Below are 121,896 nucleotides of genomic sequence, written 5' to 3'. Positions count from 1 at the left end.
TCACCCCAGACATTTCCTTCTCCCCCTCTCCCTTCCCCCCACTCTGCCTCTCCATCATTTAAGTGAGAGCAATGCTATTTTCTTAAAACAAAACAAAACAAGCAAAAACAGTTGTCTAAATCTAGCCCCCTTTTCCAGGAGTGAAGAGAAGCTTATTGTTTCCTAGAAAGGATTTTGAGGAAAGCAGTTTCCGTCATAATCAGCAGAGCTGCATGTCCCATGTGTATTGAAAAACTCAGTTAATCCAAAGATTCCTAATGTCTTTGAATGAATGTCACGTCCCCTGTACAGATCTTCAAGGTTCTACTCCCTTTTGTTTTTCTGAACAAAACTTGAGATTTTTTTTGTTTTCAAATGTATTTGCCCTCTTACCAAATATATATCTGATTAACCACGCTCTCAAACACCATGACATTAGACTTGAATATCTGTAGGTTGTGGAGAAAACTAAGATTCTGCTCCTACACTGTGCGGCACTGGCTGCAGAGACCATAGGCGTATGAACATGTCTGAGCACTGGGTTTCTCCCTGTAAGGAGGGGCCATAATATCTACTCAGGGTTGTGGAGACCAGATTAGAGGATTGGTATACAAAAGAGCACACCACAGTCATCAGTACTCCTGGATTCCCTCTCAGGTTTCCTTTGATAAGAGATACACATTTGTTTGCATGTTTTATTAAATTATTTATTTTTGTGGGGGGGGGAAGGGGGTTGTTAATCCTCACCTGAGGATATTTTTCTATTGATTTTGAGGGAGAGTAGAAGAGAGAGGGGAAGACAGAGAGAAACATTGATGTGAGAGAAACACATCCTTTGCTTGCCTCCTGCATGAGCCCTGACCAGGGGAGGAGCCTGAAACCAACCTACATGCCCTTGACGGAAATCAAACCTGGGATCCTTCAGTCCGCAGGCCGACGCTCTATTCACTGAGCCAGAATGGCTAGGACTTTTTAATTAATTTATTTTTTGGTAAATCCTTTAAAAAAATATATATATATTATTGATTTTTTACAGAGAGGAAGGGAGAAGGATAGAGAGTTAGAAACATTGATGAGAGAGAAACATCGATCAGCTGCCTTCTACACACCTCCTACTGGGGATGTGCCCGTAACCAAGGTACATGCCCTTAACCAGAATCGAACCTGGGACCTTTCAGTCCACAGGCCGACGCTCTACCCACTGAGCAAAACCAGTTAGGGCGGTAAATTCTTAAAAGTAAAATATTTAGTCAAATCCAGGCCATCTGTATACACATATGTAATAAACTTATCTACTGTGCATAAAATCATTGGAAGAGAAAGACACGGTAACTATGAACCGACTTTCACATGACAGCGCACCATCAGTCTCAGTACAAAGTGACCCTAACTGCCTCGAGATTCCTTCCTTGTTTTTACTGCCACAAATCATGTGGCGAAGGAAGACCTTTCTCGGGCCACGCAGCTCGGAGGGCTTCTTTGGGGCGTGCGCAGGCGTCTCCAGGACCTTGGAGCAAAGCCTCAGTAATTGTTAGTGGGGCTTTTCCCCACAGGATCTTTATGTCAGGTCTTCGACAGTGGGTCTACACTTCCTATGTCTTTTCTGTCCCAGCCCTCCCCACTCGCCAACTCAAGTCAACAAATGCATTTGAACAGGGAGTGCATACCCAGCTCCGTGTCAGGGCGGGGAGAGAATGTCAGAGAAACAGAAACTGTGGTCCCAGCTCTGAGGCTCGGATGATCTCCTCAGACAGTCTGGGCGCAGCTGCGTTATCTGGACATTATTGCTGGCATCTGAATTTCTTTATATAAATTCCAGAAAACCCAGCAACCTTTAGGAGAATATCTGATGCAATGAGGATATGTTTTTTTTTAATTGATTTTAGATATAGAGGAAGGGAGGGAGAAGAGAGAGGGAGAGAGAGAGAGAGAGAGAGAGAGAGAGAGAGAGACCATGAGAGAGAGAAACATCTATCAGTTGCTTCCTATATGCACCCTGACCAGGGAACAAACCTGTAACCTGGGCATGTGCCCTGACTGGAAATTGAACCCACAACTCTTTTGTGAAAAGATGACGCCCCAACCAACTGAGCCACACTGGCCAGGGCCAGGCTAAATACACTGGACAGACTCCTGGTAGTCAATCCTGACCAAATACTTGAGAAAATTGTCAACCATAACATTTTGTTGGCAAACACCTGTGGTATATTTATTTCTTCTTATTTGTTATCCATGTACATGTATTTAAGTTCTAAACACAAAAATAATTTAGTTGTTAGATGGCAAAAACAGAAAAAAAATATGCACAGTGTACAAAATGGACAGAGGCTGATGTCACCAGTCTCTCCCGGTAGTGGCAGCGTTTCAGGGTGGAGGTGACCAGACAATAAACACTTAAATCAAAACTACACAAATCCAGTGACTTATGCAGGTCTCTTCGGGATCCTATGGGCACAGTGACACAGTGGTTAGCGCAGAAGCTCTGGGGTCCATGTGATGCTAGGCAGAAGCTCTGGGGTCCATGTGATGCTAGACAGAAGCTCTGTGGTCCATGTGATGCTAGGCAGAAGCTCTGTTGGTCCATGTGATGCTAGACAGAAGCTCTGGGGTCCATGTGATGCTAGGCAGAAGCTCTGTGGTCCATGTGATGCTAGACAGAAGCTCTGGGGTCCATGAGATGCTAGGCAGAAGCTCTGTTGGTCCATGTGATGCTAGGCAGAAGCTCTGGGGTCCATGTGATGCTAGACAGAAGCTCTGTTGGTCCATGTGATGCTAGGCAGAAGCTCTGGGGTCCATGTGATGCTAGGCAGAAGCTCTGTTGGTCCATGTGATGCTAGACAGAAGCTCTGGGGTCCATGTGATGCTAGGCAGAAGCTCTGGGGTCCATGTGACGCTAGGCAATTGACTTTGAGCCCACGTTGCTTCTCTGTGAAATTAAGCTGAGGGGCCTGGTGCATGGCGTGGTCAGGATTGACTACCAGGAGTCTGTCCAGTGCTCAACACTGTGCCACCCCAAGTGCGACTCGGCGAGGGGCATGGCTCTTGCCATGGCTGGATGCGCACACTCCTTCCCACCAGTCAGCAGGGCACACTGCTGGTTCTGAAGGCTGAGGAGCAGGGGGAACCTAGACTTGGGGCTGGCTACCCAGGCAGGGCTTCCTGGGACTCCAGTGTTCGAGGGAGAAAAGGACGCAGCTCAGAGGGAAAGTGAGTCTGAGGGTTGAGAGCATTGTTGCGCCGTGGGAGCAGCAGGACGGCCGACTGTGCCAGGAGCCCACCCGAGTGTCTGAGCTGTGCTCCTGGGGGCTGTGGCCACTTCCTCATCCAGCCCAGCAGGCCTTGTCCTCTGGACTTCCCAGGATGTCTGTTTCCAAGATCTAGTCCTGTTGTCAAACACTGAGCCCATCCCCATTCCGTCACACACCTGTGAGGTATGAAGTTTGGATTATTTTTAAATCCTCTCTCCCCACTTTTGTTGTTCTGCTGGACTGATAGTGCAGAACTGTGTGCTGATGACTGTGGCCCCGCCTCCAGGGCTGGAGCTCTGCCCTCTGAAATTGCCCTCCTCCGCTCAGGAAGGGACGCGGGGCCCTGGTGCGCTCCTGTCCATCAGGCGCCAAGGTGGACACGGCACAGCGGCACCTGTGACCCGGCCACACAAACGGGAGGCTCAGAGCGCCACGATCCCAAGTCTATTGCCTACCGTGCTAGCCATCCATCTCCGGTGACACTGGTGCTTAAAAAATCAACACATGAAAACTAGGCCAGCTCTGCCCATGAAAGAGAGTGGAGGGCAAGTGGGCGGTAAGTTGTCACCTGGAATCAGAAGCAGGGAAGTGCTGAGTCACCCGAGAGGACGGAGAGGAGGCTCGGTGAGTGACAGTCCCACCAGCAGCACCTTGTGCGATGAAACTTCAATTCAAAAGGAAAACAGATTCTCTGAGTCGGCGCCAACCTGTCCGTGTCAGATATTTCACTCCCGACACAGGGATGTCTGATGAATGAACCCACATGGGAATGCAGGTCTCATTTCCATGTATATGTGCTGCTCAGGACACCTCTCACTTTCTGGACTTTCTACATCTTAATGGCCATTCCGGAACTTTCCAGAGCATACACTCTTGGTGAGCCTGGCTGATTCCAGGTGGTAGCACAGTGGGAAGGATGCTTCACTTTCCCTCCAGGTCTTCTGTTTGAGTGAGGAGGCCGCAGCTTGGTGTTGCCCTGTCCTTGAGATTTCCTTAGCCTCATTCCCTCCTCTCCGTATGTGTATGTGTGTATATATATATATATATATATATATATACACACACACACACATATATGTATATATGTATATATATATATAATCATCTATATATATAATCATCTATATCTACACTAATAAAAGAGAAACATGGTAATTAGCGTATGACCGCTACCCTTCCCATTGGCTAATCAGCATATCCTTATGCAAATTAACTGTCAGCCAAGATGGCGGCCGGCAGCCAGGAAGCTGGAAGTGAACATGAGGCTTGCTTGCTCCAGTGACTGCAGACTCCAACATTCCCCGCCTGACTTGCTGGCCTCTGAGCTGCAACTCTAAGAAACTATGTACTATGTTGCAAATAAGAAGCTAAACAAAATTCCAGAAACCAGCTTTCAGCCTGCCGGGATCTTAGAGCTGTAGTTATACATTGTTTCGATTATAGAACGCAAACAAACCAGATAGCTTCTTTCAGCTGAAGCCTCAGAGCTAGAGCCAGAGCTAAAGCTGGCCCAGAATAAAAAAAAAAGAAGAAAAGGAGCAGTTGGGAGCTTCAGTCAACTGCCAAACTGAAAGCAGCCCTCAGCTCCTCACCCAGACTGGCCAGTCACCCCAGTGGGGACCCCCACCCTGATCCAGGACACCCTTCAGGGCAAACCAGCCGGCCCCCAGGCCTCTATCCTATATAGTAAAAGGGTAATATGCCTCCCAGCACCGGGATCAGTGGAGCCTCGAGGCCTCCTGGCACCGGATCAGCATGACAGGGGTCAGTACCCAAACCCCCTGATCGCCCTGCGGCTCTGTGTGTGACAGGGTGCGGCGCCCCAACCGCCACCCCCCCCCCCCCCCATAGTCCCTGCTCTGTGTGTGACAGGGTAGAGCCATAACCTCCCCATCGGCCCTGCCCTGAGTGTGAGAGTGGCGGCGCCCCAACCCCCTGATCCGCCCTGCTGTGTGTGTGACAGGGGGCTGTGCCCTAACTCCCCTATCGGCCCTACTCTGTGAGTAACAGGAGGGAGCTCCTCAACCCCCTGATCGGCCCTGCTCTGTGCGTGACAGGGGGGAGCTCCCCAACCCCCTGATTGGCCCTGCTCTGTGAGTGACAGGGTATGGAGCCCCAACCCCCCTGATGAGCCCTGCTCTGTGCGTGACAGGGGGCAGCGCCCCAACCCCCTGATTGGCCCTGCAGGGTACAGAGCCCCAACCCCCCTGATGGGCCCTGCTCTGTGCCTGACATGGGGCGGTGCCCCAACCCCCCAATCGGCCCTACCCTGAGCGTGACTAGGGGTGGCATCACAACCTCCCAATCTGCCCTGCTCTGTGCATGACAGGGGGTGGCGCCCCAACTCCCCAATCAACCTGCTCTGAGCCCCACCAGGGGCTGCACCTAGGGATTGGGCCTGCCCTCTGCCACCCAGGAGCAGGCCTAAGCCAGCAGGTCGTTATCTCCTGAGGGGCCCCAGACTGCGAGAGGGCACAGGCCGGGCTGAGTGACCCCCCCTTCCCCTCCAAGTGCACAAATTTTTGTGCACCGGGCCTCTAGTATATATATAAAAGCCTAAGTGACCATTCAACTGTTGGACTGGTAGCTATGATGCGCACTGACCACCAGGGGGCAGATATTCAACACACAGGCATGGAAACACAGAACAGGCTGATGAATCTCAGAGGAAAGGGGGGTGGGGGAGGGCAGGAAGAGATTAACCAAAGATCTTATATATATACTAGAGGCCCAGTGCATGGATTCATGCACTGGTGGGGTCCCTCGGCCTGGCCTGCGGGGATGGGGCTGAATCTGTGCACCAGGCCTCCAACATCCCCCAAGGGGTCCCGGATTGCAAGAGGGTGCAGGCCAGGCTGAGGGGCCCCACTGGTGCACTGGGCCTCTAGTTAAATATATATTTCATTGATTTTAGAGAGAGGAGGGGAGAAGGATAGAGAAATAGACACATCGATAAGAGAGAAACGTCAATTGGCTGCCTCCTTCATGCCCCTACTGGGATCAAGCCTGCAGCCCGGGAATCCAGCAGTGACCTCCTGGTTCATGGGCCAATGCTCAACCACTGAGCCTTGCCAGCTGTGCTCTGTTTTATACTTTCAAAGAGAGGCAGGGCTACTCCACTAAGCATGTTAGCAGGTAAATATATAGCTAGGATTTAATAACACCACTTTGTTTTTATTTGTTTTAAGGTTTTATTTGTTTTAAGATTTTGATGGCAAGTAATTCTGGCTTTCCATTTACATTAGGGGTATTTGTTTAGCAAACATATAACACTTACTCTGTGGAAAGCCTGTTTCAAACACTTTGAAAAAAGAAACTTCTATGAGTCCCATAACCTAATTATAAACCTCTGTCTGTGACAAGAATTGTAATCCTCTCTTTTGTTGTTGTTAATCCTCACCCAAGGATATTTTTTCCATGGATTTTTAGTGAGAGTGGAAGGGATAGGGAGAGACACAGACATAAACACCTAAATAAAAACTGCACAAACCCAGTGATCCATGGACCACAGTTCTCAGACTTTGGGAATCCTATGGGCACAGTGACACAGTGGTTAGAGCAGAGGCTTTGGGGTCCATGTGGTTGGTTGCCTTCTGCACATACTCCGACCAGGGCCGGGGAACCTGCAACCAATGTATGTTCAGAATCGAACCCGGGGCCACTAAGCCAAACTAGCTAGGGCTGTAATCCTCTTTTATAGATGGGGAAACTGAGGCATGAGAAGTTAAATCAGGTTAGAAAGTGGTGGAATCAGTGTTGAAACCTGGCCATTTGGCTCTAGACATTGTTCTTAGCCTCTGTGCTATGCTGCTTCCACTAGGAGCACTTGAAAAATTAATGTATTCCAAGAAAAAAGTGAGTTGATTTGAAGAAAACATTGCTATAAAGAAAATAGGTTCATGTGCCATCTGGAAGTGACAGATATTGTGAAGGTGAACTAAAATGAGGATGGTTGGCTGCTATCCTGGCCTACAGAATGAATCAGTGACTCTCTGATTAAGCATTTGACCTTGAACACAGCATACTCCAGAGGATCCCCAGAACTTCAGATAAAACTTCTTACAGGTTGATTCTACAGTAGAAGCATCTTGCAAAAGTAGATGTATTTGTAATCTTATGTACACACACACACACACACACACACACACACACACACACCTGCTTTGAGCTAGTATGTAGCAGGGGTGGAGCTACACAGAATTATCATTGCCATGCATTATCTTCTTTAACACACATTATCTCTCTTATCTGTCACCACAGCCTAGGTGTCGTAAGCTGAGCCTAAGATAAGCTGCAGAACTTGCCCAGGGCCACTCCGCTGACTGGGGCAGAGGGCACTGGGAGATGAGCCCAGGCCCCTCTGGACCCAAGCAAGTGCTTCCCCACTGCCTCATGCTGTTGGTGACTTGTTATGGAAAGTGAGCTTGATCTGCCTACATTCTCTTTCAAGAAGAGTGTTGGGTCTCAGCCTGGTTCTGGACCACAGTTCTCAGACTCTGAGAATTAAATAATAAATAACTGAAATCTTAGAGATTGATGTGGATTTGCCAGCTCTTTATTTAACAAGTAAGTGCCTTAAAAACAAATCCAGCCCTGGCCAAGGTTGTGAGTTCGATTCCCAATCAGGGCACATACAAGAATCAACCAATGAATGCATGAATAAATGGAGCAGCAAATCAATGTTTTCTTCTTCTCCTTCTTCCTCTTTTTCTTGTTCACTGCTCTCTCGCAGACCCTAGCACAGGACCTGCATATAGTGGCCGCACAGTAACTGGTGAGTGACTGAATGGATGAACAAATGGCTGATAAATGGGAGTAATATGTTTAATTTTAAAATGTTTTACATGCAGATCTTATAAAATTCTTATTATAAAAACGTATACATTTTTTCCCTAACTGGTTTGGCTCAGTGGATAGAGTGTCCGCCTGTGGACTGAAAGGTCCCAGGTTCGATTCCGGTCAAGGGCATGTACCTTGGTTGCGGGCACATCCCTGGTGGGAGATGTGCAGGAGGCAGCTGATCGATGTTTCTCTCTCATCGATGTTTCTAACTCTCTATCCCTCTCTCTTCCTCTCTGTAAAAAAATCAATAAAATATATTAAAAAAAAACAAAAAAAGTATACATTTAAAAAATATATTTGTATTGATTTCAGAGACGAAGAGAGAGGGAGAGAAAGATAGAAACATCAATGATGAGAGAGAATCATCAATCAGCTGCCTCCTGCATGCCCTGGGGATCGAGCCCGCAACCTGGGCATGTGCTGTGATCAGGAATTGAACTGGAATCAAACCGTGACCTCCTGGTTCAGAGGTCAATGCTCAACCACTGAGCCAGGCCGGTTGGGCATTATAAAAACATATTTGTAAATTGTGAAGCAAAATAATGAAAAGTACACTGCTTTATTTAATTGTTTCCAAAAAAATTATTTGAGAGAGAGGAAGGTAGAGAGAGGGAAACATTGACGTGAGAAACATCAACTGGTTGCCCCCTGTATGGGCCCTGACTGTGGATCGAACCTGAAACCTGGGTATGTGCCCTTACTGGGAATGGTGCAAGGGCTGATGCTCCAACCGAGTAAACCACGCAGCCAGGGCGCAAAGTGTTAACTTCCATGCAGCTTGTGTGAAAACCCACCCTCGCCCATCCTCATTGCTTCTCCAGAAATAAAAACCATCTTGAATTTTGGGTTTATCATTCGCTTGCTTTTTAAAAATGTGGTTTTAAAAATCACAGATGGATATATGTATTCCTAAACAAGGTATTGTTTAGTTTTTGCTTGGTTTCTGAAGCTTATAAAAATGGTATCGTACAGCTAATTGGTTTTTTTTGCTACCTGTTCCTTTCACTCTTTATCATGTTTCTAAGTTTCACCGGAGCAATAGGTTTCTTTTAATTGCTGAGCGATAATGGGTTGCTTCCAGTTTGGGCAATTATGAACAGTACTAAGAACATTCTCTTCTTTAAAAAAAATTAGGTGGTAATTATGCACACACATGTGTATGTAGCATAAAACCAAATAAAAAGTGAATGAATTAAAACGTGAACAGCGTTGAACACCCCCAGGGTAAGGAGACCGGAGGCTGACCCTGGCCGCCAGCCTGTGTGCTCTGTCCCACACACAGTGCCCGCCCTCCTCCAGCCTGACTCTGTGCCAATCACCTCTTTACTCTTCTTTGCTGCAGTGTCGCCCATTCCGAAATACAACAACTTAGCTTTGCCTGCTTTTCTTTTTTGAACGTCTGTTAGCTCTCCTTTAAGCTGTAGGCTCCCATTCCATCTCCCCTCCTTCCTCGGCCAACCTGAAATATTCGGTGATGGTTTTCACCTCCATGATTCCCTGGCATACTTTATGGTCTGCTGGGATGCTATTTGGTCCTTATTTTCTTTAAACAATGATACAAGGTTCGACTTCAACCATTTTCAGTTACTTATGTTTAATACTACGAGGTTTCTTGAACTTTTAGAAAGGAGGTATAATTTCAGAATTGTTCTAATCTCACAACTTTAGAGCACCTTCTTCTGGCTTTTTTGTTAACTCTGTTGGGGTTTGTCAGGGACAGGAGCCGGGCTGGTCAGTCCCAGGGTTTCTCAGGCCCAGTCTTCACTGGCCCCTCAGACACCGCCTCTTGTCCTCAGCAGCAAATGACCAGCTCCCCACGGACCCAGCCCTTCTCCTGTGGGCCCGCTGGCTGACCCCGCTGCCTTGGCTGTTTGAAGTTCTTAGCTCTGTCAGGTAGGCGGCCGCTTCCTCCCGCTTCCCCTGGCTACTGATGTAGCCTTTATTCAACCATCAGTTGACCAACATTCGGGTGATTTCCACTTTTTTGCTCATATGAATAATGTTGCTATGAACATTCGTGCACGTTTCTGTATGAGCATATGTTTTCAATGCTGTTGAGTATATACCTAGGAGTGGATTTGCTGGTCTCTATGTTTAACTTTTTGAGGTTCTGCCAAATTGTTTTCCAAAGTGGCTATACCACTTTACATTCCAGCAATGTATGAGGGCTCCATCTTCACATCTTTGCCAACACATTTTTAGTTTGATTATAGCTTTCCTAGTGGGTGTAAAATGGCATCTCATTTTGATTTTGATTTGCATTTCCCTAATAACTAATAATGTTGAGCCTCTTTTCATGTGCTTCTTGGATAATTTTATATCTTTTTTGGATATATGTCTATTCACAGCCATTGTCCATTAAAAATTGGGTTATTTATCTTTTTATTTTGTGTTGTAAGAGTTCTTTATGTAGTCTTTATACAAATTCTCATCAGATAAATGATTTACAAAAATTTCCTTCCATTCTGGGGTTGTCTTTTCATTTCTTGGTGGTGTCCTTTGAAGCACAAAAGCTTTTAATTTTGATGAAGTTCAACTCGTCTATTTTGTCTTTTGTTGCGTGTGCTTCATATGCCATATCTAAGAAATTCATGGCCATGAAGATTCACATCTATGTAAGAGTTTTATAGTTTTAGCTCTTACATGTAGGTCTTTGATCCATTTGAGTTAATGTTTATATATGGTGTGAGGTAGAGGTCTAACTTTTTTCTTTTGCATGTGACTATATAGCTGCCCTAGCATCTTTATTGAAATGACTATTCTTTCACTATTCAGTTGGCAACATTGTTGAAAATCAATTGACCATGGGTGCACAGATTTATTTCTAGACTCTAAATTCTATTCCATTGATCTATGTGTCTATTCTTATGCCAGTCTTATTTCCTGCAGCTTTATAGTAAGTTTTAAATCTGGGAAGTGTGAGTCCTTCAACTTTGTTCTTTTTGAAAATCATTTTGTCTATTCCGTATTTGCCTTTCCATATGAATTTTAGGATGTGCTTGTCAATTTCTGCAAAATAAAAAACAAAAAACAAGAACAGAAACCAGATAGAATTTTGATTGAGATTGGATTGAATCTGTAGGTCAATTTGGGAAATAATGTCACCTTAACAATATTAAGTTCCAATCCTAAAGACGGGTGTCTTTCTGCTTACTTATGCCTTTATTTTTTTAATGATGTTTTATAGTTTTCAGTGTACTTACACCATTGTGTTACATTTATTCTTAAGTATTTTAGTCTTTTTGATGGTATTTTTAATGAAATTATTTTATTATTATCATTTTTTGTATTTTTCATTGCTAGGACATAGAGGTATACCTGAGTTTTGTATATTAAACTTATATCCTGTAACCTTAATGAAGTCATTTATTAGCTGTAATTTTTAATAGAATCCTTAGGATTTTCTATATATAACATCAGGTCATCTGTATAAAGAGATAGTTTTGTTTGTCCCTTTCCAATCTGGATGCCTTATTAATGTTTTCCTGGCCTACTCGTCCTGGATAGAACTCCAGCACATTGTTGGTGAGAGTGGACATGCCCTGCCTCCTGACCTTAGGAGAAGAGTGCCCAGTCTTCCACCATCAAACTATGTTAGCTATGGGCTTGCATATCCGTCTGGGGAAGGTCCCTTCTATTCCTAATTGTTGTGTGTTTTTCTTGTGAAAGGGTGTCGGGCTTTGTGATGTGCACTTTTTTAACATCTAGTGAGGTAATTATGTGATTTTTGTCCCATATTCTATGAATATGGTATGTTACATTGATTTTTCCATTTGGTTATGATTTATAACACTTTTATGTTATATTTAATATGAAAATTGAAAATGGATTTAATTTTCTAGTATTTTATTGAGGATTTTTGGTGTATATTCATAAATGACATTGACCTGTAGTTTTTTTTTTTTTTTCTTATAATGTCTTTGTTTGGTCTTGGTGTCAGGGTGATACTGGCTGCATAGAATGAATTGGGAGTATATTAGTTTGATAGGGCTGCCATAACACACTAGGTGGCTTAGATAATAGACATTTATTGTCTCATATTTCTGGAAGCTAGATGTCCAAAATCCAGGGGACAGCAGGGTTGGCTCCTTCTGAGGGCTGTGAGAGAAGGATCTATTCCAGGTTTCTCTTTTTGACCTGTAGATGACCATCTTCTCATGTCTCTTCACATCGTGTTCTTTCTGTGTATATTTATATGTCCAGATTCTGCCTCCCCCTTTTTAAAGTATATTTTTATTGATTTCAGAGAGAGGAAGTGAGACAGAGCTAGAGATAGAAACATCAGTGATGAGAGAGAATCATTGATTGGCTGCCTCCTGCATGCCCCACACTGGAGTTTGAGCCCACAACCCAGGCATGTGCCCTGACCAGGAACCGAACTGTGACCTCCTGGTTCTTAGGTCAATGCCCAACCACTGAGCCACACCAGGTTTTTCCTTTTTATGAGGACATATTGCATTAAGGCCCACCCTAATGAGCTCACAGTAACTCTGTAAAGACCCTGTCTCCAAATCAGGCCACATTCTGAGATACTGGGGTTTAGAACTTCAACATATGAATGTGAGGGGAACATAATTCAACTCATAACAAGAAGTGTTTCCATATTTTCTATATTTTGTAAGAATCTGTGAAGGATTGTTGTTAAATTTTCTTTATACATTGGGTAGAAATCACCAGTGAAGACTAAAGTGGCTCAGTGGTTGGGCATTGACCTAAGAACCAGGAGGTCACAGTTCGGTTCCTGGTCAGGGCACATGCCTGGGTTGTGGGCTCAAACTCCAGTGTGGGGCATGCAGGAGGCAGCCAATCAATGATTCTCTCTCATCACTGATGTTTCTATCTCTAGCTCTGTCTCACTTCCTCTCTCTGAAATCAATCTGAGGCTTTTCTTTTCTTTGTAGAGGGGTTTTTTTTATTATAATTATCACTAATTCAATCTTTTTACTTGTTATAGGTCTGTTTAGATTTTTTTGTTTTTTACTTTTTATAGATTTGTTCAGATTCCCTCTCTCTCTCTCTCTCTTTTTAACTCAGTGTCAGTACTTTGTGACTTCTGTACAATTGCTGACAGTATTCCCTTTAAATTCTTTTATTTCCGTAAGGTTGGTAGTATGTCCCTGCTATCAATCTGATTTTAGTAATTGACTGTTTCTCTCTTGTTTTTCCTTGGTCAGTCTAGGTGTGTCAATTTTTCTGTTTTCTTTTCGGTTTTCACATTTTCATTGGGGGCCCCAGGGGAAGTGGAGGTGTTCACAGTTTCTTCAGCCACTCCAAGCTTGGGCCCTGGGATCCAGGCATGTTTCCATCATCTTGGATGGGCGCTAGGCAGTTGCAGGGTGTCACCTGGTTGATCATGGTGGTGTACTTGGTGTAGGGGCTGAAGGGGGGTAGAATTATAGCGAGGCCCCCGATGGTGAAGGATGCGACCAGCACCAGCTCCTTGGCCCAGGAATTCTTGAGGAAGGCAGCGAGTCTCCCAACCTTCTTGGTCTCGGTGGCCTCAATTTGTTTTTCAAAGAACCAGCTTTCATCTTGTTGGTTTTCTTTATTGTTTTTCTGTTCTCTATTTCATGTATTTCCACCTTGCTCCTTACTATTCCCTTCCTTTTGCTTTTTCTGGGTTTGGTTTGCTCTTGCTTTGCTATTTTGTTAAGGTTATTGATTTGAGATATTTCTTCTGTGTTAATTTAGGCACTGGCAGCTCTAATTTTCCACTGCTTTTATCCTATAAGTTTTTAATATGGTGTGTTTTTGTTTTCTCTCATCTCAAAATATTTAAAATTTCTCTTATTTCTTTGACTCATTGGTATGTTGTTTACTTTCCACATATTTATGGATTCCAAAAATTTATTTGTTATTGATTTGTAATTTTATTCTACTATGGTTGGAGAGCACACTTTCTATGGTTTCACTATTTTAAAATTTATTGGGACTTGTTTTATAGCCTAATACATGGCCTATCCTGGAGAAAGTATCATGCGCACGTGAGAAGAATGTGTATTTTGCTGTGGTTGGATAGTGTGTTTTATAGATATGAGTTAAGTCTAGTTGGTATATAGTGTTCAAATCTTCTATTTCCTTACTGATCTTTTGTCAAATTTTTCTATCCATCACTGAAATGGGCTATTGAAGTCTCCATCTATTCTTATTGAATTGTCTATTTACTCCTTCAATTCTGACAGTTTTTACTTCATGCATTTTGGGAGTCTTGTTAGGTGCATATGTGTTTGTAACTGTTATGTATTCTTGATTGGCTGACTCTTTTATTGTTATATAATGTTCTTTATCTCCAGCAACAAATTTTGTCTTAAAGTCTGTTTGCCTTTTATTATATAGCCATTCCAGTCTCTTTCGGCTACTATTTGCAAAGCATGTCTTTTTCATCCTTTCACCTTAAAACTATTTGTGACTTTGAATCTCAAGTGTGTCTCTTGCAGCTAATAGATAGTTGGATCATTTTTTTAAAAAATCCATTCTGGCAATCTCTGCCTTTTAATTGGAGTGTTAAATCTTTTTACATTTAATGTAATTACTAATAAGGTAGGATTTATGTCTACCATTCTGATATTTATTTTCAATTTGTCTTTTTTGCTCTTCATTTTCTCCATTGCTTCTTTCATTTGTGTTAAATAAATATAGAGTAGGGCAAAAGTAGACATACAGTTGTTTGTATGGAAAATAATACAATAACTAATAAATAATAACACAAGAATAAATTCCTGTGTTTCATGTACTCACAACTGTAAACCTATTTTTGCCCCACCCTGTATTTGCTAGTGTACTATTTCAATTCCCTTGTAATTACTTTTGCTATATACTTTAAATTATTTTCTTAGTGGTTGCCCTGGGAATTATAATTAACATATTAATTTATAACAATTTAGTTTGTGCTAATACTAACTTAATTTCAGTAATATACAAAAGCTTTGCTTTTTTATACTCCATTCCATTCTTCCTCCTTTGTTCTGCTATTGCTGATATGACATCTTTATACACTCTACACCCATCAACCAGATACATAATTATTGTTTTATGTGTTATCTTTTAAATCAGATAGGAGAAGGTGCTACTAATAAAAAAATACAGTTATATGTTTCCATATTTACCTCTGTAGTTACCTTTACTGGTGTTATTTCTTCATGTGGGTTTGAGTTACTGTCTAGTGTCCTTTTAGTTGAGCCAGAAGAACTTCCGTTATGTGTCTTCTGTGATAGGAATGCTAATGATTAATTATCACAGTTTTTGTTTACCTGTGAATATCTTCATTTTCCCTTCATTTTTAAGCATATTTATAATGGGGTTTTGAAGTCTTTTTTGTATGGAATTTGGTATCTGGTTATTTCCATAGGCAGTTTCTATTTCCCTGTGTTGTTTCCATGGTGTGTGGGTTATATTTTCCTGTTTCTTAAATGCCTCATAATTTTTTGTTGAAAACTGGACATTTTAGATGATATATTGTAGTAACTGTAGGTATTGGTCCTTTCCCCCAACCCCCACCCTATTTTTGCTTCTCAGTGACTGGCTGGATGATTTTAGTGTCTATTTCCTCCCTCCCATTGCTCCTCAGAGAGGCTCAGTTTGGGCATACCCAGTCGCCTTGGGGTAACAGTGGTATGGCAGGGCTATCTTTCTTCCTTTCCCTGGCCACACCCAGTTTATGGCCCTGGGACATAAATTGATCCATACACTAATCCAATCAAAGTGTGGCTCCTTTGAAGGGATAGTTCCTGAGGTCTGTGTTGATATTTGTTCTGACCCTGGAGGACCTAGGATCACTTTTCTTCTATTTGAAGTATACTTTTTAGAAGCTCCTTGGGTAAGAACTATTGGGAAATTCTAAATTTGTGTATATCTGAAATATTCTTATCAAATCTGAAATATGCTTATCTTTCCTTCTTTCTTGGAAATCAGTTTTGCTGGATTTACAATATTATGTTGACAATGAATTTTCTGCATTAGGCCACTATTTTCTGACTTCCATTGACACTGTTAAGAAGTCCATTATAATTTCACAACTATAAATGACCTGTCATTTTCCTCTGGCTGCTTTTGATGCCATTATGATAACCTAATTATCATTTAGTAGAAAAGGACTGAAAGGGGAGACCAGATAATACAGGGATGCCATTTATACAGCTTTTCCAAAAGCTGCATTTAACACTTTCCAGTCTGTCCCCCACTGATTGACGGGGGAGGGACCGGACAAAGGCAAGTTAGACACATGCCCAGTCAGGTCTGAGTGACGCGGGAAGGTGCCCGCCTGCGTGCCCATCAGTCACACCTGTGAGTGAGTCAGTGGCCAGAATAGGCATGGCCACTGGAAGCACAAGAAAAGTAATATATGAACTTCCAAACTGAGGAAATTCCGGCTCCTCTCTTCTCCCTCTGGACGAGGGATGCTCTCCCTGTGCCCACATGGTGCACAGCCATGTTGGACCCCACACATGGACTAAGAGACTTTAATCTGGCCTGAATGCTGAGCCACACCCAGCCACAACATGAAACGGAAGCTCTGGACACTGACCTCCCAGCTACACCTCGTCCAGGGCTGGCTGAAGGGACAGGGGACTTAGGAATCCCAGAAATGTAACTCCACACCAACAAAACCTTCTTCTACATCCCATTCATTTTCTAAAGATGTCGGAAGAACCTCATTCCCCCTCATGGGACATCCGGCCCATTAATTCCTCCCGCACCACTTGTAAGAGCTCCTTAGTTTGTGTGGTTTTATTTTGTAAGTTTGCTTTCCTCTTGATGACACGGCCTGCACTCCCTGCTGTTTTGGACCCCAGTGCTTCATGATGGTTGGGAAATCCTCAGCCTTTCACTTAAAATTTGCCTCCCCTGCTTTCTCTCTGGAACTCGTTATTAGTAAATTAGACACGTTCATTTTAACTTCTAGATTTTTAAACCTGTCATATATTGTCTATTCATTTGTCTCTTTTTTTTTTGCATTCTGGGTAATTTTTTTCAGCTCCATTTTAGAATTTACTAATTTTTTACAATCTGCTATTAAATTCATCAAATTATGTTAGTTTCCAATAATTTTTCATTTCCGAAGATTCTATTTTTCTTTTTTTAAAATTCACTTGAGAGCCCTAGCCGGTTTTGCTCAGTGGATAGAGTGTCGGCCTGCGGACTCAAGGGTCCCAGGTTCGATTCTGGTCAAGGGCATGTACCGTGGTTGTGAGCACATCTCCAGTAGGGAGTGTGCAGGAGGCAGCTGATTGATGTTTTTCTCTCATTGATGTTTCTAGCTCTCTATCCCTCTCCCTTCCTATCTGTAAAAAACCAATAAAATATATTTTAAAAAAATTCGAGAGAGAGAGAGAGAGATTTGATTTGTTGTTCCACTTATTTATGCACTTGTGGTGGGCAAGATAGAAAGACATGAGCAGAGAAGGACGATGAACCAGGTAAAGAAGGTCACCTGGGTGGAAAGCCCCAGGTACCTAGCAAGAGACAATCAATTGTAGGGTGGGACCTCGCCGCCAGGGTGACTTTTTCTCCCCTGGCAAATCCCTGGGCATGTGGTTTGGACCCCCTGACCTTTTCACCCTTTATGTAACATCTATGCCTCAGTTGTATTTCAGTTCCAGGCCCAGAAGAGCAAAAAACCAGCCACAGGCGACCTCAGGACCAGCTGCACTGACTAGTGACCCCTGCCCTGGTGCCCGCCAGTCAGTGGCGACCATAACCCTGAAAGGACACACCTGGAAAACTGCTGACTATTCTATTGAGATCGTCCCCTGGAACCTCCGCTACAATCTCCGTCCTTAAAATCCTTAGGACTGAGGACCCAGTGCACTCTCCCTCCGCACCTTTCCCTCCCCCCTTCCTCCCCCCCACCCGCCGGCACTTTGGGTTACCTTTAAGGTCCTCACTTCCAAGCTCCTTTGCCTCTACCACTTCTTCCCTCAGTTCATTTCTTCTACGAATTACTTCTTGTACCTCTGCGGTTTTCTAAGTAAATGTTCTCTTATAGTTTGGGTCTTGGTTCTGAATGCTCTCCTAGCCAGAACTCGAGAACTGATTTGCTGAACCCAGATCCGGTCTGACCCCACGGGTGCAACACCTGGTGCCGTTCCCACCGCCTACAACACTTTCATGGTGTCTTGTAGCTTGTTTTTATGACTCTCTATTTCACTCTTTCTATATTTGGTGCATCATTCTATATTGGATAATTCTATTCTTTGATGTCCTGGGGGTTATGTTTCTGCCAATGTCTCAGCTACGGTTTGTTGATTTTAGATTTGAGCTCCTATTTGGTTGATCTGATCTGATGTTGTTTTTCTCCAGAAAGGACTTGAATTTGCTTCTGCCAGGAGCCAAGGAGAGTAGGTTTTGTCTCTTTAGTGTGTGTGTGTGTGTGTGTGTGTGTGTGTCCCACTTGTCTTCTGCCCTGGTGATTTCCCTTCCTCTGGAGAGTGCAGCATTAAAAACTGTGTCCTTTGCCCATGAACGAGTTGCTTTGTACAGGAAGCCTCTTTAGGAAGTGAAGGCTCTAGTGAATTCTAGTTGGGGAAAAGTTTTAACTGTTGAGTAAAATTAAATATTCAAGGGTAGGTTCTGTGTTTGGTACAAATATGCCAGGTTTCTGGCCCAAGAAGTGCAATCAGCACTTACGCAAGGGGCTGATAGTCCACGTTACGGGGGGCGGGGGGTTGGCAGTGGGGCTGTTTAGTTGGTTGAGTGCCACAGGTTCCATTTGTGCTCCTTCATTTCCCGGCAGAAAACAAAAAAGAAGCCAAAGCATTTTGAGTAGCTATGAGAGATCAAACTGAACTCAAACAAATTCCCTGGAATTATTACAGAAATTGGTGGGACCAACGAATTTAACTGAATAAAAACTCCACTTTGTATACTTTCCAGGAAACACAATTACCACGTTTCACCTTAGACCAAAAAAAAAAAAAAAAAAAAATGATAACCAAGTGTTTGTTTGTTTGTCGTTGCCTAACCCCACCATGTTTCTCTGGTCAGTGCCCTGTTCACTTTCCCCAACAATTTGTTTTAACCTTTCCTCCCTTTTCACTCCTCAGAGCCAAACTGCCTCCCTTCCCTGTCACTCTCAGAGGTGGCATTGGCTCTTTATTAGAAAGGCTGCAGACAGGATGGGAAGAGGACATCTGCAATCACGTCACCAAAGCTTGACCATCCCCTCATTGTGCTCGGCCTTTTTTTGTAATTTGAAAAGAGGGTCTGCTCCTTGCTGACGCTTCCTGTGCTCATTCTCTCTCATTGTCAAGCAGCCTGCTCATCTCATTCTTCTTCAGAAACTGAAATAATGCTCATGCCCGGACCATGGAAAAAATAACCCACCCACTCCCTACCCCTCCAGCTTTCCCGTGACCAACCTCTATCCACTACTCCACAGCAAAGCTCAGCAGCTGGTAGAACTAGTCTCCCTCCATCTCCCCACTTCTCACTCATCGCCTACCAATCCTGGTTTTACTCCCAACACCCCACTGAAATTCTCACCATAAAGTTTCCATATTTCCAAATCCAGTGGACATTTCTTTGTCTTCATTCTTCTTAACTTCTCCCCAGTCTCCAAGTTTCAAGCACGCACACACACACACACACACACACACCTCTTTATTTTGTTATTATTTTTTAATATATATTTTATTGATTTTTTACAGAGAGGAATAGAGAGTTAGAAACATCGATGAGAGAGAAACATTGATCAGCTGCCTCCTGCACACCCCCTACTGGGAATGTACCTACAACCAAGGTACATGCCCTTGACTGGAATTGAACCTGGGATCCTTCAGTCCACAGGCTGATGCTCTATCCACTGAGCCAAACCGGTTAGGGCCACACACACCCCTTTAAGCCTTATTTTAAAATGTCAGTTATAAAGAGGGTAAATGATATTTCATTGAGCATCACTGTATTTCTCTTAAAACAAACTCATTTATTGCAAGGACATTACTTATAATTACTATTCATTTCTAGTATATATTTGACTAAATTAATTTCTAATTTTTATTTCAATGAAGACCTTAAAGTGATTAAAAAAATCATATGTATAGGTAGGTTACATTATTTCTGAATTTCATTGAAGGTTAGTGAAAAGGGATTTTCAAGATATTTGTTAGGACAAGTTGGTGCTGGGCGGGTGGGACTGCGTTTCTGCTCCCTCCTGTGGAGTTCAGGGCAGTGGCCGGGCAAGCGCACTTCTGTGTGACCAAGGGCCACGTCAATGCTTGTGGAAGAGATTCAACTTGTCAAATAGCTGAATGATAATTTGTCTCTTTAATTAATATGGGTTATTTTGGTTGCTCCTTAGTTCTCATGTCAGCTACCTGAATAGTGAATTTTTCATCAAAATATTTTGTCACTTCTTTTCACACTAACTCTCCCAAGCGAGTGTGGGAAGACACTGAGGAGAACACGGACCTCCGAGCGCAAGGTTCTTCCTGGTGACAGTCATTGCAGTGGAGCTGTTTTCCGGCCACGGTTCTTTCTTTAGAGAACGGTTATGGGCTCAGAACAGCAAGGCCCCCTTTCTGATGATTGTTCCCAAGAAACAGTTTTAGCCATTAGTCTGCTTCCTGCACTTGGGTTCCCTTTTCCCTCCCTGCGCAGGAAGTCAGTTCTGGCTGCTTCAGGGAGCAGCCTGATGCATGATGGGTGGTCTCTGAAGTGACTGTTCTCCTGGTGGACCCAGGCCCATGGGTGGGGCCACCTGGGGCATCAGCGTCCATGGCCTTGCCTCTGCCGGCTTCCTCCCTCCTGTACGAGAGCAGGCTGCAGCCCTAGGGCAGTGTGCAGAGGCAGGGCTCACCAGGCCGGCCAGGGCGCCAGGGTCCTGGGAAGGCTCCTGGGCAGAGAGGACTGTGTGCACTGGTTTGTGGGCTGTTGAGTACAGCACAGCCGACAAAGGAATCCATCTAAACCCTGTTACACAGTGTGTGCAGATCAAGCCCATCCTGTCACCTGGGAGCTTATTAGAAATGCACAGCCTCCGGCACCACATGATTTCACTCCTGTGTGGAATCTAATGAACAAAATGAGCCATCAAGCCAAGGAGAGACAGACCCCTCAGCAGAGCGCAGGCTGACAGCTGGTGGGGGCTGGATGGCGGGGTGGGAGGATTGAGAAAAAGGGGAAAAAAAGAGCCCTAACCGGTTTGGCTCAGTGGATAGAGCAGGGGTGGGCAAACTTTTTGACTCGAGGGCCACAATGGGTTCTTAAACTGGACCGGAGGGCCGGAACAAAAGCATGGATGGAGTGTTTGTGTGAACTAATATAAATTCAAAGTAAACATCATTACATAAAAGGGTACGGTCTTTTTTTTTTTTAGTTTTATTCATTTCAAACGGGCCGGATCTGGCCCGCCAGCCGTAGTTTGCCCACGGCTGGGATAGAGCGTCAGCCTGCGGACTGAGGGGTCCCAGGTTCGATTCTGGTCAAGGGCATGTACCTTGGTTGCGGGCACATCTCCAGTGGGGGGTGTGCAGGAGGCAGCTGATCGATTTTTCTCTCTCATGGATGTTTCTAACTCTCTATCCCTCTCCTTTCCTCTCTGGAAAAAAATCAATAAAATATATTTAAAACAAACAAACAAAAACTCATGGACACAGATAACAGTGTGGGGTGGTGGGTAGGGGGAGTTGGAGGAGGGTATGTGGCGGGGGTGTAAATGGTGATGGAAGGAAACGTGGCTTGGGTGGTGGACACACAGTGAGTGTACAGGTGACGTGCTGTGGAATTGCGCACGTGTAACCTGTACAATTTTGTTAATCGGTGTCACCCCAGGAAATTCAATTAAAAAAGAAAAAGTACAGAGTCTCAGGCCTCCGCCCCTACCAACGGACCAGAACGTGTGTGAGCAAGACCCCTAAGCGACTCTCACGCACAGTCCAGTTCTAGAAGCACTGCTGCCCGAGCCCACGTCCCAGGCTGCAGCCTCGGACCACCGTGCACGCACACAGCTCCCTCCGGGGAGCCTGCCCAGCTTCTGGGGCTGGTGCTCCTCTCACTCACCCTGCACTTTGTCACCTGGATCCTCAGGTTTCCTCACTGGCCTGTTGCCACAGGTCTTCCTCAGAGGTGAGCTGTAGCCTGGATCATTCTGTGCTCACCTTGCACGTTGCCTAACTCGATGAAGGAACGAATGAGTGAGCGACAGGACAGAAATAAAAGCCTGAAATTCAAAGGGTAGATATTTATTTTCGCTGCTTCTTAGACAAGCTCCACAGGTAAAAATGACTCTTTCAATGCATACATTTTAAACATAACCTCTGACGGGGCAGTTAGGATTCCCAGAGCACGCTGGTTCAGGCACTTGTGCTCCCAGAGGCATACAGACTGTCCCAGGCTCTGAGAGCGGCCCGCTCTCTTGGGGATGCTGTTGCCAGCTGCTGGGTGAGGTAGGGAAGAGCAGCAGACACAAGGTCAGGGCCAAGCCCAGGACCACAGCCACCAGCCTTTTATGGGCTGCTTATCCAGTTGGTGGGTGGGGAGGTCCTCCCACCCGCTCCTCCCGCCACCCGCCTGGGCATCCTTTCCCTCCTGAGCGCCTGCAGTGGGAGGTGGCGGGAAGGGAGGGTGCGCACTGGACTTGGCTGTGTAAGGACCAGTCCCCGGGCCCAGGGAGGCTCGGAGAAGGAAGGCAGCCAATATCCACTGGGGCTGGCGAGCCTGGTGGGTTGCAGCGGCCCATGTTCTCCCTGCTACTGTCAGCCGGAAGCATGGGCCCTCATGTTGCCCAGCAAGTGCGGAAACCGCGGCTTCCCCCGCCCGCCTACTCGCAGAGACCTCTGGGGGCCACTGAGGCTGCTCCACCAGGGCCCAGCTAGGAGGCAAAGAGAGCAGGTGGCAGCATCTGCAGGAAGTGACAGCTTTGCCGGCTCTGTCCCCCCCCCCCCCCCCCCCCAAGTCACTGGCCTAATGAGATGTCTTGCACTTGGCTTTTTTCCCCTTTTCACTAACAGACCCTGATGAGCTGCAGACATGAGCTGACAGACATGAGCTGACGGAGCGCCCCGCCCGCCCCCCCCCCCCCCCCCCAGGGAGGCAGGGCATCCAGGGCATCCTCTGCCTGCAGTCCCCCTTGCCCAGGAGACCTAAGAAATGTGGGCGTGACCCCACTCCCCACTGAGAGGGGAGCGCAGTGCCTCTGGAGGTCTCTGTCAGGGTCAGGAGCTCCCGCCCTCTGTGTCCGAGCGCTTTGTGTGGAAATGACAGACACCTTGGCTCTGCCAGGAGCTGGCGGGGCGGGCCTCAGCTGTGTGTTCACAGGGGAAGTAAACACAGTTTCAGGGTGAATCAAGCAGGGATGGCATATGACTCAAGGGCACATGTCCTGTGGCCCTGGCTGTGGTCCAGCCTCTTATGCTTTGTGGCAGCAAATTTCAAGTTTGTAGCTTTGGTGGAAAAAATGTCCCAGCTGTTTTGAAATGTGCCCCTCCTTTAAGAGGAACTAGGCACTTTCTGGGTGCTCACTCAGAGGCAGGCTCTGTGCTAGGGGCAGCAGAGGGCATTGGAAGAGACCTTGTGTTTCCCACAGGACCAATTCCATGAAGACACACAGCCCTGCAGACCCTGGCGTAGGGTGTGTGTGTGTGGGGGGGGGGGGGGGTGGTCCTGAGAGAGGCTGCCGCACTGAGCAAGCCTTGGGTCTGCTCCCCACGTACAGACGTGGACGTGGCGGGGCCTGCCCCAGGCTTCCTGTAGACACTCAAGCTAAGGATCTAAAGGGAGAAGGCACAGCGGTTCCAGGACCGGTCATCACCAGCTTCAAGGAGGAAAGAAATTCCACTTGTTCTCAAGACGCGCTCATTAGGCCTCCAGGAGGGAGTTGCCTTCCCACACCCACAGGAGGGTCCATCTGTAGTGATGGTGACTCCTGGCTGTGAGGGGAAATCTCCAGCTCAGGGCGGAGTAGGGGGAGCCATTCAGCCCAAGCTCCCTCCTTCCCCTTCCCCACCAGGCAAAGGAAGGGTCTCAACTGGTTCTCAGGGCACAGACACCAGGATCCCCCACCCCGACCCTGTCTGCCCTGCCACCTTAGAGCCCAGCTCTGCAAATGCCTTGGGAAAGCAGCAAAGGGGGGTGCGAGGCACAAATGGGCCGAGTCCACCAGGGACCAGCCCCGCACGGCCTTTCCTGGGCTGAAAGTGTGTGCAACTCTGCCAATGCCAGCTCGAGCTGCTGCTCTCCTAACCTGGCCTCGCTTTTAGATCTGCAGGTTGAACTCTCAGGGCCTGAACGTTTTAGCTAGTGAGTATAATTGTAAATCCTGTTATATATGTGACATATATATGACCCTATGTATCACACACACATGTGTGTCATTCCGAATATTACTAAATACATTTGCGTCCCAGGAATTTGAGCTTCAAACCATCGGTTTGTGCACAGTTACGCCATAGCAAGAAAGCAGTCCTGCCGGGGCTGGTGTCCGGAGCCAGCTGCAAGTGCTCACAAGTGGCTCGTCTTCTGGCCCAGGGCGTGGTCCACAGGCAGCGTGAACTTGACGGCGCTGTCCTTCTCCCAGCCCCTCCGGATCTTGGAGAGCCTGCGGCTTAAGCAGGGCAGGAGGAGCAGGGCTTTGGCCAGGATGACGACGCAGGGCACCAGCAGCGTGAGCGTGAAGGTGGGAGGCAGGTAGAACTTGTAGCGGCTTTCCTCGAAGGCGCGGGTCCAGCCGTAGGTGAGCGTGTGCAGGGTGCTCAGCACCAGGGCCACAAAGCCCAGAGTGGACTGCGGAAGAGAGAAGGCTGGAGTGAGGGCCAGGGGCTGGCGGGCACAGTGAGTCCACCAATGGCCCCCTGCTTGCCCGGCAGAGGGGAAGGAAGGAGTGTGGCCTTAGCAGTCAAGGCTCAGGGTTCAAATCCCAGCCTTATCACTTGCTCTCCACGTCATCTTACCACCACCTAAACTCTCCGAGCCTCAGTTTCCCCAGCAGAAAAACAGGAATAATACCTCTACCCTGAAGGTATATAAGGACTGACTGATTCATAAGGATTCAATAAAGTAACTGTTATTCGTACCTTCGATGGCTACCAGAGGACTTTTAAATTTATTTTTTGACTTTAAATAATTGTGTATTTTTCAATTACAGTTGCCATACGATATTAGCTTCAGATCTACAAGCCAGTGATTAGACATCATACAACCCACTAAGCGATCACCCAGATAAAGCCAGTGCCCATCTGACACCAGACATACATTAGAATATTATTGACCACATTCCTTCTGCTGTACTTTACATCCCTGTGACCTTTCTGTAACTACTAATTTGTACTTCTAAATCCCTTCACCTCCTGGCTGGTGTGGCTCTCTTGCTGCTTTTAAGATTCTCGCTTTGTCTTTAACCTTTAGCATTTTAATTATGATGTGTCTTAGTGTGGGCCTCTTGGGTTCATCTTACTTGGGGCTCTCTGTGCTTCCTGGACTTGTGTGTCTAATTCTTTCACCAGATTAGGGTAATATTCATTTATTATTTCTTCTAATAGGTTCTCAATCCCTTGCTCTCTTTCTTCTCTTCTGGTACCCCTATGATGCAGATGTTGTTAGGCTTTATGTTGTCTCAGAAGTCCCTTAAAGTATTCTCATTTTTTTAAAAAAATATATTTAATTGATTTTTTACAGAGAGGAAGGGAGAGGGATAGAGAGTTAGAAACATTGATGAGAGAGAAACATCGATCAGCTGCCTCCTGCACACCCCCTACTGGGGATGTGCCTGCAACCAAGGTACATGACCTTGACTGGAATCGAACCTTCGATCCTTCAGCCTGCAGGCTGACACTCTAGCCACTGAGCCAAACAGGTTAGGGCAATCCTCATTTTTAAAATTCCTTTTCTTTTTGCTGTTTTGTTTGGGTGTTTTCTGTTACTTTGTCTTCCAAATTGCTGATTCTATCCTCTGCTTCACCTAATTTGCTGTTAATTCCTTCTAGTGTATTCTTCATTTCAGTTATTATACCCTTCATTTTTGACAGATTTTTTTTATGGGTTCTATGTCCTTTTTTATGCTTTCTATCTCCTAGTTGAAGTTCTCACTAAGTTCCTTCAGCATCCTTATAACCTGTGATTTGAATTCTGTATCTGGTAGATTGCTTGCCTCCATTTTGTTTAGTTATTTTTTCTGGAGTTTTATCTTCATCTTTCATTTGGGCCATGTTTCTTTGTCTCCTCCTCATTTTGGCTGCCTCTCTGTGTCTTTTCTATGTATTCAGTAGATCTGCTTCAGTATTGGCATGGTGGCAGTATATAGCAGTTGTCCTGTGGGGCCCAGTGGCACAGTGTCCTGATCCTCTGAGCCAGGCTCTCCAGGAGTGTCCCTTGTGTGGGTTATGTGGGCCTTCTGGTTGTAGTTCAGCCTTGATTGCTGCTAGCATGTCTATGAGTGTGGCTGACCCCACCACAGTGTATGAGCTACTGTGTGGAGCTGACCCCATGAAATGGAATTTGCCCCAGCAGGTTCTGGTACCTGCTTAGTCCTCCCTTTGGGTGTGCTACTTGTGGATCAGTTGAGTGGTGCTCTGTTGTAGTCTGAGGCCACTGGGTGTGTTGGTTCTGCAGCCTCTTCGAGGGCCCAGCATGAGGCTGCCACCCCTCACTCCTCAGGGGGAGCCTCTGCTACTGAGACATCCCTTTAGATTCTCAACTGTCACACGTGGGTGTGGGGCCAGCCCGTTTTGTGTCTGCCCCTCCTTGACATGGCTTCTTTATATCTTAGGTATATGACTTCTGTTCAGCTAGTCTTCAGATGGTTCTCCAGGTTGATTGCTCTGTAATTTAGTTGCAATTTTGATGTGGTCATGGGAGGAGGTGAGTGCAGTATCCACCTACTCTGCCATCCTGTGCCCTCTCCCGCGATCTAATGATGTTTAACTGGCTTAATTAGGAGCAGTTAGCACAGCCCAAACCAAATTAAAACAATTCCACCACCACCACTCAAACAAACAAAAGTCCACATTTAATACTTTGAAGATGGCCTCGGGAACAAAAGGACACATGTACGCAACAAGTCACCTCTGTGGAACCAATGCACTATTTTGAAAGCTTTTAGCTAAATAAATCAGTCAGGACCCAGGGGTGAGCTGGGCCCACCGAGAGCCATGGCATCTCCATAGCCAGTTGATAACCCAGTGGCTTGCTGGGTCGTGTGTAGCAGGGGAAGGCATTGGGGTCAGCTTGCTCCCCGTGCTAACTTTACAGAAGACGGCAGTTTGCCTCAGCAATCAGGCAGCCACCGCTGGCCTTGTGACTTTTACACGTCTTCAACTCAGCATTCTCCCTGTCCTCAACTCAAATACTACCAATGGCCAGAGGAGGTGGACACAGACATAAGTGAGGACACAGATGCTCTGAGAGGCTAAAACACTCTAATGGTACCGGGCCAGAGAGTGGTGGTCGTAGACTGAAACTCAGGTCTGCCGGCTCCAAACCTGTGTCCCTTCCCTCAGAGGGACTGCATCATGCACACCTAAGAGGCACCCAGGAGCCAGTAGAAACCAACTTCCAGAGCCACCCAAGCCACCCCCAGGCATCTGCACTCAGAGGTCAGGGAGGAGCCTGCGTAGTTCTCGAAGAGAGGGCTCTGTGACTGCCAACGTTTTTGATGGTGGCTCACAGTCAGAATCACACATCACTGCCCAGTACACAACCAGGCATGACACGTGTACATGGAACTACTGAATCATCGCAACTTAAAGAATGCAACACGCAAAGCCCTCTGATGCTTTCTTCCCCATTCTACTCTATTTCATGTTTTTAAAAGGCTGGCTGCGAGCCACAAATTGATTTCATGACCACCAATAAGTATCAATCACAGTTTGCAAACGGTGACCTGGACCTTCTCCTGCCCAGGGTCGGAGTTCCTTGACCTCTCTCGCCGCCTGCCTCCTACTGATTGGTAGCTTAGTCGGGGATAATGGAAATGCGGCTGCATACTGTAAGAATAATAGCAAAATGCTTTTTCTCTTTCACACATAACCCCTCACAGTGGCTCAGAGCATCCTTGTAGCGCACTAGCTCCATTTTACAAGAGGCTTGGGAGGATGTGCTCTGTCCCTGGTGACAGCCAGGCCGGGCTCCAGGGCACTCACAGCTCCCCCTCCTGTCAGCACTCCCGGGGGAGACAGGGCCTTTGCTTCTCTGGACAGAATGCTGGTAATTGATCTCCACAAGTAAAGCCCTGCCTCTCTCCCCACATCCCGCCTGCCAATCCCGCTGCTCCTGCAGTGGCAGGGGGACTTTCATATTTGTCTTTTCGATTCTTCAATATGTAAAGCGGAGAGTGGCTGCTGAGGCCCCAGTCAGTTTGGTTAACAAATCCAAATCCTCTGGCTTTCCTGGGCAGCCGGCGGCCGGCTTGTAATCTGCGGCTGCTTAAGGGAGCAACTTTCTGGTGAGAGGAGCAACTGCAGTCTGTTTTAATTGTGGATAAACCAGGCACCCCGGGATACTCGGGCAGGAGCAGGAAAATCCTAGCTTTGGGTGTGTGACACAGGAGGATTAGTGGCCAATAAATGAAATTCTTTTTCCCCTCTAATGCTGGCATGTGTCAGCCCTGAGCATTCCTCAGGGGCCTGCTGAGAGGAGCAGAGCCAGTGAGACTCAGAAACTGACTCACTTAGAAAAGAAACCGCCACGGCGCTGGCTGATTCTGAGCTGTGTAAGTGGTCCCAGTCAGGGGCGATGAATGGGTTACATGGAGCCCTGCACTGTCGGTGTCCCTCTTTGAATCCCGTACTGTGTCCTCACCGCAGAGAGAAGATTGCAACAGGTTTTCGTTGACAGTGGGGGTGGACACGATAGCTGCCCTGGGCCTGCCACCATAGCGGGGGCGGAATCCAGTCCTCACCAGCTCCCTGCGTGGGAGGGGAGAGTTAACCCGCCAACACCGGGAGCTTGCCACGCGTTCTGCCTGGGGCACAATGGCAGATGCCAACCCTGTGGAAAAAGTCCGTCTCAGATGTCCTATCATTGAACCGTGGCTACGCCTGTCTTGTTCCTTGTCACACCCCAGGCCTAGCCCGATGGCTGGCGTGCAGTAAGTGCTCAGTAAACAGTTATTGAATGAATAAGTAAATGCATAAAGAACCTTTGTCACGAGCAGCATTTCTCAAGTGTATTCTGTGGAGTGCAGATAGTGCTCAAAGAAGTCTGGTTATTGCCCTGGCCGGTTGGGCTCAGTGGATGGAGCGTCGGCCTGCAGATGAAAGCATCCTGGGTTCCATTCCTGGTCAGGGCACATGCCTGAGTTTCGGACTCAATCCCCAGTAGGGGGCATGCAGGAGGCAGCTGATCAATGATTCTCTCTCATCATTGATGTTTCTATCTCTCTCCCTCTCCATTCCTCTCTGAAATAAATAAAAATATATTAAAAAAAAGAAGTCTGGTTATCAAGGTTTGTGTTGTAGACATTATTAGAATCTCCAGTGTGCCAAAGTGCACTGTGTCTCTCTCGGGGGCCAGCAAACCTTTTCTCAGATTCATTTGACTACAGACCTCCTTTTCTCTGGGTTTCTCATGGGAATGGGGTCCTTTGGGAGATGCTGTGTTACATCCGCTATAAACTGGCGATCCCAATGCTCACCTCCCAATACTCACCTCCAGGGTTACAGGACCCACAGGGTTGGGTTGAGAGGAGGTGCTGGGTGGTCAGAGAGGCTCACTCCCTGGCACACTGACTCCCTGCCAGTGATGTCCAGTGACTGCACATCATGAGGTTTGGTTTGGGAAGCTCAAGAATTGTGAAAGTGACCCTGCTTAATCCAGGGCTCAGTGGTCTGTTGTCTATTCTCACATGCTTATATCTGCTTCCCCAGATGCCAGGAGAATGAGCTGGTCCCAGGCAGCCCTTTATCGGGCACTGGGCCAGGCCCAAAAGCTCTGGCACCTGACTGAGCAGTCCTGCTGTGTAGATTATCACAACCGAGGCGTGTGCAAAGGGGGAGGTGCTGACACACGCAAGGCAGGGGCGGCTGGGCTGAGGCTCACTGCCACAGGCAGCCGCTTTACCTGAACGAAGCTGAACTCCCTCCAGTTGAGCGAGTTTGCAATGGACGGCAGGGAGGTGACAGCCAGCAGGGACAACGTGCCGAGGGCCAGCACTCCCAGGGAGAGGTAGATCTCCATCCGCCAGACATTCTCTTCAACCCAGAGGTGACTCTTGTTGGTCAAGACCTGATGGGGATGGAAGGAGAACGTGAACACCGTGCCCTGGGGTGTGGCGCGCGGTCCCTTCAGATGCCAGACACGGAGTAACGGCCAGCCACACGCAACACTGGCCTGGCTCTGCTCTAAGCGCTTTCAGGTGTCAGACCATCTAGTCTCACAGCCACCCACGAGGCCGAGGTCTCCTTCTCCCTGTTGTACAGAACAGGGAGATGAGGCAAAGAGACGAAGTTCCTTCCCCATGGTCACACCAGCTAGGAGGCGGTGAGCTGGGACGGGACCCAGCCAGACTGGCCCCGAAGATCTGGGCTCCCTCCCTGGGGCTCTCACAGATCTGCCTGGGCCAGCCGGCCAGACCGTCACATGAGCCAGTGAGAGTCAGAGAAGTCAGCCAACAAGCAGACCCTGTGCACACGACCATGTCACCAAGTCCCCCAAACGAGGGAGGAGCTCTCCTAGCTCAGAATCCCATCAGCCAGGTGGGCCCCTGTTTCTGCCACCTGCTCACTCTCTGACCCTTTGCCTTCCTGGTGCCCCAACCTGCCCTGTCACTGCCTCGCACTCAGGGCACACAGAGACACCTAGACACTAGCGCCCCAGCTCCCACCTTCCCACCCAGACCCCCATTTCTGTGGGAGGCATGTGGCTTTGACTTACCACTGCCAGGCCACAGGGACTGACACACTCACCAAGCACCCTAGCAAGCACTTATAAAGCACCTACTGTGTATCACGCCTGGGCTGCAGAGAGCCAGGATACCTGTCCTCACAGAGCTCTGGGATTCCCCCCTGAGCTCCAGGGACACACAAATCAGGGATCCACGTGGGCCTGGAGGTGTCTACCCTCCTCCCCACCCAGCCTGTCTTTGGCTGAACCTCCTCCCAGCCCGGCCGACACTCAGGCACACCGCGCACACACGAGGAGCTTTTATCAAGGTCATTCCATTAGAAGTGCCATTTGCCACCGAGAGCAGGTGGCGGAGTTCCTGGAAACCGAGGTGTTCTCTGAGAAACTGTGACACGCTGGTGCTTTATCCAGCATGGGAGGAAGTCTTCCCATTAGGAACGGTGACAACGCGTCAGCCGCCAGGCCTCTGCTTCGCACAATACAGTGACTCACACAGGCTTTTAAGAAAGTATTTCAGCACGAAAAAAAACACAAAAAAACCCAAGCCCAGTAATCAGATATAACATTAAAAAGTAATCTAGTGGGCTGAGCAGAATGCTTGAGTAGCTTATGAAAGTATAAAAAATGGAGAAAATGCCATCCATTGGGTACTTATCCTGCAATTTGAGAGAATGGCTGCGTCTGTTCTAATTGAAGGGCAGGCTGGCCCACTCTGGTGTCTTTAAGCCTCAAAAGAACCAGGAGTCTGGGGACCCAGCTTCTCGTCCTGACAAGTCATGTGTGACCCTGGGCTTCCTTCGTCCACCTGAGCGCATTGGTGAGGTCACGTCTAAAACCCTGGGACTGCTGCTGGCAGACTAGCTAGGAAGGTGGCTGACATCAGCACCGAGGGCTGAGCCCAGAGAAGTCTTACTCACACCCTCCTGCCTAACCACCGCGTAGTCCTGGAGGTGCAGGTTGTGCGTTGAGTCTGCTTCCTTAGTCACTGCCTTTGCATGGCGGTCAGATCAGGCAGCTCATGTCTCCAGTCGGAGTTTGGATGATTACACACACCCCACAGTTGCTTGCAAAATGTCTTGTTTTCCCCTGTAATACTTCCACCCTGCAGGGGTGCTGGGGAGGGCAGAGGGGGGTCACGAGGGAGCAGTGGGTGGTGTGGAGCCTGCGTGAGGATCTGGATCCAGCTCCCTTCCATAGCCTGTGAGTCTCGCCCAACCTGCTGAACCCCAGTGCTGGACTCGGGGCTCCCAGTGACCAGCGCCACACACACTGGAACATAGCTGACAGCTCTCCACTCCCCCTAGTAGTTCTCCCTATAGAGCAGGGGTCCTCAAACTACGGCCTACGGGCCACATGCAAATACAAATATTGTATTTGTTCCCATTTTGTTTTTTTACTTCAAAATAAGATATGTGCAGTATGCATAGGAATTTGTTCATAGTTTTTTTTTTTTAAAAACTATAGTCCAGCCCTCCAACGGTCTGAGGGACAGTGAACTGGACCCCTGTTTAAAAAGTTTGAGGACCCCTGCTCTAGAGCAGTGGTTCTCAACCTTGGCTGCACATTAGAATCACCTGGGAATCTTTTTGAAATCCTGATTTCTGGGCCTCATCCTCCTGAAATTCTGTTTCTTTGTTACTAATGTTGTGGCCTCACCCCATAACAAAGAAACAATTTCCGGAGGATGGGGCCCAGAAATCAGGATTTTAAAAAGATTCCCAGGTGATTCTAATGTGCAGCCAAGGTTGAGAACCACTGCTCTAGAGCTCATCAAGGCGGCCACCTGGAGACTGATGAGAGTTGTTCATCAACAGACGATACAATGGTGGCGGCAGTCGCGTGGGATCTCCCTCCCTGTAGGTTGCAGGGCCAGGAGGGCCAGTGCGGCTGCAGCACCAGCCCCTCTCTGTGTCCCCAGGTGGCTGATGGATGGGACCAGAGTGGTGCCGGCCCGGAGGAGGGGGAGGCTGGATGTGGAAGGGCAGCCTGGGTGAGGGGGGAATGGCCTCACAGTCCCAGGGCTGGATTCCATGCCAACTCTGCCTGAGGCAGCCTGGGGGCCCTGGCTAATGGCAGCGCTGTCTCTTACTGCGCTATCGCCAGGACTAAGAGGAGGATGTTCGTGGCACAGGTCACAGGTGACTGGCACGCAGCAGGTGGTTGGTGTCAGTGGCTGGTGCTGTTGTTCCACTGAGAACCGGGCAGGTGGGCTAGCTCTTGCTCCAAGTTCCACATGGGCTCCTCTTAAGAGACACCTGGTGTTGGCTTTGTGTGGCCACGTTAACAATCAGCCACTCAGTGACCATGTGGTGGGAATCTGTGTCACACACATGGGCCTCCAGCGGTGAAGGCCCGGTCATGGAGGAAGACAGACGTGCAAATGAGTGAGCACAGTGTTGCATGAGAAACATCACAGAAGTGTGCACAGCATGCATTTGATGGAGGTGAGCGTGGAGAATGGGGGAGATGGGCTGGGAGCGGAACAGCAGGAGGGTTGTGAAGGATGAGCAGGAGCTTGTCAGGCTGTCAAGTTGTCTCCAGGTGGGGAGCCCAGGCCAAGAGGAATGAGCTTTGCCCATTCACAGGACAGTGTGGGACCTAGTGGGACGGGTCACGGGGGCAGTGGGGAGAGCGGCTGGGAGAGGAGGCTGCAAGCTGAACAGTCTGTCACTACCCCAGGGCGTGGGGCATCGCTGAGCACTTTTCAGCAGTGGCATGGTCAAATGTGAGTTTTAGACAGTTCTCTCTGGCAGCCAAGATTAGATCCAGAGCAAGGGCGAGAAGAAAACTGTTGGTTAAACACTTTCTTTGATCCTGATCTTGAAATGCATTTCTAGGGAACCACACAGCACCTTAGAAATCACTGTGCAAATATCAGTTATTGTTCGTAGTAATACAGTCAATAAACATGGTCAGAGGTTTTCTCTGCAGCCAGGATGCAGCTCTGCCTCCAAGTCTGTGGCCTCAGGGGTGTGGTGGAAACCTTGCCATCTCCAGTGCCCTGGCTGGTGCGATCCCCTCCCGCAAAGGCCCACAGGGCAGCCGGGATGGAGAATGTGCACCCACCTGGGGGCCCTGAGGGGAGGCCCCAGGGCAGGATGGGAAAGCCACACACCAGGCACCCGGAGGCCCGGCTGTGACCGGCTGACTGCAGAAGAGCCTCGATGTCCCGTCTCAGCGCCTGAGAACAAGGCTGACCGGCAGACTCAGCATCTGCTAGAGCACCTCCAGGCCAGGCAGCTCACCACTCGGCAGCTCTGCTCTGTCAGCCCCGCCTTCCTCTACCCACTCCCTGACATCACCCCTGCTCTGCCCTCCCGAGCTCTGCAGACCAAGGTCAAGCCCTTTGTGTGACAGGCCTGCGCTACTCCTACTCGGAGAGTGATCCAGTCCTCTGGGAGTGATGGTTGCCTGGCAACCTCCACCAGGGCCTCCAGCCCTAAGGGCTTTGGAACTCAAGGAAACTGCTTGGCATGTACCCCCCTGTGCCCTACTATTTGCATCTTGGCAACACTGGGTGGGCATCCTGTCAGGAGAGCCTTGGCAGGGCGGAGAACTCAGGGGAAGGCCTTGGGAGGCTGTGTGGGTGGGGCAGGGGTTTGCCTTGGGCTCAGGGGGAGGAACATTACCTTCTTCCCCACCCACTGCCTGAAATGCCTGCCACTCAGATCTGCCACCTTCTGGGCAGCAAACACGGTGCCAGTCCCAGAGGAACCGCGCAGAGCCGCCCTTTTTAGAAGAAAATATCATCAAAGAATCAAAAACGTTAGCACTAGGAGAGGCCTTGATCTACATCCACATCAGGGCCCTAGGACAAAAGAGGGGCTCTGGCCTTCAGAGCCTCCCTGTCCCCGCCCCAGCCGAGGAAAGGGACCAGGCTGTCTAGTCTCATTCCCTTCTGTGACCCCAGGATCTGGAGAGAAGGCGCTCAGGAAATGGATGAGATAATGACCTGAGTTCATCGACCCAACTCTTCATCTGGACTTGCTTCCCCTGCAGAAAGCGGTCTGGTTATGATCATGGATCAGGGGGCGGCTGGATCTGACTCCCAGTTCTGCCACTTACTGGCTGTGTGACTTTGGTCAAGTTACTTAACTTCGCTGTGGCTCATATGCAACATAAAGGTAGTACAGCACACTGGCTTATGGGGGTGAGAGAAGGGTTAAATGAATTCACACTGAGGGTGTGAGGCCTTTACACTAGCACCTGGAACACAGCAAGCTCTTTTTAAAGGTTTGTGACTATAGTTTCCCCTTCCTCTCATTTCCAGCAGGCATCTTGCTCCCCTGCCTCAAGTGTGGCGTCCGCTTCTCCTATGAAAGGCCAAGCCCACAGATGCGTGATGCCAGGAGTCTGAGGGTGGGAAGGGCGAGGGCATTGGAGAAGCTGCCAGCAGGGAGGCTGAGAATGAGCAGGGGCTGAGGTCTGTGGTTCAGACAGTGACCCAGCCTCGCCTCCTGGTTCTGCTCTGGGATGTGACCCAGCCAATGAGGGGATGGCGGGTGCACCTGGGGCGGGTGCGGCCCCGCCACAATCCCTGCACCCCCCTATGCTGGAACAGAAACTGCAGGGACCATCAGGCCTGGAAAGAGGGATGGACAAGCAGTGTCTCACTGGCACCTGGGCCAGAGCCCGCTGGGTGACTGCCTGTGAACCCAAACACCAGTCCAGAGGGCAGGAGGTGGAATCAGGAAGATTGAGGAACCTCCAGAAAGACTGTCTCTTGCAGACCTGAGCTTGCGCCCCATGAGCTTGTCAGCCAGGAGACAGCATCAGGGGCCCTGCTTCTGTGGGTCCAGGTGCCAGCTGGTGCCGCCCGTGTTGCTACCTGCCTTGGCATGAAGGCCCCATTTCACAGGAATCCTGCTGGCAAGAGAGCAGCGTGTGGGTTCCTTAAGTGAATGAATACTCCCCTCTCCCCCCCCATGAAAAAAATATCTTGCTCCTGCAGCCTTCCTCCCCTCAGCTGATGGCAACACCATTCCTCCAGGTGCTCAGGCCAAAGCTCGGAGTCACCTTGACCACCCCCCGTCCATCACGAGTCTGTACCCGCCTCAATGCCGTCCTGCCCCTCCACTGCCCACCCCTCTAAACCTTCCCTGCCTCTCAGCTGGGCTCCAGCACAGCCCCTGCCTGCTCTCTCAGCATCTGCCTCCAACAGCCAGAGTGAGCCAGTGGCAACATCAGCTGGATCCTCACTCCTCTACTAAAAGCCTTCACTGGCTCCTTATTTCAGTGAGTCTAAGGCCGAAGCCGCCCTCAGCCTCGCTGGCTTCCCTGGTCTGGCTCCAACCCGTCAGGCCTCACCCACCACCCCCTCCCTCGGGTCCAGCTACAAGGGCCCCCTGACTGCTCCTCACATGTGCCAGGCAGCCCGCGCTCCTCCCCCGCAGGGCCTCTGCTCTGGCTGCTCCCTGCTTCTCCCCCTGCCCCTCAGCAAGGCCTCCTGACCACAACTGTACCCCACCGCTGGCTTGATTTTTCTCCTTAGCTCTCAGACATTCTAAAAGCCTCTGTAACTTACTGAGGTATGTGGCTAAGTCCCCCTGCTGGGCTGTGCCCATGAGCACAGGGATTTTCATAGCTGGTTCATGGATACTCAAAATCTTGGACAGCAGGATCTGGGCTCTGCCGGGTCAGGGCAGAATCCACAGAAGACGAGAGGCACACTGACTCGGCACATACTGTGTACCGGGGCTCCCCCCTGTGACCCCTCAGCCCTGCTACGGCCTATGGATAGGTGCCACTGTCCCCATTTGTCAGGTGAGGAAACTGAGGCCTGAGCCTTTGCAGGTTGTCTCCTGCTGCTCGCCATGACTGGCGGGTCATGCCCACGGGAACGGCTGGCCTTGGTGACAAGGACTGTACCTGCTTGATGGCGAGGTTGACGAGGTCATAGCGGTAGGAGATGCGCACGGGCAGGCAGACACTGTAGAGGGCGTGCAGGGCGGCGCAGAAGAAGCTAAGCAGGCCGATCTGCTTGCGGTGCTGCAGCCAGTGGTCCAGCCAGTCGGGGAAGCGGCGGTACTTGGTGCCGCGCCACAGCTGCAGGGCGGCCGCCAGGATGCCGGGCAGGTAGACCAGCGACAGCAGCACATAGGCCACGCACGGCAGCGACGTGTTGACCACGGACAGGGGGAGCTTGTAGAACTTGTTCTTGCCCTCCTGCACGTAGGGCTGCAGCACATCCCGGATGAAGTTGTAGGCGTAGAAGAAGATGAAGAGCCCCAGGGCCAGGATGGCAGGCACCTTCCAGCTTGGGAGGAGGTGCAGAGGCCTGGCCTCCACCTCCCGGGCCGCGGCCAGGGACCCCATGTCCACGGGCATGAAGCCCATGGCGTGCGCCAGCTCTGAGACGATGCGCTTGGCTTCTGGCTGGTCACTACAGATGGGCACCTGAGGGAGGGAGGCGAAGGGAATCAGACCGGGTCACAGGCCACTGGGGTGGGCAGGGCCTCAGAGAGCATCAGGGCCAAACTCCCCACTGAGCAGCTGGAAAACCGAGGCCCAGCAGTGCCAGTTAACAGTATAGCTGGGCACAGAGGTGGCTCTGACACCCAGGCCCGGGGTCTTCCCTCGCCCCCTGTGGCCTCCCAGACTCTGGCCCAGCAATGCCCACTACTCAAGGGGAGCACCCGGGCCCACCCAGCAGTGAACGCTTTGCCCAGTCATTTCCATCAGCCTCCACAGCACAGTGCTCACCTGGGAAGAGCTGCATCGAGGACTGTGCTCTCGAGGGCACTCAGCAGTTGGGCTCTACATGTAGCTGGGAATGCAGCTCTATCCCTCAGTCCAGTGTCCCTTTTGATCATGTTCCTTGGCCCCCATGACCCTCAGCCAACACACCCCAGCCTCAGTTCATGTCTCCCCACCGTGAGCTCACATGCACGCACCCTGGTTCTGTCCCTAAACCCTTCATGGGCCTTATGACACTGCCGTGGTCAGCGTGTTCTACCAACACCGATTCAGCACATACTGTGTACTGGGCTTTACCCCTGCCTGGCACCATTGTCCCCATTTTTCAGGTGAGGAAACTGAGGTCTATGACTTTGCAGGTGCCTCCTAGGCCTGAAATGCCCTGCTGCTGACTATGCACAACAACATGATGTGGGCAAGGCCAAGGCGAAGGCCCAGGCCGACCCCAAAGGCTTCTCCAGCCAGCCGCTAGCTCTATTTCCTCCAAGCCCCGCCACCCCCACCCACCCCCTGTTCCTGGCCTGTCCACACGTGGGAGCCCTAGGATGCAAGCTGCACGTAGGGCCCTGCAGGCAGGGATGCCGGCCCCTGTGTGCTCTCCCCAGCCTGGCATGCAGCTGTGCAGCGGCATCTGGCCTGAACTCAGTGGCGGGAGTTCTCACACATATGTGGGTCCTGGCCCCTTCCTCCAGGAAAATGCTTGGCCTCTTGGTATTAAACACTACCTGGTCTTGGTAAGAGCTCCTCCTGCCAAGAACTGTGCGCAGCTCGGGCCGTTCTCCGGAGCCATTTTCCACCCTCAGAAAAGCCTGCTAGTGACTATTTTGAGAAATCCGCCCAGTTCCGGGAAGCCCTCTGAATAAATGGATGAAACTCGGGGACATACACACTTCCTCAGGGCTTGGCACATAAGTGTGTTCCTTTCCTTCTTCTGAGTCCAATTCTAAAAGCAAAGTTTCTTCCCTTCTTGACTCTAAACATAAAAAAAGGCCATTGGCTGGAGGGGTAAATGGTGGTCGGGGGGGGGGGGGAGGAGGGCATATGTAATACTTTCAATAATAAAGAATTATTTAAAAAATAAAAAAGGCAAGCCATCAACCTTTTCCTCCTTGCTCCCTAGGTAAGCAAGTTACCATAGAAAAAATAATATGAATTTCAGATTCACAGGAAATGGGTTCAAATCCCAGGTCGCCAATATCTCTGAGCCTCAGTTTCCTGTCTGTGAAATGGAACTTCACAGTGATGTGAGATGAGCTGAGACAATGAGCACAAAGAGCCTGGTGTGCTGAGGGCCCTCAAGGAAAGCTAGCCATTATATTTATTGTCATGATGGTTGTTATTTCCCCCCCACTTCCCCCACCCCCCTGCACCTACCTGCCTGTTCCCATCCCTTGGGCCAGCCTGCAGGGTCCAGGCAGAGATGACGTTGAAGGCCTTGACCACTGTGCAGGTGGGGAAGAGGGCGGCCAGGTACTCAGCATTGGACTCGCGGTGCTGAAGGTGCTCCTTCTCTGTGGGGTTGCTCACATCCACCAAGATCTTGCCGGCTAGCTGGCTGCTGAGCCCACACAGCGAGGAGTAGTGTTCCCGGAACACGGCCACAAAGATGACCTCGGAGGAGTCTACCGCCTCCACCTGGAACGCCACTTGTGCTGCCGAGGGGAACAGCCCAGCCGTGCGTTTGGGGTTGCGGCTTCCCACCACCACGCTGAAACCAGAGCGCACCAGGCGTGTGGCCAGGGACCGGGCAAAGTCCCCAGTGCCCAGGATGCCCACTTTGGGGGCCCCACTGGCAGCCTCGGAAAGGCTGGCATCACTGTCCACCAGGCGACGGCTGATCAGTGGCTTGTCCATCTCTCCTGGCGTATTGGTGGCTGGAAGAGAAAACAAGGGCCTGGTCAATGGAGGGCTCCTGGACTGCCCTTCCTGTCAGCTCTGTCTCTTGTTCACTGCCTGGTGGTCAGACATTCACCCAACAGGCCTTCATGAGTGCTAGCGGTGCCAGCATGGAGCCACAAGCTGAGTGAGACCCAGCCCCTCCCTGAGGAGGGCACATGTGCAGGAAGAGGAGGGGGAAGGACCTCTGCCCTCCACCCTTTGCCCTTCCTGCTAAATTATTTCTTTGGGACAAATGCGCAAGAGTGAGAGTGCTGAGTGAGGAGGGTATGGGATTTCCAATACCATGGGAGTCAATGCCATGCTTACTTTCAAAGGAGTATGTGGTGGACAGTGTTACTATCCATAGTGACTGTTTACCCCAACCTCACCATCGCTGGGTGTTATCTGTGATTGCCAGGAAGGGTAGGCATGTTCCTCTGCTCGGCTCCATTTTGCATTTCGGAATGGTACCTATGGTGCTCTTCCTTAAGGAGATGGTGAACAGCTTGAAGGCAAGGACCTCATCTTATGTGACTTTGGATCTCACCACTTGTCACAGAGCCAGTGCTCAATATTTGCCAAATGAATGACTGAATACTGAAGTGCTACTCGAAGGGTAAGGGAGGCTGGGTCATGACTTTGAATGGGATCTCCCTCACTGAGGCGAAACCCTGAAGTTGAACCAGGAGTTACCAGGAGTTTATAGTAAACTTATTGGGGAAAAAATATATTTTAAGTTACCAAATTCTAACTGAAATTTGCTATTTCCTTATGCATGAAAGTAAGCAACAAACCACAACAGTATTCATAGTGAGCTTGTCACCCATACTGACCGATGTGACAGCACAAATTTAATTGTGAAAGTTTTCCAAATACTGCTTAAACTCATCACTAATTTAAAATCATTTTAAAGAAGAGCACCTAAATATATAAAGCAAATATTAGCAGGTCTGAAGGGAGAAATAGACAGCAATACAATTCCCACTTCCGACAATAGCTAGATCAGCCAGACAGAAAATCAGCATGGACACATTGGACAGCCCTGTAGCCTTCTCATGTGTACATGGAACATTCCTCAGGACAGATCATATGTTAGGTCACAAAACAAATTTTAACAAATTTTAAAAGGTTGAAATCATATCAAGATTCTTTTCTGACCATGACAGTATGAAACTAGAAATCAATAAGAGGAAGAAAACTGAAACTTCACAAGTATGTGGAAATTACACAACACACCCTGAACAACCAATGAGTCAAAGAAGAATACAAAGGGAAGAAAAAAATATTTTGATACAAATGAAAATGGAAATAAAAACTTATATAATGCAGCAAAAGCAGTTCTAAGAGGGTTATTAATAGTTTAGTGCCTATATTAAGAAAAAAACAACACTCAACCAATTTAACTTTATACCCCAAGGAACTAGAAAAGGAACACAAACTAAGTCCAAAGTTAGCAGAAGAAATAAAAGGATCAGGGTGAAAATAAATGAAATACAGGAGAGAAAAACAGTAGAAAAAAATCAACAAAACTGAGACCTGTTTTTTTTAAGGAACTGGTTTTCCCTTAGTCTATGACAGTGTAAACGTTACAGGCAGCATAAGCAAGAGAGACATGTTTGTTTGTTTTTAATTGACAAATCTTTAGCGAGACTAAAAAAGAGAGATACAAAATAAATAAAGTAAAAGAGATTCAGTGGTTAGAGTGTTGGCCTGCAGACTGAAGGGTCACAGGTTCAAGTCCAGTCAAGGGCATGAACTTGGTTGCAGCTTGATCCCTGGCCCACAGGGCTTGTGCAGGAGGTAACCAATCAATGTATCTCACATTGATGTTTCTCTCTCTGGGTGTCTGCCCTTCCCCCTTCCACTCTCTTTAAAAATCAATGGGAAAAATATCCTCGGGTGAGGATTAACAAAACAAAATAAAAAATAAATAAATAAACAAATAAATGGACAAATTACAACTGATACTATAGAAATATAAAGGATCATATGAGACTATTATGAACAATTATATGCCAACAATTGTGTAACCCAGAAGAAATGGATAAATTCCTAAAAAAATATACAATCTACCAAGTCTGATCATGAAGAAACAGAAAATCTGACAGGCCAATAATAAGTGATGATATTGAATCAATAATATAAAATCTCCCAACAAAGAAAGGGCCCAGGACTGATGTCTTCACTGGTGAATTCTACAAAATATTTAAACAAGAATTAATGCCAGCCATGGCCTGTTTGTTCAGTGGTTAGAGCATCGGCCCTTGGACCCAAGGGTCATGGGTTTGATTCCAGGATAAGGGCATGTACCTTGGTTGCAGGTTCCCCAGCCCTGGTAGGGCATGTGTGGGAGGCAGCCAATCAATGTGTCTCTCTCACATCAGTGTTTCTCTTTCTCTGTCTCTCCCCTTCCCTTCCACTCCTTCTGAAATGGAAAAATACAGTTGAGTGAGGATTAACAACAACAACAACACACACACACACACACACACACAAATAATTAATGCTAATCCTTCTCCAACTCTTCCAAAAAATAAGGACACTGCAAAAAAAGAAAATCACAGGACAATATCTCTGATTTAAAAAAAAAACCCTCAACAAACTTACTAGCAAAAAATTCAACAGCATATTAAACAATCCTGTACCATGATCAAGTGGGATTTTATCCCTGGCATGCAAGGATGTTTCAACATCTGCAAACCAATAAATGTGATAACCCCATTAACAGAATTAGGGATAAAAATCATATGACCATCTCAATAGATGCAGAAAACAGCATTTCTCCTTTCATGATAAAAACTCTTAAGAAAATACGTATAAAACGTATGTACCTCAACATAATAGAAGCCATATATGACAAGTCCACACCTCACACCATACTCAATGATAAAAAGCTTTTACTTTAAGATCAGGAATAAGACAAGGATGCCCACTCTTGCCACTTCTATTCAACACAGTACCAGAAGTTCTAGCCAGAAAAATCAAACAAGAAAAAGAAATAAAAGACATTCAAATTAAAAAAGAAGGAAAATTGTCACTAGTTGAAGATGACATGATCTTATATATAGGAAACCCTAAGGGCCCTATGAAAAATTTGTTAAAGCTAAAAAACTTAATTCAGTGAAATTGCAGGATACAAAACTCAATGTAAAAAAAATCAGTTGTAATAAACAAATGGGACTACATCAAAATAAAAACCCTCCGCACAGCAAAAGAAACCATCAACAAAACAACAAGAAAGCCCACTTCATGGGAGAACATATTTGCCAATGTTATCACCGATAAGGGTTTAATCTCCAACATTTATAGGGAACTCATACAACTTAACAAAAGGAAGATAAACAATCCAATCAAAAAATGGGCAAAGGACCTAAATAGACACTTTTCAAAAGAGGACATTCAGAAAGCCAAGAGACATATGAAAACATGCTCAAAGTCACTAATCATTTGAGAGATGAAAATCAAAACAACAATGAGGTACCATCTCACACCTGTCAGAATGGCTATCATCAACAAATCTACAAACAACGAGTGCTGGAGAGGATGCAGAGAAAAAGGAACACTCCTGCACTGCTGGTGGGAATGCAGATTGGTACAGCCACTATGGAAGACAGTATGGAATTTCCTCAAAAGTTAAAAATGGAACTCCCATTTGACTCAGTGATTCCACTTCTAGGAATATATCCCAAGAAAACAGAAACATCAATCAGAAAGGATATATGCACCCCTATGTTCATAGCAGCATAATTTACCATAGCTAAAATCTGGAAACAGCCTAAGTGCCTATCAGCAGATGAATGGATTAGAAAACTGTGGTTCATCTACACAATCGAATACTATGCTGATGTAAAAAAGAAGGAATTCTTACCATTTGCAACAGCATGGATGGAGCTGGAGAGCATTATGCTAAGTGAAATAAGCCAGTCAGAGAAAGAAAAATACCACATGATCTCACTCATTTATGGATAATAAAGACCATTATAAACTGATTAACAAAAATAGATACAGAGGCAGAGCAAAACCGAACAGACTGTCAAACTACAGCAGGAAGGCCAGGGAGGGTTGGGCGGGGGGGGGGGGGGGGGGTGTTGGGTGGGGAGAGTGGTAAGAGATTAACCGAAGGACTTGTATGCATGCATATAAGCATAACCAATGGACACAAGACACTGGGGGGTAGGGGAGGCCAGGGGAAGGTCAAGGGGAGGAAAAAAGGAGACATATGTAATACTCTTTGTAATACTTTAAGCAATAAAACAAAATTTAAAAAAATCAGTTGTAGTTCTAGACACTAATGAACTATCTGAAAAAGAAATTTTAAGAAATCTCATTCACAATACCATCAAAAATAAAATAAAAAAATACTTAGGAATAAATTTAACCAAGGAGGTGAAAGATCTGTACACTGAAAACCATGAAACATTGATGAGAGAAATTGAAAAAATAAACACATTAATAAATGAAAAGATAGCTGTGTTCATGGATCAGAAAAATATTGTTAAGATCTCCATACTACCCAAAGTGAGCTACGAGTTCAAAACACTATTAAAATTCCAATGACATTTTTCACAAATATAGAGAAAATAATCCTAAGATTGTACAAGACTGAAAATAGCTAAAGCAATCTTGAGCAAGAACAAAGCTGGAGGCATCATACTCCCTGGTTTCAAACTATATTACAAAACTATGGTAATCAAAATACTGGAATAAAAATAGACACATAGACTAACAGAACAGAATAGAGAGCCCAGAAATAAACACACATATAAGGTCAACTAATCTTTTACAAAGGTGCCAAGAATACACAATGGGGAAATGACAATCTCTTTAATAAATGACGTTGGGAAAACTGCATATCCTCATGCAAAAGAATGAAATAGAACCTTTGTTTCACACCATATACAAAAATCAGCTGAAAATGGATTAAGGACTTAAATATAAGACCTGAAATTGTATAACTCCTAGAAGAAAACATAGGGAAAAGATCCTTGGCATTGGCCTTGATAATGATTTTTTTTGGATTTTTCACCAAAAGCACAGGAAACAAAAGTAAAACCAAACAAGTGGGACTACATCAAACTAAAAAGTCTTTGCACAGCAAACAATCAACAAAATGAAAAGACAACCTATGAATTGGAGAAAATATTTGTAAATATAAGTATCTGATAATCTCCAAGAAACTTTTACAACTCAAGAGTTAAAAAGAGAGACAAATAAATGGGCAAAGGACCTGAATATATATTTTTCCAAAGAAGAAATACAAATGGCCAATAGGTCCATGAAAAGATGACCAACATCACTAATCATTAGAGAAATGTAAATAAAAACTGTTAGGATTGATAGTATTGAGGAAACCAAGATGGTGGCATAGGTAAATACCGGAGTTTGCTGCCTCGAACAACCACTTCAAAAATACAACTAAAACATGGAATGGACATCACCCAGAACCATAGGAAGGCTGGCTGAGGAGAGATTCTTCAACTAGAAGGAAAGAGAACAGCATACTGAGGCTCAGAGGAGGCGCAGTGTGGAAAATACAAAGGTATGGAGGTGCGTGTGGAGCGGGCTGGTGGCTGAGGGCGCTGTTGTCGTTTTCAATTGGGAAACGACAATTGAAATGCTCTTTTCTGCATTGTCCCATTGTCAATTGGGAAACGACAATGCAGAAATGCTCTTTTCTGCATTGTCCCATTGTCTGCATTTTTCCCATTAAAAATCAATGGGAAAAATATCCTCGGGTGAGGATTAAGGATCATATGAGACTATTATGAACAATTATATGCCAACAATTGCATAACCCAGAAGAAATGGATAAATTCCTAAAAAAAATACAATCTACCAAGACTGATCATGAAGAAACAGAAAATCTGACAGGCCAATAATAAGTGATGATATTGAATCAATAATATAAAATCTCCCAACAAAGAAAGGGCCCAGGACTGATGTCTTCACTGGTGAATTCTACAAAATATTTAAACAAGAATTAATGCCAGCCATGGCCTGTTTGTTCAGTGGTTAGAGCAACCACTGAGCTCTGAGCTCCAGATCCGGGCAAGTCTCTAGGGACTCAGACTCAAATGGGAGAAGCGGGACTGTCTGGCTTTGGTCGCAAATCTGCTGGGGTCCAACCCCAACAGGTCCAGGGGTCCCCAAAGGTGTGGACAGAGTTGGTGAAGAAGGAATGACACGGAGACAGCGTCCAGTTAATCAGCAGCCTAGCCAGGATCTCTAGCCAGGAACTCCAGCCAAGTTCTGTCTAGGAGCTCCAGCCAAGTTCTGGCCAAGTTCTGGATAGGATCTGATCTTTATTGTCTTGTTACATCTGTATTTATACCAGTTGATTTTAATCCTCTCAATTTCTATTGCAAAGGTTAGGGTGTTTCTTATCTCCATTCCAGGGAGTAAAGATTATGTAGCTTAAGCATGATTGTTGTAGTTAAAGTGATTAATTACCCGCCTGGCACTTAGTTAAGGGGTTGTATCCCCTCCCTAACCTCAGGGAAAAATTCCCACCTGGGGAAACAATTTTTCTCAGAGAGGTGACCTTGGTTAAAACACATGGCACTAAGGAGAGCAAACATATTAAGAACAATATGCTATAAATGCCAGGTCCCTTGAAACATATGCTGTGCAGATGTTTCTTTCCTGCCGCGACTGTGTCAAGCAGCAAGGATGGACCGGCTTCCGGCACAAATCGAAGGCAGCTTTCTCTCCGAGGTTTGCAGCGGATGCTGAGACTCTGAGTGACAGAGCCCCTGGGGATGGAACTGAGAGCAGCCATAACTGCTTGCTCCGTCCACCCCTGTAGATCCCCAGGGACCCGCCCCGCCCAAGCCCTGCACAGAGGCATTTGCCGGATAGCCTTAGGCAAATGCTAGATTAGCACTGCACTAGAGATCCAGCACAGAAGCTCTCCCACTGCAGACACAGCTGACTCTCATAGCCAGTTAGCCTGGAGGGCAAATCACCCCCAGTATTGCCGACAACAATCAAGGCTTAACTACAACAAGACTGTGCACAAAGACCACAAGGGGGCGCACCAAGAAAGCTTAAAAAATACGGGGACAAAGAAACATGACAGAAATGGAGGATATAGAGCTAAAAAATGCACTTTTAAGGTCTTTCAATAATCTTCTAGAAACCGCCGATAAATGTAGTGAGATCCTCAAGAAATCTAGTGAGACCCTCGATGTTGTGATAAAGAACCAACTAGAAATTAAGCACACACGGACTGAAATAAAGAATATTATACAGACATCCAACAGCAGACCAGAGGAGCGCAAGAAGCAAGTCAAAGATTTGAAATGCAAAGAAGAAAAAAACACCCAACCGGAAAAGCAAAATGAAAAAAGAATCCGAAAATACGAAGATAGTGTAAGGAGCCTGTGGGATAGCTTCAAGCATACCAACATCAGAATTATAGGGGTGCCAGAAGATGAGAGACAGCGAGATATTGAAAACCTATTTGAAAAAATAATGACAGAAAACTACCCCCACCTGGTGAAAGAAATGGACTTACAGGTCCAAGAAGCGCAGAGAACCCCAAACAAAAGGAATCCAAAGAGGACCACACCAAGACACATCATAATTAAAATGCCAAGAGCAAAAGACAAAGAGAGAATCTTAAAAGCAGCAAGAGAAAGAAAGTCAATTACCTACAAGGGAATACCCATACGACTGTCAGCTGATTTCTCAACTTTGCAGGCCAGAAGGGAGTGGCAAGAAATATTCAAAGTGATGAATAGCAAGAACCTACAACCAAGATTACTTTATCCAGCAAAGCTATCACTCAGAATTGAAGGTCAGATAAAGAGCTTCACAGATAAGGAAAAGCTAAAGAAGTTCATCACCACCAAACCAGTATTATACGAAATGCTGAAAGGTAGCCTTTAAGAAGAGGAGGAAGAAGAAAAATGTAAAGATACAAATTATGAACAACAAACATGCATCTATCAACAAGTGAATCTAAGAATCAAGTGAATAAATAATCTGATGTACAGAATGAACTGGTGATTATAATAGAATCAGGGACATAGAAAGGGAATGGACTGACTATTCTTGAGGGGGAAAGGGATGTGGGAGATGCGGGAAGAGACTGGACAAAAATTGTGCACCTCTGGGGGCTCCAGTGGCGCAATCGGTTAGCGCGAAGTACTTATAAAAATTGTGCACCTATGGATGAGGACAGTGGGTGGGGAGTGAGGGCGGAGGGTGGGGTGGGAGCTGGAAGGAGGGGAGTTATGGGGGGGAAAAAGAGGAACAAATGTAATAATCTGAACAATAAAGATTTAATTAAAAAAACAACAACAAAATCTGTTAGGATTATCATTAAAAAGTCAAAAGATAATAAATGTTGGCAGGGATGAGGGGAAAAAGGGAACTTTTGTATGCTTTCTGTTCATAGGAATGTAAATTAGTACAGACAATACAGAAAGGGTATGGAGGCTCCTCAAAAATTAAAAATAGAACCATCATATCAACCAGTAATCCCTCTTCTAGGTATTTATCCAAAAGAAATAGAATCACTATATACATATTTTTAAATATTTTTATTGATTTCAGTGAGGAAGGGAGAGGAAGGGAGAGATAGAAACATCAATGATGAGAGAGAATAATTGATTGGCTGTCTCCTGCACGCCCCACACTGGGGATTGAGCCCGAAACCTGGGCATGTGCCCTGACCCGGAATCGAACTGCGACTTTCTGATTCATAGGTTGATGCTCAACCACTGAGCCATGCCAGCTGGGCTAGAATCACTATTGTGAAGAGAATTCTGCACCCATGTTCACTGTAGCAGTATTCACAGGCGCCAAGATATGGGAACAACTTGAGTATCTGTTGATGGGTAAACAGATGAAGAAGATGTGGTACATGTACACAGTGGAATATTATTTGGCCTTAAAAGAGAAGGAAATCCTGTGTGGCATTATACCATGTGGCTGACAGGGCAGCCACTGGGCCACGCGCTGAGGTCAACCATAGCCACACCCGCCACTGCGAGCTGGTGCCTTTCAGCCTCTGTCCCAGGGCCTTTAAATGGGGACTGTAGTTGCACCTTCCACACGGGTTGCTGTGAGACGAAAGGAGGAAATTCGTGCACAAGCCCAGAGCCCTCTCTTCTGATTGGCGCATGTGCTGGTGAGTGCCCGAGCTGTTCTCTGGGGTGCTTGATGGGCAGCAGGCACGTCTCAAAATTCTTTTGCCCTCCCAGTGCCCTGATCAAGGCCTGCTGCTGGTGTAGACTACTTCCGGCTTTGCCCTGGCTCTCAGGTTGTTCTATTTACAGATCTGGGGGAGGGAGATGGGAGGGGATCAAATTGCTGCTGGGTGGGCTGAGGCCCAGTCTACCCACAGACCTGCCCCCGCCCCTCCCCCTCCCAAGCTTCCAGCAAAAAACCAGAGACCCAGGCCTGCAGGAGCTCCAACCGCAGGTCCTACCAACTCTGGGTCTCTGCCTGGCTCACCAGTCCCCTCCCACTTCCCGGCAGAGGCATGGCAAGGGCTGTTTGTGGCTGGGAGCCACGCCTGGCCCATGGCCTGCCTGCCGGCTCCTGCCAGCTCCCAGGCAGGCCACTAATGGTGGGCAGTCCCCACACGGCCACCCTGCAGCCTCTTCGGCCGGGGCAGCAGACAACCCTCAGGCTGAAGCAGCTGGGCTGGATGCAGCCACAAAGCGGTCACTGTGGGTGGGGACCGAGGGTAGCTGACTGTGGCGCCCTGCAGCTAGATGGAGAGAAGGCCTTCGGGCCAAGTGGGGTGCCTCCCCCCTCCCAGCAGAGGCTGACGGAGCTAATATTTCTGGCCCAGGCTGGCCATGGGGCGGAGAGAGGACAGGGCACAGTTCTTGTCCTCATGCGGCCCACAGTTACCTTCAACCTTTATTTTTAAATGTTATCTGGTAGTAAAATTAAATTTGGGGGATACATTCCTATTATTGCTACATTTATGGGTAAGTTAAATATATTTAAAATGTATAATTTGTGCACTACAATGTGATATACAGAATAAATCAGATAGAAACAAGTAGAAATGTAAAGGGATAAGGCTAGAATTTAAATACACATAGAAGCTCTCAGTTTCCTTAATCCATGGGGGGTCTGCACCCATTCTGCAGACCTGTGCCCAAAGAGAGAGCCAGGCACAGGAGGAAGTTGAACAAGGTCTCCTGAGAAGAGGGCACTGGCTTCAGAAGGGGGAACTGGGCGGGCTGCCCTGAGCTGAACCTTGAGGGATGTGAGGATGAACCAGGAAAAAGCGCTCCTGGAAGAGGGCCTGTGGCTGGAAAGGGCAGTGAGCAGGGACCCACCAGGGCTCGCCTCCCTGGGGCAGACTGGTGTGTGCCCACGCCAGCACCAGGGCCTCAGCAAAAGCCATAAATGAAAACACAAATTCTTGCACAGACCGTTGTTTAAGCCTAAAAAGTGCAGAGTTGGGAGGAGTAATCTGAGAGGCTGAAACTCTGGGTCCTATCCGATGATTTCCTCACCTGGAGACACCATAAGTCCTCCTCTCTCTAGCCGCAGTTTCCTCATCTGTACCAAAGGAATGCCCACAGCTGCCCAGCTGCCCTCAGTGGGCACAGCGAGAGCTGTCACACCTGGGGCGTTGCTCTGTGGCTGGAGACTTCTCTGAAGTCCTTGCCTGCTGGCTCGCATACTTGTCAGCCTTCTCACCCTCCTGTCACCTTGGGGAGGGCAGAGGTCACTGTATTTGCTCCATGCTGTACTCCTGGCACCCAGCACTGTCCTGGCACATGGTAGGGGTTCCATGAAGGCACACATCTCTGGAACTTACAGCTTCAAAACTCACTCTATCCTTGGGGAACAGAAATCCTTTCAAAATGCAGTGTATCTTTCAAGAGAAGGCAGTCAGATCCTCACCCGAAAGGCAGGGATCACCCAAGCTGAACAGATGTTCTCGGGTCTTGTCTTCTGTTTTATGGAACCTGCTTATAGGTTTACATCCTCCCTTGTTGCCAGGACATTTATCACAGCTGTCTGTCTGCCTCTTGCCTTCTCCCCCCCCCCCCCCCGACTTTCTATTGAATTTATTGGGGTGACACCGGTTTACACAATTATGCAAGTTTCAGGTGCACAGTTCTATAATACATCATTTGTACACCAAGTTGGCTTGCCTCTTAAAATCCCCTTCTCCCCACCCAAGTCCTGCTAATTTGCTGTGGACAAGAAATACAGGCAACACACTGTCGAGAAAGTAAAAAGACAACCCACAGAACGGGAGAAAAATTTGGAAAATCATGTATCTGATAAGGGACTTGTTTCTAAATAGATAAAGAACTCTTACCACCAAATATTTAAAAGACAGCCCTGGCTAGGTAGCTCAGTTTGTTGGAGCATTGTTCCGATACAATTTAGGTTTCGAGTTCAATCCCCGGTGAGGACACACACAGGAATCAACCAGTGGATGCATGGATGGGTGTGACAACAAATCAATGTTTCTCTCTCTCTCATCAATGAATAAATTAAAAAGAAAGCCTTGCCTCGGTGGCTCAGTGGTTGAGTGTTGACCTACGAACCAGGACAGGAGGTCGCTGTTTGATTTCTGGTCAGGGCATATGCCCAGGGCTGTGGGCTTCATCCCTGATCGTGCAGGAGGCAGCCATTCAATGATTTTCTCTCATCATTGATGTTTCTAACTCTCTCTCCCTCTCCCTTCTTCTCTGAAATCAATAAAGATATTTTAAAACTTTTAAACAGAAAGAGGCAAATATTTTTTTTTTAAATATATTTTATTGATTTTTTACAGCGAGGAAGGGAGAGAGATAGAGAGTCAGAAACATCGATGAGAGAGAAACATCGATCAGCTGCCTCCTGCACATCTCCTACTGGGGATGTGCCCGCAACCCAGGTACATGCCCTTGACCGGAATCGAACCTGGGACCTTTCAGTCCGCAGGCCGACGCTCTATCCACTGAGCCAAACCGGTTTCGGCGAGAGGCAAATATTAAAAGGACAAGTAACCTATGTAAAAAGGGGCAAAGGACTTGAATAGACACTTCTCCAAAGAAGACATACAAATTGGCAATAAGCACATGAAAAGATGCTCCACAATGCAAATTAAAACCATGTGGCATCACTTCACACCTACTAGGATGCTATAATCAAAAAGAGAAATAATAACAAGTGTTGGTAACGATGTAGAGAAGTCAAAACCTGCATCCACTGCTAGTGGGAATGTCAAGTGGTGCAGCAACTGTGGAAAAGAGTCTGGCGGTGCCTCAGGGGTTAAAAAGAGTTTCTGTGTGGCCCAGCAATTCCGCTCCCAGGTATGTACCCAAGAGAAATGAAAACATATTTCCACACAAAAATGTGAACATCAACATTCCTAGTAGCATATTCATAATCCCCCGAACATGCTTTGAGTGAGAACCTCAGGACTCTTCATGAGCTTAAGGCGTGGGTTTTGGACATTCATGTTGGTGGTTCTACAATCTTCCGAAGTTATTCCCTAGCTGTTTTCCACATATTTGAGGCTTCTAAGCCCCATGACCTTCAGAAAAGTGAGGCTTACATAAGCAACACTATTAACTATTGTAAGGGAGATGGTACAATAGGCTAAGCAGGCCTCTCAGCTTCTGAATGGGCCTGCAGCTTTTGCTCACACAGATACTTCTCTGTACTTCACCTCACGCAAGCAGATAGCCATTCCAGGGCCACGTGGGGCGGCTAGCAGAGAAGGGTGCTGAGGTCTGAGACCAGCCCACCCAGCTCCCGGGGTGGGTCAGCAAACAAGGCAGATGCGGTCTGGTAAGAGGGTGGGGGAAGGTATCATTTGCCAATTACCCAAGTGGCTGAGGGTTTACAGAGCACACAGCTGCAAAGCTGCTAGGTAGGGCCTTAGGTCCGAGTCATTCCCCTTTCCCCACCCAACTCATCCCCTCTTTAATTAGACAGAGAATCAGCCCCTGAGAGCCAGCTGGCTCCCCACAACGCAGCCACAGGGTGTGGGCTCAGGAAAACGCATGATGAGCTGGATTTACTCAGCAGCAGGCCCCTTGGAAGCTGCAACACAGGCCAACGAGACACAGGCTTGGAGGCAGCGGGGTCGAATTGCAGCCCTACACTGATGAGCCAGGGGCCTCGCCAAGTCACTTTACCTCTCTGAGCCTCGGTTTCCTCATCAGTACAAGAGAGTGACGTTGCTGTAATGAGCTATAGTACGATTATATCAGATAAGCCAAGTGCCACGGTCTGAGCCTATTAAGTTCACTCATTTTCATTTTGTTCCTCTTTATCTAGAATTTTTAAAAACCTCTTGTCTGTGTAAAGCAGAAATAGATGCTCCTAAATCAATACATGATGTTCCCTGCTGAATGGAAAAACTGGCTCTAAAATTTTCTAAAAATGTGCGCTGAGATAATGGCCTGGTGGTTCGCACACATTTCCCACCAGGACAATTGAAGACATTGACTTGCTGCCATTTGCGACCCAGGGAGTGGGAAGGGAGGGGCAGTGGGACAGGTAGGGGTTACTCTAGGGCAGTGATGGCGAACCTTTTGAGCTCTGCATGTCAGCATTTTGAAAAACCCTAACTTAACTCTGGTGCTGTGTCACATATAGAAATTTTTTGATATTTGCAACCATAGTAAAACAAAGACTTATACTTTTGATATTTATTTTATATATTTAAATGCCATTTAACAGAGAAAAATCAACCAAAAAAAATGAGTTCGTGTGTCACCTCTGACACGTGTGTCATAGGTTCGCCATCACTGCTCTAGGGAGAGGCTAGGCCATGGGCCCCGTGAAGCCTCTAGGGGCAGCTAGTCCCAACATCTGGCTCCTTGCCAAGACAGCCCTCATGCCATGGGGGTCTCCAGGCCACCCATCCTTGCCAGGACCCCCAGCTCCTGGGCCAAACCCATGCTAGCTGCCTCTCGGCCTCCATCCCTTTGAGGGCAGCCCCTTTCCCGCTGACAGTATTTCAGTCTTTCCTGTCTGCCTCCTCCCTGGACTCCAAGCTCCGCCAGGGAGGGATGGAGTCAAACTCACTTGGCACCCCCGCACTTGGCCCGGTGTCCGGCACGCACTGGAGTCACCTGTAGGGCTTGTGAAAATGTGTTGCTGGGCTCCATCCCCAGAATCTCTGGTGCTGCTGATCCCAGGACCACACTCTGAAAATCACTGCAGTAGATGCTCAATGAAGGTCTGTGCAAAGTGTTGAATGAATGAAATCACTTGCAAGAACCACTCCACATCGCCCTTTTCCTGGGTCCTCACACTCAGGCTCCTCCTAAAGCCCTCCTGACCCCAGGACCCAGCAGCAGTGCTCTCTCCCTGTGCTCCTTTAGGTCTTGAGGGTCAGAGTTGGGTCTTTATGGTGAGGAGAAGGCAGTTAGATCATGGCAGCCTTGTTGCTGAGCCAATGAGGCCAACGCCACAGGGATGCTCCCATAACGCCCCCCCCCCCCCCACTCCCCGTGCATGGGTCGTTAGGCCCACTGCAGGCTGAGGGAGAACAGAGGAGTGGTACGAGGAGACATCATAGATCCTGGGGACCCCAACACCTCAACTAGGGAGATCTTCACCGAAGACCGAGTTTCCCAGATGAACAAGAATTTCGATGGCCTTACTCTACATGCAGGACTCTCTCACTACTGATGGCTAGGCCTGGAAGAGCTGCTCACTGGAGCAAGTCATCACCAGCCACTGCCAGCAGAGGCAGGAGGGAGGGCAGTGCTGGCTGGAAAGGGGAAGGAGGAAGGCCCAGTGGTCAGCATCAAGGCCAGGAGCTCCAGGCAGTGAAGATGCTTAAGGCCCATGGTCCCCATGCTGCACAATCCAGGGGCACCATTTACACTGCAATCCCTGTGAACAGTACCACCAGAGGCTAAGTCCAACAGGCAGTTACCATATAAATGCCAGAAGTCCCATCAGAAGGCTGATGGACTTTGATATTCAGCAGGGCTGAAAATCAGCATAATATTGCCTGCTGCTTGCTGAATGGCAGAAAGCAATCCCCTAACCTGATAATCCTTTACTGTTTACCAAACTTTACCATTGATATGCCTGTTTGCTTTGCTAAAGGGCAAATGTGTATTCTAGTAAACGAAAAGCCGATGAGTCCTGAGATTCAGATTCAGAGAGCTTCTTTGCTAGAGTGAAGCCTCTGCCTGGCTCCCCCATGCCTTCTAAATTTTATATCTCTTGTTTAGTGCATCCGTTTGTGTGCAGCCCCTTCTCCAGACCTTGAACCCTAGCTGCAAATAGATGCGGCATTCACAGTCTGTGCAGTTTTAGACAATAGTTGGTCCTGACAATCCTCATCTGAAACATTTCCTCATTCGTTATTCCCTGTAGACCTACTGTGTACCCCGGATGGAGCAAGGCACTAGGGCAAAGGCTGGACACACTGCAGCAAGGATTGAAGTGCTTGATTAATGGCACACCCAGTGCTGTGCGAGCCAGTGCAGAGCGGCTGACCTCCACCCAGTGAGGTCAGGGAGTTGGCATGTGGGGGTGGGCAGCCCACTCCTTCTGGGCCAGTTAATGCAGCCAGGCTGGAGGCTAGCAGGAGGGGGCAGCTGAATCTGCAGCCTCAGCACCTGGGTGGGTGGCTTCTTGTTTTCCAGGGACATTTGGAGCCACAAACCCTGGGACCAGATAGGTTCTGTGGGCTGTGGCTGCCCCACCCTCTCACCTAGCCATGGTGTAGGTTTGCAGAATCAGGGCTTGAAGCTCTACTCCCTGCAGGGGAGGGGTGGGTGCAGGGAAAAGGGCAGAGGCAGCCCAGCCACACGGGGCAGCTCCAGGGGCTTCTGCCAAGGAGCTCAGCTGCCTCATGTGGTCTGACTCCAGGCTTGGGGATCTGTGCTTCCCCTGCTTTGCCCAGCTGATGGGCCACCTTTTCCAGGAAGCCTCTGAGGGGGAGAGAGGTCCCCGCTGACGCCCGGTAGCCTCTGGACTAGTAGGGTCTGGAAGTCAGCCTCTAGTCCAACGGCTGGGTGGGGAGGGTCATGCAACTACTTCCCACTCGACCAGCTCTGCCACACGCCAGCTCCAGGCACAACTCTGACTCCTGCAGGAGTCCCCGGGACCAGCTCTGCCATGCGCCAGTTCCATGCACAACTTCTGCAGGAGTCCCCGGGAGTGCCTCCTGGCTTCCCCCATGGCTCACGCTGCACTGTCACGTTACCATTGACGACACACACTGGTTCACTTGTCTGTCACCCACTGAACTAGGGGTCACTTCTTCCTCATTTCTGTGTCTCTAGCAACCAGCCTGGACCTGGCACCAAATGGTGTTCAATTACTGTTTGTAGCTTGAAGGACTCCGCTGCTAGACTGTGGCTGAGGGCAGTGTGCTGTGCGGCCGGCCTTTCTCCCCAGAACCTTGCGGGGGCTCTCCCGTACCCAGTGGTGATTAAATACTGCGAGCTTCTAATCCCTACCACGCCTGGCAATATAGTTGGACCTGGCCAGGCACTTGCCTGTTTGATAGACTTAATAACACAGAAGACAAATAATGCCCCTATGTATTTAAATGCTGCAAATAAACGGACGACACAATGGACTCCCACAGCTCTGACAGAGTGGAAAACCAAACACACACGTGAGGCAGGTCAGTGGTAGCTGGGTACGTGGGTGCCTGGGTATCCAGGGAAGGAGGCTGCAGGGATGCTGGGCCAGTGGCTTCCCGGCCTGTGGGCTTCTGAGATGAGGGCAGGTAGTAGCCATTTGGAGGAGTCTGCCCAGTCTCCATCCGGCAGGGCATCCAGGGGCGGGCGAGGCCCAGCTGTGGCCACTGGCAGATGGCCTCCTTGGCCTTTCCCACCAACTCCTTCCTGGCCTCTCAGTGGCCACCACACCCGAGCTTCAGCCTCTTTCCTGCTACGGTCAGAGCTCTAAGCTTTTTGCCTGTCGAGTCCCTTCCCTCCAACTGATGGAGGCCTAGGGCGAGCGGAAGGGCCGCCTCGGTGAAGCTCTCCCCTCTGTGAGGCAGGATTAATCCCTCTTCCCGTCCCCTTTCCCTGAGAGGTCCCTGCCCCCATAATCTCCATTACTCCTTCCCACGTGCTGATGTTAATATTAAAATTAATACCCGTTCATATAATAATTCACATTTCCCAGGCAGGTAAAACAACTAACAGCTTCTGCAAATCCTTCCCACTTTATGGATCTGAAATAATCTAAGCAAAAAGTGGGCCTTTGCTATGCAAATAGAAGCCGCTTTCAGGGAAGTCCCGAGTTCCCCTTCCATGTGGAAACCCTGGGTTTCCCCGGCTCTGAAGTCACCGCCCCTACGGCGAGGCAGCAGATGAGGCACAGCCCAGCAGCCAGCAAGGGGCCGGCACGTGGCGCGTGGGTGGAATTCAGGACTCACAGAGGATAAGCTTCTGTGAGGCGAGACCCACATGGGAAGACCTGACGCTGGCTTTGACGTGTAGAAAGCTCTCATGACTTCCATGCTGCAGACGAGAAAATCGAGGCCCAGTTAGGACTTCTTTAAGGCCCCAGAGTTGGCTCTGGCCCTGGTCCCATCCAGGCCCTGCATTCAAGCTTCCTCCAGGGTGGTGAGGGCGGGCGGCTCGTTGCCGAGGTGTAATAGCTGGTCACCTGGTCCACACCGGTCTGCTCTTCCTCTTGGCCATCCCTCCCCTTGCTGAGCTGCCTGAACCCACACTTTCTAGCCCTCATTCTCAAGCTGCTCTGCAAATCCACCCTCCATCCCCGGCTCCAGACCCCGGCAGCAGGGCCCCAGGCCTCCCCCCTCCCTCTTCGGCCGAGGGGTCAGGAGGCAAGAAGGAGGCTCCACCTGAGTCCTCCTCCCACCCGGTCCCCACAGCTGACCTGAGGGGAGACAGGGTGGAAGATGCTGGTCTCGAATTGGGGCTTAAAAGCCGGATTACAGCCACACGCATCTTAATGGGTGCATTTCTACTTTCTCTGTGGGCGCGTTCCCTTTCTGATGGACGCTCACAAACATTTTCCTGTTATATTTCTTGTAATACTGCCTGGAATTGTTACTTAGACATCATAAAAAAATCATTATATTTTTAAAAGGAAGGCGGAGACGTTTCTACAAAAGAGGATACAAAAAGCTCAGCACCCACACACACACACATATAAGCCAAACCACACACAATGCACATACGTGCAAGTTTGGTCTAACAGAAAAGAGCAGTTTATTACCACACCGCTTTGCAACATAGAAGTGAATGAATAATTTATAGGGCTTTTTACCAACATCTAGATTTTCTAATCATTCTAGAAAAATCCGGTTCGATTACTTACAGCAGCAGTTCTGTGATAAACCAACCCAGAAATGGTTACCAATAAATAAAAGTTACAGTTCCCAGCGGGTCTGTCTCCACAGAAACGCAGCAGAGGCATTAACGACTTTTCTCTAACACGCCAGAGCCCACAGGGCTCTCTCACCGAAGGTGCTGTGTGGTAAATCCTGAACCCTCTACTTTAACAAGGCTCCTGACAGAAGGTTTAGATATTTCCCATTTTATATTGGCAAGAACTTCATTATATTTCCTTCTATGCTGCCAGTCGCAAGTCAGCGGCACTAGAATTGAGCCGGGCAGCTCAGGGCCTTGGGACCCCAAGATGACAGGGAACAGCGAGCAGGACAGGGGCTGGTGGGGCAGGTGGCCATCTGGGATCTGCCCTAATCCACTTACCCACCACAGGCTGGCACAACATCTGGCGACGCAAAGGTCCGAAGCACCAGTCCTGACAACTCCACTGTGACCCAGGCCACCCTTCTTGCCTGCGTCTCCCTCTGGCCTGTGGGCAGCCTGACTTCTGTTTGGAAGGCGAGGGACCTCCCAGGGGCTGGGACAGCGGGCGGCTGCTCCTCCGCCTGCACTCCGGCTCCTGGCCACAGGCTGGCACAGGAGTGGTCACTGATGATGGGTTACAGAGGGCACTGCACAGCGTTCTGGCTCCACACTTTCTGTTCGGGGAGGGAACCTCACTGATGATAAGTAAGGGCTCAGACTCAAGTCTGTTTGCTCCAGGAACGAAAGAAGGACAGCCAGCAGAACCCAGGGCACATAAAATGAATAAATGTCCTCCAAGCAGGGCAGACTGCCTCACCACAGTGTGTGTGTGTGTGTGTGTGTGTGTGTGTGTGAGAGAGAGAGAGAGAGAGAGAGAGAGAGAGAGAGAGAGGAGGTGCTTTTACACTTCGGGATACAAAGCCAAACATAATGGCTATAGAAAGTGGCAATTTATAAATTGCTGAGGAGGTAATTTATTGCAATCACTGTGGCTGTCACAGGCTTAGTGATAATTCTCTCTATATTTTGTGCCAACAAAGGCTTCCTGACAGTCTTTCTTTGCTGTCACTGCGATGGTGGGGAGAGACCGACAGGCCAGCACTGTCCCAGGGCAGAGCGGGCCCAGGCGCCTGCCCGCTGCTGAGGGCTTTCCCACTGGAGGCCATGCCCACAGCACAGGGAGGCCAGCGGTTTGGAGGGTTCTCTATCATTAACACAAATTATGCCAACTTCAGTCTCAGGACAAGTATTCGATTGTTTTCAACTTGTTTGAAAACTGTGATCTTGGAAAACTGTGGCTCTGAGTAACCCTGGGCATTTGATTACCAGAATATACACCACAGGCTCCAGACAGGTTTCCTCTGTCATTAACAGAACAGGGCCCGCACGGGTGACCGCTGTGGCCAGGGTCGCTCTTCTGCTGGACAGAAGCCTCCTGTGGGCCGAGATACTAGATCCCCCGGAGTCCAGCGCTGTCCTACATGCAGACTGATGCCGCCTTAGCTCATCTTCCACCCCCTCCTCCATCCCCTGCTGCTTCCCACTTCTGCCAACACTGCTACCTCCGCCTGGCGTCTTGGCATCCTCCTGGCCATCCAAATCCCCTGCCCCGAAGGGTCTTGGGCAGGTAGGCGCTCCCAGCCCCCGCCGCCCCACAGCAGCTCTCCCCGTCTGAAGTCGGAGAAGAGCTGTGTTCGTTGGTGGATCTAGTGAGACAGACCTGGGTTTGAATTCGGGTTCGGCCATGTACCAGCCCTGAGACTTGGGCAGGTTACTCCTTCGCTGTCAGGATGATTAAGTAAAACAGTGAACTCGAAAGCCCCGGAAGCCACACCTTAGAACTCCCTTGTTTTCACAGTTGCTGTGCTCTGCTCTGAGCATGCTCACGTTTCAGCTTCCCAATTAGACTCTAAGCTCCAGGAGCGCAGGGAGCTGTGTGCCCGCCACACCTGTCTGCACAGTCCCGCACAGCGTGCTCTGCTCACTGGGAGGTCGGCCGATGCCCGCTGGGCCCACAGGCTCAGGCAGGGAACACTCTGCTCCTATCAAAGCTCGGGGGTCTGAGCCCCTTGGAGAACCGTCCTGTCAGGAGCCACACTTCCTCTGAAAGCAAACCCTTCACGTGGTGGGCAGGAGCTCCGAGGGCACCCCCACGGTCCCTGGGGTCGTCCAGGTCAGCTGCGATCTGTCCCTGGGGTTCTCATTGAGCCTTTAGCTGTGCCCTGAGCTCCCAACAATCCTGGGAACCCCATTCCCTTTCCATAGACAGCCAGGCCAGATCAGGATGTTCAAGAAGAGTTGTAGAAGCTATGCCAGAATTCAGAGCAGAGCGTGCTCAGGCTTAAAACTCCAGTCTCCAACTTCCCGATTCTAGAAGGCTAGAGGGCCGGGGGAAGCACCCCAATGCCCGTTACCATCCCGGCTGCCCAGGCCGGCACTGTCCTGCTCCTTCCCTTCCAGTGCCAGGTGCCACACATTTTGGCCAGTCTGGAGCCATCTCCATGGACCAGCACAGAGGCCGGGTCTCACCTGTGCTGCTCAGCCCCACCCAGACTTCAGTTGATTTGCTGAAAATGGTGATGGCCCCCCACCCCCACTCGCTGCATCCAATGCACAACTACTGACCCATGTGCAGGCCTGGTCATCCAGAAAGCCTTGGCACAGGCCCTCGGCCACCACAAACATAGGATGCTATGGCAACAGGAAGGGTCATTCCATCAGATGCCAGCACACCATCTTTGGGACCTACTGTCTACACAGAAACTGGGCGTCCACTCCACCCGGAAGCTTAGTGGGCACATTCACCAGTCCCCACATTACATTCACCTGTGACTGACTTTATAATCTTGGGGCGATGTTTTAGTTTAATCTCCTGAACTGATAGCGCCAGGAGGCTTAAAACTTGCACTGTTTGCTTAGATCCCACCTGGCTCTCATGAAGCGGAAGAGGGAGACAAGAATAAGCTGCTGCGTGATTGCAGGACAATTAGTGTCACCTGTTGCATGTTCTGCCAGGTGACAATGGTGATTTATGAGGACACACTGATTGGGAAGAGCTGAGCCCTGGGTTGAAGTGACAATTCAGGAGTTCACGGTCTTGCATAAATCACCCGTCACCGATGGAGCCCTGAGAGTAGTGGGGGTGGGTTGTTCGTGGGGGGGGGGGGGAGGGGGGCAAAAGCTCCAGCTCAGCAGGGAGCTGTCTCTGGTTGTGAATCCTGCCTCGAGTCAGCTGGGGACCTGGGCCTCAGTGATGCCGCGCTCCCGCACTTGTATTTAGAAAAAAGTGGGGGGCGTGGGATTTCACAGGGTCATACATGACAACCGATGCTCATCCTGCCAGAAGTGGGACTCAGCTAGCTCTTGGGGCTCAGTAGACGTTTGTTGAATGAATAAATGATGAGACAGAATTTGGACAAGGATATACAGGTAGTGGTTAGGAGTCACACGTTTGAGGTCTAAAGAATGGCTTGGAGTTCCGTGTGTTCTCGGGAAAGTTAAATAGCTGGGAGAACACTATCTATGCCTTAAGAATCGGAAGGTTCGAATATGCTCACACATATAGCATGCTTGGCCTGGGGCCTGGCACGCGGGACGCTGATGTTCAGTGATGATGAAGATGGAAGCGGTACCGTGGCTCCTGCAGGAGGGTGCATGACGAGGATGTGAAGGGCTGACATGCAGGGGCCTCAGGTTGGTAGGAGGTCAAGTTGGACATGACGGTGGGCCCTGCTGTGGCAGGAAGTGTGACTTATGTAGTGGAACCTTTGAAAACCACTGCCTCTGGTTTTGAATCCTGGCTCGCATCCCCTGGAATGCGACAGGGTTAGCTAGGACAGAGTGTGTGGGGAGGGGGGAAAAGAGGCACTCACCCCTCCAAACCCCAAGAGGGAGGAAAAGAGCCAGCTTGGCCTTAGGCTCTTAAAACTACTTAAACTGGCGGGTGTCTCTGTTTTAAATCGAGGCCCATTCCTGGTGCAGATGCTGGAAAGCGATTTCATGGAGCGCTCAACCTACAGGGCTCAGCCGGCCCCGCCCAGGAAGACCCGGCTGCTGTGCTCGGTGGGGAGGGCAGAAAAGGTGGATCCAACCTCAGGTGGGGCCCAGGGAGCCTGGATGTTACTGCACAGCCTGTTCCGCTACCCCAGCCAACCTGAACACCACCCCAGCCCGCTGAGGTTCTATGAGGAGGAGACAGGCTTCTCCCAGTGTGGAAGCCTTGGCCAGAACACTGAACAGGGAATCCTGAGGCTGGGCCTGAGGCCAGCTCTGCAACAGAGAAGGGGGCAATGGAGAACTGAGGGGTTCTAGTGAACTGAAGGGTTCAGACTAGGAGAGTGATGAGTCTGGAAGGTCCCCGGGAGGGGGAGGGAGAAAGGGGGAAATATCTGATATTGCACTCCTAAACTCATTGCCCTTCACATAATTAATTTCCCAGGCAGGCAATATTGTACCCTATTTATAGGAATATCAGGTGCAAAGCCCTTAGCAAGGTTTTGCAGATGAAGAAACAAGTTCAGGGCTGAGGACTGCCCAGGTCATCACAAGGCAAAGCGCTGTGGGGATTTAGACTTGGGTCCATCTAATCCCAAAGCCAGGAGCCCCTCCCTACAGTTAGTTCAGCTGCTTCTACCACCGAGGTGCGCAGCTGTGGACTTTGGTCATTCACTTTCACTTTTTAACTACCAGATCCCTGCCCAATAACTGATACATCCAGGGAGGGAAGAGCAATGGGGCAAGGACGGATAACAGGACAGGAGAGGAAGCCACATGTTCGGCATCTCCAGGCTGGAGATGTGGTCCCAGTGTGACCAGGCCAGGTCCCGGGGAGCTCAGCACTGATGGCTCTGAGGCCAGTGCCCACCATTTAAGTCCTCCTTCAGGAAACCTTCTCTAACCGCCCCCCCCAGCCCCACTGCGTCCACTCATCCACCAGATACTGATTAAGCACATGCTTCATGCCAGCCCCTCGCAGGCCACTGGGGATGGAGATGGGCATAGAGATCAGTAAAGCAGGTCCCAGCTCCCCAGGTGACCTTGACTGGGTATGGGGCTGGGGGTGCACCCTGCTGATTGGGATTCCCTTGGCTGGGGTGGGACCAGGCATCTGTATTTTTTTAAAGATATATATATATATATTTATAAATATATATATATTTATCTTTAAAAATAAATAAATAATATATATTGATTATATATTATTTATATATATATATAATAAATATATATATATTTCAGAGAGGAAGGGAGAGGGAGAGGGAGAGAGAGATAGGAACATCCATGATGAAAGAGAATCATTGATTCGCTGCCTCCTGCACACCCCACACTGGGGATCGAGCCCACAACCTGGGCATGTGCCCTGACCAGGAATTGAACTGTGACCTCTTGGTTCACAGATGGACGCCCAACCACTGAGCCATGCTGGCCAGACTAAGCATCTGTACTTTTAACAGACCTTGCAGGTGACTGAGGGACACACCCAGGTGAGAAATCTGGTCTTGTGAAAACTCTGGCCTCCAGCACTTGCATCGTTTGAGCTGCCACAATCCTAAGAACATGCCTTTTTCCCACAGGTAGGCTCCTCTGGGCTCCCAAGTCAGGCTTTGCACCGTCCTCCTCTATGCCTCGCTCCCTATGTACCCCTGCAAAACGCCCACACTCTGCGAGGCTCCCATTCCCCATCCTTAACGTTCCCCATCCTTAACTAGCGAATAATGGTGTCTTCCCGCCCTGAGGATGAACTGGGGCTGTGTGCAAAGATAGATGCAAAATAACTGTCTACTATTCATTATATCGTCACTGCATGCTGATGGACAGACATGCTTCCCTGGGGGGACGTCAGAGCCCCCACTTCTGGAGACTGTCCCGGAGGTGGCCTGGCCCCTGGGAGGCCTCGGGGGCAAGAAGGCACTCAGCCCTCCAAACCCCAAGAGGGAGGAAAAGAGCCAGCTTGGCCTTAGGCTCTTAAAACTACTTAAACTGGCGGGTGTCTCTGTTTTAAATCGAGGCCCATTCCTGGTGCAGATGCTGGAAAGAGATTTCATGGAGGGCTAACCTACAGGGCTCAGCCAGCCCCGCCCAGGAGGACCTGGGGTTATCTGTACCCCGAGGCAGAGTACCCGAAAGTTTACTTTTGTATCATTTATTATTGTGTTGTTTGTATTACAACTGCACACCTACTTTCGCCAACCCCTGTGCTAGCTTCGCACACCGTGTCTTCCCTTCATGAGCGCCCCAGGTTCCAACCACCTCTCTGGGCAGCCCACCCCGATTGCCGGGACACGCACAGGAGAGGTGAGTGCTAGCCAAGGGCTCCGGCCTCGTTCCCACCAAGGTCGGGGCCTGGGACCCGCGCCTCCTCGGCCAGGGCAGCAGCCTGGAAGCCCCGGCAGGGAAGCCGGCCCCGGGCCCCCAGCCCACTGCGCCCGGCCCTCCCGGAGGCGGCGACCAGACCGCGGGAGCAGGGACCGGCCACCTCGGCGGTCGCCCGCCAACCCCCAACCCCTCCCCGGCGCGGGGCACGGGACCTGCCACCCCCGCGGCGCACGCGGCTCGCGGCTCGGAGGAAGGCGGGCGCGCGGCGTGGCACCCAGGACGTGGGGGGTCCCGGCGGCCGCAGTCACAGGGGGGCACAGGGGCAGCGCCGGGTCGCGGGCTCCGGGCAGGGCGCAACCCGCGGCCGGAGACCGTCCAGGGCACGGGTCACTCACCTCTCCGCCCGCTGCTCCCGGCAGCCGCTGAAGGATCCGCGACGGAGGCGGTGGCCCGGCCCAGGCTCCTCCTCCTGCCCGCGCCCCGCCCGCCTGCCCGCCCGCCCTGGCTGCCGCTTATCCGGCTCGGCCACCTCCCAGGTGCGGTGACGGAATGGCCTGTCCCCTCTCCGCGCTGGACCCGCTGCCCGGGGCGGAGGCGGCAAACGCGACCCTCCTCCCTCGCCCAGTATTCGGGGCCGTCCCGCAGGCTCCCGATTTGCCCCTTTTCTCCCCTGTAAAGTGCGCAGAACTCGGGAACCAACCGCCTGTTAACCAGGACGAGGGAGTCCTGGAGGCCTTGACTTATGAGACCCGCCCCTTACTCTCAGGGACACTCAGATCCACGGCTGGTGCACAGCGGCCCAAGGCTGGCACAGGGGTAAGAAGCCAACGTGCCAGCTGGGCCCTGCTTCCTTCTGCGCGCACGCCTTGGTGGGCCTGCCCATCTCTGCCCCTTGTCCACCTGAGGGCCAATAGCCCCCGGGTGTCCAGGTGCTTGGGCCTCCGGGAGCTGCGGGGCACTTTGCAGCTGCCTCGGTCTGGACTCGGGGACCCCAAACACCTCCCTCCGCGGCCTCCGTCCCCATCTGAAGGCAGCACAGCAGGCACGAGGCGGGCATCTCGTGGGCGCTTCCTAGAGGTTTGTGCCTTCATCGGACGCCCATCTCACCCAGGACCTCACATCAGGGTGCTATTGGCAGCTCTTCCTCTCCCCGCGAGAGAACACGGCTCAGAGGGAGAAGTTTGGCACCAAGGCCACTCCTCTGGCAGGCGGACAGTTCTCGATCCCCGGGAGTCTCTCTGAAATATTGCTGGGGGCATAGTCCACCAGCCCCTGGTAAAGACCTTCAGAGGACTCCAGGAAGCCAACCTGTGCTGGAGAGATAAGCCCTAACAGGGGTTATCTGAACCCGAGGCAGAGGCAGCGGGGCTGGGCCTCAAGGGAGAGGCAGCGTTCTCACAGCCCTGTGGTGGGAATGCTGCTGGGAGGGGCCTCCTCTCCCCCGGTTCCCCACCGAGACCCACCCATGAACAGCTAGTGCTTGCCTGCCTCCATGGGTTTCCTCCTGTTAAAATATCCTCCCTTCCCAGCCCTCTCTTCTGCCTGGGCCCAGGGCCCAGATCCTCTCCCATCTTCTTCCGGGACCCTCCTGCCCCACCCTGCCCCAGGGTGTCGCCCTCTCTGGCTTATAGGTCCTTGATCCATTCAACACTGAGGGAGCCCTGCAATGCCACACAGTGTCCCAACTGCTGGGGACACGGGTGCCCAATGCCTGGTCCCTGCCTTTGGATGGTGAGTTGCCTCTGCAATGAGTTGTAAAGTTGAAGAAGACAGAAACCAGTTTCTCGCCCCCTTTGGTGCCCCTAGCATGGGGCCCTGCATAGAGTAGGTGCTCTCCACATACTTGTTCTAGCTGATGGGGATCTCCGAGCACCCTTCCTGCAACCGCAATGGGTGGCACAGGACATAGAACTTGGAAAATGGAAGTGCTAAAGTCTGCCAGCATTTTTGGAAGGATCCCTGGATCTACCAGCATTCTACCCAAGAGATCTGGTAGGCATCTTTGTGGGGCTCCCTGGGAGCTGGAGAGGGAGATTGGAGAGATGATACATTCTTAACTGGGCAGGTCCAGGGGGGCTGTCACACCCCAGGCAGAGGCAGTGTTTTCTCTCATGAAAATGTGAGCTCTCACAGGGCAGGCAGTTTTTCTGTCTCATTTACTTCTGTATTCCCAGTGCCTGGTACATAAGTAGGTGCTCAGTGAATGGCTGTTGAATGAATGCACTGCCAACCCTGCCCTTCTTCACCTCCTTCAGCAACTCTGAGAAACTCCCCCCATGGCTCCTGCCCACCTCTGGCCTCCTCCCCTGTCTGCCCCAGAGCTGGTAGGGTGCTGGGGACTGAGGAGTGCCCAGTGTACTAGGACCTCTGATGCACGTTGGCACCGGAGCTGCTGGGTATTCTTTTTAGGGAGCCCGTGGCTGCCACCTCCTGAGATTTCCGGCTCCTAAACAGGAGGGTAGCCTTTGGTGAAGAGGACAGGAGCATCCCGGATGAGAATCTAGGGTCACGTCCTACTCGGGTCAGAGAGAAGAGGGCTGTTGTTCTCGCTCAGCTGCTCAGATTGATGCAACATTTATAGGCCGCACATCCATTTTACACAATAAATATTCTAACTGACTATTAAAGCGCGATGGCCAGGAGAAGCGGTGAGCCCTGATGCACTCTGACAGCGCTGGCCGGGAGCCAGGCCCCGGGAGCCAGCCACGGCAGCAGCCTCCCCTGCGCTCACCTCTCCTCTCACCGGTAGGGAGACGCCTCCAAATTTGGGCACAGGGAGCTGCTCCCCTATGTGAGGAGGGAGTGGGGCTGCCATTTCTCCATGTAAGAACCATAGAGAATTTTTATGAGTTTATCTGAGCCAAACTGAAAATTGTTAGAAGGCAAAATCTCAATGGACTTGTTAGGGGGCAAAAATAGAATATTAGGGGTTAGCTATGGTTATGGGAAATATTAATCATGTTTTTGTTAACCATGATTGCCTTGTACTGGTTAAAGAAAGGACATTCAAGCTGGTTTGGCTCGGTGGATAGAGCGTTGCACCCAAGGGTTTCGGGTTCAATTCCGGTCAAGGCCACGTATCTTGGTTGCAGGCTCCTCCCTGGCCCAGGTCCTGGTCGGGGCTCTTGTAGGAGACAGCCAATTGATGTGTTTTTCTCACATTAATATTTCTCTGTGTCTTTCCCTCTCTCTTCCACTCGCTCTAAAAAAAAAGGGACATTTTAACCTGGCTGGGTGTTGTACACCCCCAGGACCTGGGAGTCAACCTTGGACCTGGGAATGTGGTCCCTTTTCCTTCAAGAACTGCCTATTTTCGCCTGTGGACTAGTCACAGGCACACGCCCAGGTTGCAGGCTTGATCCCCAGTAGGGGGCATGCAGGAAGAAACCGATAAGTGATTCTCTCTCATCATTGATGTTGCTATCTCTCTCTCCCTCTCCCTTCCTCTCTGAAAAATCAAAAAAAAAATTTTTTTTTTAAAAACTGCCTATTATCATGGAAAGATTAACAACGTTGTTGCTCAAATAATGGGGTTCCACCCCAGCCTGCATAGCCTACTTCCCCCATGCCCATAATCCCTACTTCCCCATGTAATCTTTGTCCTACCCTATATAAGCAGCTGGCTTATGGGGGGCTGAAGAGCAGATTTTTGTGGATAACTTTCTGCCAAGAGTATTGGAATAAATGCTCATATACGATTTGACCCTGTCTCTGCTTAATTGGCTCAAGTAGTGACAGGCAGCACGGACCCATTGGTTGTGTGGTTACAGACAGAAAACACTCTGGAGAATGGCAGTTTTGCAGCTTATTTTATACATTAGAGTCAGAGGAGGAGATGCAGGGGATTAAATCCATTGGTGGTACATTAGGGGAAGGGAGAAAGCAAAGGGGGAAATTGTTGGGATTGGATGAAGAGTCAGACAGAGAGACACATCTACATTGCTGGGTACAGGATGGGTAACATTTATAGCACATAGAGATGCTATGCAGGGAACAGATAACAATGAGGAGTCTGTGGTCTCCTGTTTTGGTGGGAGGTTATGCCCTAAGGAGTCTGGAAAAGGAGATTACTCTGACATTTCAAAGGTATGTTATCTTAGATGCAAAAAGACAGTAGGCAGGCTCAGTTAAGGTCAAGACTGACCTTTGTCAAGGAAGCTACAGGCCTAGGATGTGTCCCTGCCATGGCTTGATTCTAGTTAGAAATTTTTATTAATTTAAAAAATTTTATTGAATTTATTGGAGTGACATCTATATATATAAAAAGCCAGCAACCAGAACACTGGAACAACCGGAATGACTGGTCACTATGATGCCCCCACTGTGGCCAGTGAACCAGCCCGAATAGGGGTGGGGTGGGCAGGCCAACCTCCCATGGCCTCTCCCACGAGCAGCCCCACCCCGATTGGCCTCTCCCACCCTGATCGAGGGTGGGGCAGCTGCCCCACCCCTGCCCACTGTGGCCCTTCATCCTAGCCAGTCCCACCCCCCCATCCACCTGAAGCCCCTCCCCCTGACAGGCCCTGCCCCTGATTGCCCCCCTACCCCAATAGGGGGTGGGGATGGCCAGCCAACCTCCTTCAGCCCCTTCCCCTGGCTGGCCTCATCCCAGATGGGCCCCCACCACCCTGATCAGCCTGTGGCTCCCCCTTAGTCAGTTCCTTCCCTGATCGGCCCCCTTACTCTGATCAGGGGCAGGGCCTGCCAGCCAACCACCCATGGCCCCGTGCCCAGGCTGCTGGCCCCCGATCGGCTCCCCCCCCACCCCATTCAGGGGCGGGGATGGTCGGCCCACCACCCACAGCCCCTCCCCACAGCCAGCCCCATCCCCAATTGACCTCCCCACCCCAATTGGGGGTGGGGCTGGCCGGACAATGGCCCTCGGCCCCTCCCACCAGCTGGCCTGGCCCTGATCATGCCCTGATCAGGGCAGGCCAGCTGGCCAATCTCCTGCCGTCTTCTCCTCCTGACAGGCCTGGCCCTGATCTGCTGATTGGAGCCAGGCTGGCCGGACCCCACCCATGCATGAATTCATGCACTAGGCCTCTAGTTGGTTAATAAAATTATATAGGCTTCAAGAGTACAATTCTCTAATACATCATGTGTATATTATATTGTGTTACCACCCAAAGTCAAGTCCCCTTCTGTCACCATTTATCCCCCCTTTATCCTCTTCTACCTCCCCCACCCCCTTTCCTTTAGCTAGGAATTTTTATGTTCAAGACCACACTGTGTGGTTATTTTAGGTCTCTGAGTTTGTAAGGCCACCATGCAGGCCTCCCCTGAGCTTGTCAGGTTCAGTATGTTGCCCTTTTTTCATCCACAAATTCAAGGGGTCTTGAGGGTGATTTGGGCAAATGGAGGGTTGTCTGCCACCGTGATGACTCAGTGGGTTAAGTCAGGTCAGAAACTCCCAGAGCTCAGGCATGTGAGCAACGGGGATGGCCTGTGAGGGAGGGGCACTGACTGGAAAGCAAGCTGGCACAGGTGTGCTTGGGGCCTGGGATTTAGCTACAGACTCTGTTCTCACATGGCACCTTATTTTGAGACAGGGCACTGAGATGTACCCACCCCTACATCAGTCTTCCTGCACCTGAGGTTGGTAATCTAGCTTGGCATAAGGCTGCCCTCCGTCTGGTCCTCAGCTGAAACATGAACTCTCCCAAGAGGAAACGTTCTCTGAGCTCAGCGGACCGGGGAGCCAAGTCTCCTGTTTTGGTGGAGGTTGTGCCCTAAGGAGTCTGGAAAAGGAGCCCCTCCCCCTGTGACATTTCAGAGGTATGTTATCTTGGAAGCAACATTTGAACAGGAACTGTCAGAGACTGCGTGCACATGGAAGTTTGAGAAACGCTGGTTGAGGAGATTCAGCACAAGTGTGGAGAAGGTTCTGAAGGCAGCTGTTAAAGGGGAGGGTGGGTAAAGAACTGGGGGTGGGGTGTTCTGCTCCCTGGCACATAGTAGGTATGTCAGTGTAAGAAGGTCCACACCTACACAGAATTGTTATAAAAATTCATCTGAGCCAAACAGAGGATCTGCCTGGAAAAAAGACAGAAACAGATTGAGAAAATGCTTCCTAGGAGGACAGTCTGCAGCTGCTTTTCTGCATTTAGATCTAAGGAAGATTCCATGCAGATGGGAGACAGCGAGGCAGGGATTGGATTACAGGAGAGTTAACAAGATTAGGTGTTCTCTTGAGGGAGGTCTTGCTTGAGGGGTCTGAAGAGAAGCTTTTCAAAGGTGTGTTAACTTAGATGCAGCGTTTGCTTAAGGCCAGGATAACCTTTTACTAGGGAAGTTACAAGCCTAGGGCATGACTTACCACCATGACCTGTATGCTCAGATCACCCTTTGGAGTTACTTTCAGGAACCTCCCCCCCCCCCTTTTTTTAAAAATATATTTTATTGATTTTTTACAGAGAGGAAGGGAGAGGGATAGAGAGTTAGAAACATCCATGAGAGAGAAACATCGATCAGCTGCCTCCTGCACACTCCCTACTGGGGATGTGCCCGCAACCAAGGTACATGCCCTTGACTGGAATCGAACCTGGGACCCTTGAGTTGGCAGGCCGATGCTCTATCCACTGAGCCAAACTGGTTAGAGCCCTCCCCCCCTTTTTTTGTCCACAGTACTTAATGACTTTTTGTGTGAGATCAAGTGTCTTGGCTTGTGACTAGGCCATCAGTGGCCAATGGGAATGTAGGAAGCTGGCCCAGCACCTCCAGGGAGCATTGAGTGAGCCCAGGAGCAGGTCCTTCCTGTGTGTGTGTGTGGGGGGGGGGGGGCGGGCGGGGGGCTAGCATTGCCTTTCAACTGGCGGGGGAGGGTGCAAAGGCACCAACTCCAGAAGTCTGGGCCTCAGCCCCTTGCTCCCTTGACTGGAAATGTGGTGCACATGATGGCCTGGGAGGGTTTTAAATTGCCAAGTCTTAGGCCCACCCTAGACCTCCTGAATCAGAACCACATTTTAACAGGAACTGCCAGAGACTGTGCACATGAAAGTTTGAGAAACGCTGGTCTACAGTGCAATCGAGGAAACACCCAGCTCCTTGCACACCTAGGCCAAGACAGAAAGCGATACTGGGCCACACTCATCCTCACTGGGTTGCACTTTAATATTGCTCATACTCTTTGTTTTCTTAATGGTCCTTTGTGAGCCAAGTAGACTTGTTTAATCTGCTTCTGAATTTAAATTTTTTAAAATTGATTTTGCTATTCCACTTACTTATGCATTCATTGGTTTGATTCTTGTATGTGACCTGACTGGGGATCAAACCCACAACCTTGGTGTATCCAGATGATGCTCCAACCAACTGAGCTACCTGGCCAGGCTGCTTCTGAATTTTTATAAATATGGAGTAAATGACTCTGTCCTTCACAACACTCAATGCCTGCTATACAAAGCTTCAAGGAGAAAATAAAAGACTAGCATGCTTACTCCTTTCCAATAACTGATCTTATTTCCCTTTTTACCATGGCTACTATGATACTCAGACCCATATTCATGGCTGTATTAACCTTGTCAACTGTATTTACATTCTACTTTAATTTCCTCTGGTCCGTGCTTTTTGTGTCTAGTGTACTATTAGCCTTATTGTTAAACTTTTCATTATGAGCGACCCTAAGTTGCGTGTAGAAAGAGCACATTGTTTGAGTCAGATGATTTGGAAATGTCTGTGTGCTACAGCGGCAAACCTTCGCTCCTGGGTGACTATCACCCTTTCATGGTAAGAGCCAGGTCATAGCACGTCCTCTGTTGGATTTTGTTTGAGAAGAGGATGGAGGGGTTGGGAGAAGGATGTGTCCTGGAACTTCTACTCTGACTTAGGAGAAAAGAAAACCTAACCAGTTAGAGGTCACTTTGAGACACTAATCAGCCAGGACAAGCATAGTTACACGGCCAAGCAGTTTACAGCCATCTAGTAAACCCCGAAATCCTCTTCCCTAACCAAGGACACTTTTGCCCTGGGCTCAGTTGCTTGAGAATAGTCCCATGCACCCAGAGGTTTCTGGTTCAATTCCTAGTTGGGGCATATGCCTGGGTTGTGGGTTCGATCCCCAGTAAGGGGTGTTCAGGAGGCAGCAGATCAATGTTTCTCTCTCTCCCCCTTTCCCTTCCTCTCTCTAAAATCAATAAAAACATTAAAGAAAACAAAAAGAACCAAGGTTTCAACTTCACCAGTAACAACTTGGGGTGCTTACATTGTGTCCCTCCCAGCTTCCCTCCTGCACCTTAGTGCCCATCTCACCTGATTGGGGGTCTTTCCGGTTGGGGGACTCTCCACAGCCTAGGGCAGGGTCCTGTTCACCAGGGGCTTCAGCTGCCATCTCTCCACGTGCCGCTCCTTCTGCTGCTGGGCCCGCAGGCTGGGCGGCCAGCGCTCACTCAGCACAGCGTGGACTGTGGACTCAGCTGAGGCTGCTCAAGGTCAGGAGGGTCATGGCATCGCCCAGCACACATGGGGTCAGTGGCCTCAGACTATTTGCAAACAAACTGGTTCACACACCTCCCTCCAGGCCTGGGGATGTTTCAACTTGCACAATTCTGTTTCCTGGGTCTTGGCTCCCAAGGGGAGGTGAAGGGGAGCAGCTCGCCACCCCAAAATATGCCTCTTTGGGGGTAGTGGTTATTTGAGGCTGGGTAATTTAAGAAACCGCAGACAAGGGAGAGGCTTTGAAAATCAAGAATTACCCTTTGTAAATGACACTTACATTTGTAAGGGGAGTCTCACTGGTAAGGGGCTCTGCCTCCCAGCCAGGCCTGCACTGGAACCCAGTGGCAACCTTACCCTTGGTCACTGCTCTTCCTGGTTACCTCCCACAACGGACTCTCCACCCCAGCATCAGCTTTTGTCTTTAGCTGAAGGTGGTATTTCAGACGATGGCTTCAGCCACTCCCGTGGGCACAGGAGGTATACATGTTATTAAACTTGTTAGAAAATGGGAAGAATTTTTGTGAGTTTACTTGAGCCAAACTGTCCACAATTGCTGGAAAGCAGAATCTCAATGTATTGGGGTAATGCTCCAGAGAATGGCAGTTTCTCACCTTGTGTTATACATTTCCATCCAAGGAGGAGACGTAACATAAATGGGTTGCATGAAATCCATTGGTGATAGATTAGGGAGGCAGGAGAAACCACGCGGGGAAACCTCTGGGATTGGATACAAAGTAAAATGATAGACTGTGGGGCCTGACCCGAGTATGCCGGAGGTTAAAGGCCACTCGCCATATGCATGTATGCAGGCAATGACTCAGCAGTAGCACTATCCCTACTGCGCAGGTGCACCCTGAAATAACCTGCTTATGTTAATGTAGCACGGACAAAACGAACTGGCAGGAGGCCTCTTTTGTTTGAGCGCGTGTATAAGGTGCCACTGACCAGCCAGTTGTTGCTGCTTTGTTCATAATAAAGCATGTCCCACCTACCTGTGGTCATTCATGTGTTCTTCCAATTCCCTGCACCTTGTTCATTCTGTACATCAGATTATTTATTAATACAAGGCTGAGGAACTTGCACCAGACACAGACACATACCTCTTTTACACAGGTGGGTACAAGATAGTTAACAATTATCTTGATAAAACAATGAGAGGATGTATGGGCTCCACTGGGTTGTTGTACCCAGTGGGGGTCTGGAAAAAGGGGGGTTACCCTGACATTCCATAGGAATGTTGTCATAGATGCAAAAGACAATAGTTAAGGTAAAGATTGACCTTTTTCAGGAAAGATACCAGCCTAGAACATGACTACCCACACTAAACTGCTTTTAGTTAAAAAAGTTTAAATTTCAAACTTCGTGATTAGGCCTCAGAGTTTGTAAGGCCACCACGCAGGCCTCCCCTGAGCATGTCAGGTTTCATATGTAAACTTTAATTTGTTTTTCTACTGCTAATCTGTGTTGTGTTCATTTGATGTTAGTCCAGCCAGAAGAACCTTGAAGGTAGAGGATAATTTTTCCTCCCCAACAGAGGTGAGGGTAGGGAAGTGACATTTGTTGACGTCTCACCTTGAGGCAAGCACTGTGCCCTGTTTACATTAACCCCTTTGGGCCCCACCAGACCCTGCCAGGTGAATGGGATCATCCCCATTTTTCAGATAAGCAATGTGCTTGCTTAGCACCACGCTGTGAGGAAGTGGCAGAGCTAGGGTTTGAAGCAGGTCCTCCTGACTCCTCTTTTGCTTCCTCTGCCTCACCGGGTGGAGGGCTCCTGTGAGTACTGGCCAACCTCCCTCAGTGACAGCGCTCTTGGTGCAAAGGACTAGAGCTAGCTTGGTGCAAGGGCTGAGCAGTGCTGTGTGTGACCAGATGAACCAGGGGACCTTTTTCCCAAATGCTTCTCACAGTGCAGCCCTGCCCTGCCTACCGAGGTCCCACCAGCTTGTTCCTAATGGGGTTACCGGCTGGGGCTTTGGTTCTTCTCATCGACACAGAAAAGATCTTAAGGTCAATGAAAATGAAAGTAAAGCAAAGTGGGATTTATTGAAGATACACTCCAAGTGAGGAGCGGGCTAGTGGAGAGAGACTGGGAAGTCAGAGAAGAGGGGGCCTTGGAGACAGGTTGGGGGAGTTAGCCTGAGCCCAGCTGCTGCTGCTCATTGCTCCCCCGGTTGCAAGTCTCCTGGGGTCCCTGAGAGGGGGGCGGATACGCGCCTGTGGGGAAATGGCCCCGGTGTGCTCCTTGGAGGGAGAATGCGCACTGGGTCCTTTGCCTTGAGCATATTTCTCTCTCTCTTGCCTGTGGAGATCTTAGGGGGGTGTATTAATATTCATTAGCTTTCCAGGTGTGCTCTTTCAGGGTCATGGTCTCCACTGATTGGTCAGTGCCAGGGCAGAGGGTCATTAGTCGAAGTAGCTGGGCCTGAGGCAGCCACAGCGTCACTTGTCTGGTTTTGTTGCTTTTCTGGGCCTGGAGCTGAAATACAACTGAGGCCTAGATGTTATCTTCAGGAAGGAAAAGATCAAGAGGCCTCAATTACATGACTAGTGATATGCAAGATCAGGGCTCCAAACTGCATGACCAGGGATGTGCTAGGGGAGGATAGCTTACCCTGGGGCTAGGTTCTTGCTTTCCCAGTTTTGCCCCTTGCTAAGTATCCAGGGCTCTCCGCCCTGGTGAGTTTTTGTACCTGGCCCATGCCCCTTGTCTGCTCTTGTCTTAGCAAACTGTTCCCAGCCTCTCACAGGTTTGTCCATCTGATATTCTTAAAGCCTGGAAGCAGGTCTGTGGAATGCCAGGTAGGTCTTCACGGTTCTGTTTGTGGATAAAAAAGGAGCCACATGCTCACCTGACAAGCTCAGGGGAGGCCTGCCCGCAGGCCTCTGACCTTGGGTGGAAAGGCCCATTATCCAAGGTCATATCTCTTGCCTGTGACATCCAGGCCTCCACATCTAAGAGACTAATCTGGTTAAATTAGGGCGCTCAGGAGTGGGGAACGGTTGGAGTTGCCAAGACCCGGCCTTCCCTGGTGGTGGTCAACGGCAGTGGCAGTAGCTCCTAAGGGGGGTTTAGGGCAGGGCCTGGCACTTGGAAGGCGCTGGGCACATGCGTTGTGAGTGCATGGAGACACTCTTTAAGGTGGGGGAGGGGAGGTGCAGGCCCGAGGGAGGCCCGTTCCTGTTGGGGTTGAGTAGGGGCCCTGGGTGCCCTCTTGACACAAAGCCCAGGGGGCCATATCTCTGCTGGTGCCCCTTCCTGGATGCAGAGATGCCTGAATAAAATAATTGGCTATAAGACACGTGAATACTGTGCTCATGCAAATTTATGTAAATAACCTGCAAATGTAGCTGGCCTTAGGCTGGGTGCCCTGGGATGGCAGCTGGTGGGGATGGGGTACCCCCCCTTTTACTTCTGACTTTGCCTCCCACCTCTGCTTCCCAGGAGGACTTCACAGGGAGAGGCCTGCCCCTTCGGTCAGTCATTCTCAGTGGGCTCACGCGGGAGACAAGCAACCATGGGGCCCAGTGCGTAGGTCTCTCTGCAGGAAGCACCGAGGGGACACCCTAGACCAGTGATGGCGAACCTATGACACGCGTGTCAGAGGTGACACGTGAACTCATTTTTTTGGTTAATTTTTCTTTGTTAAATGGCATTTAAATATATAAAATAAATATCAAAAATATGTGTTTGTTTTACTATGGTTGCAAAGATCAAAAAATTTCTATATGTGACACGGCACCAGAGTTAAGTTAGGGTTTTTCAAAATGCTGACATGCCGAGCTCAAAAGGTTCGCCATCACTGCCCCAGAGGAAGATTTCAGGCACTGACCCCTGGTTCAGGACAACACCCTCACCCATAGAAGGACAGTGAGGCCTGGAGGGTGTGGTGAACTTCCCATCACACATCAAGAGGCGACAGAGCTGGAATTCAGTCCAGAGATGCCTGATCGCATTCCATGCCCCTTTGCCATCGTCGCTGTCTACGATCCTGAGCTACCTAATAACTAAATACCCAGGTGTGTGTACACGTGGGCATGCAGTCGCCTAGAGCCTCGGGCCCCTGCAGTGGGACTCAGGCCCCCTGAACGTGCCACCTCTGGGCCATCTCTCCATTCCCGGACCCGTGGCCTGACACTTGGAAGGCGCTGGGAACATGCTTTGTGAATGCATGGAAACACTCTTTAAGGTGGTAGCACATAAAGTCTGTTTCAGCACATAAAGTTTGTTGCTCTTTCCCTAAGCTGGCCTGGTCTCGGCCAGACCACACTCTGTGGGTAGCTGGTGGTAGCGTTTCTATGTCAGGAAATGGATGTTCTATTAGCCAATCATGGGGAAAGGCACGCATCCTGGGTGGGGCCTTAGAACTGGGCAAGGAGGTCCCCTCTGGGCCCAACTGCTCAACTGTGGAGGGGCAAGAGGAGAGAGTTCCCGTTGGTGAGAGTTGAGCTGTGACTTCCTTCCTCCTCCTCCCAGCCCCCACCCGGTCCACCTTCCAGTTCCAGGGAAGTGGGGAGGGGGCACAGGCAAGAACTGAGTGGGGTCCTAAGGTCAGGCTGAGGTCGTGTGAACTGAGAGTTCTGGATCTGGGTTGACTCTGAGCTTTGAGGGAGATTCAGCTCCCAGTCATAGCCGGGCCTGCTCATGCTGGGGCCAATCAGGGATCTCATTCCCTTTCTAGAGCAAGTGGGGGCATTTGTGGTCCTCAGTGGAGAGAGCTATGCCCACACAAGTGGGCACGTGGCCGTCTCGCGTGATCATTGGTAAGGGGCGGAGCAGAGGCTGGAGGAAGGGCCTTACTAGGAGACAGTTTTCTGGAAATACTCAGAGAAAACGGTGGCAGGGGTGGGGCAGGTATTCTCCAGAGTCCATAACCTCCTGGTAGGTGGTGTAGGAGCTCGTGTTAGAATGATTTCAGCCTCAAAAGCAAAGGCACTTTTGTAGGGGGTGACAGGCTGATGGGCTCTGAGACCCACATAGCCCACCTGTTCTCCGGCCTGGGTACCGGCCAGGCACAGTGTGGAGGGACAGCACCACTGAGGCTGGGGCGGTGGTGGCAGAAGGCATGGCTGAGCTGGCAGGGGCCCGGCAGTCCGGGGGCACCAGTACCAGAGGAGGGTCTCCAGGCCCAGCAGCCCGTCTCCGCCCCTCAACCTCAGGGCACCGGGCTTCTTCCCAAGCAGCATTCACTTCGGAGTTTGACTGGCTCCCCAAGTGAAATGAGGCAGCTCTGTGCTTCCCCGGCTTCTCACACAGGGACCAGGTGCAATTATGAGCCAAATAAAATGCCAGCCCCACAGCAGAGGCCCACGCCCTTGACAGAGGGCAAACGGGAGCGGGAGCCGAGGGCAGTGTGGTGAGCGTGGCTGTGGGGCAGCGCCGGGCTTCTTGCCCAAGCTGGGCAGAGGTGGGCAGGCAGAGCACTCAGCCAGGGGGGGGAGGGGGGGTGGTGGATGGTCGGTTCCCCCGCCATTAGTGAGGCGAGCAGCTGCTGAAGCATTAGCCACCGCCTGGCTAATGTGTGGTGGGGAGGAGCGTGCCCCAGGCTCTCAGATGATGGTGCACCGAGGGGTAAGCGGGGTGGGCAGGGCTGTGGGTCCTTGGGAAGGGAGAGAGCAGAGACATGGACCCTGCCCCTCAAGAGTGTATTTGAGGCTGTGACTCTGAGCTCAGGCATCTTTACCTGGACCCCCTGGAGTCAGGGCTGGAATGCCATTCTTGACCCCCCCCACCCCCTGAGGCTCTGCCCTCTCATGCAAGGGGGCTTCACCCCGGCATATGCTCTGAAAAACAGGCCCATGTTCTCCGGTCTCAAACCCTCTTGGGCAGAGGCCCTACTGGAGCAGGGGCAGGAGAGCACACGGGCCAGGGCCAAGCGCTGTCATCTCCCTCTGCTGGACACAGCCGCCTCATCAGCCGCCTGGCCGTCCTGCTGCTTTTTAAAAAATATATTTGTATTGATTTCAGAGAGGACGGGAGAGGGAGATAGAAACATTAATGATGAGAGAGAATCATTGATCGGCTGCCTCCTGCATGCCCCCTACTGGGGATCAAGCCCACAACCTGGGCATTTGCCCTGATGGGAATCGAACCCAGGCCTTTCAGTCCTCAGGCCGTGGCTCTATCCACTGAGCCAAACCAGCTAGGGCCATCCTGCTGCTTTTGAGCAGCTCTCGCCTGCCCCGGGCTCCCCTTCATCCCTGACAACTTCAGTGCCTTCTAGCAAGGCCCCCCACGCCCGTTTCCCAGCTGAGAATGCCAGTGCTGCAGCGGTGGGAATGGGATGGCGTCCACATGTACCGATATGAAGGAGATGGAGCTGCCCACTACGTGGGGAAGAGCTCTGAGAAGAGCAGGGTGGGGTCTGCGGCTCAGGCCTGCTCGTGGCTGAGTGACTGGGACAGGCCAGCCTCACGTCCCTGCGTTCTGGATGCTGACATCGGAAGGGCTAGAGACCGCCCAGCTAGAAGGCATAGCAGGCAGCATGGGGCCCGTCCTCAGAACATGGCTCTGAGCTCCCCCAGGCCCAGAGCAACAGAAAGACTCCCCTCTCCCGCCCTCCTCCCCTAACCACCTGCCTGCCCCACCCCTTCCTTCCCCACTCCCCCCACAGGGCTGCCACCCGACAGGGCAGTGCTGTATGGACAGTCAGGCTCTGTGCGGGCCGGGTGAGTGCCACTCAGGCCTCGGCGCCTTTCTTGCGAGGGAGAGGCACTGAATGGTGGTTTCTCCCAGGTCCAGGGTTTTGAGTCTCCGTTGGCAAATATCACACGTGAAAGCTTTTGTTCGGGGGTTGATCTGTCAAATGGGCGTAAGCTGATGGCGTTGAAGCTGCTTCACCCTGATCCAGTGCATATGTGCTCAAATACATTACAGACCCACAGCTGAGACAAAAGCGCTGTGAGACAAACTTACCCTTATGGTGTTGAGGATATCTGATATCTTAATTTCATTCTACTCCATTTCATTCTTCTTTTTTTCATTAGAGAGAGAGAGATCTGTTACCTCCCGTATGCACCCCTACTGGGGATTGAACCTGAAACCTGGGCACGTACCTTCATTGCAGGCTGGATCCCTGGCTCCGGTCAGGCGTGTGCAGGAGGCAACCAATCGATTTGTCTCTCTACATCAATGTTTCTCCCTCTCTCTGTCTCTCCCCTTCCACTCTCTCTAAAATCAATGGGAAAAATATTCTCGGCTGAGGATTAACAAAACACACACAAAAATGAAATGGCCCTGCCAGTGTGGCTCACTTGGCTGAGCGTTGTCCCGCACAACCGAAAGATGGCAGGTTCGATTCCCAGTCAGGATACATACCAGGTTTTGGGTTCAATCCCCAGTAGGGGTGCATACGGGAGGTAACAGCTTGATATCTCTCTCTCTCTCTCTCTCTCTCGCTCGCTCTCTCTCTAATGAAAAAATAATAATATGAAATGGAGTAGAATGAAATTAAGATATCAGATATCCTCAACACCATAAGGGTAAGTTTGTCTCACAGCGCTTTTGTCTCAGCTGTGGGTCTGTAATGTATTTGAGCACATATGCACTGGATCAGGGTGAAGCAGCTTCAACGCCATCAGCTTATACCCATTTGACAGATTAACCCCCCGAACAAAAGCTTTCACGTGTGATAGTTGCCAACAGAGACTCGAAACCCTGGACCTGGGAGAAACCACCACTCAGTGTCTCTCCCTCAGCAAGAAAGGCGCCGAGGCCTGAGTGGTACTCACCCAGAGCCTGACTGTCCATACAGCCCTGCCCTGTGGGGGGAGTGGGGAAGGAAAGGGTGGGGCAGGCAGGTGGTTAGGGAGCAGGGGAGGGCAGGAAAGGGGGAAGCTTTCTGTTGCTCTGGGCCTGGGGGAGCTCAGAGCCATGTTCTGAGGACGGGCCCCATGCTGCTGTCTTCGCCTTCTTTGCTGGGCGGTCTCTAGCCCTTCCGATGTCAGCATCCAGAACGCAGGGACATGAGGCTGGCCTGTCCCAGTCACAGCCACGAGCGGGCCTGAGCCGCAGACCCCACCCTGCTCTTCTCAGAGCTCTTCCCCACGTAGTGGGCAGCTCCATCTCCTTCATATCGGTACATGTGGATGTTTCTTTAATGAGAGTTGTGTTATTTTTAAAATACAGGCTAGAGTGGCTGATGTGGCTCAGTGGTTGAGCATCAACCTGTGAACCAGGAGGTCACGGTTCGATTCTCTGTCTGGGCACATGCCTGGGCTTCCGGCTCAATTTCTTGTGGGGCGTGCAGGAGTCAGCCAACCAATGATTCTCTCTCATCATTGATGTTTCTATTTCTCTCTCCCTCTCCCGTCCTCTCTGAAATCAATAAAAACACATAAAAAAATAAAATACAGGCTATAATTGGAACCACTTGGGCAAGGCTCAAGGAGGAAGGCAGAATTCTTCTGAAGGAGGGAGGGAGGGGGGGGGAGGGGGAGAGAGAGAAAGAGAGAGAGAGAGAGAGATCTGCCTCTTTGGGATACCACCGTTAAGTAACCATTTCACCATGAAAGGCAAACTCTCCACTAATCCCTCGCCTCACACCTGGGGGCAGGGGGACCAGACACACACGGGAGAGAAATTGTCCTGCATTTTAAAAACCAGGATTTTTAACCTTCAGGAAAGCTGGGAGAGAAGTGTGAGGAGCCAGAGTTCACAGCCAGACGGAAAGGGGATCTGGGAAGAAAGGGGCCTCTGGAAGCGGGCGGATCTAGGCCCTTCTTTCTAACCCCTGTGTGGACATCCCGCTAGGATCGTTTCCAGCTCCACGGGTCCATTACGCACCGTGTCCCAGACTTCAGCAAACTCCTATCTTCACCTGCCTTGTGTTGAAGAACAAGATTCAATGGAGTAAATGTCAAGATCAAGTTGGCCTAAAAAGAAAAGAAAAAGATCTAATTGGCTTTATTAAACAATTCATGACGGGGCAGCAGCCCTTCTAGCAACTGGAAGGATGCTCTGAGGGATTGTACAGGGAAGGTTTTCATGGGCAGAAAGAGGTGGGACTAAGAAGCGAATGGAGAGGATTATTTCAGGCCGTGAGACCTTTCCCCAGGGGAAAGGAGGGGATTTTATCAGGCAGATTCCCTCACTAGAGCGACCAGGGAGTTCTAGACTGACTGCCTTAAAATTCAGCCACCATTGAGTTAGGTACTAAGTATTGGTTTGGTGATGGTGGCTTAGCAAAAATGACTCCATTTTGCTCTATTGTTCCTTTTTTTTAAAAAAAAAAACATCTATAGTTAGCATGCTTTGGGGGTCGGGGGTCAGTGAAAGAGAGCAGCTGTGTTCATGCCAGGAGCCTGGGGGCATGGAGACAGAGCCACATAAGCCCCGGTGATGGTGGGGAGCAGGCCGCTGCGTGGGCTGGCCAGGGAAGCAGGAGCCCCTGACATCCAAGAAGCCCTGGATGTGGGTGCTTTCTGCTTGCAGCCAGGCTTGCAGGAGGGGTCCTGCCTCTCACCACCCCTGAAATATTGTGACTTATAAGAAATATGTATTTGTTCATTCAGGTAACCACAATATTTTCTCCATGTTTATTCAGCCTTCCCTCGTGGCTCCTGGCTCGCAGCTCCCCAAACCCCTGGAACGCCCTGAGTGATGAGAGCAGTGGGAGCATCTTTGGCTCTAATACTTAGTGTCTCCTCCTCCCTCAGTTCCTGAAAAGGCCCAAGTCATAAAGATGAGATGGTCTCATTATTCATAACAGGCCCCTTCCCACAACTGGGTTTGCTACGCTAATGAGTGACGTTTGGAAAGCACCTAAGGGGGGCTGGTTGGCCTTTGAACTGGGGCTGGAACTTTCAGTCCCACCCGATTCCTGGGGAGCAGGAGGCTGGGGTTGAATCAGTCACCAGCGGCCAATGATTCCTTCAGGCAGGACTGTGCGATAAAGCCTCCATGAGAGCCCACCCGGGGGCTTCGGAGAGTTTGCAGGCTGGGGACCCAGAACGCTTCCTCGGGCCACCACCTGGGCCCAGCTCCTCCAGGACGGAGCCCCTTTGTGGGGACCTCACCCTATGCATCTCTTCTTCTGCTGTTGATTCATATTATATCCTTTGCCATGAATCGGTAATCTAGTGAGTAGAAGGGTTTTCTGAGTTGTGTGAGTCACTTCAGCAAGTTTATGGAACCCAGGGTGGTGGTGGCATCCATAAAGCTCTGATCTCTAGCCGCTCAATCAGAGCACAGGTAACATCTGGGCTGGTTGGCATCTGATGTGGAGGGCAGTCTCGTTGGACTGGGCGCTTAATTTGGTGCTATTTCCAGGTTCAGTGTCAGAATTGAGCTGAGTTGCAGGACACCCAGCTGCTGTCCACACATTGCTTGTTGGTGAGGGAACCCCCGCCACACATTGGAATTGGGTGCTAGAATCTTAGCCCCCTATGGGCTGGCCTGCCATGGTTCTTTGTTGAGAGTTTACTAACTCTGTCTACACATTTTCTTTAGGCTGGGAAATCAGTAAAGAAAGACCAAGATCACCTAACGCTGGGGCGGGGAAACTTTTTTCTGCCAAGGGCCATTTGGATATTTTCTTTTTAAATATTTTTTTTTATTGATTTTACAGAGGAAGGGAGAGGGAGAGAGAGCAATAGAAACGTCAGTGATGAGAGAGAATCCTTGATCGGCTGCCTCCTGCAAGATCGGGGATTGAACCTACAACCTGGGCATGTGCCCTGATGGGGAATCGAACTGTGACCTCTTGGTTTATAGATTGATGCTCAACCACTGAGCCACACCGGCCAGGCCCATCTGGATATTTATTTATTTATCTATCTATTTATTTATTTATTTATTTTAATTTAATGTCCTTGGGAGACAATTTGCTGTTGGAGGTGAAATGAGAATGATGGAGGCAGAAACAAGGAGGTTCCAGAAGCGCTCTGGGCAGTTCCCAGCCTCTGAAGGAGTAAAGGGTTTTGTTTGTCCTCTTCCCTGCAAGCCCACCAAAACAAAGGTACCTCCAGAGCTGGTTTATTAGTAGAGTTGATTACATTTCAAAGGCTTGGGCTCTAAAGAGATGAGGCTCCACCTACTGAGCAGGCAAGGCCATCCCTGGAAGTCTGACCCTGCAGTTCAGGCCCCTGAGGCCTAGGGTGCCAGCACTGGGCAGCAGCAGCCCATCACAGACCAGTCAGTGGGCATCATTAAGCTGCCGTGCGACATCCAAGATGTTCTTGGCTCCTTTGTTCAGCAACAAATTGGCCAGGCTGGTGCCCAGGTTCTCAGCAGCCAGCCGGGCTGCTTGTGGAATGTTCTGGGCAGTGATGCCCACCAACTGTGGGTCATCTTCAGGGCCATCTTCATGCTGGGCAGGGACGTGGATGGCGGCCTGCATGGTCTCTTGCATGCTCTCCGAGCCATCCAGACTCCAGACTCCTCCAGTCAGGTACAGCAGGTGCTTTAGGAAGGCTCGTTCGGCAATGCAGCAAAGCAGGGTCTCAGGATGGTGCAACATGATGTCCTGGTCCTTGGCTCGCACTTCCACACCCAGGGTCCCCTGACCCACAGCATACATGCATTCCTCGGGGTACAGGATCTGCCCCACTCGGTTCTGCCAGCCCAGGAGCTGCAGGCCTGTGGCAGCCAAGATGATGGCACTGAACTCCTGCAGCTCGTCCAGCTTCTGAAGCCGAGTGTTGAGGTTTCCCCGGATGCTCTTGAACTGCAGATGTGGGAACTTTCTCTGCAGCTGGGCCGCTCTTCGCAGGGAGCTGGTTCCCACCACACTCTTCTCTGGCAAGGTCTCTAGGGTCTTCCCAACACATTTTGGGTGAAAGACAACAGCATCATAGGGGTTCTCTCGCTTGCAGACGGCTCCAATGGTGAAGCCTGGAGGAAGCACAGTGGGCAGGTCCTTCAGGGAGTGAACGACCAGGTCCACTTCATTCTTCTCTAACGCGTGCTCCAGCTCCTTGGTAAACAGGCTCTTCTCTCCAATCTTAGAGAGTGCAGTATCAAGAATCTTGTCCCCTGTGGTGGACATAGCAATGATTTCAAACTGCAGGCCTGGGTTTAAGGTTTTCAGCATTGCCACCACACTGTCCGTCTGTATGTGCGCCAGCTGGCTCTTGCGGGTACCCACGCGAATGACTCTCATCTTTGGGCTGTTTTCTTCCGCCGGCGCGGCCGCATGGCCGATGGCAGACATGTCAGTGCCCGGCAGCAGGGTCCGCGCAGGGCTCCAAACTCGGGACGTAGGCGGCACCGGCTGACAGGCACCGACGCCACGGAGAGCCTGCACTCCGTCCGCAGCGCTGGCTCGGCCTGGCTACGTCACTACCGGCACCCACCCTCCCCATTTGGATATTTATAACATAATTTGTGGGCCATACAAAATTATCAACTTAAAAATTAGCCTGCTATATTTGGTCAAACATTTCATTAACGCATCCCTAATGCCCTGGCAGGCCAGACCAAATGATTTCCTGGGCCTTACATGGCCCTTGGGCTGGGCATTCCCCACCCTGCTCAAGGAGTCACCCACCCTCCTATTTTGCCTTAGGGTCCTTTCTTCTTGAGAGACAAATAATGAGGGGTCACACATGGCCTTACAGGTGCCAGGCTCTGTCATGTATGTCCCGACAAGTGTCATCTCCTATTGCAAACCCAGAGGGGGGTTCCATTACCATCAGCCCCATTTTACAGATGATGAAACTGAGGTACTCCCAGGTTACACAGGTTTAGCCACTGTCTCTAGTGGATAGCTTCCCAATCACCCATTGGGGTATTCCTTGAATCATCTCTGATTAACCCAGGGGTTCTCATCTGGGCCCACTCTGCCCCCAGGGGACATCGGGCAATGTCGGGAGATCTTTCTGTTTGTCTTGGCTTAGAGGGCGCCCCTGGCATCTGGTGGGTAGAGACCAGAGATACTACAGTGCACAGGACAGCCCCTGCACAACCAAGCAGTGTCCAGGCCATGGTGTCCATAGATGGAGAGCCCTGGGTTAAACAGAGCCCTGGGTTAAGCAGAGCCCTGGGTTAACCAGAGTGGTCCCGAGCTGTCCCTGAGGAACGCTCTTGTCCGGCTGTGCTCGCCTTGACACTTCTCCTCCTGGCTCCGTGCTAGTGCTGCTGCCTTGCCAGAGATCCCACTTGGCACCCAGGAAGCCCTCCTTGGCCGCAGCCCACCACCTGAGCCCTGTGCCCTCCTGCCTCTGGCCCTGACCAGCTCCCAGGGCTCATGTCTCAGCCTGGAGTCCCAGTAAGGGCGGGGCCTCAGCCAGCCTCGGTGGGTGTGGTTTCGGGCAGAGGGGAGGGGAGCTCAGAGCTGGAGAGGGGCTGGGGGAGTGAAGTGGAGGAAAGCAAGTCAAATTAAGAGTGTACTGTAGAGGTGGTCTCTGTTCTTCTAGAGGCTTCTGGGACTGTATCTGCCTCTGCCCCCACCCCACCCTGCGGTGGAGGGCTGCCCGAAGAGCCCCTAACTGTCCTGCACTTCAGAGCTGTCAGTGCTGCGTGAGAGACAGGTGTTCAGGTGCCTCACGTCACAGCATTGGAGAAGCCCTGGGACAGGAAAGGAAGTGGAAGCCTGCAGAGGGCAGACAGGCATGGCTGCCGTCAGAGGGGGCACTGGAGGTACTGGTATAGCCAGGGAAAGCCCCAGTGGGCCATGGTGAGACCCCCACACACTGTCCATAGACTGACACCAGTGAGTGTGGGCACAACCCCTGCCCTCAGAGACACCCTTATCCCAGTGGGGACAAAGAGAGGGCCGGCCGCGTCAAACAGCCGGGGGGCTGGGGGCCTGACAGAATCGTCCCCCCGCGGCCATGGTGAAGATGGCAGAGCTGCAGCTAGTGGGAGCTTCTTGTTAATTCTGGTCCAACCTTGGCTCAGAGATGGGAAAGTGAGGTTTATTTATTCCTTTGTTCAACAACGATGCCCATTTTACTATAGTAAGAAGAGAGATGCCGAAACCGGTTTGGCTCAGTGGATAGAGCGTCGGCCTGCGGACTGAGGGGTCCCGGGTTCGATTCCGGTCAAGGGCATGTACCTGGGTTGCGGGCACATCCCCAGTGGGAGATGTGCAGGAGGCAGCTGATCAATGTTTCTCTCTCATCGATGTTTCTAACTCTCTATCTCTCTCCCTTCCTCTCTGTAAAAAATCAATAAAATATATTTAAATAAAAAAAAAAAAAAAAGAAGGGAGAGAGGTGATGTCAGTACTAAGTCCTAGAGCACTGATGGCGAACCTTTTGAGCTCGGCGTGTCAGCATTTTGAAAAACCCTAACTTAACTCTGGTGCCGTGTCACATATAGAAATTTTTTGATATTTGCAACCATAGTAAAACAAAGATTTATATTTTTGATATTTATTTTATATATTTAAATGCCATTTAACAAAGAAAATTCAACCAAAAAATGAGTTCGCACGTCACTTCTGACACGCCTGTCGTAGGTTCACCACCACTGACCTAGAGGGTTCGGTGGGGGTTCTAGATCCTGAATGGGACAACAGGGTGGAGGTGCGCAGGCCGGCTCCTCGCCCCTCCCTGACTCTGGGCACCCCTGGAGGTGGCTGCCTGTATTTCGGGCATGTCTAGGAACGCCTGGGGCCTCTGCTAGAGTCTGCATATCCCTCCCGGTTGTTGGTGGGTATTGACCTGCAAACAAATGCTTATGTGCAAGAGACGAGGCTCTGGTCAAGAACAGACACGCATTCTGCAAGGACAGGAGTCCTGCGCAATATGAATGCTCCTCCCTCCCGGGCACTGGCTCTGTCTGACCTCAGGCAGGTCAGCTTTCCTCTCCCTGGGCCTCAGTTTCCCCATGTTTTTTTACACAGGTGGAGCCTGCCAAGAAGGCTGGCTAATTGGTCGAATGCCTGAACCAACCCATAGAATGATCTGTGGACCCAGCATTGGGATAGTCTTACCTAATTTCTTGTTTAAAGATGGGGGAGCCGAGGCCCAGATTGAGGAAGTACAAGTTGCCCTCCAAACACCCACAAGCAGAGGAAGAAGGCAGATGTGTAACCAACGCAAGGTGATGAGTGTTGGAGCAAGTGGGCCAGGAACAGAGCGCCAACCGGAGAGGCATGAGGAAGTCTGCCCACACCGCTTTGGACTGTGGCAACTCAGCTGGAAACAGCCTTAAATCCCCCACATGCCACAGAGAGGTCTGCCAGCAGCGTGTTTGCTCCTTCTTCCCTCCCTCGTCTGCTGTGACCATTCCAGGTTGCCCACAGCAGGCCTGGGCTCGGACTGCCTGGGGCAGGAGATGGGCCCTCACAGAATCTAGGGCAGTGATGGCAAACCTATGACACGCGTGTCAGAGGTGACATGCGAACTCATTTTTTGGTTGATTTTTCTTTTTTAAATGGCATTTAAATATATAAAATGAATATCAAAAATATAAGTCTTTGTTTTACTATGGTTGCAAATATCAAAAAATTTCTATATGTGACACGACACCAGAGTTAAGTTAGGGTTTTTCAAAATGCTGACACGCCGAGCTCAAAAGGTTCACCATCACTGATCTAGGGAGTCCAAAGGGAAATAGGCAGGAACCACAGGCCACCAAACAGACCGCTGAGGGCACGTGACAGGGCATCATGGCCATCCGTGTGAACACCAGTGACACTCTGGCCCTCTGCTCCTGCCACCGCAGTCGGCTGGGGTTCTGACCTGCCCTGCTTCTGAGAGCCCCTCCCTCTAGTCTTAAGTCACTGGCAGGAACCTCCCATCATCTAAACTAAGGCACCGGCACTGTCCAGTGGCCCAGGCCAAGGAGAGCGAGGCAGGGCCTTTAAGCTGTCAAGGAGGAGGCAGGGCTTCCCTCCCCAGGTCTCCCCAGTGGCCCGTGCCTGAAGCGTGCAGAGGCACAACAGCTCCATCTGCTGTGTGTTCTGTACTTGCCTGGCCTCCCACCCCCACTCCGTGTAGGACAAGGCCCAGAGCTCAAAGCCCCCACAGCCCAGAAGAAGGCAGCGGAAGCCCAGCCTGGACCCAGGGCTGGCCTCTTTCATTCCAGGAATGCTGGAGAGGTGATGGTGGCCCAGTGCCACCCAGCATCTCCAGGGGGCATCTCAGTGGGCATCTGACCTTTGTGATAGGAGGCATCACAAAGAGACCAGGACCAAAAAGAACTTCATCGGGAGAAAAGGAGGTGGCTGCGAAGTGGCCAGGGACTCACTTTACCCATCAGCTGTGTATCGAGCACTGCGGACCCCAAGGCGACAGGGGGACCTGAACAGCAGTGCGGTCCTCCCTTCCCTCTTCCTCCGTGAGCTGCATTCAGTAAGTGGCAACACAAGGGCATCCCCTCCCTTCCCTCTCTGCATGATGGGTAGTGAGGATGGACAGATCTGCGCCTTGCTCCTGCTCAGCAAAGCATCTGGAGGTTACTCCCCATCAGAGCACCCAGCGCTCAGTCCTGTGACGGCTGCAGAACATGCCATGTGAATTCATTTCCTTGTTGATGAGAGTTTGATGGTTTCTATGCTTTGCTTTTACAGTGTTTGTGGGTTTGTGTACACATACATGTGACTTTTTGCAGGCTAAATTTCTAGAAGTGGAGTGCTTGGATGAAATGCCCATTTAAGATGTTACCCAAGCCCTAGGCAGTTTGGCTCAGTGGACACAGCATCAGCCTGTGGATAGAGCATCAATAGGAGGCAGGAGGCAGCCGATCAATGATTCTCTCTCAGCATTGATGATTCTATCTCTCTCTCCCTCTCTGAAATAAATAAAAATATGTTTAAAAAAAGAAATTTCTTCTAAAAAAAATAAAATGTTACACAAATTGCATGCCCTAGCCGGTGTGACTAAGTGGTTAGAGCAGCGGCCTGAACACCGAAGGGTCTCAGGTTCAATTCCCATCATCAAGGGCATGCACCTGGTTTGAGCTTTGCTCCCCAACCCTAGTAGGGGCGAGTTTGGGAGGCAACCAGTCAATGTGTTTCTCTCACATCGATGTCTCTCTATCTCTCTCTCTCTCTCTCTCTCTCTTGCCCCCCTTCCTCTCTCTCTGAAAAGCAATGGAACAAATATTCTTATGTGAGGACTAACGAAAACAAACAAACAAATAAATAAATAAAATGTTACCCAAATTGCCAGATTGCTCCCTAGTAGCGGCTGTGTCAGTGTGCACTCCCACGAGCAGCGGGTGGGAATGAGAGCATCTGCTGCATGTACCGGGTGTTTGGAATACGGGGGAGGTAGAAAAGGTCGAACAAGTTGGCCAGTGCTAGTCAGACCCGGCAAGATGGCATTGCCGGTGCCTGGCTGGGGAGGCAGTGCCATAGTTCTCTGGCTGTGATAAATGTTGATTTTCTGAATGCGAAGTGTTTGGTCAGGGCTTTTCCCTCCTGAGGGCAGATTGGTGGAGGGCTCTGATAGCCTGCAGGGCGACGGCTGTCAGGACGAAGGAGAGAGAGCGGGAACTTTCCTCTGGCCACACTCTTGCATGTGAAGCTGATGGGCCCTGTGGCATGCTCATTGCTCCGTCAACAGGAAGTGGCCACAGCCCAAAGATCATTCTGGAGCAGCATTCCTTCGCTTCTCACTGACCCAAAAATCTTATATGTATACTAGAGGCCCAGATGCACTGGGTCTCTAGTATATCTATACTAATAAAAGGGTAATATGCTAATTAGACCGGATAGACCAGACATCTTCTGGTCATCCGGTCCTCCTTCCAGACAAAGCCATGGTGGCAGGGGCCGAGGCAGAGGTGGTTAGGGGTGATTAGGCTGGCAGGGGAGGGCAGTTAGGGATGATCAGGCAGGCAGAGGGGTTAGGGGCGATCAGGCAAGCAGGCAGGTGAGTGGTTAGGAGCCAGCAGTCCCGAATTGTGAGAGGGATGTCCAAGATTAGAGAGGGTGTAGACCAGGCTGAGGGACCCCCCCCCCCCCAACCCACCCCATGCACAAATTTCATGCACCAGGCCTCTAGAAAATAAATAAGGAGGGACATTAACCCTCTGTCAGTGAAGGGCTAGACAGCAGGGCAGTTTGCTCTCTCAAGAGGAATGTTCTTTCTAAGAGGAATGAAGAGGTCTGGATAGAGCAAGTGAGGTTTGAGCTTTAAGGATGAAAGGGACAGGCATTTGAGGCAGACGGAGCTTGCCTCAGACTCGCTCTGTGACCTTGGGTGATACCTCTTTGAGCCTTGCGTTCCTTTTATGTAAGACTAGAGGCCTGGTGCATGAAATTTGTGCACTGGGGGGTGGGGTTCCCTCAGCCCAGCCTGCCCCTCTCACAGTCTGGGAGCCCTCAGTGGATGTCCTATTGACGGCCACATTCTGGCAGCAGAGGCTCGGAGCAGTTTCCGTGTGTGTGTGTGTGTGTGTGTGTGTGTGTGTCCCTGCTAGGGGCCTGCCCCCAGCTGCATTGGAAGCTCAGAGCAGGCGCTGTGTGTGTGTGTGTGTGTGTGTGTGAGTGTGTGTGTGTGTCCCCACTGGGGGCCTGTCCTCAGCTGCGTAGGAGGCTCAGAGCAGTCACTCCATGTGTGTGTGTGTGTGTGTCTGCTGGAGGCCTGCCCCCAGCCACACCATGGAGGCTTGGAGCAGGTGCCCCTTTGTGTTGATCTCTCAGGCTCCTGGCCTCCACTGCATGTTGTTCTCTCCCTTGAGCTGTGGCCAGGGTGGGGTGCTGCCTGCAGGCCAAGCTTTCCTGCTCAGGGATCACCGGATCACCCCGGAGACCTGGGGGCAGGCCCTGCAGGGTGCTGCCTGTGCAGGACTTTCCTGCTCTGGGATCACCATGGCGACCCAGAAGCAGGCCCACCTGGGTGCTGCCTGCAGGCCTCACTTTCCTGCTATGGGATCACCATGGGGTCCCGGCTGGTGGCGGGGCTTAGGCAGCACACGGGGGTTCCAGCTGTGGGCGGGGCTGCACAAGGGGGCCCAGATGGCGGCTTGCGCAGGCCAGCCCTGCTTGCAGAATGCAAATTAGCCGCCATCTTTGTTGGCGATTAATTTGCATATCGCTCTGATTGGCTGATGGGCATAGAGAAGGTGTGGTCAATTAGCATCTTTGTCTTTTATTAGATAGGATGAGGGCAATAGCAGTTCAATAAGCCCTCTCTTGATGTCGCTGATAGGTTCTTGGAGCTGCAGCAAAATGGTGACCTCTAATGAACCAATTTTACCATAAGCTAACATATAAACAAGAGAATTTCCTATGGCATTTCATCAACATTATAACAAAATGACATTGAACTCAACAATGCTATTCCAGGACCTGCTGGACTTAATTCCGAGAGTATTGTAAAGGTTTTGTAAGGTGTGCAAGTGAAGCACTTAGCACAGGGCCTGGCGCATAGGAAATGCAGAGAAAACATTAGCCGTTAGCATAATATTTATACAAGGAGGAGATGATGGAACTGAACGTGTTTGGATTATCTACTTAACAAACACCTATATGTGTATTTCAAGACCTAGACCAGTGGTCGGCAAACTGCGGCTCACGAGCCACACACAGCTCTTTGGCCCCTTGAGTGTGGCTCTTCCACAAAATACCACATTTTTAGCAAAGGCCAGTTTAGGAGTACCCTAATTAAGTTAATAACAGTGTACCTACCTATATAGTTTAAGTTTAAAAAATTTGGCTCTCAAAAGAAATTTCAATCACTGTTGATATTTGGCTCTGTTGACTAATGAGTTTGCCGACCACTGACCTAGACTGATTGGGAACATCTCCCATTCCCCTCCCTTCAACTTGGAGTGGGCCGGCTCCTCATCAGGCAGCCCTGTATGACCCTGGGGTGGGTGCTGCAGTGTCCGCACCAGCTCTTCCTCGGAAAGCAGCCCCATGTCCCCCCTGCCGGGACTATTGGCTGCAAAGGCTGCAAGCTCCCTCTGGGAATGCCTTTAGCTGAAGGCGATGCCTTGTCCAAGTTCACAACCTTGCTGGGAGCTGGGAGCAGCCCACATTCTAGGGCAGGGTGGGAACCGTTTTTCTGCCAAGGGCTATTTGGATATTTATAACATCATTTGCTTAATATAATTCACTTAATATACATTTATGTTGCTGTGAAAAAAGCTCCTAGATTTATTGAATTTCTAATCCCGCCTGCGATTGCCTTGGCAGGACCAGACCAAGTGACTTCTCAGGCCTTATATGGCCGACGGGCGGGACATTCCCTGCCCCTGCTCTAGGGGATGGAGACAACTTGGGAGGCCCATCCAGCTCCATAGCGTCGGCTGAGGACTCTGTTGTGACTGCATCTCTGCTTATCTTTGCCTTCTGCCCAGCCTTGCTTCCATCATTCCCTTATAGGCGTCAACCTCCTGCATGCAGACCAACTTCAGACACCCCCTCTGCATTTCCTCCATGTCTGTTTCCCAGGAGAAAACTGGGGAACTTCAGGAAGGCAGGGGCCGTGTGCTCTCCTCACGTGTCCCAGCCCCAGCACAGAGCAACGCGGTGCACTAAGGTTAGTCCAGGTGCTGCCAGAGCCCTGAGGTGCTCCCACAGGAGACGTGTGGCTTCCAGGTGGAGGTGGCTTCTGGGCTGAGCCCAGTGCCAGCCCAGAGGGTGCCAACTTGATTGACCAGCTACTAGTAAGCCCAGGGGCCTCTGCACAGGTGAGGGACTCCAGGATGGCTTCCCATCAGGAGGCGGCAGGTTCCTGAAGAGGGTGGCGATCATGAGCTGTCAGTGCCCTAAGGGACGTGTGGTATAAGCTGCGGCATGGAGAAGTCTCAGGGAGAGGGAGCAGGCACCCATTTCCATCAGTGCAGAGGACAGCAAGGTGGAAGGAGGCAAAGCTGACCCTGGCGTCTCCAGCCTGAGTGGGCAGGGAGATAGGGGCACAGTTACCTCGGACCCAGCTTCTGGTGGTGGGAGTGTGGAGAGGATGGGCAAACTCATACCTGGATTGATTGGACAGGCTTTGGGGGAGAGGTAAGCGCTGAAACGCAGAAAGCCACCTGGGTAAAGTAGAGTGAGAGGGGAAGGCTGGAGATCCGACTTGGGGATGGAGGTAGAGGAGCGGGCACTGGTGGCCCAGATGGGAGGTCGAGGGGAAGTGAGACACAGGAGAGTCAGGGAGGTATCGGAAGCCGGAAGGGTCAAGTGATGTGTGGATATCAAGGAGACTGAGGCCAAGGGGATCCATGGGCGTGGTCTGGGGATGCTCCTGGTGGCTTCTGGGGGTTTGGCTAGGGCAGGGATTGAGAATATGGGGTTTAGAATCAGAGCTGGGTTCAGTTTCTAGCTTTTACTTGCTGCCTGTGTGTCCTGGGTCAAGTCACTGAACCTCTCTGCTCTCTGCATCTGGATCTGTGAAATGTGATTGTCATAGGGACTAAAGGACTCAATAGCTGGACAGTGCTGGGCAGTGCCTTGCTGTGAGGAGTGCCAGGCACAGGCAGCTGGCACGACCGTGGGTGGAGCAGCTTCTGTGGCTGGCAGGAGCGGGGAGATGAGGACACTTAAGAGGGGACCAGGGCGAGAAGGTTTGTAAGGCTGGGGCTGGGGTTTGCTGCGACAGGAGGGGCCCAGGAGTGGGCGGGACTGAAGATTCCACTGTGGTAAGGGGGAGTTATGGTGGAGGTGTGGCAGGGGCAGGGGCGGGGTGGGGAGAGCCTGGGAGTGTGGGAGGCGGGACCTGGCTGGCAGCGGCAGGAAGCCGTTTCCCATCATCCTGTTCTGCTCATGGCCATACACTACGGGCCAACACAGGATTCAGTCTCTAAGTAAATGGGACAAAGAAATAATTGACAAATGGGTCCCTGCCCAGAAGGAGCGCAGTTGCTCCCTGTGCTACTGCCTGTTCCTGCCCCCTGAGGAATGGGCAGGCCCGGGCTGGTAAGGACATCGGCTTAGGCGAGGTGAGAAACACCACCTTGAAAAGAGCAGGAAGCTACCTGTGACAGTGGAAGAGCATTTGTGTCTTGAACAGGAGGAGGGAAAGCATCCCAGTGTTCCCTGGGGTGGAGGAGAAGGAAGGAGAGACAGGCTCACAAATCCCTGAATGCTGACCTGAACCCAGGGCCTCCCCGGGGGAGGCCGAGCTCACAGCCCAGCTGGAGTGGCCAGGGCTGGGCTGGGCTTTAGGCTGTGGGCGGGCGGGTGGAGGGGGTGGTCTGTGTGAGGAGCACAGTGGTTTTGTCTGCAGCCAATTCTTCTCTCTCTTGGTCCCTGTAATTCTCATCCTCATGTTGGACCCTCAGCACCCCCTCACCCCCAGACCTCCGCCTTGGGCCCTCCCTGGTGGGCAGGAAGTCGGGATGATGCTTATCCAGGCACAGCCCTGGGGAAGAACAGGTTTGCTGGTGGTGGGGTGTGCGGAGGACGGATGGGAATGGTCCTCTTCCCAGAATCTCCTCCAAAACCTTTACAGAAAGCTCAGTGTTGTATGGAAATTCCGCTCTGATGTGCCTCTCGGCTGCTTCAGACCTGGCTTGGACTCCATCCACCCCCTCACCCAGGCACCCACAGCCTAGACTCCATCCGCACCCCTCCCCCAGGCACCCACAGCCCAGACTCCATCCGCACCCTCCCCCAGGCATCCACAGCCCAGACTCCATCCGCACCCCTTCTCCAGGCACCCACAGCCCAGACTCCATCCGCACCCCTCCCCCAGGCACCCACAGCCCAGACTCTATCCACACCCCTCCCCCAGGCACCCACAGCCCAGACTCCATCCGCACCCCTCCCCCAGGCGCCCACAGCCCAGACTCCATCTGCACCCTCACCCAGGTGCCCACAGCCCAGACTCCATCCGCACCCCTTCCCCAGGCACCCACAGCCTAGATTCCATCCGCACCCTCACCCAGGCGCCCACAGCCCAGACTCCATCCGCACCCCTTCCCCAGGCACCCACAGCCCAGACTCCATACGCACCCCTTCCCCAGGCACCCACAGCCTAGATTCCATCCGCCCCCCCTCACCTAGGCGCCCACAGCCCAGGCTCCACCCACACCCTCCCCCATGCGCCCACAGCCCAGCCTCCATCCGCATTCCGCCCACTTTTGGTTGTTAAATGCACCAAAGTGGAAACTGCGCTTTCCTTCTGTTGGGCCTTCCCATCCACAGCACTGCATCCGACACCCCCTGGGGCTCACACGCTTGCTTGTCCTCCCTCTAAACACAGTCAGAGCAGCTCCAGATGGCGCTCCCAGCTGCAGTCGATCAGGGGGGACTGCTTGTCCACTCCTCCATCTCTGGATCACAACAGCGTGTCCCAAGCTCTTGGACGTCTGTAGCATCAGGCTCCCTCCATGTACTTGTTCAGATTCCTGGCTTCACGCCAGAGCCAGGAAACCAGAACCTGGCCTCAGCACTGCATTGAAATAACCAGCTGCCTGCCCTGAAGGGGGAGTGTCCCCCGAAGGACAGCTTCCTCATGAAACAGCTACGGAAGGGTTCTTGGTTTTACAAAAACTAACAACATTGAAGCTCTCCAAACAGGATATGCAAGGGTTTGTTTGATAAGCATTGAGAGCAAAGAAATTACTAGAAGATAAAGATGGAAGTGGGATGAGCAAGCCAGCGATGGAGAGAGGGTGGGTTTATAGCCAATCAGCTTTCCTCACCCCATGTCCGTTTGATGTCCACGAAAACAAATCTTTGGTCGTGTAGCAAAAAATAAATTTACAAAAGGCAATGTGCTGTGCACATGCATTAGTGGCTTCTGTGCAATGAGGAAATGAGGGGCTGGAGGAAACCAGCGGAGTGTCAGGATGTGGTGGCCTCCTGCGGCGCTGGAGCGCAGCCAGTCTGCCTCGTCCTCATCCTCCACGGGCTCCTGTCCTCCGCGGGCTCTTGCTGTCCCTCTCACTGGTGTTACCCCAAGTCCCAATCTGTGCTCACCAAAGGCTTTGCTGAGCACACATCCCCTTCATTGAAAACCTCGCCATAGGCCCGTCCTGCCCTCCTTTCACATTACATGGAAATTGTTCTCCACCTGATCCGTTGTTTGGCTTCTCAGGGGCCATGGCCAGTGGGACCCCTCAGTTGCCCTCACAAGAGGTACCCTCTCTGCCCCAGGGGAGTACCTGAGCAGCAGCAGCGGGAATCTGTCTTTCTAATGTCTGTGAGTGATTCTGAGTCACACCAAGTCAGGGAACCCAGGGATGAGGTGTTGTAAGTCTGTGGCAATCTTTTCTGTTTCTATTGCTTTTCTGGGCGGCGCCCTTATGGGCCCTTCCTCCCATCCCCTGTCCACCCCCACCCCTCTCCCCAGAGCTCCTGCCATAGCTGCTCCATTAACTGTCACTGCCACTCTAACCCCAGTCCTAAATCCCGTCACAGCTCTGACCCAACTCCTGCCCCTTTGCTCTCAACTCCCATAATTCTTTTCTCTTCTTTTTCTTAATTGATGAGAGAGAGAGAGAGAAACATGATGTGAGAGGAGAGAAACATAAATTGGTTGCTTCCTGTACGTGCCCCAACCAGGGATTGAACCCTTAAACCTGGGTCTGTGCCCTGACTGGGAATCTAACCCACCACCTTTCTGGTGTATGGGACGAGGTTCCAACCAACTGAGCCACAACCGGCCAGGGCCCATATTTCTTTTATTCATTTTAAAACATTTACCAATGTACAGGAAAATTCACATTCTTTCGGTGTATGAATTTTGAGAAATAAATATAGTCATGTAATCATTTCTGTAAGCAAGACATAGAACGGGCCCAATCCCCCTACAATGACCTCTTGCTGTCCCTTTCAAGGCATTTTCTTCCCTAGCCTCTAGCCCCTGACAACCACTGATTTGTTCCTATAATTTTGCCTTTTCCAGAATGTCATAAAAGGTCTATGATATTTTCCAGATGTCATAGAATCATGCAATATGTAGCCCTTTGATCCTGGCCTCTGCTACTTAGCACAGTGCATTTTATGATTCATTGTGTCCTTGCATATGTATCAGTATCTCATTCCTTTTTATTGCTGAGTATATTTCATTGTACGGATATAGCAGCTTGCTTATTCATTCACCAGCTGATGTACACGTTGGGATATTTCCAGTTTGGGGTGATTGTTAGTAAAGATACTATAAACACTTGTGTACAGGTTGTTGTGTGCACATTATATTGTCTTTCTCTTGGGTAAGTGGGATGGCTGGGTCATGTGATAAATTTAACTTTGTAAGACACGGCCAAGCTCTCTTTCAAAGTGACTGAACTATATTGTATGTATGTGTGCACAATTTATGAGATTGTATATATCTATGTATGTATATATACATGTTTTAATTTGTATATAGTATGTACATGAGAGAACTGTTTTGTTTGCTTGCATGTATGTATGTACGTATGCATACATGAGCAATGTGTGAGAGTTCCGGTTTCTCAACACGGGTTTCTTCAGCTCTTGTATGTTTTTTCTTAAGTCTTTCTATTAGGGGTGTAGTCATATTTCGCTGTGGTCTTAGCTTGCATTTCCCTAAAGACCAATAAGCATCTTTTATGTGCTTATTTGCCATTCAAGTGTTTTCTTTGATGGAGTGTTTAAATCTTTTGCCCATTTTAATTAGATTGTTGTATTTTACTATTGAGTTTTAAGAGTTCTTTTTATATTCTGATATAATTTCTCAGGAATGTGTTTTGCAAACATTTTTTCACATTCTGTGATTTGTCTTTTCATTCTCTGAGTGATGTCTTTCACTGAGCAGAAGTTCTATGTAGGTGTCTTTGCCTAACCCAAGGTCAGGAATATTTTATGTTTTCTTTTAGAAATTTTATACTTTTAGGTCTCTGTTCAATTGTCTGTAGGATTTTCTATGCAATCAGATCATCTGACAATTAGATAGTTTTATTTTAACTTGCCATCTCTATGTCTTCTCTTTCGTTCGCTCACTGTAATGGACTAGCGAGGACCTCCAAAACCACATTAATAGGAGTGTGAGAGTGGACGTCCTTTCCTTGCCTTGACCTCAGGAGAAAGCGTTCAGTCTTTCACCATGACCATGATGCTAGGTGCATGTTTTCTGTAGCTGCCTCAATCAGGTAAAGGGTGTTTCTTTCTTACTAGTTTGCTGAGAGCTTTCTTTTGATTACCGATGGATGCTGAAATTCGTTACACATTTGTCCTGTGTCTGTTTTCTTTTTTAGTTTCTTGATTTTGCGAATTACTTTGTTTTTTTGAATATTGAACAAACTTTGCATTCCTGGGATTGTGCCATGCCAGCACAGCCAAGGGTTTGGTGAGCCTGAGGAGGGGTGGTAAAGGACTAAAGAAAAGATAGACAAAGAGAATATAGCTGGGGCTTGTAGAACTTCTGTGCCTGGATGAGGACACAGAAAGAGTGGGATCCAGCCAGCAAGCTGAGGCTTAATTTTATAGTCAGAGAAAAACAAGGTAGTGGTCAACATAGTTACAATGTTCTTGTGGGTTTCACTTGTTTTGGCAGCACTTGCTGCACCTCCCACAGCCCATTAGCTACCTAGCAAGGATTTAGGGAGCGCTATAAGGTCAAGCTTAATTATGCTAGGAGAGCTCTGCCCTCTAAGCTGGGACTTGTTTGTGGCTCTGCCACAGGTAAATTCGAGGCTTAACCCTATAGCCGCTCCCAAATTGTCATGATATACTATCCTTTTTATACTGTGCTGGATTCATTTTGCTAATAGTTCATGGAGGATTTTCACATATGTTCATGTTTTTATTCCTGATATTAGAAATTTGTGTCTTCTCTCTTATTTTCTTGGTCAGTTTAGCTAGAAAGTTATCATTTTCATTGGTCTTCTCAAAGAACAAGCTTTTAATTTCATTGATTCTCTTTATTGTTTTCAATCTATTTTTGTTGAAACAATTTGGTTGTTTTCTGATCTCTATTATTTCCTTCCTTCAGCTTGCTTTGGGTTTAATTTGTTCTAATTTTTCTAATTTCTTAAAGTGGGAGCTTAGAATATTGATATGAGACCTTTCTTTTTTTCTAATATAACTACTTAATGCCACACATTTCCTTTGAAGTGTTACTATAGCTGCATCTCACGAGATTTGGTGTATTGTGTTTTCATTCAATTAAAAATAGTTTTAAATTTCCCTAGTGAGACTGTCCATGACTTATGTGTCACTTTAGAATTTTTAGAATTTTGTTAATTCCTCTGGCAGCTCTAGAGGAGGAATGGCCTTGTCAGTTTCCTCCCAGGGCATTAGCTCAGCCTCTGATAGGTGCATCCCTGCCCCAGCAGAAAGCTGGGTAGGCATGGGTCCTCTGTGAGGAGCAGGACATGAGAAGGAAAGATGACAGTCAGGTGTAGTCAGGGCCTGAGACCTCTGGGTGGTGGGGGCTGGAGACCAGACTTACAGGCTGACAAATACCAAGGTCAGGTGACACCATTGAGTGCTGAGAGCTGGACCTGACCATGAAGGGGCGATAAGGAGGAGGACCTAGAGGCAAGCAGACAAGGGCACCTCCGTGGGGGCACAGGCCATAAAGTAATGTCAAGTGTGGAGGTGGAGGATGCCCCTGGGTGGACAGCCTCTCTGGGTGGACTGCCAGGAGGTGTGTCAGCAGCCTGAAGCATGGGTGCAGATGGCACTCGTGTGGGGAGCAGAATGAAGGCTAATGATAGCCCGAAGAGATGGTGGGATGGGCAGCTCCACACCCACTTGGCTTGTGGGGCCCAATAACCCAGAGGACATAGGAAATTCCAATTCTAGGTTTGACACATGCAAGCATACTGTGGGATGTTGCAAGGGCTGCTGGGGTGGGGTGGGGGTGGGGTTAGGAGGAGAGGAAGGTGGTGGCTGCCATGAGAAATGCTGAGTGGTCTGATGACTCCCCGTTATGCTCTGCCATGAAGTGAATAACCATGATGTCCTGAATGTTTAGGTGTCTAGAGTGGAGGCCATCACCAATCTTTGTGTGTAGTGGTTGCAAGAGAGGGCTGGAGGCCTGGAGCATCTTGTCATATTGCAAAACAAGGACGCTGGAGCCTCTCTGCCCAAAGATGGGATTGATTTGAATGACTAATCCTGAATAACTACAGTGAATTCAAAACCATCAGAAAGACTTAAATCCACCAGTTCAAAATGATAGGGCAAAAAAAAAAAAAAAAAAAAAATAGACATCACTCCCAAGAAACCCAAACCTAATTGATCACTGGAGGACACTAGGAAACAAATACAGTATTTAGAAAACTGATAAATAAAAAGAAAGAAACATCTGCCTCTCCCATATAAATGGTACCACTGAGAACCCAAATACTATAGTAGATGACAGAAGTATCTACACTAATAAAAGAGAAACATGGTAATTGGCGTACGACCGCTACCCTTCCCATTGGCTAATTAGCGAGATATGCAAATTAATCACCAGCCAAGATGGCGGTTAACTGTCAACAAAGATGGCGGTTAATTTGCATATGTACGCACAATGCAGGGAGGCAAAATGGAAAGCACAGAAGAAGCCCCCTGGCACTGACAGTGATCGGAAACCCAGGGGGGAGCTAAGAGCCGGGGGGCAGGGCAAAGGCGGCCCCTAGGGCCGCCTTTGCCCTGCCCCCCGGCCATGATCGGAGAATCCTGGCCTTTGCCACTCTGGCCAGTGATAGCAGGAAGTAGGGGTGGAGCCAGCAATGGGAGCTGGGCAGAGGTGGAGCCAGGGATCTCCGGGTGGCTGCAGCCGCTGCCCGGAGCCCACGATCAGGGAGCGGTTGCAGCTGGGTGGGGGGAAGGCTGCAGCTGGGGGTCCCCGCTGCCCTAACGCCTCGGCCAGAGGCATTAGGCACGGGCAGGGGCGGAGCCCATCAGGGGGCGGCTGCAGCTTGGGGGATCCTCTGCCCAGGCCTAACGCCTCCGCCAGAGGCAAAAGGCCCGGGAGGGGCGGCTGCAGCTGGGGTCCCCACTGCCCGGGCCTCACGCCTCAGCCAGAGGCGTAAGGCCCGGGGCAGGGGCGGCTGCAGCTGCGGGGGTCCCCTGCCCAGCCTAAAGCCTCGGCCAGAGGCGTTAGGCTGGGCAGGGGCAGCTGCAGCTGGGGGTCCCCACTGCCTGGGCCTCAAGCCTCAGCCAGAGGCGTAAGGCCCGGGCAGGGGCGGAGCCCACGATCGGGGGGCGGCTGCAGCTGCTGGGCAGGGGCAGCTGCAGCTGGGGGTCCCTACTGCCCGGGCCTCACGCCTCAGCCAGAGGCGTAAGGCCCGGGCAGGGGCAGAGCCCACGATCGGGGGGCGGCTGCAGCTGCGGAGGGTCCCCTGCCCAGCCTAAAGCCTCGGCCAGAGGCGTTAGGCTGGGCAGGGGCAGCTGCAGCTGGGGGTCCCTACTGCCCGGGCCTCACGCCTCAGCCAGAGGCATAAGGCCTGGGCAGGGGCGGAGCCCACAATGGGGGGGGGGTGGCGGCTGCAGCTGCGGGGGGTCCCCAGCCCAGCCTAAGGCCTCGGCCAGAGGAGTTAGGCTGGGCAGGGGCAGCTGCAGCTGGGGGTCCCCACTGCCTGGGCCTCAAGCCTCAGCCAGAGGCGTAAGGCCCGGGCAGGGGCGGAGCCCACGATCGGGGGGCAGCTGCAGCTGCTGGGCAGGGGCAGCTGCAGCTGGGGGTCCCCACTGCCGGGGCCTCACGCCTCAGCCAGAGGAGTAAGGCCCAGGCAGGGGTGGGGCCCACATTGCAGGCGGCTGCAACTGGGGGTGTCCCTTGCCCAGGCCTAACGCCTCAGCCAGAGGAGGTGTTAGGCCGGGGCAGGGGCAGCTGCAGCTGGGGGTCCCCGCTGCCCGGGCCCAACGCAGAAGTGTAAGGCCTGGGTAGGGGTGGAGCCCATGATCTTGGGAGGCTGCAGCTGCGGGGGTCCCCTGCCCGGGCCTAATGCCTTGGCCAGAGGCATTAGGCCTGGGCCGGAGCAGTGCCAGTGATCATGGGGAGCAGGGTCACAGTCGCTGATGGTGGGAGCTTGGGGTCCCCTGCCCAGGCCTAATGCCTTGGCCACAGGCATTAGGCCTGGGAAGGGGTGGAGCAGGAGGTCCCTTGGAGAGCTGTGGGTCCCCTGCCCAGGCCTAATGCCTGGGTGAGAGGCATTAGGGCGGAGCAGTCAATTGCAGGGAGCAGGGGCCGAGTTGATGATGGTGGGGAGCTGGGGGTCTCTTGCCCAGGCTTAATGCCTTGGCCAAAGGTGTTAGGCGTGAGCATGGGCAGAGCCAGCGATCGCGAGCAGGGGCGGCGTGGGCGATCGTAGGGAGCTGGGGGTCCCCTGCCCACCCTGATCTGGGACACCCTTCAGGGCAAACCAGCTGGCTCCCACCTGTGCACCAGGCTTCTATCCTATATAATAAAAGGGTAATGTGCACATGCAATTTTTTTCCCCAAATATATTTTATTGATTTTTTACAGAGAGGAAGGGAGAGGGATAGAGAGTTAGAAACATCGATGAGAGAGAAACTTCGATCAGCTGCCTCCTGCACACCCCCTACTGGGGATGTGTACGCAACCAGAGTACATGCCCTTGACGAGAATCGAACCTGAGACCCTTCAGTCCGCAGGCCGATGCTCTATCCACTGAGCCAAACCCGTTAGGGTGGTAATGTGCAAATTGACCCTAACAGCAGAACGACTGGGAATGACTTGTCACTATGACACACACTGACCACCAGGGGGCAGAAGCTCAATGCAGGAGCTTCCCCCTGGTAGTCAGTGCACTCCAACAGGGGGAGCTCTGCTCAGCCACAAGCCAGGCTGAAGGCATCACATTGGCGATGGTGGGAGCCTCTCCTGCCTCCTCAGCAGCTCTGTGGATGTTCAACTGCAGCTTTGGCCCGTTGGCAAGTGGACATCCCCCAAGGGATGTATCACTGCCAGCTTAGGCACAATCCCCCGGTGAGCAGGCCTAAGCCAGCAGGTGGACATCCCCGGAGGGGTCCCAGACTGCGAGAGGGCACAGGATGGGCTGAGGGACCCCCGAGTGCACAAATTTTTGTGCACGGGGCCTCTAGTCTATACTAATAAAAGAGAAAGATGGTAATTAGCATACGACCGCTACCCTTCCCATTGGCTAATCAGCATATCCTTATGCAAATTAACTGTCAGCCAAGATGGCGGCCAGCAGCCATGCACTGAAGAGAACAGGGAGGCTTGCTTGCTCCAGTGATGGCAGACTCCAACGTTCCCCGCCTGACTTGCCGGCCTCTCAGCTGCAACTCTAAGCAACTTTGTAGCAAATATAGAAGCTAAACAAAACCCCAGAAACCAGCTTTCAGTCAGCTGGGCTTCAGCCAGCTGGACCGCAACATTGTATCAAATACAGAAGGTAAAGGCCAGAAACCTGCTTTCAGCAGCGAGGCCTCAGAGCTAAAGCTGGCCCAGAATAGAAAAGAAAAAAGAAAAAAAAGGAGCGGTTGGGAGCTTCAGTCACCTGCCAGCTGGAAAACGGCCCTCAACCCCTCAGCCAGCCTGGACAGGCACCCCAGTGGGGACCCCCACCCTGATCCAGGACACCCTTCAGGGCAAACCAGCCGGCCCCCACCCATGCACCAGGCCTCTATCCTATATAGTAAAAGGGTAATATGCCTCCCAGCACTGGGATTAGCGGAGCCACGAGGCCTCCTGGCACCAGGATCAGTGTGACAGGGGGCAGCGACCAAACCCCCTGATCACCCTGCGGCTCTGTGTGTGACAGGGGGCGGGGCCACAACCTCCCTATCTGCCCTGCTCTGTTCATGACAGGGGAAGGTGCCCCAACCCCCTGATCAGCCCTGCTCTGTGCCTGATAGGGGGGAGCTCCCCAATCCCCCGATCGCCCTGCGGCTCTGTGTGTGACAGGGTACAGCGCCCCAACCCCCTGAATGGCCCTGCTCTGTGTGTGACAGGGTAGAGCCATAACCTCTCCATCGGCCCTGCCCTGAGTGTGACAGTGGCGGCACCCCAACCCCCTGATTGGCCCTGCTCTGTAGGTGATAGGGGGCGGCGCCCCAATCCCCCTCCACGGGCCTTGCTCTGTGTGTGACTAGGGAGAGCCATAACCTCCCCATTGGCTCTGCCCTGAGTGTGACAAGGTGCAGTGCCCCAACCTCCTGATCCGCCCTGCTCTGTATGTGACAGGGGGCGGTGCCCCAACTCCCCTATCGGCCCTACTTTGTGAGTGACAGGGTGGAGTTCCTCAACCTCCTGATGGGCCCTGCTCTGTGCATGACAGGGGGGAGCTCCTCAACCCCCTGGTGGGCCCTGCTCTGTGATTGACAGGGGGGAGCTCCCCAACTCCCTGATCGGCCCTGCTCTGTGTGTGACAGGGTACGGAGCCCCAACCCTCCTGATGGGCCCTGCTCTGTGAGTGACAGGCGGCAGCGCCCCAACCCCCTGATCGGCCCTGCTCTGTGCGTGACAGGGGGCAGCACCCCAACCCCTGATTGGCCCTGCTCTGTGCGTGACAGGGGGTGGGGCTGCAACCTCCCCATTGACCCTGCCTTGAGTGTGACAGGGGGCGGTGCCCCAACCCCCCAATCGGCCCTACCTTGAGCGTGACTGAGGGTGGCATCACAGCCTCCCGATCTGCCCTGCTCTGTGCATGACAGGGGGCAGCACCCCAACTCCCCAATCGGCCCTGCTCTGAGCCTGACCAGGGGCTGCACCTAGGGATTGGGCCTGCCCTCTGCCACCCGGGAGCAGGCCTAAGCCAGCAGGTCGTTATCTCCCAAGGAGTCCCAGACTGCGAGAGGGCACAGGCCGGGCTGGGGGACCCCCCTCCCCCCGTCCCGAGTGCACAGATTTTTGTGCACCTGGCCTCTAGTCCTATATAATAAAAGCCCAGTGACCATTATGGCTGAATGACCAGAATCACTGGTTGACCAGTTGCTATGACACACACTGACCACCAGGGGCCAAATGCTCAACGCAAGAGGAGGAGGAGGGGGGTGCAGTGAGGCCTGGAAGTGCACGCTATGGGCCAGGGATCCCAGGAACTGCAAGCCCAGAGCTTGTTTTCCAATAAAAATAAATAAATTGGAAAAAAGTGGACGCTGCCATCTTGGGAAGAATGGCTCCAGGAGGGAAAGGCCTCGCCAGGCCCCGCCCCACCTGTCTGGTGCACCGCGGGCTTGTGGGGACTCACTGGTGATGTGCAGGAATCGAAGCCCCTCCGACTCCAAAGCTGGTCGCACTGAAAGCTGCTCCCCGTTCAGCTCCATGGCGGATGCAGCACTGCCAGGCAGGCTCAGCTCCGACTTTCAGCTTCTGGCTTCCTGTCTGCCCCTTCGTATACTACATGTGCTTGGGGGCGTGGCTTTAGCCTCCCCAGCCAATAGTGCTGCAGCACAGCCAGAGAATGGCAGGACACAGCCACCAGGGCTGGCTGGACATTGATCTGGCCACTGACTGACATCCATATGCAGTTACATTGTGTGTTTACATTTGTAGGGAAGCAGGGAAGCCCACTCCTGCTGCCCGCCTCACCTTCTAGGCCAGTGGTCGGCAAACTCATTAGTCAACAGAGCCAAATATCAACAGTACAACGATTGAAATTTCTTTTGAAAGCCAAATTTTTTAAACTTAAACTATATAGGTAGGTACATTTTTATTAACTTAATTAGGGTACTCCTAAGGTTTAGGAAGAGCCACACTCAAGGGGCCAAAGAGCTGCATGTGGCTCGTGAGCTGTAGTTTGCAGACCACGGTTCTAGGCTAAGAAAGACCCGCTAATCTCCGTGTTTCTCCTCCCATCTGGAATCAAAACCTCTTGGGGATGAATGATCCCAGCGATGGCCCCAACACACACTCAATGTCACTGTCACAGACATACCCAGTCATTATAGTCTGTTCCACAGCCCACGGTGCCCTGCTCCACCCACTGCCACAGCTCACCTGTCACCCCCTGAGGACCACCTTATGTTATCCTATCTGAAATGTGAGCAAGATCTCAAATGCCCCCCTGTCAATAGATCCCTTGCCCTACCTTTCTTCTTCTTCTTGCAGTTTAAAAATACATATTTGATTGATTTCGGAGAGGGAAATAGAGATAGAAACATCAATGATGATAGAGATTCATTGATTGGCTGCCTCCTGCACGTTCCAAACTGGGGATTGAAACCTCCCCCAGCCCTTTCCCCCATCCTTCCCCCGGCCAGCAGGCCCCTGGTGGTGGCACGGCACTGAGGGAAGGAGGAGGGGAGAGGCGGAGAACTGTGGGGTGGCAGGGCACCAAGGGCAGCGTCAATGTCTGGCGTCTGTTCCTTCACCTCCTCTCCCGAACCCGCCTGGGCTTTTGGGCCCCAATTGGCCTGGCCCTGATCATCCCTGATCACCTGCCAGGCCTAGGGACCCCACCCATGCATGAATATTTCATGCACCAGGCCTCTAGTCCTTATAGAATAAAAGGCTAATATGCAAATTGACTAAACAGCAGAACGACCAGTCACTATGATGCACACTGACCACCAGGGGGCAGACGCTCAATGCAGGAGCTGCTCCCTGATGGTCAGTGCGCTCCCACAGGGGGAGCACCACTCAGCCAGAAGCTGGGTTCACGCTGGTGAGCGCAGCAGTGGTGGTGGGAGCCTCTCTCACCTCTGCGGCAGCACTAAGGATGTATGGCTGCTGGTTTAGGCCTGGTCTCCCCATGGGGAGTTGGCTTAAGCTGCCAGTCGGACATTCCCTGAGGGCTCCTGGACTGCAAAAGGGTGCAGGCTGGGCTGAGGGACCCCCCTCCCTGAGTGCATGAATTTTGTTGCACTGGACCTCTAGTCTCTTTATAAAAGTCAGTGAAGATGGAACAATAGAATTGGAATATCCACATTGTAACCTCTAGTTAATAAGGTGTCAAAGCACTGAGCACCACCCACTGCTCTCATCACCAAAAGAGAGGCAATTAGATATAGTGTGCCTTCCCAGGGAAGAATACTGTGAAATAATCTTGCCAAACATGTAACCCCGACCTGAACAAGATCCAACTACTAATTTATAGAAATACAGAGAACAGAGCAATGATTCATTTACACCATGGGGTTGCAATCAACAAAATTCAGACAGTGGAAAATTTAAGGGGAAAATCAATCCAGTTTTTTCAGTAATTAAATCACAGGGCAGAGAAAGAGAGGGAGGAGGGGGGGGGAACTGGGGGGAACCATAAACTAAAAGAAGCTTAAAAATTATAGATCCAGGAGCAGTGCATGGATCTTATTTCTATTTCGCTTCAAACAAACTGCAATAATATGGCCTTTGCGAGACGACTGGAAATTTGAACAGTGACTAAATATTTGATGATGCTGAACAATTATTGTTAATTTTTTTAAAGACAAAATAAAGGTATTGTGGCTATGGTGTTTTTTCAAAGTTCTTATCTTTTAGTAAATTCTCCTGAAATATTCATGAATGAAATAATAGAATGTCTGGGATTTACTTCCAAATAATAGAGGAGGAGTACAGTGGGTGGCAGGGTATATGAAGCAAGCTTGGCTATGCGTAGATAATGCTGAAGCTTGGCGAAGGGCACAGGAGGTTTATTATATTATTCTATTTTTGCAAATATTTTAGTTTTCATAAAAAATGTTTAAAAAATCAGAAAATGAGGGTTCAGGACCAAACTGACTGGGTTCATATCCTGGTTCTGCCACACCAGTCACGTCACCTTGGGCAAGTTCCATAACCTTTCTGAACCTCAGTTTTCTCACCTATAATAAGAGCAGTGTCCATCTCACAGTGTTATTTGTGAAAATTAAGCAAGGTAACATTGATAAAGCATGTAACTACTTAATAAATGTTAGTTGTATTATTATTATTATTGCTTTTATTTTGTTACTCCCTCTCTCTGATAGTCTATAGCAGAAACGTATGTGCATGCTCCAGCCTTGCTCACTGCTGTGGGTGTAAGGGGAAGGCCGCAGCACCTGGCTTGGGCCATTGTATCGAGGAAAACACTGTCCCCCACTCAGGGGTTCTGTGGTCATGTCAGCAGGAATCCCCTAAGTGGGGGGTGGAGGCGGGGGGAGATTAGCTATAGCTCCCAGACAGCAGATCCAGCTCCTTGCGGGAGCCTCCCTCTCCACAGGCTAGGCCAGGGCCTTTCTTGTACCCCCGTGGGCCTTGTGCACACTCTCTAGTTGCATCATCCCATTGTATCCTTTACTCATTAGTGTCTTCAATGAACCTGGAGATCCTTGTGGTGGGGCCAGATGATCTCTGTGGCCCGTGCTCACATCCTTAGGAGTGGGGGGGAGGCAGAGGAGGTGAATCTAGGTACCAGAGGTCTAGGGGTGGCGTGGGAAAGGAATGGAGGGCACGCCACTCAGAAAGAACAGCGCGACCCAAGCAGCTCCTGTGGCTGGAGGTTAGTCAGTGTACACGTGTCCGAGAAGAATGGGTCGCTGGCTCTGGGAATGGCACTGGGGGGACCCCAGGGCAGGGCGTAGGCTCAGACTCACAGGTAGACGAGCATTGAGGACAGGCCTCTCTCAGCTCCGGGGAGGTGCATGCTGGAACCAGGTCAGCTACACCACAGCAGGCAGTTCTCTGGGAGAGGGGTCCTGACTGCCGGTGCCCTTTGCAGGGTGATCTTGTTAGGTAGGAAGTTAGACATGAGCAGCTGGGGTGGGGCCTACCCTGGGGTCCTGACAGGGGTCGGACCAACCCTACCTGCAGACCGCCTCTCCACGGGTGGTCCAGCAGCCAGCAGACCACCAGCGGGCAGGTTCGGAGCCAGCTGGTTCTTGGCCTAAGCTCAGAGGAAAACGACACGACCTCAATGTGGCCTTACTAGGGTCTTGGACTCATTATAATAAAATTTGCATTTCGGTTTTAACCGCCCCCCCTCCCCTCAGGGCAATGTGTTTTTCTTTATGCATTATGGGTAAGGGCATGACCGGAAGAAATATAGTTATATAACCCTTTGCCAAACATCCCTGAATGCAAATGAAAGTCTCCACCCAGAAAGTTCCCCCTTTAAACCCAGGCATTCCGAGATATTCTCTCTTCTCTCTCTCTCTCTCTCTCTCTCCTGGCCCACTCCTTGTTTAGAGTGTATCTTCAATAAACCCCACTTGGCTTTACTTTCATTTACATTGACCTTAAGATCTTTTCTATATCACTGAGAAGAACTGAGGTCCCAGCCAGTACCCCAATCAGTCGCCATCTGAGCGCAGACCAGCGTCCCGCACACAGGAGGCCAGAGAGGGGCACTTCCAGGCTCAGCTAGCTCCTTGCTGGGCAGGCAGGAGAGCCTCCGGTCATGGGCAGCAGCTAACCCTGTCCTCTGCCCACACGTGGAGGGCCGTGAAGCTGGCCTGTAACCATTTCAGCAGAGTGGCAGGGCCAGATTCCATTGCAGAAAGTCTCTCTGGAGTCAGACAGTCAGGGTGTGGAGACCAAGTGTAGACTGGGAGGACAACCACAAAGGAGAGAGGGAAGACCACGAAGGCCCAGGGGACAGCAGCATGAGCCACACAGGGCCACCTGCACGAGCACCCTCTCCTGATTCCTCACTCACTGGGTCCGCGGTGACACCAGGGGCTGCAGGCTGGCGGACTCTCCTGTCTTCCCAGATATGGCAAAACAAGAGGCGAGCCAAACCCTGCCCAGGGCCCACTGGCAAGGGGACACACTGGTCAGGAAGGCCCCCTGAACTATGTAAGTGGCGAGGGAGCTGGAGGAAGGATGAGTGGTTGGCCGGCCTCTCTGAACCAAGGAGAGGCTGCGGAGAAGGCCTCTCTGAGACTGGGGTGCCTCCTGGTGGGAGGCAGGTGGGGAGGACTGGCGAGGAGCAGCCTGCCAGTTTGGCCTGGCCAGGGTGCTGCAGGGAGGAGCATTGCCAGTGCCCACCCTGGGATGCAGAAGTGGGGGCGGCAGAGGAGAGTACCAGGTGGGGATGAGCCATGTCGGGGAACTCTGCAGCCACACGGCTCTCAGGAAACCTCCTGGTTCACAGGTCATCACTCAACCACTGAGCCACGCCAGCCGGGCTCATGGCCCTTGTTTTACAGGCAAGGCCCAGCCAGTGTGGCACAGACACCTCCCCGAGGCCGCCCAGCAGGTGAGGCCTCCTAAAGAGCCGTGCTGAGGAAGCCATCCCCCGCTCCCCGCCCCAACTTGCCAGCCATGAGGTGAGCGAGGCCCCTGGAGTCAATGCCCAGCCCTGGTCCCCGAGGGGAGCAGCCCCGCTGACGTCCCACCACAGCCTCTTGGCCCAGCCCAGGTCAGGACTCCTGCCAGTCCCTTGGAGGTCCTGACCCACATGGACTGGGGGAGAACCCATGACGATAGTTGTTCTACACCGTCTGGGGCGTTAGAACACTGGCACCGTGGCAGAGCAGGGATTCAGGCCAGGTGGTTCAATTCCAGTGGCCAAGCCCCTAACCCCTTCACCGGGGGCGGGGCACACGCTCCATAGGGTGAGTGAGAAAACCCCCAAGGCACAGAAAAACAATAGACTTTTTCCTTCTATGTATTTTTAAACTGAAATAAAAGAATCATTTCATTAATATGTGGTGTACAGATTGGCCAGGCCTCCCTGGCCTGGGTGCTGGCTGGTCCCATGGTGTGCGCTGTGCTCCTCCCCAGTGTCCTCAGGGAAGAACTGCTGGTCCAGCCAGCAGGGACAGTCACCAAGCACACCTCTGAAGTGGGCGCAGCTGCGGGGACAGTCATCAAGCACACCTCTGAAGTGGGCGCAGCCGCGGGGACAGTCACCAAGCACACCTCCGAAGTGGGCGCAGCCGCGGGGATAGTCACCAAGCACACCTCCAAAGTGGGCGCAGCCTCGGGGACAGTCACCAAGCACACCTCTGAAGTGGACACAGCTGGACAGATGCCTGCCAAGGCCCTGGGGCCGCCAGGAGACCGGGAGGGGAGTCGAGTGAGTGCAGAGACTGTGGAGCTGCCGTGGCTCTGGGAGCATTTGTCCGACCAGAAGGGGAAGAAGAACTAACTCACTCTTCAGACCTGGAAGTTCCAATCCCCTGCTCATGCCAACAGTTCCATTACTAACACCTAGTGAGCCAGGAAAGAGGCTTTTACTGAGCACCATTGACGAGTGAAATTACAGCACTACCCTGAAAATACTTGTTCATTGTTATACTTGAGGCCCGGTGCATGAAAATTCATGCACTGGAAGGGGGGGTCCCTCAGGCCGGCCTGCTCCCTCTCACAGTCAGGGAGCCCTCAGGGGCGGGAGGCGACCCAGTGATCAGGGGAAGGTGACACCCCATCACACCTCTGCTGCTGCCGCTGCTGGCAGTGCAAGCCTCGGTTGGCCCTGATTACCTGAGCCTCGGGCAGCCCTGGGTGGCTGGGGGGCTGAGGGGACTGGGGGACTCTGGAGGCAGGCAGAGCTGAGGGGACTGGGCGCTGCCATCTTGTGGCTGTGGGGCAGTCAATTAGCATATTCCCTCTTTATTTGCTGTGGGCACCACCATCTTTGAGGGTGGGACAGTCAATTAGCATATTTCCTCCTTACTGGCTGTGGGCACCACCATCTTTGTGATGGTGTGCAGGTCAATTAGCATATCCCCTCTTTATTAGATAGAATCTTCCACTTTAATATGTAATTTTGCATGTGCTTTATAATGTATGTAATTTGTCAACGCTCTATTCCATATATAACAACACAAGCAAACATGCATATCTGGAGGGGGGTGTGCAGAGAAGTGTGCGCTCAGAAAGCCCGGGCTCCTGCCACCACCCGGCTGAATGGAGAAAGGCCACGGGCCCACCAAGCAGCGCAGAGAGAAGGTGGCCGCGAGCCCCTGCGATGCTGCTGAGCAGAGCTTCCCTCTGGTGCCCCATGCTGCCGGGCGGCCTCTCTGTCCTCAAAGGAGGGTCTGGGCATCCCCAACCCCCGTCACCTCTGGTGGCGAGCACCCGCCTGTGATCCGGGGCTGTGAGATGTAAGGCGGGTGCACCGCCTGGAAACCCGAGGGTCTGCACATTTGCCTGCGCTGGGCTCACCTACCAGCCCACGGGCCTTGATGCGAGCCATTCCCGTGGCATCGAAGGCAGGAGCGGGTGATGGGCTGAGAACAGGCGGTAAGATGAGTGGCCCCCACAGCCCCAGGAGCATCTGGGCCTTCACCACCTTGCCGGGGGTGTGGGGCTTGGGAGGCCGAGACATGGGCTGGGCCAAGCAGTGGCAGAGGCTTGTCCCGACTCCATGTAAGCAGACATCAGAAGAGAAAGTGGGCGTATTTTGGAAATTATATCAGAGAAAGAGGGGGTAACAAGGGCGTTAGATCACGAAACTAAGAAGTGGGGCTCAAAGAAGTCTTGAGGTGGGAGTGACGGCGGGCGGCCTTCTGGCCTGAAGCTGTCCCGTTGGGGGGGGGGGGCGGGGTGGAGGCAGGTGAAGGCCAGGCTCCATGCCTTGTGCTGAGCTTCCTGTCTTTCTCCTCCCTGCCCATCCTAGAGACACACTGCTAGCCCAGTGGACGTGGACTGGGAATCACAGAACCCCGTTACCTCTCCACGCTTGGCGATGTCTCTGTGTACAGAAAGTTCTGGGTTCCGAGTGGCGAGGGCATTCTCCTATTTGGCTTCTCCTTGCGGAGATGTCTGCTGTTTTGAGCCTGGGCTTCCCACAGGCTCACTGACTCTCCAGCAGCTTCCTCCACAGGTGTGGGCCCAGCCTGGGGGAGCCAACACCTGCCCGGGCCCGCAGCTCCTGGGGGTGAACCCCAACCAGACAAGCTGCAAAGCCTCTCTCCATACCTCCCAGTTCCCAATGATTCCCCAAGCGGTGGGCCGAGCACTGGAGGACCGTAGAAGATTAGGGGAGAACGTTTCTTTTAACAATTATTCATTGGTTGTCCATGTATCATTGGCATTCTGAAAAACCACAGGTATGTAACTAAAAGGGAGCAGATTTAAACATCAAACACACACTAGTGCAGTGGTGTGAAGACACAGCAAAACTTGGGGACCTTCTGAGAACCCTTCACTGCTCTCTGTTGCCCCTCCTTTCCAGGACCCTGTCCTGGGGTAGCCACCCCGTTATTTTAGAACACCCCCTTGTCCTCCATCACCGGCTTTCCCCGCTCCTGTGAGCAGTGAAGGGAGCCCTGATCATCTGGGAGTCGGGTTCATGAGCGAAGGGCCAATCCTAGCCTCCAGCTCGATCCTCCGACAGCCCAGCCAGGTTAAATGCCCTTCTCCCTCCCCGACAAACCTGATCAGAGAGTGGGGAGGGGGCTCCCCTGCTCCTCTCCCAGCCCCTGTTCCGGGCTCTGAAACAGGACAGGGAGGTGTTCCTGGGCCAGGCTGTGTGGTCCCAGGTCCTGGACAAGACTCGCAGGGCAGAGGCAGGCTAGGATCCTGATTGACTCGGAAAGGAGACGGGTGGAGCAGAAATTATCCCCACAGTGGTCACTCTAACACAGCCACTTTCACTGCGCATCTTTCCCGGTCTGGTACATACACACACACACACACACACACACACATCTTTAAAGAGGTTAAATCAAGCGATGTACCATTTTGTATTCTGTAACCCCACCCCCACAGACCACACCCTAGACCTTTTCCTGTGGCTCTGTTGTTTTTATGACGGTCACTCATGCTCCTAGGCCCTGCTCCCCTTGTTTTATTTCTATCTTTAAAAATAAGAAAAATACACCCTTGAGGGCTGGACGTGTAGATGGGTCTGATTATTTATGATTATGTACAATGTTGCAAGGAACTCTTGAACCAGTTAACTGCCACGCGTCCCAAACGGAAGCCAATAGAGGAGGTCATCTTCTTCTTGCGAGGTGCTTGGTTCGATTATTTCTTCATCTGATGTCATTTATGGGGATTGAATTTTATTTGCACAATATAAATATTACAACGATAAATTCAATAATAAAATAATGATAATTTTCAATTCTACAGAAATATCAACAAAAGCGAGTGCAAAATAAAAATAAACCATCGATACAAAAAGCCTTGAAAACACTACATTTTGTTGATGCTCCAAAGATGAAATCTGTAAAAAAATAATGAAAAATGCACACCATGTTTACCACTTTAGGGTGAAATTCATGAGATCACAAACAAATCTCACGTGCTACAATGAACAAAATATCTCAAGTGTCGCGGTGTTTATCTCTCGCGCGTCTGAGTGGCAGCCCTATGTATTGATATTGGAATTTCTTCCATACGAGCTGGAATATTTATGAATTTAAGTTACCGTAATCTTTACAAACCCAGAGATGTCACAGACAAGTCTGATTTTAAAATTGGGCGACGAGATTTGATATGCGAGGTTTGCGGCTATAGACGTGCGTAGCGTGTGGGGAAGGTCCACCGCTTGTGTCTATAGATGCTTATGGCGAACAAAGAGTTAACAAATGTGGCTTTTAAGAATTTAAAACAATTTTTTGTGTGAATTATTTTCTGCCCTCACTACCTCATCCCTATCCCCTTTGATTTTCTTTGCCTCTTTTCTTTTCTTTTTTAAAAATATATTTATATTGTTTTCACAGAGGAAGGGAGAGAGATGGAAACATCAATGATGAGAGAGAATCATTGATCAGCTGCCGCCTGCAGGTCCCACACTGGGCATGGAGCCCACACCAGGGCATGTTCCCTGACCAGGAATCGAATCCTGACCTCCTGGTTCATAGGTCAATGCTCAACCACTGGGCCACATCGCCATTCATTTTCTTTGCCTCTTTTCTTGGCCCTTCCTCCCTTCCTCCCCTCTTTCCTCCTCACCTGTCCTGCCTCCTGCCCCATCTTCCTTCATGGCTCAATGAAAAGCGCACTGGAAGCGGAGGCCGGAGAGCTGAGCCCGAGGCAGTATGCGCCACTTCCCAGTTGTGTAACCCTCGTTGTGATCTTCCTAAACCTTGTTTTATTTCTATCTCTAAAAATAAGAAAAATATAAGGAAAGCACCGAGGATTTTAGGGCAGTGAAGTACCACCATGGTGGTACAGTCATTATCCATCTGTCCAAACTCAGAATGTACCACACTAAGAGTGAGCTCTCATGTCAGCTATGAGCTCTGCGTGGTACCCATGTGAAGGGCAGTTTCATCAGTGGGGACAGTGTGTGCTCTGTGGGGGACATTGGTGACGGGGAGGCTCTGCATGTGTGAGGTAGGGGCAAGTGAGAAATCACTACACCTCACTCTCCATTTTGCTGTGAACCTAAAACTGCTCTAAAATAAAGTCTTTAAAAAATATGTAAGAAAAATAATACCAAACATAAATACCTCTATAGATTTAATTATATGAGTAAAAGTTTAGAAATAAGCCAAAAGTCCATCAATAGGAGATGATATAAATTCCGTGGTAACTATAAACAGCATGTATACGCTGGAGTGCCGCGTATTCACCAAAAGCAGCGAGCCTGCGCCTCGGGCACAGAGAAAGGCGCACACGGGGGCGCACATGGGTAGTGCGCGTGGCTGAGTGAGCACAGGGCTGCCAAACCACATGCCCAGCAAGTCCGCCTTTCACAACTATCGCTCCAAATATCAGTGCATTTGGGAAAGGATGCACAAACTGTTAGTGACAGGATCCTCTGGGCACTGAGGAAGGGAAGGAATATTTGGGGGAGCTTTTTACTTCAGACTCTTCTCTTATTTAAATGTTTATAAACAAACATGTATTAATCGTGTAATATAAATAATTTTTGAAAAGAGAAATCCTGTCTGTCCTTTTCCCAGATGCTGGAAGCCTAGTGACACACACTGGGAAGCTCTTGGTGTTACACACATGGATGCGTGTTATTAATTCTACTCCTGTGTGACGATTGGCCTCCTTAGCAACCCCCCCCCCCCCCCCACACACACACACACTTCTTGTCTCCTTCTTTCTCTGGCACCTTTCCCTCCAGTCCCTGTCTCCCTTCCCAGCCTTTCCTTCTTGTAGACAGTATGCGACAGAGGTGACAGGTTGGAGGAGGAGGATGAGTCTAAGACCCCGTCCAGTTCTCTGCCCCCCACTCCCCCTCTTCAGGTCTGCCCAGGGGAGGACGGAGCTGGAAGACATGGAAGTCCCTGTGGCTGCCCTCCCCCTCCTCAGGGCCTCATGGGCAGGTCTCTGATGCTCTTGGCCTGCAGGGTGTGTGCTGGAGCCCTCTGCTCACCAGGATGCTCAAGTCCAGAGGCCCCAGCTCCCTGCAGCGACCAGGAAGAGCCCTTCCCCAGAGCAGGGCAGGACCAGCACCTGGCACTGCCAATGGGGCCAAAGCCCTCAGGATTTGCTGCATGGGGCTGAGCTCAGAGCTGACAGATGGAGTCATATGGGCAAACTAATTATATTTTTCTTTTTTTTTTCCTGGGCATTTGTGAGTCTGCGGGAGCTTAATTTATGTATTAATTACACCTCAGAGCTAAATGAGGGGGCTGGAGTGCCTATGACAGCCCTTGCATTTTATCAGGAAACATTGCACACACATTTGGCTTCAAGCGAAAGCAGCTACGAAAGCTTCCTTCTGGGGAGCTGGGGGCCTCGGGGAGCAGAGCTGGGTGGCGGGGGGCAGGGGGAGTGCAGGTGGGTGGTGCAGGTGGAAAAGCTGTAGGCCAGGCTTCCTTCACCTGTGGGCGTGTGGGCAGACTTTCAAATCACCTGAGTAACTTGCTCAAGTCCCTGCCGCACCTTCTCCAGCTGTGGTGTGCTTCCTCCCGACCCAGTGAGGGTTGCCGTGTGCCATGGAGCCTCCACTCCCTGTCCTGGCCCCACATGAGGCCCTTGACCTGTTGATAGAGGCTGGGGCTTCTGGAAGAGAGTTACTCCCCTCCCCCCGCCCCCCCCCCCCAAGGTCCCCTCCCAGTGAGCCCTGCCCGGGAGGGTGGCCTCAGGCAGGTGGGAGAGAGAGAGGCTGGTTTTCTCTTTGGAGTCCGGACTTGGAGGCGTCTGGCAGTGTCCAGTGGTGGGGCTAGGCTGTGGGGGCCCTGCCAGTGGCTGAGAAGTTGGCAGAAAGAAAGCCACGTTCTTGTAGCCACACCATACGGGCGTCTTAACCCCCCTTTTCGTCCCCAGTTCTTTCTCAGGTCTTGCCGGAAGCTCCTGGTGTTGCTGTCCCATGTTGGGGAGGGTGGGTGGAAGCGGGGAGATGGGTGGAATCTGGGGGAAAGGCCCTAAATCTACTCTGTGGCCAATTGCCCCAGGGAAACAGCACCAAAGGCCTCGTGGCTGGTGGCTGTTGCTATCACAGCGATCACCAGAGGAAAGGGTAGAGGTAAGGCCTGGGCTGGGGGCAGCGCCCTCCTACCTCAGAGTCACCTTCAGGGCCAGCCTTGGAGGGTCTCATCTGTAGGAAGCACTTTTTGTTGTTGTTTTCAATCCTCACCCAAGGATAGATTTTTCCCCACTGATTTTTTTTTTTTTTAGGGAGAGAGACAGAGAGAGAGACACATCGATGTGAGAGAAACATCGATTGGTTGCCTCCTGCGCTTGCCCTGACCAGGGCTGAGGATGGAGCCTGCAACCCAGGTACATGCCCTTGACAGGAATCGAACCCGAGACCCTTCAGTCCATGGGCGGATGCTCTTGCACTAAGTTGAACCGGCTAGGACTGAAGGTAGCACTTCTTAAAAGGGCCCGAGAAAGGCCCCAAGGCTCTCTGCTGCCTATGGGCTGACAGACAGGTGCCCTGGCGTGGCGGGACAGTGGCAGGCTTTGGACACTGGCATGTCCTGTCACCCACCTGCTGGGGCCTGCCGTCTGCACCCACCTGTCCCTCTCCTGTGCTCTGGCTCTTTCACAAGCTGGCCAGGGCAGGCCCCTACGCAGCAGGTGTGGGCTGGGCAGTTGTCACACAGAGAGGTAGCCCTCGGCGGGAAGTGCAGAGGACCTTGACATTGGAAGTGCCTGGTGAGAGGAAGGGGAGTGTTTGGGGCACACCCCCTCGGATGTGAGTTCTCAGAGGGCAGGAGTTGTCTGCCTTGTTCCCTGTATTCTGAGAACCTAGGGGATCCCAGGCACAGAGCAGGTGACCATTAAACAAGCACCAGGCAGCCGGGGTGGGGAAGGGTGGCTACAGCTGCTCCCCAGTCATCTTTTGGGCCAAACAGGCAAACAGGAGGCAGATGAGTCTGAGAGAGGCTCCAGCACCTGCCCCAAGTCGCACAGCGAGTGAAAGCCAGGCTGGGCCATGAATGACTCTAATGGGGGCCCGATTTCCCTCCTCCAACTGGCCGCCTGAGGCAGCTCAGGGGCAGTAAGAGAAGAGCACAGACCGGTGGCTCATGAACAATGGGATGTGTTCTCCTCCTTCCTAGAGGCTGGGACGTCCAAGATCAGGATGCTGGCGGGTCCGGTACCCAGTGAGCACTCTTCCGGGTTGCAGACGGCTGACTCCTCGCTGTATCTTCACACGGTGAGAGCAGGGAGGCAGCCAACTCCCCTGTGACTCTTCCAGGGCCCTGCTCTCATGACCTCATGTAATCCCAGCCACCTCCCAAAGACCCTGCCTTCTAATATCGTCACAGTCAGGGGTAGGGTTCTAACATATAACATTTGGGAGGGCACCTTCAGTCCATAACACCTGCCTGTGTTACTCAAATCCATCACATTCAGGACTACAGCCTCCAACCAGCTGGGTTATTGACAAGAAATCTGCTTTGCCGGGTGACGTGGAAATTCCTGTTAGTGGGAGTCCATCACCTCAGTGGGGTTTGGGGTTCTTGCGCTCACCAGGGGGAGGCCGTGGGAAGTCTGGGACAAGGGAGCCACCGCCCATAGGGTGCTGAGGCCAAGGCCTGGGGAGGGGCTCAGCTTCTAGGAACTGCCCACTGCAAACTGACCCTGGGGAAGGGCCTGGAGGCCTGTGGGTTCCTTCCTGCTTACTCCAATGGGCGTGCCTGCTCCCGGCCGCCGTGCCATCTGGTCTGCAGTCGTATGTGGGGTGCAGGAGGGGTGGTGAGGCAGGTGTCTCCTCTGGAATCAAGCTGGAGTCCCTCGCAGAGAGTCCCTGACGCATTCACCTGCCAGCAGCTCTTCCTCACCCACCCACAGCTGCTCTCAGGTGGCAAACACCCTGGGCTGTGCTGCTGTGAGCATCTGGGATCAGGGGCCTGGTGAGTCGCCACCTGGGCAGGGAGAAGGTGCTGGCTGCTGGCCCCCCCGTCCGCCCCAAGGGTGGACGTAGCTGGTCCTGACACATTTCCCCAGGGGCCCAGCTCGCCAAAACCTGCTTCCTCCAGCTTCCTCTGGCTTCCTCCCTGGATCCACGGGCTCTGACACCTGCCTTCTCAGCACAGGAGAGATGGAGCCTGCAGGATCTTTCCGGGGAGCGCGCTGCCTGCGGAGAGGTGGCCAGCACGTATGACAGATAGCACTCCGGATCCAGGCTGTCCGAATGCATTTGTCTCATCTTGTCGAATGGCGCCAGCCCAGGAGATCAGTCTAACTCCTCCTGACAGAATCAGTTCAGCCTGGTCCTCTGAGCAGGGCCCAGGGTAGGCAGGGGGCTGGCTGGGGCCGGCTCAGCGCTCTGACCATTGCCACCAGCGTCTTGCTGGCCGGGGGCCGACACAGGGGAGCCCTGCTGGGCCCAGCAGACAGGCTCCAGCCCAGTGGATGGAGCGAAAGCCAGGAGAGGGACAGAGGGGCCCTGCTTCTGTGGCTTCTCCCAACCCCAAGGCAAAAGTGGGCAGGGGAGCAGCGAGGGGGCCTGGTTTGTTTCTTCCACTCCCATCCCTGTGTCTATTCTGAGACCCAACTATTGTGGAAGCCCACGCTGTTTGGAATCAGACATATGTTGCCTGGGCTTGAATCCCAGGGGTAGAGGCCAGAGCAGAGGCATTGCCTGGGCCCCTTTGAGAGCACACTGTGGATCCCCCTGAAGGTCTGGCCTGCCCATCCACAGAGACCTGCCTGTGGGCAGAGCTCTGTTCCTTTGCATTTGAACAGCACCCTGGGTGTCCTGTGGCCAATGCTGGAGGCCCACCCCTCACAGCCCACCCCTTGTCTAAGCTTTGTGTCTCCAGCCCCTGTAAGAATTTGAAAATTCACAATACGTCTGAAAGCTCATCTTTTCTTGAAAGAACAGAGGTGCAGAAAGGGCTGATGGCAGCCAGGGCCCACTCCGCACTCTGCTCCTCTGCCCAGGGGGCCGGAAGAGCCGGGATCCAAGAGTCCTTGGAGCAGCCCTTAAGCAGTGGCCAGTGGGAGCTGACTTATATGTCCTCCCTTAAAGGGAACAACTCCAAGACACATTTGCACACCTTTCCCAGCCCAACGCACTTCCCCTCTCCCTGATGTCCTCTCTTCTCTGAGAAACAGCCCTTTCCCTCTTCCCCATGCAGAACACCCCCCCCCCCCCCGCCCACCCCCCCGCCAAGGAGAACCTGGGTAAGAAGGATTGGACCAGCAGTTCTCAACCTGTGGGTCGCGACCCCTTTGGGGGTCAAACGACCCTTTCACAGGGGTCGCCTAAGACCATTGGAAAACACATATATAATTACATATTGTTTACAGTAGCAAAATTACAGTTATGAAGTAGCAATGAAAATAATTTTATGGTTGGGGGTCACCACAACATGAGGAACTGTATTAAAGGGTCACGGCATTAGGAAGGTTGAGAACCACTGGATTAGATAGTAATAATGGTCCCCCGCCGCCAGGTGGCGGCCACACAGGAGTAGTGGAGGGGCCACACACCCAAGGTCTTGTACCAGTTTGCACCCTACCCTGGAAGTGACTAGGCACAGGGCCAGCAGTGGAAGGTCTGAGGACACAGTCCTCGGGCAGACAGGGATTGTGGCCCCTCTGTACCGGGCGGGAACTGGGCCCAGAGCCGGTCTGCCCCAGGCCGGCCTGAAATGTATGGGCTCTTGACTTCATGCAGCAAAAATTGCACAATATGAGTCCAGGTGATTTTGAGACAGTGAAACTGGGGACAGTGAAACAAGGGAGAGCTTAAGGTAGAGGAAGCAACTGGGGAGAGCCTCGCGGGGCTGCTTTGTTTCCTACAAACGTTATAGGAGAGAAGTGAGCCCAGGCGGGGCTGCTTTCAGCTCACAGGAAAGTCAGAGAACCCGGGGCCTTGGTGACAGGATCAGGGGGTGAGCCAGGGACAAGCTGCTGCTGCTCTGCTGGTTGCAAGTCTCGTGGGGACCTTTAGAGTTTAGGAGAGAGAGCAGAGCTATCCCTGGCAGGCGTGGCTCAGGGATTAGAGTGTCCGCCTGGGCACCAGCAGGCCTCAGGTTTGATTCCCAATCAAGGGTACGTACCTGGGTTGCAGGTTCGATACCCTGCCCCGGGTCAGGATGCATGTAAGAGGCAACCAATCGATGTGTCTCTCTCACATCTCTCTCTCCTTCACCCCTTCCACTCTCTCTAAAAATCAATAGGGAAAGCATTCTCACTCCTCAGGTGAAGATTAAAATAATAATAATAATAATAATAATAAAAAGAGAGCGGAAATACAAGGTGTGGGCATTCTCTAGCAAGAGTGCAAGCTGGGTCCTTTGTCTTGAGGCTTTTTATCTTTCTCTAGCTGGCAGGGATCCTAGGGGAGGTCTTGGGGAGAGTCTGAACAGAATACTCATTAGCTCTCCAGGTGTGTCCTTCGATATGTTGATTCATCAAAATGTGTGTAAAGAAAGCCATCGAAGCGGGGCTGGTCTGCCCCAGGATGGTCTGGAATGTGTAAACCATTTGCTCCTAAGTGTGCTTGATTAGGGAAGATAAGATCTTGTGATTCATTAGCTGGCTGTAGATTGCTCAAATTGTTTGGCCTTGTTTATTTTGTCTCAGTTTGCCTTATT

The 121,896-nt window shown here is 50.9% G+C and overlaps 1 protein-coding gene and 2 pseudogenes across 4 annotated transcripts; all 3 read right to left on the bottom strand.

The window, feature by feature from the left end:
* Positions 1 to 12,939: 12,939 nt before the first annotated feature.
* LOC139015434 (NADH dehydrogenase [ubiquinone] 1 alpha subcomplex subunit 3 pseudogene) lies at positions 12,940 to 24,452 on the bottom strand (annotated as a pseudogene).
* On the bottom strand, positions 23,077 to 65,181 carry STEAP3 (STEAP3 metalloreductase). 4 transcript variants are annotated; one of them, XR_011472441.1, is made up of 6 exons: positions 61,219 to 61,333; positions 38,910 to 39,409; positions 36,708 to 37,235; positions 30,057 to 30,221; positions 29,137 to 29,395; positions 24,710 to 24,785 (listed from the first exon to the last, which is right to left on the bottom strand). XR_011472441.1 is itself a non-coding variant. In XM_070423125.1 (5 exons), exons 2-5 carry the CDS (start codon positions 39,387 to 39,389, stop codon positions 24,504 to 24,506), a joined length of 1,455 nt encoding a protein of 484 aa, XP_070279226.1. In that variant the 5' UTR covers positions 39,390 to 39,409; positions 65,096 to 65,181; the 3' UTR covers positions 23,077 to 24,503. The 4 variants fall into 4 exon arrangements, 3 of the variants coding, with proteins under 3 accessions (XP_070279226.1, XP_070279225.1, XP_070279224.1); XM_070423125.1 differs by lacking the exons at positions 29,137 to 29,395; positions 61,219 to 61,333 and adding an exon at positions 65,096 to 65,181 and having other exon boundaries at positions 23,077 to 24,785; XM_070423124.1 differs by lacking the exons at positions 29,137 to 29,395; positions 61,219 to 61,333 and adding an exon at positions 64,372 to 64,422 and having other exon boundaries at positions 23,077 to 24,785.
* Positions 65,182 to 83,544: 18,363 nt separating this feature from the next.
* Positions 83,545 to 84,561, bottom strand: LOC139015743 (porphobilinogen deaminase pseudogene; annotated as a pseudogene).
* Positions 84,562 to 121,896: the final 37,335 nt, after the last annotated feature.

This window comes from Myotis yumanensis, unplaced genomic scaffold, assembly GCF_028538775.1.
Source record: "Myotis yumanensis isolate MYYU_CA2020_CCGP unplaced genomic scaffold, mMyoYum1.0.hap1 SCAF_8, whole genome shotgun sequence".
Taxonomy (NCBI): Eukaryota; Metazoa; Chordata; class Mammalia; order Chiroptera; family Vespertilionidae; genus Myotis; species Myotis yumanensis.
The sequence above is the reverse complement of the archived record's forward strand: the minus strand, read 5'-3'. Positions and strand labels throughout refer to the sequence as shown.

What these genes read in the sequence shown, in the direction of transcription:
- STEAP3 (XM_070423123.1), bottom strand. An exon ending in CAAGGGATGGGAACAGGCAG is followed by an intron (nt 37,236 to 38,909) that starts GTAGGTGCAGGG and finishes TCCCTCCCTCAG; the next exon opens with GTGCCCATCTGTAGTGACCA. An exon ending in GGGAGTTCAGCTTCGTTCAG is followed by an intron (nt 24,786 to 30,056) that starts GTAAAGCGGCTG and finishes TCTCTTCCGCAG; the next exon opens with TCCACTCTGGGCTTTGTGGC.